Consider the following 138344-nt stretch of genomic DNA (forward strand, 5'->3'; position numbering starts at 1 on the left):
CAAAATGCTTCCTTGCATGAGCACACAGGCAGGGCTTCCCAGTATGTCCTAGCCACTGTTAGATTAATGATAATGCTATCTAATGTTGTACGGTTAAAAAAGAAAACCAAAACAGGACACCCTTAAACCAGAGTACATTTTCTTTACATGTGCTCTGATGGACCTACCTTCCAAGCTGTCAAGGAGCTTCTCCTGCTTGCAGTGGCACACAGCACACAGAGCATTGCTCCCAGTTTCTCAGGAAGATAACCTTACAAAAGTCGGCAGTAACAGGAGAGAACAGCCTTGTACAGGCCCCAGGAACGACTGAATGAGCTCTGCACCAGTACAGTTGAGGGCAGCAGGTCACAAGATGCCCACTGCCACAAACAAACTTCATCCCTGGTGAGGCAGATGAAGCCTCAAGTTAAAGGTGGTCTCCATGTGCCCTGTGGGAGGAACCTCTCTTTGATCTTGGCAGGGATGTGTCCATGTGACATGGCTGACGGCACAGTTTGTGTCTGTGTATGACAACTTTACCAGAGTCCATGGCTTGAATGGGACAGGGACTTGAGCTGCTGCTTTGATCCCGCTCAGAGCCAGGGCACATTTGCTGGGAAGTGCTCGCTGCTGGTGCCGAGGGCCCTGTGTGAGCGGGAGCAGCAAGGGGCTGCACCAGGACGCGCAGCTGCAAGCGGTGCCTTCGACCGTCACACACCTGCGGGCTACAGGTGAAATGTAACTTTTTCCACAAGCACCACACGTGACAACAACTTGTTTAGGAGATGGGCAAAAAGTGTAATGAAAGATGTGAACACAGAAAAGAGCACTTGACTCCCAAGGGTGGTGGTGTTAGCTTACGTATGTCTACGTGGATGTGGACTGCCTCTGCCATGCCTAACATTTGTTTTTCAGGTCTTGTTCTGCACATTTACATGGTTTGTTGGATTTTTTTTTTCCTGCACACGCAAGAAAACAGATTGCCAATCAATTGCCCTCCACAGCTAGGGACATTTTTGAGTACACAGTTGCTTTCAATGTTTAATTAGGTCAGATAACAGAATAAAATGTTCTTGGCACAGCAGAGTGCCTAGAGCTCAAACCTGAGCCATATTTCTCTCCTTACAGGGTGCTCAGCACCCAGCGGTGTAAGGACACCTGTCAGATACCTGTTGTTAGGGCTTTGTCAGCATTTCTGCCATCAACACAAATGATTGTCAGGGAGATGCAGCTCAGTTGCCAAAAAAAAAAAAAAAAAAGAAGAAGAACGGTAAGCCACGGTTTAGTATCGGGGGTCGTGGTTCAGTAGCTGTTTTGGGGGTTTGTTTTTCGACAGTCTTTCCCGTGAGCACACAGATGTAAATAGCAAGCGGCGCTGGGGTGTTCGTCACCGATCAACAGACGAAGCTCTTGCAGTTACACACACAGTAGCTGCTTTTTTACACTCCCGTCAACTCACAGATTGCTTTAGGCCACAATATGTTTATCATATGTCTCAGCGCTGCCTTTTTTTTTTTTTTCCCAAGACTTAATAAATAACTGGCAACAACCCTCAGCTGCCGTGCTACAAACACAAGCCTTTTCAGCGGAAACACCTGGCCAGCACTGGGATCTCCGCACAGGTGCGGGGCTACTCCCGACCCCCCACCCCGTAGCGATGCCGGCATTTGTGTGGGGAAGCCCCGGCCGGAGGTGGGGTAGAGTCTGCCCTTTTCCAACGCGGGATGAGGCCGCGGGTCCCGCCGGAGAGTTCCAGTGAGGGGCACGGGCGGCAGAGCCCCCCCGGGCCGGGACCCCGAGCGCTCCTGCCCGGGAGCTCCGTGCGCGGCTCCCCGGGGCTGCCCGAGCCCCGCGCGGGGACCCCCGGCGCGGTGACAGCCCCGCCGCCTCCGCGGCACCGCCCGCCGCCGGCCCCGGGCCGGGCTCGGCCGGCCCCCGCCGAGGAGGGAGCTGCCGACCCCGCCGCCGAGCAGCGCCGCGGCCGCCCTCTCCCTGACTGACTCGGGGAAAATCATTGTTTGGCTCCAGCATTAACTACATTCCAGCGGGACGCAGCGCCCAGTCTCCTTCCTCGCATTCCTGCCCCACACAAAGGAGTCCCTGCCTCGCCGCGCCCCGCGCTGCGCTCGCCGCGCCGCAAAGCCCCTCCGGCCCGGCCGCCGCCTTCGCCCCCCGCCCGGGGGTGCGGGCGGGCCGCGGCCCCGCCGCGGGGCGGCCGCCGGGGGTGGCGGGGGCAGGGACCCGCCGAGCGCAAATTCCTCCGCGCAGCGCGCCATTGACTGGACCGAGCAACTTATTTAAGGCTGGAAAGTGACACAGGGGCGCCTCATCTGCGCCGGCCGCGCTCCGCCGGGCAGCCCGGCCGCACCGAGCCCAGCGCCGCGGCGCAGGATGCCGCCCGGGTGACCGCCCCTCGCCCGGCCGCCGCCTCGCAGCTCTCGGGACAAGGAGCCGTGTCCCGCCGCTGCTCCGCCAGGACCGCGGGAAGGGGCTTTCTTTTGGGGTGCTTTTTGTGCTGCTGGATTTGGGGATTTTTTTTTTTTTCTCCTTTTTGGCTTTTTAATTTTTTTTTTTTTTCCACTCCTCTTCTTTCTCCCCTCCGGGCTGCGTTTTCGCGGAGAGTTCATCGCCCTCCCCGCCCCGCGCCGCCGGGCTCCGGCCGAGCATGGAGAAGTACGAGGAGGACATGGCACTGAAGGCCACCAAGTTCATGGAGGACCTGTCCCTGTACGAGCCCTGCCCGGAGAGTCCGTACAGCCGGGGCGGCCGCCGGGACCTGGCGCTGCACCCCGACCTGGAGGAGACCAAGCGGGTCATCGCCGCCCACATGACGGCGGAGCAGCGGGGCCGGAAGATGAACGGCACCGCCGCGCCGCCGCCGCCCGCTGAAGGCTTCCCCGCCGCCGCCCCCTGCGGCAAAGCCGCCCCGCTCCGCGCCAACGGCCGCGCCGCCGCCGAGCCGCCCCCGGGCGCGGGGCCGCCGTGCTGCGAGGAGGGGCTGTGCACCCGCTCCGAGGTGGCGCTGCCCTGCTACAGCGGCTTCGCCGACAAGGGCAAGCGCTACTCGGCCGAGGGCTACCGCTACGCCGCGGGCAGTGCCTACGAGGGCGGCTACGTGGCCAAGGGCGGCGGGCGGGCGCCCGGCGGCCCGGACGGCAAGTTCGGCGCCGCCAGCCCGCGGGCCAGCCTGGCCGCCGCCTCGCCGGGCCCCGCCGCCGAGCACGGCAAGTTCTCCAGCCCGCGCTCCAGCCTGGGCGGCGCGGTCGCGCTGCCCTACGAGAAGTTCTCCAGCCTGGTGGTGCCTGGGCAGGACAAGTACGGCAGCCCCCGCGCTAGCCTGGTGCAGTACGACGGAGCTGCCCTCAGCCCCCGCTCCAGCTACGCCAGCACGGCCAGCGACACCAGCAAACACTCCAGCCCCCGCGCCAGCCTCACCGGCTACGACGGCGGCGGCAGCAAGCCCAGCAGCAACCGCACCAGCGGCATCAGCATGGGCTACGACCAGCGCCACGCCAGCCCCCGCTCCAGCACCGCCAGCCAGTACTCCTGCACCGCCAGCCCCCGCTCCAGCTACTCGGACTCCAGGTACGGCCCGCCGGGCAGCGCCGAGCCCGAGGGGGCGGGCGGCGCCGGGCTCGCCCTCGCTAGCCCCCGCTCCAGCCTCTGCGGCCCCGAGGGCCGCGGCTCGGCCGGCCCCGCCGTGGTCAGCCCCCGCTCCAGCATCTCCAGTCAGAGCTCGCGGAGCTCCCGCGGCTCCATGAGCGCCTACCCCGAGCTGCAGCTGCCGTCGCCCCGCTCGTCCCTGCTGGGGCCCGGCTTGCAGGAGGACGGCGCCGTGCCCGAGCTGGGGGACGTGTACCACCGGATCCATGCCCAGTCCCCGCCGCGGCACGAGCAGCAGCACCCGGCCGGCGCCCCCGAGCCGCCGCCCCCCTACGCCTACAGCCCGACCAAGGGCTCTGCTTCGGCTCCAAAATTCAAGCTCCCCTACCAAGTGACGCCGTGCCGGGAGAGCGGCCCCAGCCAGGCGGAGAGGCGGCTGGAGGCGCTGACGCTGGAGCTGGAGAAGGAGCTGGAGATGCACATGAAGAAGGAGTACTTCGGTGAGTGGGGCGGGGGGAGCGGGCGGCTGGAGGGCGGCGGTGTGCGGGGCCTTCCGAGCCGGGCGGCTTCGGCCGTGGAGAAGGCGGGTGTGCGATGCCCGGGGCTGCTCTGGACCAGCTGCCTGCTGAAGTTTCACATGGCCGCAGACACTGTCTGGTGTCCGAAGCGCTTGCACCATAGTTCGCTCCCGGTATGTGAAGTCTCTCCCGTCTCTTCCTAATGCAGTTTGCCGGGGTTCGTGATTCTTCCCTTTCCACGTGCGGATGGGAGACTTGTCTGAAGTGTGACAAGAGCTGTTTGTGCAGTCGGGGCTTACAGGGACTCTCGTTTGTTTCCCTTCCTCACGGGCCGCTGAAGCTTCCCTGTTAACCTCCAGCATCTCAGAAGCTGTGGTGTTTGTTATCGTGCTCAGTCTGTGGTAACTTGTAGATGATGAGTAAGAACTGCTCCACCAGCCATAGTGCCTCGTTCAATGAAATCTTTGTGTTGGTTCAGAGTACCTGTGGGAGCCCAGCATTGTTCCTGCCCCGCGAGGCCTCGCAGGGTCTGCTCCACACGCGGGGACATCCCTAGACTAGGGCAGAGTTTGGAGGAGAGGAGGGCCCTCGGTCCTTGCTGAGGTTAAATCAGCCTGTTGGTCATCTCCTGAATTTTTGTTGCTTCTTTATGGAAGAAAAGTAACTTCTTGAAATACGGATGAGTGCATGTGTTTTATAGCCATACTAGTTAGGATTAGGCCTCCCCTGTCTTTCTTACTTTGTATTGGATGGCAGAGGTTAAAAACACCTGTGAAAAGTTGATCCTGGAGCGTGCAAATACTGCCCTGGCTCTCCTGCGCTGGGGACTGCAGATGAGCCGGCAGCTGCCGGACCTGGGCAGCCCTCGGGAGCAGCTCGCTCGTTCCCTGCTGGAGCGAGGGCTCCCGTGCGGGGATGTCAGAGCTCCCGCAGGGGAGGGAGGATGAGGCCTAGGAAGGTGAGGGGGTGTGGATGAGCCAGCCCTATCCGAGGCCTTTGAGGGAATGGTTATCTCCGTGCTTTGTGTGCTGCCGGGCGTGGGGAGAGGCTGCCTGGCCGCGTGCCTTCCCGAGGATGGAGACGTGTGCTGCCTTGGTCGCGAAGCTCCGCGTGCTTGTGGCGCAGCACTGGTGTGCTCTGCAGGGAAGGAAGGAGTTGCAGGGCTCCCTTCATTTGTCTGGGAGAGAGACCCGGGCCGATCAGTGGAGTGATCACCCTAAGTGAGCAGTAACCTCTCTACCAGGAAAACCTTCCTGTAAACTGCAGTGGCAGAGTTTCTCCAAGCTTTTGTGCCCAGACAAAGGAGGCTGAATGCAGTGCTTACTGCCTTCCTTCATCTGTCTAGGGCTGGTAAGAAAGCTGATGGATCACCTACTGCATCTTTTGCAGTGTTGGCACCTGGATGCTCCTCAGCAGCTGAGGGGATCCCACTGAGGACAGTTGTGGCTCCCTTCTGAGGGTCTGCAGAAGCTGGATGGGGCTTGTAACACATGAACTGCGGGAAATGCTACCTTCGAAATTTCCACGTTATACACTGAGAGACTGAGGAAAATCATGTAAAAGTAAGAAACAGGTTATCTGTCCTGAGCCTCTGGGAGGTGTTTCCAGTGGCCTGGGAAAGCTGAGTGTGTGATCAGGGCCTCTGGGAGCAAATGTGGGGAATCTGTGTTGAGGATAGATTTTCTTATTTATTGGAGTTTGGCTGTTGCAAGTGTCCCTGCTTGCATGTGTGTTCCTTAGCAATGTGCTGCAGCAGGCCCCAAAGCTCGGGAGATGCACCCAGGGCAGGATGAGCAGTGAGCCTGTGCCTGCAGAGCCTGTGGGCTGCTCTGGAGGCTCCTATGGCAGCACGAAGGACCACTGCTGTGACTTCCATCCTGGAAGCAGATAAAACCCAGAAAACTGGGGTGCTTTGAAAGAGAAAGTTGATTTCTGTGAGTTGTTGAGGTTTTGATAAATCCTGGTGGATTTGATCCTACATTTTGGTTCAGATGATCTATGTAGGTGAATGCTGAGTTTTGGCTGAGCCATTGCACGAGAGGCTGGTGGGGCTGACCACAAGCTGTTGGGTCAGTGTCAAGGAGAGTGAGAACAGAATAGGGGAAGTCTGTTTTTAGTTTGACTTACCTGAGAGTGTCTTAAACAAGTTAATAAAAGGAAGCAAGGAAAATTCCTTGATTTTCGTTGTAGTTTGTACATGCTGCAGCTGTGAAGTCTCTGCTTAGCGCTGGTGTCTGGCACACTCCAGAGGCAGCGGTGGGTGTCCTGTGATGCCTGTGGAGAGCAGAAGTGTTGAGCCAATAGGTCCAGCAAGATAGAGGGAACAGAGGAGATGGTTTACTGCTTCTTAAGTAGGTGGGCTCAATTGTCTAGTGAGTGAATGCTGATATGAGGACACCAGGTATTCACTGTGCTCTGTGTCCTGCCATCATGTTGTTGTTGTCTGGCCCCCACACCCCCAGTAAAATTAAAAATTGAACAGTGTGCTCTCTTGAAACTGAGGTCAAGGGACCAGCCAGCTCTGCTTGGAGGAGAAGCAGCTCTACCGTGCCTTCATCCTGGTTGTGGGTCAGTTTGTGTACGTTCCCCTAAGGGTGCTGGTGCTGGCAGGCCCTGGCTGCTTTCCCACACCTCTCTGCTCTGCTTCAGGAGGGACCCGTGGTCTGGGACAGATAAATACCAGATGGAGGAGAAGTGCAGGGTCTGAGCTCCAGAAAGGGCTGAGCAGGGTGCAAGCCCTCAGGTCTGGTGGAGTCACAGCTGTCTGCCCGTGCTTGTCTGCAGGGCCTGAGCAGTGCTGTGCTGGGAGCTTTGCTTTACTGCTTCACCTTCTCCATCCTCGTCTTTCTTCTCCCAGGCTTCAGTGCATCTGTAGAGAGAAGGAAGATGCCCTCCTACACTTGGTTTAATCTGAGTAAAGATGCCAGTGCTGCCAAAGGAAGGTTCTGCATCTGCACAGGTGAGGGGTGGCACCCTTCCACTCCCAAGTGCTCCCACCAACACCTTGCAGCCACCTGCACTCACTGATTTGACAAAAACAAAGCCTGCAGAGAAAGAGGGAGAAGAGGGAGGGTTGTTTGGGGCTGGATTGGTAAGCTGCTCCAATTCATCCTTGTCAAAGAGATGGCTGGAGCTGACCCAAGGCAGAGGGTGCAGACAGAGGGCTCCAGGAAGCTGAGACCCTTCCTTTGGCAGCAGCTGAATTGGGTAAAGCTGTGAGACTGTTCCCTTGTAGCTGCTTCCTGTGCATTCCCTGCCCAAACCTCTTCCTCCTCAGCCCTGTGAGACCTCGTGTCTGTTCCCTGTCAAGGTACTCATGGTTCAGTAAACGTGCTTGGTTTAGTGCGAGATGCTGAGAAGTGAGGTAATAAAAATTACTTTCACTCATTTTCATAACTCTTTTGAGCTGAACGTTGATATAAGGTGAGGTGAAAGTTGTTTCAGGAATGTTTTTTAAATTGAGTGTTCATCCTGAGTTGTCAACAGGACATTCGTGGGTGTTGGAAAGTCATAAGCTCAGGGGCTGTCTTAAATTCTGTTTTCTCTGCAGAATACTTCAGTCTGATGTCTAGGTGTTGAAAAAAAGTATAAGGCAAAAGTTGGGCTTTGGCACACCCATGCAAGTCATGCATCCTCGGGGACTGACTGTAAACCTATGGTTTGTCATCTGCCAGGCAGGGAAATGTCTGTGTTGAACATAATGCTGATTTGGCTGTTATTTTTGAAGCAGATTTCTCTGCTGGTGTGCTCTCAGCAGTGGCAGGAGGGTGCATGGAGGGGTGCAGGCAGCAGTCACACGCTGCTGGCAGCCCCTGCTGTGCTGCAGCCATCCCCCAACAAGGGTTCTGCTCATCCTGGTCAGGGTGGTGGGATCCAGCACAAGAAGTGACTTAATTGTCTCACTGTCCTCAGCTAAAGATGCAAGAGGCATCTGGTGCTGGGGAGATGGGGAGTGCAGATTCCTGCCTGTGCAGAGTCTGGAGAGACAAGCAAGTCTGCACTTCTGCCCTTGTCCTTTAGCTCCCTTTGTGCAGGGAGTGCCCTTTGTGAAGGTGCTTTCCCCATCTCTGCACATCCAGAGCCTTCCCCACCCCTTGTTCCTGCCTCATCCCCGCCTCTCTCACAGCTGAGATGGAGAACACACACCATGTGTGGTGCTCCTCAGTGAGAACAAGTGATCCTGTCAGAGCTGTCACCTTCCCTGTCTTCCGTGGGCATCTTCATCTTCACCCTGCAGAAAAAGGCCTCTTCATCGGGCCATGAGTGAGGTTTACCAAGGGAAGCAGGGATGTCTCAGAATGAGACACAAAGTCTGGTTTCTGTTAATAGCTCCAGTCCTCTAGCACAGCCCGTGCCTACCCTGGCAAGTAGCCTTGACTTCTGAGAGCTCCTGTCTTTCCAGAAAGCCACCCAGCAGTACCAGCACATGTTTTTTGGAGCACCACCAAGAAATGCTGCTGATAATGCAGTGTTGAAAAGCCTTTGGCCTGGTAGGTGAGGGAGGACCAGGTGAAGAGAAGTAGAAGATCTCTAGACCCATGCAGGCCCTCTCTGCCCTTTATGTGCATAGTCATCCGTGTAAATCTGGATTTGAGCCCTACAATATGCTTGTGAATTCAGAGTTGTATGTTTGTGCTTGTTCTGGGTGTGCAGGTTGATGCGATGGAAGGGTGTTTATGCAAGTGAGATCAAAATAAGATAGGTAATAGTGGTGAGTCTCTAGAAGCTTTATTGCTTAGAGATGAAATTTGAAAATTTGAATGAAATTTAGATGAACTTGCAGTTGGTGACCAGAGCACTTGAGAGATTTGCTGTGGAGTTGTTTTCAGTCTTAGGAGTTCCTGAAGGTTTCTTTGTAAAATATTAGGTCTTTCCTGTTTGCATCGAAGTAGAGGTAATGATTAATACATCATATTGTTTGGGGGGGTAAGCAAAGATTTATTTTCTGGTAATTACTTTCTATTTCCCTTCAGCTCGGCTTAGAAATCAATTGGGTGCTGGTAAGCAGCTGAGATCCTCCAGCATTTGCAGTTGAGGCTGTCCTGTGAAAAATTTGCCTTCAGTAGGCAAACATCTAAATAGAAATAAATTCACGTGATGGGGTCTCCTGAAGTGTTCAAACAGGCCGTGCACCTCAGAGTTCTGGTTTTCTCTAACTTCCGTTTTATAGCTGGAAAATATCTTGCTGAAACTGGTTTGTGAGTGGTCAGACTTTTCTCGCCAAGAAGCAAGAAAGCCCTCAAAAAGGGGTTGGGGCAAGGGAGGTGTGTGTTCAGGAGGAGCTGCAGTGGGAGATGCTGAGGTATGTGTGAAGCAGCAGCATCTTTGTGGCTCATGGCTACCAGGAGCCTGTCCCCTGGATGAGGCAAGAAAATCATGGTAAATAGGGATACAGTTGGTAGCTGGAGCATCATCCAAAGGGAGGAAGGAATAGAAAGGCGGGGGGAGAGAAAGTAGAAGGAATTAACATGAAAAAAGCACAAGGTAACACAAGTCCTCAGAGCTGGGAAAAAGGAGCCTTGTCTGTGCTATGAGGGATGCTCTTGGGATGGCTTCTTGCAGTCCCTGCTAGCCATGCACATCCTTATGACTCTCCTTGAAGGTGGGAATTGATATAATAACAGCAGGGGAGAGCTGTGGAAAATGTGTATTTTCTTTTATTGAGTAGTAGATGCATGTAACACGTACAATTAACACGACATGGGAATTTGGATGACTCTGGCTTGGACAGAAGCCTGTGTTATGAGTGGGGTCAAATCTTTTCTTACCTTCAGTTGCAGGAAGCTTGACTGTGGATGGGACATTGTTTGGAAGCAAACTTTTTTTTTTTTCTCTGTATTGTGTATGCTTGTAGTCAGTTGTAAAAGCACTGCCTGTAAAAGGGAAAGAAGAAAACCATTCTTCCAAAGAACTGCCAGGTGTTTGATTAGAGGTACCAAGGTGAGGTTTCCAGTACAGAGGTTTGGGTCTGCAGTCCAAGAGCTGGTGTGGGCATGCGCCCTGCTGTGCTGTTGCCTGCTTGGTGACCCTCCTCTGCTGCCCCACGGTCTGGGAGGAGTTCTTGTGTGTACCCAGCGAGGCTGCACCCGAGCTTCTGAGCCAGGCTGTGCAGCAGTGTGCCAGGGGGCAGGAAGTTTTGCAGGGGCTATGGGGAGCCTGTGTTGCAGTTTGGTTTGGAGTAGGAATGAGAAACACTGAGCAATTAATTGCTTCTGCTCAGCTTTTAGGGCTGCCACAAGCTCCAGGCCAAGGCCGTGTTGCTTTTCTCAAGTATAAAGGCCTCAGAATCCCAGAAGTACCACCAGGCTTTTAAACATACCCTTCCCCCTTTGCCTATTCCCTCACCCAAAAAAAAACCCCAACCCAGTCAGCTCTGCTCTCTCAGGTGGGTCAGGGAGACATCCTGAGCAAGACTGAAAGGCAGAAATGGTTCTGTAGCAGAGTCGAACTTGTATTGGCAGTTGTTTCCCTCACCTCCATGCTGGATCTTCCACAAAGATTTTTGTGTGTGAATGTCCTGTTTGAGGTCCAGTCATTCACTGGAGATTCATACATGGTGGTGTGTGAAGTGCGAGTAAATCCCAGTTTAATGACTTTAATGGGTTCAGTGGACACTGAAGTTTGCAGAACAGAAATGTGGCCCTGCTGTGAACTGTCAAAGTAGCTGTTGTTATAATGTGATTGAAGTTGATTTTTTCCAGTGGAAAACATCCCTGAAGTTGTATCACTTTTACATCTAAAGTGTGTAAATGGTACAAGTTTATGTGCCACCACTGATGGCTTCATGGCAGCAGGTCTAGGCTGAAATCCATAATATCCACAGTTAATAAATTAGGATGTAAATGTCTCTTAAGATGTGTGGATATTGGATGCTTAGAAAACACTCTCAAAGGAAGAGAATTTGCCTAAGTGATTATTTTTAAAAAACGCTCAAGTAATTATTTAAAAAAAGTCCCAAACTTGGCAAAGTAATTGTCAGGTGTATAGTAGGGTTGTTCAGCAATGGAAAGAAAATAAGCTAACAAAGCCAAATAGCTTTACTAAAGTCAGAACATTTATGCAGACATTTAATAAGCTCTGGGCTTGGCCTTCTACCTACATCATATGTCCCAAATATCTCAGGACAGCACTTCACAGCACGTTGGCAGATTCTGGTAGGTTGTGTCCAAAATAATTTCATATTCTGTGGCTGGAGAAACTGAGTGTCTTAGAGTATGATGTGCTGGTTGATTTTTATGCCCATCCTGGACAAAGTGCCTCCTCTGTGACAGGGATGGGATGTGTGATATAAAGCAGAACTGAAGCAGCTAGAAGGGTGAGATGCAGGAATGTGCATGATGCCTGTAAGTTTTATTATGAGCTTAGGAAGGCTCTCTTTGGAGGGCTGTGTTCAGCTGCCTGAAAGGTTCAAGTCCCGACAGGACATCAGTACCTGGGGTTGTGATGTGGCATTGCTTGGAGCTGCTCCAGGGGTGTGACAGCTCCTGAGGCTGGCAGCAGGATTCCTGCTGGCTTATTAGCCTTCAGCTCTGAATAAAATTAGCAAATGTGCTAATGATCAACCAATAAATGTGGTGTTTGGCTGGATTTTTATGCAGCTTTTCACTGTGCCTGTGTGGGTGCTGTCTCTGGAAGCAGATTTTCTCCCTTTTTTTTTTTTTCCTACATTGCAGCAGATAGTTCCTTTCTGTGGTATGTGTTAACGCTTCTTGTTAACCTCACTGGGTTGTTTTAGCTCCCTATCAGCACAGCCTTGCTCGTTACTGTGCTGAGATGGAGCATAAAAAAGTGGCCAAGCAAGTCACGTATCTCTTCCAGCTGGAGTATTTCACATTGTCTGAAACTTCGTTCCTTGTTTTTTGGAGCAGTTTTTACTAAAGCTCTAATTTGTGTTCCAGCAAACTTTTAAGAAAAGACCTATGACTCATTAAGGAAAAAAACCCCAGCACCCCAGAGCACAAACACTCATTTACTGCTCAGCTGAGAGCTACTGTGCCTATAAAACATGGAAGGGCTTACACAGGGGGACTCAGCTGGGGGGTGAGGGTTTATTGCTAGTGACGCCTATTTCCAAATTTGAGGTGCTGGAAAAGTTTTTACTGACAGGTTTTGCATGAAAACCTGTAGGCAGCTGGGTTTGAGCCTCTGTTCTGTGTCGCTGGGGTGGGGCACAGAGGCCACTGTCTGACCCTCCTGCTGCTGAGGGAAGGGGCACCAGTGGCAGCTCCTGGTAAAAAAACCATGTTGGGCTGGTGGGGTTGGTGCTGCCCACCAGGGCTGAGCTGCCCTGGGCTCCCTGATGGTGCCACACGTGCAGGTGGGCTCAGGGATGCCCTGGTGAGCTCTTAGGGGCTGAGCTACCCAGCAGAGAGTTCCTCTGGTGCCAGGGATGAGAAGTCAAACGACTTTGAGAGAGGGATGTGGTTGGGTTGGAATAGCAGCACAAATACTTAATCATCTCCCCCAAATCCAGCCTTAATTGTAAAGTCATTAATTGCAGGTAGCAGCAGTGAAATGCATCTGATGTCCTGTGAGGGTTAAATGTGTGTGTTTGGGCATGTTGGGAGAAGTGCAGGGAAAGCAGTGTGCAAGTGTAAAGAATGTTAATATCATAGGTTGTCATGAAATAGGGAGTGGATCAAATGGACAACCAGGAGCCATTTAATAGGTTACAAAAGGTTGTGTCTCATATGTAACATTGCTCTTCTAAGAATTTGGCTGAACAAGGCTTGTTTCAATTCAGAATGTATTTATAGTTTTTTTGAAAAATAGATGGCTATTGTGGAAGAGCTGCTAGGGACTTCCATTGTTTCCCAGCCATCCAAACATTTGTTTAATTGCTGAACTGTTTCACTTCTGACACCTCAGAACTCCTGGAAAGAGAAAACAAGATGTTTTCTTACTTTAATGTGGTTGCTTGAAAAAATTAGAAAATTTCAAAGTTAAAATAAAGAGAAACGAAAAGCCATTCCTAAATGCAGTTTGACAGTTGTGCATGTTTAGATGCTTCAGCTGGCTTGGATCATATTTCCTGTGGTCGGTGGAGAGCCTGTGGCCTCTCCCAGGCATGGGAAATCCCCTTTTGTTCTGGTGGTCATGGTCCCCTGTGCTGCAGCTCATCCCCAGGCGTGCAGGGAACAGGGATGCAGGGGTGAAGCTCCTGGGGTGGCAGCTGGGTGGTCCTGCTGCGCTTTCTCAGCCTCCCTCTGTGCTGGCACTGCCACCCGGGGGTTTTGGGGAGCATCAGGTAAGGCCAGTCCTGAGTGTGGTCTGTGGTTGGGTCAGCTGTTGGTGAAACTCAATTCATGGATGTCCCAAATTTAAATGTGAGTAATTTGAGGCTCCTTTTTTTGTGCCTCTCTGGCAAGGGCCAAGCTGCTGCATGTGCATGTGTTGATTGGAAACCTTTGGTGGGAAGGGATTTCTAACTGGGTGGGAGAAGTGAGATCGTGAATGTAATAAATCAAACATGGACTTGGCTGAAATGAGAGGACCAAGGGCTCTGCTGCTGTGGCTTGGTTCTGTTTTCTTGGCCTTGTGGATATGACATTGCCTTCAGGAGCATTAGAGCAGGATCTTGGTTTTCTGTCTTTTGCTGGTGTGAAATTCCTAATAAATCCATTTATTTGGGTCAAATACTGAATGACTGGAAAATAATCACTGGTGGAGTGGTTCTGAGCAAGGGGATATTGAAACAACTTTGTCACTTACCTGTGGTTTCTCCTGCTCACAAGTGTGTTAACCTGGCCATGTGCTGCTCTCTGCTGCCCTGCCTGTTCTTGTCATTGACATGAAATGCAGCAGGATCAGACCTCTTGTCTGTGAATGTCTCACCTGTCGCTGTTTCCATCTCTCCATAACTATGCTGGTTAAAAGAGAATGTTGATTTTTGGTTTTGTTTAAAGGAAAAGGAGAGAAGAGGCAAAAGATACTGGAGTGCAACGTCAGCTAAGACAAAACAACTGTATAGTAGGCAATGGAAAGAGCTGGAATTGGTAAAATCTTGGATTCTCCATGTTTTTCTGTGTTGTGGCAGTTGCTCTTAACCTTGAGCTCCCAGGTGTAGGTGCATTCTCAGGTGTAGGTGGGGAAAACAGGCAATTCCTCAGGGAACAAGGCAGAAGTTTTGATGAATGGTAGTAACTGTTGCAGCTCTATTTTTTTGGTTTTTGCCAGGCAGTTACGTGAAAATTCTCTGCAGTTGGTGGGTTGCCCGTTTTTAATCAAAGCCATGTTTTTCAGATCTAAACACTCAATAGAAAACAGACCTGCACACCAATCAAGCATGTTAGAGTCCAGAGTCTGAGCTGGTTTCAGAAATAAGCATGTAAGTTTTTGAAGTGTAGGTCAGTAGCTGGTTGTCTTGGAAAGTCTCTTGGCTTGTTGTACCTGTTCCTGGCTAGAGCAGGGCTGGGCCTCTGCAGTGCAGCCCTGCAAAGCTGCAGTGGTGCAGAGCAAGTGATGCACTTGCTCTGTTGGAACCCCATGACTTGGGTGCAGACCTTAGTGCCTCAGCTCAGGGGAGTGAAAGCCCTCAAGATATCTCAAAATAAAGTTCATGCAAGGTATTTACTAGTGCAGTTTTGTTTAGAAGGTGGAATGCATCTGATAAACCCAGCAGCGCCTCATGAATGACAGTCCTGTTTAGGTCGTGGGGCCATGATTGACTTGTTTCTGACAGCTGGGAGTCATCTCTGGTTTTTTTTATTGCACCACAGAGATCAGGGAGTAAGTAAATTCACACCAGTGTTTTTCCCTGGCCATGTTTCTCTGCTTGGTCTGTCCATGAGCTGCTGCACCTCCCAGGCCATGCCCACCATGGAATGGGCAGGTGTGTCACTGCTTTGTGCTGGGGCTGTAAAAGCCACGTGCTGTTTGCCTGGGAGCGTGGTATCCTGACAGAGAAACACTAATTTCCTGTAAATTGTGATACAAGTAACCATGAACAGGGGGAGTCAGTGGTGTGGGAGAGGGCTGTGATGCTCTGTGTCCTGCTGTCCTCCTTCAGCTTGTACAAAGTCGCTTCAGGGCACAGAGTTGCCAGTTGCTTTGCTTGCAGGACAGGGCTGGAAGATGAGTGTGCTGGGATAGAGGCTGTGTCCAGATGTGAGCTGTGCATCCTCTGCTTTTCTTCTCCTTGTTATCTTCTGCCCAGAGCACGGGGCCTTAAAGGTATCAAGAGCTAAGCCTGGAGGGGATGTACAGCACGGTTACAGGTACAGACAGGGATGATGCCCATGACCTGCAGGTGGTTCTAGGGATCACCCTGATGCTGCCTGAGGTGCTGGGGCTCTGAGGACTCTTGTCATTTTCTTCCTTTGGTTGCTTTTTTTTTTTTTTTTTTTCCCCAGCAAAATAATAGGTCCAGCTTGTTCATGCTGTCCTGGTTTGATACTGGCCAAACACCAGGCACCCACAAGAGTCACTTGCTCACCCTCTCCTGCCACAGCTGGGTAGAGGAGAGAAAAAAAATTAACTAAGGGCTCATGAGTTGAGATAAGGACCGGGAGAAAACACTCCAAGGGCAAAACAGGGTCAACTTAAAGTTGCAAAGTGAATTTATTACTAACAGAGTCAGAGGAGGATAATGAGAAGTAAAATAAGTCCTTGAAACACCTTTTCTTCCCCCAACCCCTCCCTCCTTCCCACCAACAGTGCAGGGGGACAGGGCATGGGGGTTTGGTCAGTTCATCAGCCGAGTTCTTGCACTGCTCAGGGAGAAGAATCCTTCCCCTGCTGCACCGTGGGCTCCCTCCCACAGGAGACAATTCTCCCTGAACTTCTTCATCATGGCAGACAGTCCTCCCAAAACTGTGGGTCACTCTTCCACGGGGTGCAGTCCTCCAAGGCCAGGCTGCTCCAGCTGGGAAGCAAGGAGCTTCTTCTCTCTCCACCGGGTCTCTCACTGGACCACAGCCTCCTCCAGGCATCCACTCACTCTGGCGTGGGCACCTCCGCCAGGGGCTGTGGGTGGATCTCTGCATCCCCCGTGGATCCCCGTGGGCTGCGGGTGGATCTCTGCATCCCCCGTGGATCCCCAGGGGCCGTGGGTGGATCTCTGCATCCCCCGTGGATCCCCAGGGGCTGCGGGTGGATCTCTGCATCCCCCGTGGATCCCCAGGGGCCGTGGGTGGATCTCTGCATTCCCCTGTGGATCCCCAGGGGCCGCGGGTGGATCTCTGCATCCCCCGTGGATGCCCAGGGGCTGTGGGTGGATCTCTGCATTCCCCGTGGATCCCCAGGGGCTGTGGGTGGATCTCTGCATCCCCCGGGGATCCCCAGGGGCTGTGGGTGGATCTCTGCATCCCCCGTGGATGCCCAGGGGCTGTGGGTGGATCTCTGCATCCCCCGTGGATGCCCAGGGGCTGTGGGTGGATCTCTGCATCCCCCGTGGATCCCCAGGGGCTGCGGGTGGATCTCTGCATCCCCCGTGGATCCCCAGGGGCCGTGGGTGGATCTCTGCACTCCCTGTGGATCCCCAGGGGCTGTGGGTGGATCTCTGCATCCCCCGTGGATCCCCGTGGGCTGCGGGTGGATCTCTGCATCCCCCGTGGATCCCCAGGGGCCGTGGGTGGATCTCTGCATTCCCCGTGGATCCCCAGGGGCTGTGGGTGGATCTCTGCATCCCCCGGGGATCCCCAGGGGCTGCGGGTGGATCTCTGCATCCCCCGTGGATCCCCAGGGGCTGCGGGTGGATCTCTGCATCCCCCGTGGATCCCCAGGGGCTGCGGGTGGATCTCTGCATCCCCCGTGGATCCCCAGGGGCTGCGGGTGGATCGCTGCATCCCCCGTGGATCCCCAGGGGCTGCGGGTGGATCGCTGCATCCCCCGTGGATCCCCAGGGGCTGCGGGTGGATCTCTGCATCCCCCGTGGATCCCCAGGGGCTGCGGGTGGATCGCTGCATCCCCCGTGGATCCCCAGGGGCTGCGGGTGGATCTCTGCATCCCCTGGGGATCCCCAGGGGCTGCGGGTGGATCTCTGCATCCCCTGGGGATCCCCAGGGGCTGCGGGTGGATCTCTGCATCCCCCGGGGATCCCCAGGGGCTGCGGGTGGATCTCTGCACTCCCTGTGGATCCCCAGGGGCTGTGGGTGGATCTCTGCATTCCCCTGTGGATCCCCAGGGGCTGCGGGTGGATCTCTGCATTCCCTGTGGATCCCCAGGGGCTGTGGGTGGATCTCTGCATTCCCCATGGATCCCCAGGGGCTGTGGGTGGATCTCTGCATCCCCCGTGGATCCCCAGGAGCTGCGGGTGGATCTCTGCATCCCCCGTGGATGCCCAGGGGCTGTGGGTGGATCTCTGCATCCCCCGTGGATGCCCAGGGGCTGTGGGTGGATCTCTGCATCCCCCGTGGATCCCCAGGGGCTGCGGGTGGATCTCTGCATCCCCCGTGGATCCCCAGGGGCCGTGGGTGGATCTCTGCACTCCCTGTGGATCCCCAGGGGCTGTGGGTGGATCTCTGCATCCCCCGTGGATCCCCGTGGGCTGCGGGTGGATCTCTGCATCCCCCGTGGATCCCCAGGGGCCGTGGGTGGATCTCTGCATCCCCCGTGGATCCCCAGGGGCTGCGGGTGGATCTCTGCATCCCCCGTGGATCCCCAGGGGCTGCGGGTGGATCTCTGCATCCCCCGTGGATCCCCAGGGGCTGCGGGTGGATCTCTGCATCCCCCGTGGATCCCCAGGGGCTGCGGGTGGATCGCTGCATCCCCCGTGGATCCCCAGGGGCTGCGGGTGGATCGCTGCATCCCCCGTGGATCCCCAGGGGCTGCGGGTGGATCGCTGCATCCCCCGTGGATCCCCAGGGGCTGCGGGTGGATCTCTGCATCCCCCGTGGATCCCCAGGGGCTGCGGGTGGATCGCTGCATCCCCCGTGGATCCCCAGGGGCTGCGGGTGGATCTCTGCATCCCCTGGGGATCCCCAGGGGCTGCGGGTGGATCTCTGCATCCCCTGGGGATCCCCAGGGGCTGCGGGTGGATCTCTGCATCCCCCGGGGATCCCCAGGGGCTGCGGGTGGATCTCTGCACTCCCTGTGGATCCCCAGGGGCTGTGGGTGGATCTCTGCATTCCCCTGTGGATCCCCAGGGGCTGCGGGTGGATCTCTGCATTCCCTGTGGATCCCCAGGGGCTGTGGGTGGATCTCTGCATTCCCCATGGATCCCCAGGGGCTGTGGGTGGATCTCTGCATCCCCCGTGGATCCCCAGGAGCTGCGGGTGGATCTCTGCATCCCCCGTGGATCCCCAGGGGCTGTAGGTGGATCTCTGCATTCCCCTGTGGATCCCCAGGGGCTGCTTCACCATGGTTATCACCACGGCCTGCAGAGGAATCTTGGCTCTGGGGCCTGGAGTACCGCCCTCCCCCTCCTTCTTCACTGACCTTGGTGTCTCCGTGTTGTTTCCCTCACATGTTCTCACCTCCTCCTCTTCTCTAGCTGGAATTAACAGTGCCCCTCTTTGTTCTGATTTTCTTCTGAAATCTGTTATCACAGAGGCATTACCAGCCTCTCTCAGTGGCCCAGCCTTGGCCAGTGCCATGTCCATCTTCAGAGCCATCGGGGATTGGCTCTGCTGGACAAGGTGGAAGCTTCCAGCAGTTTCTCCGAGAAGCCGCCTCTGTGGCACCCCTGCTACCAAAAACCAGCCTGTGAAAAACTAACACACGTACTTAAAGTCTTTTTATGAAATTTTGGCAGTCATCAGGTGCTGGTCTCAGATGCTGTTTTACAAACAATTAGAAAAAAAGCTTGTTTTGCTTTGCCTGGGAAAAGAATCTCCCAGTCTTTCTGTGTGTTGGTTTGAGGGAGACGTTCCTGTGTGAGGGTGGTGATAGTGATGGCGCTGGGAGGTGTTGCCTGGTCGTGGAGAGTGGTGTAGGACTTCTGGCAGCCACACCAGCAACACCTGCAACTGGTCACTGCCCAGTTCAGAGAGAGGAAAGAAATCCACTGCAGGTTTGGGCCTGGGGCTTTGGATGCAGCACGGACAAGATTTGCCCCTTGCAGGAGTTTCTGGCAGAGTGGAGATGTGGCAATTCACTCACCAAATCCCACATTACCTGAGAGCCATGAGGCCATTCCACGTGGGGTAGAATGACTCTGGAGTGCCAGACCATGCCTCTTTAAAAAGCAAACCCAAAAAACCTCCCTGACCTATTAAGAAAATGTAAAAAGAGAAGGGATAGCTTGGGTTTGGCTGAAACAGCCTTGCATGCTGTGTAGGAGCAAACTGATGTTAAGCCTTTTGGGAAAAGGCTTTCTCAGCCCCTCTTTAACACCTGGGAGGAATCCAGGCCAGTGAAGAACCAGCCCAGAAAGCGGTGATTGAGGCTGCCCCAAAGAAAGCACTTTGAAGTTGTGCCAAGTGCAGACTTGCAAATCAGCTTCCTGGTGTGCCAAGTGTGTGAAGCTCTGCTTTTCCCTGCTTCCCACCTCCAGGGGCTTTGCCTGGCTTCCCCACAGGGGTGGCAGGAGGGACCAGGAGGGATGATAGGCAGGAGCAGGGAGCAGCTCAAACTCACGTGGCCCACAGCAGTGGCCTGGCTCTGGCTGGACACCACATCTTGCTTGGTCTGTCTGATTTACTTCTGCAGCTTGTGAAAGGGGAAAAAACAAGCCCACAAAACACCCATGCTCCTGAGCTGAAGGACGAATCCTGGACTCCTTTGTGGCAGAACTTCCTTTGGAGTTCCTGGGCATTTCACTTGGTTGGCCTGGCAGAATTGGGAGCTCCGGTGTTAGGTTATTGTAAGGTCAGAGAAATAGCTCATTTCAGGGTTGAGGGGAAGGACTTTTCTGACAAAGTACCCTTGAATAATGAGCATTGACTTGGAGCTCTTCTGTTACCAGCTGAGTCAGTGCCTGCATGGGGAGTTTCTAGCCCTGCCCCAGGTGTCACTGCCTCCAACTCTCAGCCCACATCCTTGGTTAAGGGTGATGTGCACTGGCTGATCCCAATGGTCAGAGTTCCTCTCTTCTCCTTTGAATGGGGTTGTGCCTGCTTTGACTCCTGTTCCCTCTCAACACTCAAGTGCAAGGTCTGTGTGGGCTTGTTCAGAGGCCACGGCTTCTTCAAGGACTTGGCTGCTCTGGTCCTCAAGGTTGCTGTGAATTTTGCTGTGATACTTAAAAGCAGAGAGGAAGAGATGTGCAGTGTGTGTGTGGGAACATCTCTTCAGAGGGCCAGTCACTCTGGGAGTGCCCACTGCGACTGGGTGGCTCACCAGTGAGTGCATTTGGGGAGCTCTCGCTTAGTGTTCACATGCCATGTGGAAAAGGCAAGAGAGAACTTTGACCAAAAAAAAAAAAATAGAAGGAGGGAGGCTGCTGAGAGTTCTGGCAGATATATGGTAATATTTGCTTAAGTTTCTGAGAAATACATTATTTCACCTCTATTATGAAGCTTATGCCTGTGTATTTGCATCCCCCTAAGTGTTTTCTGGGCTTTTGCCATTTCAAGGCAATGTTTGCTGGTCCAGAACTGCCAGCACCAGGGGTGAGCTGAAAGTGGTACAAACTCACTTTGTTTTTAATTTGAGCCATTTTCATTTTGACCAGGGAACCAAATTATAGGGGCACTGTGGGGGACTGTTAGGTCACAACTTCAGTTTTGCTTGTACACGTTGTAAATTTGATTGGGAATGCAACCAAAATGCATGAGATGAATGAGCATGTGCCCTACTCAAGGGACAAGAGCTGCACACCCGGGTGGCAACGATGTGTAAAAAAATCTCCCTAAAGAGTGGACATTAATTCCTGGTTTGAAGGAAGATTTGGGAGCTGGGTGTGCTGCTGGTGCAGGTTCAGTTCTGCATGCATCGTTTCCTGCTGGAACACTACTGTTCCCAAAAAAATAGCTACCAGCCAGAAAGTGCCCAATAAGCCTGCAAATAAATTGTTTAAGTTTTTTGGACCATGCAGCTTGCAGTTTCTCACCAAGCAGTTGACTTAAGACAACAAAGTAAGTGTTGTCTCGGGGTCCAAATTAGAGTAGGACTGACTCAAGATCAAGTGTGACCGCTGGGGAACAAACAGTTGCATGTTTGTGCTCATCCTGCAGCCCAGGGCAGGGCACAAACTTGGAAGCACAAGGGGGAGGGAAGAAGTGAGATAAGGTTGTTCTGTGCAGGCTGGAGTGTAGAGATCAGAAAAAGTGACAAGTCCACATGTTTGGTCCTAAATAGGAATAAAATAGTTCAGATTTTCTTCTCTTAAAGAGCTCCATGATCAGGTCATGAAGAAACAGTGGCAAGTGTCGTGGAGGGGAAAGAAGAGTTTGGAGCCTGGGGGACAGCTGGTATTTCAGGTCTGAGCTGGAGATCCTGCTGCTGTGAGCAGATGCTGAGCTATTGCCTTCTCCAGCAGGTGAAGGGCTGAGGTGCTGGCTGGGATTTCAGCCTGGCCCTGCAGAGGGCACGGCTCTGTCAGGGCCCAGAGCAGGGTGCTCAGCTGCCTCATAGCACACACCTGGGCGGTGTGGCTGCTGGTTCAGGGAAGGACAGGGAAAGGGATGCATGTTCCTCCTTGCACAGCCATTCCTGCCAGCCTGAGTCATTGACTCCACTGCAGGATAAAAGCTGTGGCTCCACCAGCTGAAAACCAATGGGGAACAACCATTTTTAGTGATCTCTTGGGGTTTTAGGGTTTTTTTTGCTTTGCTTGAAGAAACATCTCTCTCGCTGTGGTGGAAGACAACCAGAGAAGGCGTTTTGTGACTGCTGCTAGAGTGAAGCACAGTCTGTTTTAACTGAGGATCAACAATGATTCCTTCTCTAAAAGGGACAATTAGCTCCTCTGCAGAAATGATAAAATCCTTTGTCTGTCAAAGGCACCAGTGGGAGAAGCAAGGGATGTGCAGCTCAGTACCAACTCTGTACTTCACTCTTAACCTTACAGAGAAAGCACAGTAGAGAGTTTCATCATTGATTTGGTAAAAGCCACCCTTATTTTCATGGATATAATTACAGAAGAGGTTACAGTCATCTGCAAACAATGGCTCTAGTATTTTTTTTTTTGAAAGCAGAAATAAATTTAAAACCCCCCAACAACTAAACTAATTCTTTTAGTTAGTTTTCAAAAGATAAGTTTTGGGGGTTGCATTAGTTGCTTTGTTGGGTTTTTTTCCAAGGGAGCATTGAGGAACCTATTTCTTGGTGAATACAGTGAAAGGAGAGATTCCAAAAGGGTTTTTGTGCAATTAAGGAAATGTTTGCATTAGGTTGTGCTGCAGTGATTTAACACGTGAGAAGGAGGAATCCCAACTGAGTGATTTACACACTGATCTCAAATGTTTTGATCAAAAGTCAGACTCAGAAATGCATTTGTGCTTATTTTTAAGTCCAAAGAGAATCCAGTGGGGAGTTAAATCTCTAAATAGGCATCTAATGTGTAAATATTCACAGGTAGCTCTTCACTTAGCCGTGTGATTTTGCTGTGAATTTAGACAGGGCGAGATTTACTTGGAAGCTGAAGTCCAGACTCCACCAGTACCTGCAATAGGGGAGAGCATTTCTGTAGACTGAACTGACTTTGAATATTTCATATGTAAGTTCTGTGCTTTACTGGCTTACAGGAGTTCTAAAGTAAGTAGGGAGAAGTGAAAAGGGGTCAGGAAAGCTGATTGATTTTTTTCAAGGATTGCAGTCTCTGGGTTCAGGAATGGTCCATCCTGGCATGCAGGACGTGGCAAGAGGCTGTGTGGATGAGCAAGGGGTTCTGAAGAAAGAAATGGAAAGGATATGTGTAATTTAAAAGGGGTGGAGGCAGGGACAGGTGACCTGGGGGGAATATAGAAGCCCTGCCAGAGAGATTACACATGGATGGGGTCAGGAGACACAAGGCTGGTCTGGAGCTGGCCCTGGTGAAAGACAAGAAGTCAAGAAGTGCTTCTGCAGATATGTGAGTGAAAGGAAGACCAGGGAAAACATGGAGCAGGGGTGCTGGGTTGGCCGTGTGTGATGAAAAGCCTGGGGAATTAGGGGACAGCAGTGCTGCTTGATGTCAGCTTTACTAAAGCTTTTGATGCTGCCACCCATAACATCCCTCTGGCCAAACTGGTGAAGTACAGGCTGTGAGATGGACTGAAAACTGGCTGAGCTCAAGTGTGACCAGCAGGATGAGACTGAGTTGGAACCAGTCACTAGTGGTGCACCTCAGAAGTCTGTGCTGGAGCCAGTTCTGGAGTCAGTAGTGTTTGACATCTTCATTAATGACTGGAGTGGTGGGAGAGAGTACCCCTCTAGCCAGCCTGTGGATTGTACCACCATGGGAGGACTGCTTGATAGACTGCATGGATGTGGTGGTGCTCAGCAGGGCCCTGACAGGCCGCAGAAATGTGGGAGTGGGAACCTGATGAAATTCAGCACAGGGAAAAGCCTCCACCCAGTACTGGGAGCTGTGAGCCCACTGGCTGGAAGCAGCTCTTCAGAAAGGCCCTCTGGGGTCCAGGGTTGTGCATTTGGCAAAGGAAACCAACAGCAACGTGAGCTGGAGTTGAGGTTGACTGTCCTGGATCATGGGGACACTGAAGCTGGATGTGTGTCCCGGGTAGCCCACGTGCTTGGTCCAGCCTCAGTGTCTGGGCGGTTTGCCCACAAAAGCTATGTCTGAACCAGGGGCTGGTAGTGGGGTGTGTCAGCTTCTGGAGTGGTCTCCTGGGTGAGAGACACTCCAGCTCCCAGTCAGTGCCCGGATGGAGGGTCCCTCTGTGTGCTGGGGGCCTGTGGGGAGCTTGGGTCTTATCCAGGCTTCCCGAAGGCAGCCCCTCCGGTGCCCACTTCTCAGGTGGACCCCCTAAAACCTAAAAGGGCACCAGACAACTACCACGTAGTTCATAATCAGATGTGAATGATCTTTTATTGCTTTTGCCATGATCCTAATCTGAACCACTGCTTTAGCAGCAGGGAAAATACCAGTGACATTGCACGGGAGGTTTCCACTGGGATCTCCAAGGATGGGTGCACAGGCAGCAGTCGAGGTGGAAAGGGTTGCCTCTCTTTATCACCTCTCTGTTTTGCTGAGTGTTTTAATTAAAACCAAATAGAGGAAAATTACTCACACTGTTTCCAATTTTTAGTGGCTTTACCTGCTCTTGAAAATTGCATCAAGACAACAGTAAAGGGAAGATGTAAAGAGGAATGAATGCTCCTTTTAGTGGCTATGAATAGGGGCTTCTCATATCAGTTAAGTGTTGACTTATAATTATGAAAAGATTACAGGTTTCTGTTATTTTTTAGCCAGTCCTCTAACACATGAATTAACTAACATTTCACCACTTCATGTAACCTTTCAAAATGGAAAAGGGAGGTTTGGCTGATGAAGTTCATAAGGTGACATTTATTTGAAGATGTTGACTGTAACTAATAAAGTAAAAAATTACCTTCCTAACCCTTTTCTGTCTGCTCACTCTTTCCCTGGTTATACAGTTCTTGAGGTGGTGTTTTTTGCTGTTTCTAGAGGGATTTTTAAAGAATAATTTCACCAGGGGAGTTTGCTCTTCAACTGTACTTTAGTTGTATTTTTGTAAGAGTTGCTAGGAATTTAGCCACAACTCCTTTGCTGTCTCATGACTGTGGGTGGTGGAGCTGATGAGTTACTCACTAAATGAGAGATGTTTGGGTGGTGAGGTGTCAGGAGTGGGAGAGAAGAGCATCTTGTGTCTTGTTCCTCACTTTGACTTGAGTCTGGCATCCAGCTTATGCCAAACAGAGTCCATCTTCCAAAAATCATCCTAAAAAGAGGATGCCTGGCTATCTTGGCATGCAGATGGTGAGTGGGGTGAGCGTGGAGAAGGCACCCAGTGTAGTTCTGAGGACAGGCCTCTCTGGTGTGTGGCTGAGTGCTGCAGTGCTGGGTGGCTGCTGTTTAGTGCTCTTGTTGGGCACCAGTGCCAGCACTGTGCACAGTGATCATTAGCAAAGATAAATCCTTTCCCCCTCAAGCAAACTGCTCTTTGACAGGAGCTGTTGAGGCCAGGAGTGTTTCCCTGTTTGCATCTCAGTGCCAAGTGCTCTTGCAGGACACGTGTTCTTTACTAGCAGCAGCTCAGCCCTGCAGCTGAGCGGCTGCAGGTTTCTCTGTAGGGGTTGTGGGCCAAGGCTTTGGCTGCAGGTGCAGTGGGCAGGTTGTGAAAGGAGCTGATGATGCCAAAACCCTGTTACAGGTGGGGGTTGCCTTCTGTGCCAGGTCCTTTCCAAGCTAAGTCAGTGTCTTGGATATTGTTCCCTCGGTGCCCAGGTTTTGCAGAGCAGCCAGGCACTTGTGTCACTGGTCTGTCTGTGAGAACAGAAAAGGTAATAAAAAGGCAAGAAAAGGGTGCTTTTAGACTCAGTCTGCCAGCTCTGGCTGGTGGTTTGTCACTGTCTGGGAGACAGCTCATAACTGAGGGCATAAGCAGAGCCAACATGTGCTTCTTGGTTGGGTGCTGTGACTATGCCCATTTCACACTTTTTTCATTGGAGAAAATTAGCACTATGGGTTTTTCTTTTTTTTCCTCCAATTTCTGCCCTTTGGTACCCACTTTGCTCCCGTTTTGTGTCAAGATGACAGTCTAGGTCAAACTAGGGGAGAGGGATGGTCCTGAGAGTAGTATTTGTGCCTTTCTGGATCATTCATTGATACTATTTGGATGTGGATCAAGTGTGTGTTCACATTTGTGTTGAATTAGCCAGACAGACCACATACCCTGGAGTTCATTCCAGCTGCTGGAGAGCAGACTGTTACCTGATCCAGGACTGACAATACCTGATCCAGCAAAAAGTCAAAGCAGTCCAGACAGAAGGTACCTGACCTAGCAGAAATCCCGCCAACATCAAGTTAACTATCAGTACTTTACACTGTGTGGCATCTCTTTTTATGGTACTAAGAGCTGTAAAGCTGGATTTATTCAGATGTTGGAACATGGCCTCCTGTGCTGCTGCCCGTGTCAGTGGAAGGTTCAGTGTCAGTCAGAATGAGGCCTGTCCACTCCTGCAGCTCTGGGTGGTGCTGGGGGGAGTAAGTCCCTGAAGGTGAGAATGGAGCTCAGGTCCTCTCATGGTTATGGGAAGCTCAGAGTTGCCCTCTTGCAGGAATCATTGTAGACTGGAGTCTGACAAAAGCCTGGAGCAACCCCATGCCCACCTTAAGTCTGCCCTGGAGAGCAGCTGAACACATGGGCAGCGTGTTGATTTTCTAACTTTTCCTTTTTCCCCCCAGTTGAATTCAGAGGCAGGAAATGAGCCTACATCTACAGCATTTAGTGTTGCTGTTTCCCCAAGGTAGAGGAGGCAAAATTAGAATATCCTGTTTACATGTCGTTTGAGCTGTATTTGACCAGCTGTCCCAAGGGTTTTTAACTTGCTAGATCAGGACAGGCTTTTCTTACAGTCTGAGCATCTTCCTGTCTGAGTGGAGTGGAGGAGTGTTTGCACTGAGCACCTCCCTGGGCTGAGCCTTACAGCTGCAGAGGAGACAGCTTTTCACTGTCACCAAGGTGGGGAAGCTGAGGCCTGCCAGTACGTCAGAACTGAAGTCCTTCCTGACTAAAGGTGGGAGAAACCTATGGCAAATTACTTTCTGAAATGGTTGTTCCTGTGCCTTACAGGAAGGTACATTCCTTCTCCTGATGTTCTCAAAGCATCCTTGAGTCACTGGACTTGAAGTGACTGAAAAAGTCTCGTTCAGAGGGTTGAGGTGACAGATTTTTAAGTCACTTCCAGCTTTTCTTAAGTGAATAGTTCAGTCTTTCTAAATATTAGCTTGGTATAATACCTGCCTTTATGTATGTTTGTGTTTAAGCAAACCTATTTATGCTTCTGGGAATGCTGAAGAACCTCCCTGGGGCAGGTGAGAACTATGGAGAGGTGTCAGCACCTTTGCTGGGTGGGTGCTGGAACTGTGGGGCTGTGGTGTCCATGTAGGGCTGGGAACTGCTTGTGGAAGGAGCTGCTGAGTTTATAACCAAGTGTGGTTACGTAATTCCATGCCTTTTCCAGACTGTCATGCTCGTGCTGGAAATAGACCGTTATCTAAGAAAATAGGAAAGTGCACCTGGAAACTTTTAGACTAGTCTCCTTGTTTAATCATAACCCATTTTAAATATGTCAAAGAAGGCAGCTGTAGTATATGACCTTTTTCTGCCATATATTAGAGTGATGACTCATACATGCAATGTCAGGAGAATGTAATGAAAAGTCTCTCCAACTTGGTGTCTGTGCAGCTCTGTTTGCAGCTCTGACATGCTGTGGAGTTCAGGGTATTTGGGCTGCATCATTGGTGCTTTCAGTATCAGTGTTGTTACCTGGTTGCACGGATTTTTGTAAGCTGAAGTATTTAAATTGATTCTGTCTTTTCTGTGTCATCTCAGAAGGTTTTTTCTCTGAAGACCACAGCGGTGTCAGTGACTCATATTCACTATAGAAAAGGGCCAAGACAGAGACTAAAGGTAACTAAGAACATCAAAACTGGAAAAGAGGGCTGGTACAGTAGGTTTTCTGACTGGTTCTGTACTGTGAACACTGTCACTTACATAGAAAAAATCTGTGCTGTGTAGGTAAATACACTATTGTTAATGTGTGGCATCAGCAGAAAGGAAAGGCAATAGCGATATGAGCTTTAAATATTCAGTTTATTGTTTATTTGCTGTAATAAAACTGTCTCAATGTCTGTAAACCTGTCACTGGAAAATAAAACTTAATAAAAGCTTAAATAAAACATAGAAGGTCTACTGTTTGACCTGCTTTGTGCCAAAGTCTGGAGTAATGACATGGGCAAACATGTCACCCCAGAGCTCAGGTGATCTCCAGCTGGTATAACCAGCAACTGGTATAAATTGCAGTATTCATGCTATTTAAAAACCAAGTCAATTTTTTTGGAAAATCTCCTCTGTCACCCTCTGTGAACTGCCACTTCTTCTGTTGCCCATTACACTGGGGTGTGCGGTGTAAAGGTCTGCCCTCTTCCTCAGTCAGTTTGAGTACAGAGCTGGCCTGAATGCCCCTAGTGCTTCACACCAGCTCCCCGAGGTGGGCATTTGCCCAGGAGCACTGTGGAGCTTCGGGTGTTGGTATTTGATCTGTCTGTACTGAAACCAGGAGCTGCAGGAGCATCGCTCAGTTCTGCTGGCTCTGGGCCCTACCTGTGTCTGTGTGTGTGCTGGGCTCACCCGAGTCTCTGGCTGTGGAGCTGCGTCCTCCTCTGCCAGCAGTTGTACAAGCTCCAGTTTTTGGCCCTAGCCTATCCTCCCCAGATTGCTACTGCACTCTGCTAGAAATTCAACACTCCTCAATTGGCTGAGTTACGAATGTGATTGCATTCACTGTGCTCCAGGCAGAGTAAGTGTGGTTTGAGCTGAAGGGCCTTGCTGACCTGGTCCTTTTGGGCTGTAAGAGGGCTCATGTCCACAGCAAGACACTCAGGTATTCAGCAGTGGAGGGGCAGTAGAACAGGGATTTACAGATTTTTCCCTCCAAGTTATTCATTCCCAGTGGTGCTCTCCTTTACCACCCCAGCTGCGTGTGTCTCCTGGCATTGATAATCCCAGTCATCACAAGGTGCTTTTAGAACCAGGATCTTTTTCACTGTTTTTGGTTAATACTTTAGTTGCTAAAGTTATTTGCAAATCCCCTTTGTGCTGTGGTTGTCAGTGTGAGCATGAGCCTTGAGCCGTCAGCTGAGTTCAGAATCCCAGACAAAGCAACCCACAGTGGCACAGCCCGTGGAGCAGCCACGAGAACTCCTCTGTCTTCCACTTCACTGCCTCAGTAGCAAAAGATTTTTCTCTAAATGCCAAATAAGAAGTATAAATCACCTTGGAACTGCCACACACTAAATCAAGACACAGAGAGATGAATGGATATTTGTAAAGCGAGCGTCAGTGTAACTAAAACAGTGCAGGAACAATGGGGCCGTGCTCGGCCTTGTGCCGTCGGGAGGCTCCACACAAAGGGCAGCTCTGCAGCGGCGCCCAGCCCGGCCAGGGCGGGGTGAATCCTGCAGATAGTGTCAGTAATTTCATGCTTCAGAGCAGTAATTTCATATGAAGCAATAAGCATTTGCTGTGCTGGCTTCGGGCTTTCACTGTGCGACGGGCTGGATCTACTGCAGCAGTAACAAAAGCCTTGCAGTTTCCAGCAGCTGCTAATCAGAGCTGATACGGGCTCCCATGGCATCTCCACTCGGCAGTGCTGGCCTGGAGCTGGTTTAATTCACCAGCACAGACATGCCCTGGGCTCAGAGCTGCTAAATAGGGAGATGGTGAGGGTGGTGTTTGTGAATTGTTTCTGTGGCCTTCTGTTCCCAAACACTTGCCCATCACCTCACCCTACATCTGAAACCCCAGAAGGCTAAGGACAAAGCAGAACAGACAGCATGTATGGCTGCTTTCAGAGCAAGCAGGATTAGGCTGAGTCCTGCTGGCAGCGCCAATCCCTCAGGCAGGTAAAGCTTGGCTCCTGTGCTCTGATCACCACTGTCATTCCTGGAACTGGTCCCAGTGCCTTCCTTTGTGGCCATGACCTCTCCCAGCAGCTTTGTCCTATTCGAGCCTCGTTAAGTAACAGGCAGAGTGGAGGTAATGAAAGTCATTCCAGAACCTAGAGCATTGCTTCTGCAAAACTTCCAGTGAATGTGAACTTTGCTGCATTTGTAACCAAACATAAATTAGTCTCAAATTTTGATTTTTCTGAGTAAAGTTCTACACACGCATCCCTCCTGTGTGTTAATTGAGTAAAGCCTCCTGTAGCAGGCAGGCCCTGAAGTGATGGAGATCTTTTTAAGTCAGCAGATGCGTATCTCAAGGGCTTAAATCATTTATTGTTTATTCCTTGAGGAGGAAAGCAAGGTCGGGGGCAATCTCAACAAGGTTTAACAGTGACAGCAAGAAGTTTCCTAGTCTACAGGCTGCTTCTTGCCTTGCTTTGCCTAAGCTGGGATTTGTGTTAGGTGTTGTGGCCCATGTTCTTCCAGTTTAGTGTACTCCAGCACAGTCGGTGCAGGGAGCACATGGGGACTTCCAGGCTGGAGTTGGGAGTTGTGTTGCCAGATGGAGTCAGCCCCCTCCCGGCTCCTGAGTGTTGGGGTGCCGGGTATGGATGGGCTGGGGCTTGGCAGGGGAGCCTAAAACATTTACTTGAGCTTTTCTCACTTTTCTTAGCCTGTCATTTTCAACCTTAATTTAAGTCCTTGTGTCTTTCCTGGAGCAGAGGCAGTGCTGGTAGCTTAGCCAGGCAGTCCCTCCATCATTCCCATCACAGGATGTTGCTGCTGGGCGTGTCCAGGTTGTATTTATTTATAACTTGCATGTACTAGATTTAGTTTCGTGTTAGATATTGACTCCTTGGTATATTTGCAAGGTATCTGCCAGGTAACAGGTGAAAGCCCTGCAGTGAGAGCTACCCATGGTGGCGAGGGCTGGGAGGGTTCCTGGGCTGCCCTGCCTGGCTCTGCCCTGTGCAGGTGCCTCGTGTCTTCTATCTGTGCCTGACTGAGGGATGACGTGTGTGTTGGAAGATCCCTCCTCCTGTGGTTGTTGGAAGGAGAGGAGCATTTTTCTCCCCTGAAGTCACCGCTGCGACCCAAGCTGCCACAGCCCAGGACATGCACGGGAGCTGCCGGGAGCTCAGCAGGTACTGCAGCAGCAGTGGCACAGCTGCCTGGGCTCAGGGCAGCTCTGGGGCTTCATTGTTTACCTGGCTTCTTAGCAGAACACATTTTACAGGTAGTAGCAATGCCCTGTGTGAGATCATGGGCTGCAGGCAGTGTGGGAACACCTTCCCTGGCCAGGGGCACCTGCAGGCACCTGACGCAGCCCCTCCACAGCCCTCTGCTCTTGTAGCTCTTGCTGCAGTTTGGCTTCTTGTTTGGAGCTGAGGCTTCCCTCCTCATTTGTTCTCCCTGCTCTGTGGCAGTAGGTTTCCATTTCCCTGCCCCTGTGCCATGGAAAGGCTGCAGGTGTGGAAGATTTTGTTTGGGGCTTATGTAGAGATGGTCTTTTCCTGTCTGAGAAGAAAAGGGGATTTTGCAGTGGCCCAGCATGATGTTCATCCGCCCTTTTCCCAGAACTGCAGAGGCAGGGAGGGAGTCATCTGTGCCATGTGTTAGTTGTTAATTTTAGCTTTACCATAACTCTTGATGACAGGGCTTGGTTGTTTCCTACTGTAGGCAGCATGTAGCAGTTATCCTGGAGATACGGTGTGGCTGTAAGGCAGTAAAGCTGCAGCTCATCCCTGAGCTGTGGTGCTCTGTCTGTGGTAGCTGGATTCTCCCAGCTCTCACAGCTGCTGCCTGCTGGAGTTGAGAGGCCACATGGTACCATTTTCCTTGCATTTGTGCTAAACCTTTGCCTTCAGGTTACAAAAGGATGGCATTAGGCAGAGGCTGCGTTCAACATGTGTCTGAGGACGAAGCTTGGCCAAAAGGTGGTTAAATATCTGCTATGATATGCACTGCACTTAACAGCCCTTTTCCTAATTCTGGCTGCCTGGTGAAGTCTGTATGGAGCAGCAGCCTGTACTGGCATGGCCAAAAGAGCATTCCAGGATTTGATGTACAGATTTCCTAATTCTGGCTGCCTGGTGAAGTCTGTATGGAGCAGCAGCCTGTACTGGCATGGCCAAAAGAGCATTCCAGGATTTGATGTACAGGTCCCAAACTGAACTTCTTGTAATGCAAAGGCTACTACCAGGAACTCTTACAAGCAGGCTGAAAAATTCTATAGTTTCAATGTCTTCTCTAGGTTGTTGCTGATACCTTTGCTAATTATAATGGTCTCAAGTCTTGAGCAAAGTCACTGAGCACATCAGAAAATACCTGTCTGATCTTCTGCTGGTGCTGATATTCATGTTTGCTGGTGTGTGAGTTACCCAGAGAGCATCGTGCCTCTGACAGCTCTGTTGCCATGCAGTGCTGGAGGCTTGCCTGGCTTGTGTCCAGAGATGATGTTCTCACTGACGTGGTCAAGCTCAGTGAAGTGGACTGGTTAAAGGTGTGGGGAGCACTGGCCATGTGCTGGAGTCCAGCAGGGAGTCTCTGGGAGCTCCTTCTCTTTCTAGTACCATTTTTGTTGGTGTTCTTTTGCTCTGATCCACAGAGTGTTTGTTCGGTCTCTGCTGTCCCGTTTGGTTAAACACTCTGTGAGGGTGTGAACAGCTGTCCACCCCAGCCAGAGACTGCTTGTGACACTGTGCTCCTGGCTCAGCCAACCTTCATGGTGACTTTGAGTGTATGCAACATCTGGCAATGTCTTTTTCTGGGTAGAGACACCAGATCTGTAGGAGAGCTGATAACCTGGGCAGAAACATAGCAGGTGATGTGTTAAAGAGCTGGGGTACAACTGACTGCTCAGAATCAAGGTGTCAGGAGGACAAGGAATCGTATAAAGGCAGGAATTGATCTGAAGTCATGTCAAGGGAAGTGTCAGAAGCGAGACATGCTTGCTCTGCAACAGAACATTCTTCATGGGCAGTTTAACAAGCCTTGGAATTAAATTTGGGGGGGGAAAAAGTGATGTAGCTGTTATGTCAGGGCTTTAGAAGCTTGCAGTGTGCAGTCTGGACTGTGACTAGTGGAAAAGCAGACCTGAGCAGCCCTGTAATCAGGGCTTTTCCTAGGCAGTTATGAGCTCACACTAAACTCACACTGCAGCTGCATATATATTTTCCAAAATACACTTTTGGAATTTTACATACGCTTTTTTAGTATGCTAATCATCTCTGTGGTCATTCATTCCTGGAGTTAATGACTGCTCTCTTGGAGAAAACAAGTTAACAAACTGACAGCTGCTCCTAAGAAATCTCTTGCCTGGAGAGGCCAATGCATGTTTAACATCCAAAATAAATCCTTCTTTTGCTTCTGACGGTTCAGTGCAGCAATGGCAAAGAAATGAGGTAATAACTTTCATCTATCAAAGCAGTTTGGACTGTAGTAGATTTGTGCACAAGAGCTCAGAGACAGAACTGCCGGAGTTACAAACTGGATTCCTGCTCTTCTTTGAATAGCATTAAATGTAGACAGGAAAATGTACTTCTGTCAGCATAACCTCCCAGGCAGACACATTATCAGTAGCTGCCAGTGTTGGCATGAACAGGTGGGCAAGGAGTGCCCAGGGAGCTGGGGGGCTCTGAAGGGGCTTCCCCTGTCCCCAGGGCCAAGAGTGAACCGAGACGTCGGGCCAGGGCCTGATGCTGAAGTGACATTGGCTTGTTCCAGCTGTGCCCCCCCTGTTCTCTGCAGAGCCCCTGGGGTGTGCTGGGACAGCGAGCAGGTTCCTGGGCTCTGTGCTGCTGCTGGGAGTGAGGAATTCCTGCAGCTGCTGGCTCACAGGACACCTTTTCCAGTCACAGTATCCACAGTAATCAACAGCTATCTTTGATCAGTTAACCTTTAACTCATGGCAAATAGCAGATATTTTCCATAAAATTTGGCTACAAATAAATGAATAGACTTGGCAGCCTTGAATAAGGCAACAAATGTTCTGAAATTCCCATTTCTTGTGTCAGGGCTGAGCTCGCTTGAGGACTGGCGTTTTCTTAACATGTTTGCAATAACCTGATGGATCTGGATGGCACTTAGTTTGTCTTACAGGTTTATCTTGGGTAGCTGTTAAAGTTACAGGTTTTGCTTCCCTAAATTTCTGAAATCAGGTTTAAGATTTTAAAAAATCTTAATAGATGTATTGGATTTTAAAGTTATCATTTTATTTGACAAATAGTCTAAAATGTGCCAGGATGTTGAGCTAGCTGAATGAAAGGCTAATCTCCCTTCATGACATTAAATGGGGGAGTTAAAGGTATAAACACCAGTAAAACCCATAATTTAATGAATGGTCTTTTCATTTCAGTGTTGGACTTTGTACTACAGGAAAAATACTTTTTTAAAACTTGTCAGTATCCCAATTAATCTGATCACACTCCTCAACTCATACTGATGGTGGGTTGATGCTGCTCTGAGGAGAAGCAGTTCAGTTCTAGAAAGGGTGTTGTACTGGGCTGGCATGGCCAGGTTTTGGTGGTGGGGTGGCTTCTGTGAGAAGCTGCCAGAAGCTTCCCCTGTGCCCAGCAGAGCCAATTCCAGCTGGCTCCAGGACAGACCCACCCCTGGCCAAGGCTGGGCCCAGCAGTGACAGTGGCAGCAGCTCTGGGGAACATCTGGGAAGGGGAAGGAAATCCCCGAGGAATTGCAGCTGGGTGACAGCAGTGGGAATTTGTGAGAGGAGCAGCTCTGCAAACCCCCAGGGCAGGGCAGGAGGGCCAGGAGCTGCTCCAGGAGCTGCAGCTGAGGTTCCCCTGAGCCCGGGTGCAGCCCAGGGAGAGGCAGCTGTGCCCCCGCAGCCCGTGGGGTCCAGGATGGATCAGAGATCCCCCTGCAGCCCCTGCAGGGCCCCACACGGCAGCAGGGGCTGCCTGAAGGAGGCTGTGACCCCGGGAACTCCACGCTGCAGCAGCTCCTGGCAGCACCTGTGGCCCTGTGGAGAGAGGAGCCCAAGCTGGAACAGGTTTGCTGGCACAGGGGACCCAGGCTGGAGCAGCTGATAAAGGACTGCAGCCTGGGGAGGCTCTCAGGCTGGAGAAGTTCATGGCAGGATGTCTCCCAGGAAAAGAGAGGGACACCTGTTCATAATATGCTGATCTTCCCCCAAAGAACTTGCATTTTTATTTTCCATGTACTTACCTAGAATGTTCACAGCACAGTAAAGAAGAATTCTGCAAGATAAAAGCCTGGTTTTGCAGTTCTCTAGTTCCTAGGTTCTTAGGTGTATTAGCAGTTTTGTTGGTGCCAATGATTGATGCCCAGCTTGTGCATGCACTTGTAGAAATAGAGCCTCAAACAACACATGGAACACAGCAGTTTCTGTAGAGTTGTTTGAAGCAAAAAAGTCTCCATTTTTATTTTCTATTGTAGTATTTAAAAAATATCACCAGCCTTGTCTTGATGGACTGTCCTGCTAGAATTGAATAGAGACCTATGGCCATCTCAGAAGAACTTAAGAATCAGTAGTCCCAATTGTGTGACAGATGGACATGGATTCCCCAGAGTTTAATTTCTTCTTCTTAGGGATACAGACCCAAAGGGATCCTTGAATTACCTCCCTTTCTGGGTTTGAATTTAGAGGGGTTATGCATAGGTAGAAAGAAACGCACAGGCAAACCACTCTTAAAACTTTGAGGAAATAGGTTTAAATACTCCCAAAACCCAAACCATCCCAAAAAAACCTCTTTGTAGAGTTACTGAAAGCATGACCTTCCTGTGAGTCGGCCATGTGTAGAGCTAACCACTGACTTGTTGGCTCCTGGTGCTTTGGTCTCCTTAGGACTCCATGGGAGTCATCCCTGGCATCACCAGGAGCAGGCCTGGGCAGTGAAGTTGAATTTCTGACCCCACTGAAGCAGAACTGTGAGCCAGAATTTCTGCCCTGAGATCATAAGGAAGGCAGAGGCTTTGCTGTTTGGTGTGGTAAGGTGCCAGGTTGTGTTTATGAGCTTACATCCTCTGTTCACGAGGAATTAATTACTAAAGGTGACTGACAGATCCATTTTTCAGTGGCCTTCACTGCAGACAAACGCGCTTGATGTTGCCTTTGTGGAGAGGGCCAAGGAGAAGTCTTTTGGGTTTGGGCTGAATTGTTTTATCAGTGATGGTTGAATGTCATGTGGTGGATCATTTAGTTGTGAAGGTCTCACTGAATTATTTCTTGGGCTGGTGGAGTTGTTTTCAGGGAGTGTGTGGATTTCTCTGTCCTTTCTGGTGGCACCTGCCTCCTCCGGGTTTCTGTCTGTAGCCAGCCTCAGTCTGTCTGCACTGAACACCAGCAGAGGCTTGGCCCCCCTTAATTTTGGGTTAATTTCCATGCATTTGTTTCACTGCAGCCGCCTACTGCTCCCTTGGGTACTTGAATCTATTCAGGGTGAGGAGCTCATTGATTTAGGGCCTGATGGGGGGCATCATGAGTGCTGTGAATCAACGGCCTGGAGCTGTTTTTAGGAGCTGTGGAGGATTTTAACTTTGATTCTCTTTCTGCTTTGTAGGTATTTGTATAAAATGTGGAAAAGGTGTGTATGGAGCGAGCCAGGCTTGCCAAGCAATGGGTAACCTCTATCATACCAACTGCTTCACATGCTGCTCTTGTGGTAAGTCAGATCTGCCATGCCCCTGGTATGTGGCTTCCTTTTGTAATATATATTCCTTTAGCAAACAGTGTACAAAGTGAGACCTCATCTTGCCTGCTTCCCTAGGAAAAATTCCCACGCAGGGCTCCAGCTTCAAAAGTTGTTTTTTATTTGCCATCCGTAAGTGTTCAATGGTGTTTTCCTAAGCAGCAGCCCAGAAAAGTAGTGTTTGGTTGTTTGAAGGGCTGCATTTACAAAATGGCTTCAACCTGTCTATTGGAAGCACTACATGCTTTAAATCGCTTGTGTTTATAGAACTGTAATGTGCATGTATCATTTTAATAGAAAAAAGGGGTAAAATCTGTGCAGTGAAAACCATATTTTTGTCACTTTCTATTTGCAAATGCAAGTCTAGTCAGGCATGTGTATTTGTCATTTCTGTGTATGCGCAGTGCTCAAAAATTGTTCACTTATGGTTGAATGTGACAAGAACAAATAGAAACTGTGTGTTGAAATGTCTCACGCTATTACAAGATTTTATTTTTGTAGGGGAAAAGTAGACGATAAATCACTGTTTGCTCCTTCCTGTTCTTGGGACCTTTTTAGGTTTCCTTTTTAATCTGAAAGAGATGTTTCTGTGTGTGATTTGGGGAAGTTCTGGCTTTGCCAGGGGAAATGGAAAATTCAGGGCAGCAGTTTCAGAAGTGTGCCTTAAGTCAGGCATTACGAACTTAAGTTCCTTCCTCAGTGTCTTGTCTGTAACTGCTGAGAGCTCACAAATTCCCACCAAGCTCAAGGGAAGTGTGAGAGCTCAAATTCCAGGAGTCAGGTGATTTTTCTTGTTTTATGTACACATCTAGTGAGGTTCCTTATATATGAAAATATTTGCCTGGATATTGAAGATCTTGTTATGATACACATACACAGGAAAAGATTGATTCTGAGCAGAACGTGCTGAGCGCAGATTGTTTATAAAAAGGATTAATTAAGGATTAGAAAAAGAGTAGAGGATTATTGGCATAGAACCAAATAAGTTGATAATCAAAAGAACATTGTAAAGTTCACTTCTGACAGGAGAAGTGTTGTCTTTTCTCCTGAGATTTGTACTGATAAATATTGGTTTAAAGAAACCTTCAACCTGAATGTAGAATTTAGTGACCTTTCTAAATGACTCTGGACCATTACCAGATGTGGGGTTGAACTCATCTCAGACCTTCAGGGATTGCTCCTGACTTCGCTCAGGTCTGACAGTAAGTGAGTAGCTGTTTTGTTGGCTCCCAAAGTGAACAGCATCCTGCTTAGCAAAGGATTACAAAACAGTGTATCAGATAATGTCTGTCCACGGCATTAACCTAACCTAATTGTATGGGTGAATTCCAGCTTCCTCTCTGGGGCAGAAATGTTGTTTTCAGTACTCAGGCTGCATGTTTGCTGTCATGGGGTTCTGTGTGCAGGTCACTGTTCCTTAGGAAAATGTATAAGGGACAAGAAGTGTATTTAAACAGCAAAATACAAACTCAATTATTTAAACACACAACAAGCTTTTCTGACTGTTCTGGAGAGATGTGTGTGGCCGTGGTGCAGCTTGAGACATGTCCACTTGGAGCATCGTTTGCCCCACCCCACAGTGCCCTGGAATTTGATGATTCAGGCAGCTCCCCGTGAGTCACCACACGCACAGGGAGATGTCCAGGTTGTCCTCCCAGCCTCTCACCGTGCTGCCCTGGGCTGGAGGGCCCAGCTGTCATCCACCAGGATGGCTCACAAGTGAGAAGGGCTTGGATTTCATTCTGTCTGCAACCTCTGATACAACCCCGTTGGAAGGGGAGTGTTTGGGCACTTCTTTAGGCACTGGAGAGGGGCTGTGCTGCTGCTGTGGCTGCAGTGCCTGGGGCAGGTCAAACACCTGATCAAAGCTTCGGTTCAGCTGTGTTCAAGGGTGAGTCCAAAGCAGAGCTTTTCCTCTCAGCTCAGCTCTGAAATAGGATCAATGTGAGCATAGCTGGGAAGAGGGTGTTGCATTAACTCTTTTTGTGTCTCGCTATATTTTGGGCTGTGCAACCCATGGGAAACCCAGAGTGGTTCAGTACAGTGCCAGTAGATCCAGAGCTTGGGACCAAGGCATGCAGGTCCTGTCTGTGGGAACTGCACCCTTGAGAATGATGCTGGAAAGGCTTTACAGGAGCTCTTAGACAAGCAACCAAATGGGAACTTCTTACACTACTGTACTCTATGAACTGGGAGTTCATTTTGGGACATTGCTGGGACCCATGTGAGAATCCTGAGCTGTAGGTTTGGTGCCCACCTTTAGATGGATGAGAATAACTAGAGAGGGCCCAGAAGAACTTCAGTAAATGATTAAAGGCTGGAGAAAAGGTAATCATAAGAGCCCAGTGTATCTTGGGTATCTGAAGTTATGGGAGGGACATGTGACTGGAGGTTGTAAGGACTTGGACCATGAAACAGCATTAGAAAGTGGTCTCATATGTACTAGAGACAAACACGAGAGAGATCTTTCCTGGAGCCTGAAATTACACAATTCAAATAGGAAATCAAAGACAGTTTTTCTACAATGAAGATGATTAACTCCTGGAACAAAATAGCAAGAGAAGTGGCAGATTCTCTATTCTTCTTTGTTTTCAGATTAAGACCAAATGTCCCTTTGGAGAATGTTTTAAGTTGAGCCAAGCTTTAGGTAATTGGGTGATCATTAACGATCTTTGTTAGGCTGAGGATCACAACACTGGTGCTTGTTCTGAGTCTTTGATGGGAGTAGAGAAGTCCATTGGTTCTCTCTGCCTAAACCGGTGTCTATGCTGTAGTTCCTGTGCATGTTTATGTAGTGGTTGACCCTGGGTGGACACCAGGTGCCCACCAAAGCCACTCCATCCCTGCCCTCCTCAGCTGGATGGGGAGAGGAAATGTAAGGAAAGGCTCATGGGTCAGGATAAGGGCAGGGAGAGATCCCTCACCAGTTACTGACACAGCAAAACAAAAAATTCTGTTAACAACCAAATCAGAGTTGGATAACGAGAAATAAAAGCTAAAGCTTAAAACACCTTCTCCTCACCCCTCCTTGCTTCCTGGGCGTAACTTTACTCCCAGCTTTGTCCATCTCCTCCCCTGAGTGGTGCAGGGGGATGGGAAATGGGGGCTGTGCTCAGCTCATCCCAGGTTGTCTCTGCTGCCCCTTCCCCTCAGGGGAAGGGCTCCTCACACTCTTCCCATGCTCCAGTGTGGGGTCCTTCCCACAGGAGACAGCGAACTCCATGAGCTGCTCCAGCCTGGTCCCTTTCCATGGGTGCAGTCAGTCCTTCAGGAGCTGCTCCAGCCTGGTCCCTTTCCATGGGTGCAGTCAGTCCTTCAGGAGCTGCTCCAGCCTGGTCCCTTTCCATGGGTGCAGTCAGTCCTTCAGGAGCTGCTCCAGCCTGGTCCCTTTCCATGGGTGCAGTCAGTCCTTCAGGAGCTGCTCCAGCCTGGTCCCTTTCCATGGGGTGCAGTCAGTCCTTCAAGAGCTGCTCCAGCCTGGGTCCCTTTCCATGGGGTGCAGTCAGTCCTTCAGGAGCTGCTGCAGCCTGGTCCCTTTCCATGGGTGCAGTCAGTCCTTCAGGAGCTGCTGCAGCCTGGTCCCTTTCCATGGGTGCAGTCAGTCCTTCAGGAGCTGCTCCAGCCTGGTCCCTTTCCATGGGTGCAGTCAGTCCTTCAGGAGCTGCTCCAGCCTGGTCCCTTTCCATGGGTGCAGTCAGTCCTTCAGGAGCTGCTCCAGCCTGGGTCCCCTGTGCCAGCAAACCTGTTCCAGCTTGGGCTCCTCTCTCCACAGGGCCACAGGTGCTGCCAGGAGCTGCTGCAGCGTGGAGTTCCCGGGGTCACAGCCTCCTTCAGGCAGCCCCTGCTGCCGTGTGGGGCCCTGCAGGGGCTGCAGGGGGATCTCTGATCCATCCTGGACCCCACGGGCTGCGGGGGCACAGCTGCCTCTCCCTGGGCTGCACCCGGGCTCAGGGGAACCTCAGCTGCAGCTCCTGGAGCAGCTCCTGGCCCTCCTGCCCTGCCCTGGGGGTTTGCAGAGCTGCTCCTCTCACAAATTCCCACTGCTGTCACCCAGCTGCAATTCCTCGGGGATTTCCTCCCCCTTCCCAGATGTTCCCCAGAGCTGCTGCCACTGTCACTGCTGGGCCCAGCCTTGGCCAGGGGTGGGTCTGTCCTGGAGCCGGCTGGAATTGGCTCTGCTGGGCACAGGGGAAGCTTCTGGCAGCTTCTCACAGAAGCCACCCCACCACCAAAACCTGGCCATGCCATCAGAATGCATCTCAGAAATGTGAGAGTAAGAGTACGAGACTGCCTTCCTTTTTCAGTCTGTCTTTTTTCCCCCAAATAACGAGAATGATCTGAGCTCACCTCCAGCAGTTTTCAGTTTTACTTTCAATCTAATGGCTGTAGAAAATAAAAGGCAATGACCAAAGAACAATAATTCTGCACCTGAAGACATCTGATTTAGATAAGGGCTCAATACTTAACCAGCTACAATTAAAAAATAAATAAAATAATATTTCAAACCCTTGGGAAAAGTTGTGGTTTGGAGACCACTCAGGCTGAAATGTGATAATGAATGATGGAGCCTCCAAGGCCTCATTTCATCACTTGGCAGTGAGTGTTTTCAACTCAGCAAAGACAAGTGCACTTGTGCAGAGAAGTGGAAATTCTGCCTGAGTCAGAGCCCTTTCTTAGGCACTTCTTTGAGTTTGCCTTCGGTTTCTGTGCCAGGTGCCATCTGTAAGGGTGTCCTGGTTGAAGTGGGCAGCGTGTGCCAAGCCAGGCCATCCTGTGCCTTCCCAGGAGCTCCCAGTGCTGTCCTTTCCCACTCCCACCATTGTTTATCACATGGTTGCTGGGGGGTTTATGTTGCTTGTAATTAAGTGGAGACCCAAAAATAGACTCTCAGCCATGGGCACCTCTGGGAGGGCTCCAGGCTTGCCATTGTAGGGGTATAAGGATGGAAGGGGGGTTATTGGGGTCTCCTGCAGTGATGGTGGTTCCCTCTTTGAGGACGCGACTGCAGAAAAGAAGAGGAAGTATTTCAGGTACACATTAAATCAACAGGAGACTTCTGTCCCCTCTAGACATTTTGGTAAAATGCTCAGATGGTAAATGTCTTCGTTGTCTTCCTAGTTCTGGCAACTTTGGGAAGACAACTCAGTAATGTATTGATTCAGAGTGTACAGGATCTCCTCAGAAAAAGGAGATTTCACCAGTAAGTGAGATTAGAATTAAAATGCAAAGGAAGAGTAGATGACATGCTGGGCATGTTTTATGTGCTGCTTTTCTGCCTTTGTTCAGTGGGCTCTGGATGGCTGAGCCTTGCTCCCGTGACTGAGCAAGTTCAGCATCTCACATCCTGGCTCTGTCAGTAGACTTTTGCCACATCTCTGTAAACCCCTACAGCCTTCTGCCTAAAGCCATGCTCCTCAGATAGCTTTTTTTCCCAGAGGTCAAATAACTCTCTTCAGGTAAGGTAGAAGCCAAAGTGATCTGATTTCCTGAGATCAGGTATTTCAATGTTGATCTTTATTCACAATCTCTTAGAGGAAACAACTGAAGCTTGTTAGGATGGTTTTTAAATGCAGATTCTCTCTCAGCCCTGACACCAACAGAATCTCTTTTAGGCCTTGATTCAGCAAAGCACTTCAATGTGTTTAGATATGTTCTATTACTCGTATGTAAAATTGTTTTGCTGAATCTTAAATAACAGACATGAATTCAGGCAACAACATACTCTGTGCCTTCTGTTAAGTATAAAACCTTGGCTTTGGCAGGAGTTCAGTTGCAGATTTTGCTAATGGAAGACAAGAGCTGAAAAATATCTGCCTGAAAAGCTCATCATCTAATTCCTCTTGATAGTGTTTCAGAGCATGACAGGATTTCTTGAAGGGTAATTGCTATAATGCCAGATAGCTTGTGTGATCTAAGTGCAGGTGAACAGTTGCAGGAATTAGTGGATTCTGTTTGATACTCATTAAAGAAGATAACTTAACAGGCAGGCACCTTCAGTTTGCAGATCATAATGCTGTTCACAGCATCTTTTCAGGCTGAGAATTTTAATCCAGTGGCAATGATGGCAGAAACTGCAGTGATCAATCTTTACAATGAGGACTGTCAGTTCTCTGTTACTCATGGGGTGTAAGAGTTGGTCAGGGAATGAGCTTTGCAGAGCTAAGGGTTTGAAGCCTCTACTCTCAAAGCTGAGATGTATTTCACCATAAAAACCAGGACCATGTTCTGCTCTCCTATGTGAAGGCAAATCCTTGAGCATGCCATTCATCTTTAATTGGAGCTTTTGCTGCGGTTTTAAGGCACGGGAAATCATGGCAAGATCAACCAGAAGCTTAAAGCAAACTGTGGCATCTGAAGGGATGCAGCTCTCACCTGGTGGCTGTTGGCCAACCTGGAACACTCACAGGGGTCAGACAGCACTTTCAATTTTGAGGGACAGCTCATAAGGGTGTCACAGTTTAGGTGATGATGGGCAGTGCTGCTGCCTTTGTCCAGCCTTCACAAGCTCATCGAGGTCTCTGGGGGGGATGCCAGGGAGGGCTGACACAGCTGCTGGTTTCAAAGGCCCAAGTGGAACAACCACAGTGGGAGTATTGTTATTACTACCCCGAGGCTATGAAGGGCACTTCTGCACCAGCCCATGCCCCCAGCTGATGGGAAAAGGGAGTCAGTTCATGGTCACAGTCACAACCTGCCTTTTCACTTCTGTCTGAGGCCACTCAGTACTACTAGATGTAGATGTCTATTAATAGGAGGTTGCTCATGTCCCGGAGAATTCCTTGTGACATTGGAAATGGTCTTTTGCGTATTTGCTGCCCCAAGTTGAACCTTTGTTTGCTCTTGGTGGTAGTAGGGCACAGAACATTTTAAGGAAGCTGTCCCTTCAGTGTATATTTACAGCAGTTGGTGAGTTTTTAAAACACCCAAATTCCCAGTGGAAGGTTCATTTTCAATTCACATTTTTTCTGTCCCCACAGTATATTTATAAGTTTGGCATGAGTCACCTCATCGAAATTGCATGCTGCCAGTACATGCTTTGTAGCTGCAAATTAAATTGTGAATGTGACTTTCACATAAAATAAAACAAAATTCAGTGTCAAATCCATGAGCTCTGCAGTGTGTGTCCACCAGTGTTAGAGTTGGTAATCACAGTGGTACAAATGCGTGTGTTTGTGTCAGTGGTTAACTCTTGGTCCCTCGTGACCGACTGTTCCCTGACTTAGCTGCAGGTTCAGTATCTGTTCATCTTTCTGCAGCCACTTTGTGCAACTCCTCTGGGCACCAAGGAAACCCAGCAGGAGCCCTGAAGGAAGAGGGGCTCATGAGCATTGCTGGAGGGGCCACGCAGTGACAGGCTGCTGGGTAGCTCATGTCCTTGTGCACTTTTCCCTTCTGTTTTCTAACCACATGCTGTTGGACTGGAGCAGACTGAAATGTTGGGGTTTTTGGTCTGTAATCCTGCCAGAGGCATTGGCAGTACCTGGTGCTCAGGGGCCAAGCTGAGCAGTGACTCAGTGCTGTGCTGTGGGTGCCTCCCTGCCGACCCTCTCAGCTCACACCCTGCCATTGTTGCTCATCCACGACTCCGGCCGTGGTTGGATTGAGTCTGTGGCCACCTGGATGTTTGGTGGTTTCCAAGCCATAACTGGAGCTGGCAGCAGGTCCTGATGCGTGCGGGGCAGATACCTGGAGATGTGATTCCCAGGAAAAGCCGAGCGCTGTGCGGAGGCGCGAGGTTGGCTATGAGGAAGGATTTGGTGTCTGTGCTGCTGACTGTGGCTGGTGTAGATGTGTCACTGAGATGACTCCTGCTGCTGCTGCAGGAGGGCAGACTTCTGCCTGAGTCAGTCTGCATCTCTGGGATGAGTTACAGCCTGTGCTCAGCCCCACATTTCCCATTTAAAACCTATCAGGACAGGCAGATAAAGCTATTTCAAGTCTGTCTGTAGTAGCAGTCCCAGCCAACCCCCAGTGCAGGACTCAGCAAAGGGAGGTGCTCACTGTAGAAAGAGGCAGTGGATGGCAGAGATGACAGCTGGCTTCACATGGTTTGGGCTCCCCTGTGCGAGACTCTGAGCCATGACTGAGTCTCAGCAAAGGAATGTAATAATAAATTTAATTAAAAGTAAAACTTGGATACCAGCCCATGTAACAGCCCAAGTACCTTTGGGTACCGAGTGCTAGAAAAATGTTTTATCTTGATCTCTGGTTAGTCTGGTAATATCCCAGAAGAACAAAAATAATGGGATGGAAAAGGGTCATCAGAAATGTTTGAGATGGGGTAGACACAGGAAACTGTCCTTTATTTAAAATTTATGTAGTTGGGTTTTACATTTTAGGAGGCATTTTGTATTTCTCTGCCTTGCTATCTGTTGTCCCAGGTAACTCTGTCCCAGCAGGGCACTGATCTGTGTGCTGGGCTTGAAATAAAGCAGTCCATTGCTGGGTCCCTGCTACAGACTATGCTGTAAATGTTATGTCATGAGATGTTTTCAATTCTGTGACTAATTTAAACTTAGTTCAGCTCTACGAGAGAACCTGGTTTTTTAGGGGTGTCTCATCTGATTGCCTTAGTGCCATGGGGACATCCCAGACACTTGAAGATGCATGTGCTTAAAGCTTGTTTTGGTTGGGGGAGTGTATGTCTTGGTACAGTGTCACTCTGAGAGCTGCTTTGGCAGCCTTGGTAGAGCTGGAGGCTCAGTGCCAGGGAAAGGTGGTGGGGATCAGTATTGGCTGACAGGGAACTGGGAAATGCTTGCGCTCCCTGCTTCTGATGATCAGAGGGTATGGGATCAATAGTTGGCTGGTGGTTTGTCTCTGTCTCCTTGTTTGCTTGAAAGGTTGTCAGTGCATTCTGCTATTAATGATTCCAACATGAAATAGATGGCTTTTGATGGTTATTTTAATTGGTGGGGGTTGCCTGGCAACTCATGATGGAAACTTGATTGACTGACCAGAGATGCATTCTTTCCACAATATTTTTGTGTTCATAATGTGGAACCAATCCCTGATTGCACCTGTGATCGTTTCAGGGGTTGGAAAACACATAAAGTACAAAAAATACGCTGTAATTAACAAGGTTTCTGTCTCTGTTTTTTATTTCTGTAGAAACTCCAGAGAACCTAATCACTTCTTCACATAGTTTTGTGGGTCTGAAATGTCACCTTTGTCTAGAGTAACAAATTTCCCTGTTTCCTTATTGGCATCTTTTATCTGCAGGTCTTGATTGTCTTCTCTGAAACCTACATCTTCTGGGTGTTCAGTCTTTCCTTCTTCTCTTTTTTTTTTCCTTTCCCCTCTGCCCATTTAAGATGTTTTCTTGGAACACACCTCAGTTCCTACACAAGAGCAGACTCCCTTGGGCTGCTGTTGAGTTCATCTCTCAGAGGGAAGAATTCCAGATAATCCAGAACAGAGCACAGGCAAGTCACTGACGTTGTCAACAGATGTTTCTGTTTCCCATTTCCAGGTTCTGTAATTTTTAAGTGTTACCAAAAAACAGGTGGAAGGAAAAAGTGAAGAAGAGAATGAATTAAGGGAGAAACACAGGGCTGGTTTCCTGTAACTCTATTGATCTGTTTCTCCTGTATGTTGTCCCTGTGTATGTTCCCTAGTGCGGAAAATGCTTTAGTGATGTCCTGGATCTTTGCTCAACTGAAAACTAAACCTGCAAACTAAACTCTGAAATAATTTCTTATGTAAGATAGGTCATCATCCCTTCTTCAACAATAAGTCAGTTCTGTGTCCACACCTGCAGTTAATCAGTTTTGTCCTTCAGCACTCAGGGAATCTGTTGTCCTGCCCACAGCCGACTGATGGTTTCTTTCCTGGAGCCTGTCTCAGTACACTTTGTCCTCATACAAAACTTACCCATGCACACAAACACGTTCAGGCTCTCTGTGTTTAGCCTACCCTAAAGCCCCGTATCACCTGGATCCTCTCTGTCACTGGGGGACTCTCCACCTTTCCTTTGCCCTGGAGCTGATCTCATTGTTGCTGCTCTGGACTGACCAAAGTAGGGTCTATGGGCCACCATTTCCTGATTGTTCTCCTGGTGTGTTGGAAGGATTGAACTTCAGTTTTTGTCTCTGATGCATCTTGTGGGAAGTTTTCCATCCCCTGCGTTGTTGTCTTTCTCCTTCTTTCTGCCTGCATTTGCTCTGATGCGTCTGCTCTGCTACTGAAGAATTCAAACTTTCTTATTATTTCTGTGTGGGCATCTTTTGTTTTCCATCTCAAACAGGCACAATGGATGACTTTAGTCAAGATCTTAACTGCATGTCAGTACCTTTTTCTCCAGAAAATGGTTAGCTCCTCTTGCCTTTGGCACTGTTTGAAGTCTTACTGTACCCTGGTAATTTCCCATTTTGATTTGTTATGCATATCTTAGTCTTTTCCTGGAATTCCCAGCATCTAAGGACTGCTGGCAGCTCATCATCCCCATATCAAGGAGGCAGGATTATACCACTTTCCAGCCATGGAAACTTCAATCTGTCCTGCCTCACCAGCAAAGCTCCTCCTCCAAACTTCAAAATAGTTTTCTATTCTTATTCCTGTTACCTGTGTTCCTGCTGTTTCCAGTCTTGGACTTGTTGCTGTTGGTTCTCTGGGGCCAGTGCAGGGACAGGACCTCTCCCCTCCTGCCAGGCCAGCTCTCAGTCCCGCTCTGCAAGCCCAGCCTAACGAGGACTGGAGCTCTTAGCAGAGGACATGGCATGAAGAGGAAATCTGGTTTTGCTGCTTCTGTGACCTTCACCTCCCATGCTGTCTGACAGGAGAGCTCTGGCTTTGCTCCTCACCCATGCCCCCTTGTCCAGGCTGGGTGACAATCTCATCCCAAATTCTTGTTAACTGCTTGTTTCCAGGGAGAGTCGTCTGTATGGCCTGAAAACACATTAAAGTTCTCACCAGAAAGCAGCCTGGGTTTACCTTGCAAATTCATTTTACAGATCAAGGGTTTCCACTGCCACTCTTCATCTTAAGGATGCTTTGATTTCTTGTGGGTCTAGAAAAGCTCTTTCCCATAAGAATCTTGCCATGTACAAAAAAAAAAAAGGATTTTTTTTTGTTAAAGTTTGTCTTCATGCTTATAAAACATGCAGTTGCAGCAAACCTCAGCAGTCTGTCTTTGAGGCTTTCTTCTGGCAGAGAGTACTGGCAAGTAACAGAGGAAAAATTCTTAGCTGAGAGGATTGGTAGGTTGGTGGTCACCAAGGGGTGCATCAGCCCCGTGAGGCAGAGGACAGGGTTTTGCTCCACTTGCTAAGGCTTCCTTGTCCTCTTGGGCAGATCACTTCACCTGTCTGGCTTGGCCCATGTGGACATAATCCTTCTCACCTCCCTCACCTGGGTGATATTGTGCTGCTTTCAGTATTTTGAAATTATGTGGAGATCTTGAGGTCAAAGTACCGGAGAAGTGAGAGGTTTTGTAAATCTTTTGGTAATTAATGTTATATCACAAAGAGATGCACTTGCTGGAGGAAACACTTGCAGTGTCTGGCAGCCAAACCATACAGCTGCTACCGCATGCTACTGAAACTAATTACTTGCTCAAATAATGCGTATTTACAGTTTATGGGGGACCAGTTTGAGGATTATATATCATTAAATAAATGTACTAATGCAAGATTTTAAAAAGCCTGCTTTCCCAGCACTGCTCCCAAGAGCCCTTAGTGCCTGGGCCACGTCAAAAGCGTTCCCATTCCTCTGTCCAAGCCCAGCGTTGTGTTTTTAATTTATTTTCAGTATCCCAGGAATGCTGTCTCCAGTATTCAGAGGACTCTAAATCGGATGTGAGACACAAATACACCAGAGAAGCTTATCAGAGAAACAGGCTTGGCGTGAAGCCTACACAAACAACCATAAATTTTTCTCATTTAAATGAGAGGACTCGGGAGGATTGGCCGATTATAGCTGCAGTGGGCTGGCCTTGGGCACCAAGGAAAGTGCTTTGGTAACCCCCTGGTATTTGACATGACCTGAATGTTTTGCCTGCTTATAAACTTACTGTTATAGACTGACCAGCTTGGTTCTGGTAAATTCACTTCTACAGGTCAGAGTTATTTGTGGATGTTTTCTCCTCTCCTTGGACTTCTCAGGAAATTTTAGCTTGCTTTTAACCCAGGTAATGAAGAGCTCTTGTTTCCAACCACCCCTCTCTGCCTCACTCCCTTAGAACACAGAACAGGAAGAAACTCAGTAAATTCAGTCTTGGCCAGAAAGCTGGTTTTTTCCCTTGCTTCCAATAAATATCTCATTTCCTGAAAATCCTGACTTTGACCAAAACTTTTGGGACTTTCTAGATTTATCGTCACTCATGGCCAAATCCAGTTTCAGTTAGTGTCGGGATACCCTTGAGTTCATGGAGGGCAGTGTGAGCTCCGAGCGGGGCGGCAGGAGCTTGCCCCCCTCACACCGACATTAATGCTGTGGTTTGCACCAGGTGAGCCTCTTCCCTGTAGCTGTATAAAAACCAGGTGATTTTGCAATATGTCTTTGATTATGAACACCATGCCAGAAACAGTAAGGAATTATTTTATGGTTTTGTTGTGAAATTCCTATTATCTTACCAGCATGAACCCTACATGTGTGTGCCCTGCACTGAACTGACACAGGTAAAAATAGGCAACCATCATGCTTGCAGACTTGATCCCACAGTCTTGAATTAGGTACATAAATGCTTTCTGAAAGGAAACCTGAAGCAAACCCCGCTGTGGCCTCCCTGGTGGCCAGCGTCCAGTCCATCCGTATCCAGTGCTCCTCCTTTTATAGGATCAGTGGCTGCCTCTGGCAGTTCGCAGGACTGGTGCCTGATGAAGTGGAGATTGTGTGCTGTGCTCTTGGTGCTGGGCTGGAAATCAGTGCTGGGCTGTCCCCTAAACAGTGCCCTCTTGCTGATCCACCCTCTTGCAAGGGCTTACCTGCTCTCCTGGCTTCAAGTTAGTGAGGATTGTTTTCTTCAAGTAGTGGAGAGAGGAGGAATGTAATAACTTCAGGTGTAGTTCTGTGTTCCTCACCTGCCCCAAACATCCCTGCAGGCTCAGGGCATTCAAGGAGTGAGGAGGGAATGGTGTTGAGTGTTTGCTGGACACTTGGGCCTCTCACTCCGTTTCTCATGGACACTGAGTACTTCAGAACAGGTCCTGTGTCTTGGGGTCATGGGCCAGAGTAACCTCCTACCATTGTTTTGTGGTAGTGGATGCTCAGGGGCTTCAGCATTGCACCCACAAAATGGCTGCTCCTGGGCAAGGAACAGCCCACCCTTGGAGCTGAAGTGGCAAAGAGCATTTCAGTCTCTGTGCCGTGTGCCACAAAGCCAAGTGACAGGTGAAGATGTAGCTCAGTGTGTTTTTGTGTTTGTGTGTGACATTGACTGGAGAGGCCTGGCAGCCTGTAGGGCAGTAAGTGTTGCTCATCCTCTCAAAGTGTCTTCTGCTCAGTGGTTTTTTGGGTGCTCTGGTCACCTGGTGCACTTTCGGGCAGGAGGGTGCCGGGGAGGCTGTTAACAGTCGTGGGGTTTAAACCCCAAGGTAAATTCCATTGTTTTTGAGGTTACTGGGGCCCTGTAAAACCATTCCCAAAATCCCCCAAGAGTGCTTTCTGCCTTTTGGTGTTAGGGGCAGGCCTGGAGAAGCAGTTTTCAGGTCCCATGGAGACCCTCCCTTTCCTCTGCCCGTTCATCCCATGGAGTGCCGGTGGCACAGCCGCTTTTGCTGCTTGGTGACGGGGTCCTTCGCTGCTTTGTGCACTGTCCTGCTCTTGTTGTCTGCACAGGCTCCCTTTATGGATGCACAGAACCCTGTGTTCCTTCCTGTTCAGGGCCCCCTGCCCCTCCTTATCCGCTGTTACTGCTGCTCTGCTGTGGCTCAGCTCTGGCCCTGGCACTGCATTGCCCTGCCTGCTCCCCGTGTCTGCCTCCTGCAGCCCACCGGGGCTGGGGAAGGGCTTCCAGCAGTGCTCCCTGCTCTGCCTGCCCCCTTAGGCTTGGTGCTTTCTCCTCTCTGCCTGCCCCCAACCTGATTTCTTCTTGCCTAAAACCTTCCAGAATTAACTATTTGTTTGCCAGACTCCTGCGAACTTGCACTGTGTTTGGAGTAGTGGTAATAAAAATGAACGATGAGCCAGGCAAGAAACAGGCAGGGAACTGGAGGAGAGACACTTTTGAGGTATCTGCTGTAAGAAGAATACCAGCAGGGGCTCTGGCTCCAGGCAGCAGGGCTGGCTGTGCTGGTGTGGTGACTCTGCCAGCACACGTGCAGAACACGGCCACCTATACCTGCCATCTCTTTTAGCTGTACCTGCCTGTGCAGAGTGAAAGGCATCTGATTTTCTGCGTATTTAAAAGCAGGAATGAATTTAGCAGTCGTTTTTGATCACTCACTGTTATATCTCAGGAGATGTCAGTTAGTGTGTTCTGAAACACAAGCATGCTATGTCCTGATATTAAATTAGCTATAGTCACAGAACCTCAGTCACACAACTCCTCTGGCTGCCTGGGTACTCTGCACTGTCACTCTTCCAACTGCACTGCCTGCAAAATTTTTCCTGGAAGTAATGCAAATAACTTCATTGAGTGAGTCAGTGGATTGCTGACCTTAGGAACCACAGCAGTGTAAATTCAGACCCATGGAAACAATTTGCTGAATCAGTATTAACACTGCAGTGGTCTCTAGAGCAGCAGTCTCCAAAGTGGGGTGCAGGCACCCCAGACAGTGTTCAAGATGGTCCTTTAGGGCACAGGAAGAAAATACTTCACTAGTGGATCTATCTAATTCATAAATATATAAACATACGTGTATTGGGATGCATGTGCAAACATTTTTTACTGGTAGGGGAGCACGATCAAAAGTTTGGACTAGAGAAAGAAAGCCTAAAGAACACACAGACACCAGGAATTGTTCTGCTGATTCCATGAATTATTTAACAAAGCAGAATGGGTGCACTTGGGAAAATAAGGCTGGAAATCATCTACTTAATCTCTTAAGAAAGTGTGTAGGTGAGAGCCAGAGATGTTTTCTAAGCCTTGTTTTTGAAGGGATGGGGTTTTTTATTACCCTCTTTAGATTCAAGTAGCAAATCATCCCTGTTGTTACAATGTGCTGTTTCAGGCCCTGCTGCAAGAGGCTGGTTCATGGAAAGGGGCCGGTGGCTGCTCTCTCTGAAATCCTGTGGGGTTCAGATGATGATGCTGAAGATAATTTGGTTCACACACAGAGATGGCAGCACAGAAGCTGGCAGATCATATGGTACCTGCACATTGAAACCTCGAGGAGGTTTCAAAGTTCGTGCAAAGGGGAAAGTCTTCCTTTATCAGTGAAGTTCTGATCCTGTGCAGTTGGGAGTGATCAGCTTCGGGGGTCATGGGAGCCAATGCATTTGATGTTTGTGGTTTGCTGTATAGCTGCTTTTTCATATTTGCTTCTAGAACCTTTTCCCCCTAGCCCAAATGTTGGGCAAGTGAACAGGATATGCAAAACCCAAAAACCAGGGGAAATCAGAAGGAGTAACCAGTCTTGATAGGAGCATGGCTAAAGGCAGAGGTTTGCAGGGTCTTGGTCACCCCTGGCTGTAGTGGAGAGCTGATGTCTCATGCTGGGTAGAGAAGAGAGGAAGGAAGTAGATTTAGCAGAAAATTGATTGCATCTACTTGGGCTCTTTCCAGCTGAATCCTGAGTTAAGTACATTCATCCTGAACTAATCATTGTGGAGAATTGGCTGAAATCTCACATACTTCTTAAAAGGAAAGCTAAGCATTAAAGGAACAATATCCTTATTGTACCTGAGTGCCAAAGGAAGTGAGTGTACTGTCAGGAGCTGTACCTATTCAGCCCTCTGGCTTGGGAGCTGCTTGTGGGTTTAGTACTAATGTGACCTGTTGCAGGAAGCTGTGGTCAGCCCACCACAAAATATCAAGGGCAGCCCAAGGAGGGCTGATCTTTGACTAGATTTCAAATTGGCTGAGTGAGCCCCAGTTCTTTTCAGTAATTGAGAACAACTATAATTTTCAGTTTTGTTTTGTTTACAGCAGAGTATACAGGAATATTGTCAAAAACACATATCTAAGGTCCTAGCGAGGTTTTGTCCCAAGTTACGCAGGATAAATCTGAAGTAATGTTATTAACATCAGTGGGATTGTTCACCAGTGTGGGCAACAGGAGAGTTGTTCTCTGTGCTGGTCTCTCAAATTTACAGCTAAGTAATCTAAATCTAAAGAATGTCCTTCAAAACTAGCAGATGCTTTAATACTTTGTCATTCTGAAAATACTTTTTTACACTGTGTACTATCCTTTCTAAGTTTTCTTCGTGCCCCTGGACCCAAGGACCACTCCCTGACACATTCTTCCATTATCCCTTGAAGAAAAGAGTTAGAGCTGTTGCTCAAGATGCCATTTCTAGGCACTGTGGATCCTAACAATCTCACTTTATTGCAAAGATTTATCTCAGGGGAAGGAGATTGTGCACTGTGAGCTTGGTTGCACCAACATGGGGTGCCGTTGGTGCTGGCTGTGAGCGCTTTGTGGATGTGACTCAAACCAAGCAGCGTGTGGAGGTTCAGCGGCAGCGCCCTTTGATGCTGCTCACGCTGGGGTGCTGACTCACACAGTGCTACTGCGAGGGACAGGGAACTCTGCAAATCCATTCTTGTTTCTCTGAGACAACGGGGAGAGAGTTTAGGGAAATTGCTCATCTCCCTTGAGGCTCTCTTGCGTGTTGCCACAGGACTGCGCTGTGTCCACTCCTTTTGTTCAACCTTTTTGTATGTTAGGAGAGGTCCAACAGCCTTACCCAACGTTTGCTGGTTGTCAGCTGGAGCCTCCAGTGGGTTCTGCTCTGAACATCTGGACACTGAGGACCAAACATCTTTTTTCCTTCTTCCTTCTTTTCTTCCTTTAGTCTTATTGGAATACAGTAGCATCTTCTTTTGGATGTATTCCCATAGGAATTGCCTCCCGTTGTGTTTCTCAGCAGCTCACCCCTCACAAAGGCTGCTCAGGAACTTGGGGCAGTGCAGAACTCGGGAGGTTGGTCCTGTCTCCCTCAGGGATCTCACACAGGCTGTGTGAACTTTGAGTCAGGGGCTCTGTTCCACATGTGTGTGTCCATGCTTGTGTTGTACAAAGAAGACCTGGGCAGATTCTCAGAATGCTGCTAGATAGACCAGTTGTGTGTGCTAGAAGTGTGCATCCCAGTCACATCCAGGTGCAGCTGAAGTTTCAGACTTACAGAGCTCTTTAATCTGGTGGTGATGACTGCAGAGGCCATCTTGTTCTCTAGGATGCAGCAGAAGCTTGAGATCAGCAGAGGTTCAAAACAAACAAAAGAGAATGTTTCATACAATGCACAGTGAAACTGGGACTCTGCCATAGCGGCAGCATGGAGGCCAAAAATAAAAATGATCTCATAGAGAAATTAGACAAATTAGAGAAGGATTGGTCCAGTGAGGCTATTAAACATAATAGTTATGATGCAACCTGTGGTGCAGGAAGGCCTTAAGTGCTGGCTGCTGGAAGCTGAGAGGTTATTCTTGGGAACACTGCAGCCTGTGTGAGCCTGTAGTGCTCTTTCCCAGGGAACTTCCAGTCTTGACCAGATCTGGAGACAGGATGCCAGGGTAGATGGATCCTTGTTGCTGACATTGTGGTGGTTCTTACTGGAGGCTGAATGAGGGTCACCCACCACGACACAAGGGTAGGGGCCAGCAGGGCAGCTGGGGAGGCTGTGTCCTGCCTGGAGCACCAGGAAGGGTTGGGCTGCACTTTGGTGATGGATTTATTCTGCCATAGAATGGGCTGGCACTTGGACCCTGGGACAGTGTGATAAGACAAGTACTCTTTTAAGTCCTGGCTTGCAGGCAGCAGCTGGAAAATTGGAATTCTTTGCTGATAACGAACAAGAGCCTGTGATGGAATGGTGAAAGCTTCCCACAGTGGAAACTACCTTGGGGGAAGAGCTATACCCCCTGCCCTCCCAGCTTGTCAAGTGGTGGGGGAGGCCTCTCGTTTGGTGGGGTTTTTTTTGCATTTGTAAACCCAGCCCTGGGGGGGAAAAGTTAAATTGAAGTACACTTGGAGCTTTATTTTACGTTTTCTTAGTGTTGCCACTTGCTGGCTTGTTAAGTAATATACTTTTAAGATGTGCGTTAATATATAGACCCAAAGTAGCTATTAGATCAGTGCAGGCAGTTGTATTTCTGTTTTAAAATATATACTTGGCTTATGTTTTTGCAAACCCTTTTTCAGCATAAGTTTTTCAGTTAGAGCTCCATGGAAATAATTTATGTGTTAACCCTGAAATTGATGGGTGGTATGGGATAGAATAAATACATAAGTAGGAGAGAAAGGAAACATCTGCCAATTTAAACTTTTGCAAATTATATGGAAGCTTGAAAGTATCTGCTAGGTTTATAATACAGTCTGCACAGGAACGCCTTGCCAGAGTGCCAGAGGTCAGAGAGCTTCTTGTCCCTGCAGCTTTAAGCAACCTTTTTGTCAAATAACCTGACTGAAGAGTAGGAGGAGACAGAAAGGAAGAGAGAATTCCACACTAGAGTAAACATGGCACAGAGATTATGGATACCCTGCCAAGAAAGGTGGGGTTTTCCAGCAAGGTAACAAAAGATATTAGCTATCTATCTACATAATCCTGCTGGAGGTTGACAGCTGCAGTCATGCAGGGAGGCTGGGGCAGAAATGTGCCCTCCACACCTCAGAAATGTGCCCTCCGTGTCCTCAGCACCCGCTCGGGGCTGTGGTGGAGTCCTACGGAGGTCTGTGGTGCAGGGATGCGGGATGCAGGATGCAGGGGGGTTGGATGCAGCAAAGGAGCACCTACTGAGCACAGACGTGTTCCCTTCGGTGCCATGGCTGGCACGGGGCAAAATCCCAGGGAAGGTAATGAAGTTTTTCACTTTGACATCATGGCAGGTTAAGGTAAACTGCAGAGGAAAGTCTAGAGTTTACCTTAGGCTACAAACATGTCAGAATGATAAAGTGCTGTGTTTTCATGTGGGTTTTAGCGCACGTTGGTGAGTGCACAGCAGAGAGAGCCGTGCTTCTGTCGCCCCGGCAGCTCCGCAGCCGGCCCGGGGCCGCTCGGTGCCGGCAGCAGCCGCGGAGAGCCGCGGGCGGGGCAGCGGCCGCTCCCGCCCGAGAGGTGGCACGGGGCGGTGCCGAGCCGGGACAACAGCCCAGAAGGGAGGTGATAATTGTATCAGACAAGAGTGTGCTTTTGTCAGAGTCCGAGTGAGAGCTGGGCGATGGTAATTGGGACGAAAAATAGTTAACTACCATCTGCCTCCCCAGGGCAGAGCGACGAGATGGAGAGTGAGAATGAATGCTGACTTTGTAGCCACGGTTAATTTGCACTGAAAAGCTCGGTTTTGGTGTACAAATATGAATTAGTATAGGAACTTAAACTAGAGAATGATTTCCAATTATTAATTTGAAAATAATTAACTTGAAAATTGTAATTTAAATTATCGTTTTAAACAATTTTTACACTTTTCCCACATCAGTATTTCTTGAAATTGAATCTTCTAATTTCTTTAAAGTGTTTGTTCATATCTTGCTATGTCTGATGATACCTGATGATAATATTTTATTAGAATTTGTTCACAGACTCTGAATACTCTTTCCTGAAAGAACCTATGTAAAGGGAGAAAACAATACACATCCTGTACTCCACCTTAGTAGGCCTCCAACATACGATGCCACCTTTTGTTTGCAAGAGTTTAAATTTCAAATAAAATCCCAGCATTCTTTTGAAAAAAAGGAAAGGGCCTCTCCCCTGCTTAGATTGTCAAATCCCAGACTAGCCCGGAATTGAATAGGCCAAGTCAGTGACCTCAGGCAGAAAGAATGTTGGTTATTTACGTAGGGCTTCTGCTATTTTAGCAGCAAACCTTTTCTTCTGAAAGGACAATGTATACTGTTTTGTGTTTATGGCCGAGTAAAAAGCTTGTACATTTGAGATTTGCATCGTAATAGCCTCGTAACTCAGTATACAGCATCCTCAAAAATAGCAGTGCAAGGCTCTATTTTGTCTTAGCCGGTACAGGTCTTTTAGAGGCTTTTACAAAAGTTCTCTGAAAAACCGACCTTAGGATTCAGCTGCTTATATGTTTGCTTTGGTGGCTTTTTTTTTTTCCTTTCCCCAGAGTTTGTTTTTTTTTTCAAAACCTAAAATTACACGTGGTTTCTTTAGGAGCTATCAGGTCAGTGCTCAAAATATTTTGATGCATCTCAAGCTAAGCTGTGCCTGCAGCTTGAAACCAGGAAAACATGTGAGTGTGTGTGTGTGCAATTCAGACACTGAGCATTTTTCCTGAAATAATGGGAGATCTTTACAGGCATTCTGGCCTGGTGGATGAGCCTGCAATTCCAAATGGTTTTTAAAGTGTGCCTTTCTCAATAGATCGTAACCATGAGGAGCTATTGTGTGAGTAAAGCACACATTTAGGATCCAATCCTGCATTCCTTAAAGTCAATGGGAGTCTGAGCGTGAAAGGAATGCAGGATTGGGTCCTGGAACAGGGGAGCAAAATTGTGTGCCAGATTGTTTTGAAAAGAAGAATACAGCACATCCACAGTAGCCACTTTTTAGTGTTTCAGATTTCAAACGGCTGGGGTCTGTGAAAAGTGGCTTCTGCCAACATGCAGTATCTTCTATTCAAAGGAATTTGGCATTGATTTTTTTTTTTCTTCCCCTATCTTAAACCCCCTGAAAGCCCTGGAAATTCACCTCTTCTTTCACAAAGGCTGAGCATTATGAGGAGGGGAGGGGGCCGTGGCGGTTGGGGGATGGAAGTTTCTCCAAGCCAGGGGCTGGGCTGGAGCTCAGTCCCCTCCTGGCACCCTGACTGTGGTGGCAGCTTCGTCGCAGGACCCCGGCACCGAGAGCTTGTGCTTGGTGGCTTTGTGTGAGTCCACTGTAGGAGACCAAGGAGAAAAATTTAATTAGCACTTATTGAGAGATTAAAGCAGCCTTGGTTCACCCCGGCTCGCAATGGGTGGAGTGGCAGAAACCCTGTGGAAAGAAAACCTCTGTGCAGAGAGGCAGTGTAAGCCAGAGGGAGGGATGGGGAACTGCCGGCCCAAACTCACATGTGAGTAAAGGAGGAATGGTAACAAATAAAGAAAAAGTATTGGAAGCTTTTGTTCTCTTTTGGCACATTTTCAGTTCCTGGGCAGGCAAACCTCCTCTACTGCTTGAAAGGAAACAGCTCTCCTGGGTGAAATTCTGCACCCATTTTAGCCAGAGGTGACGGGGCAGAGGAGGTAGCAGCAGTGGCTTGTTATTACTTAATGTTTTCAATTATTATTTGTGTTTGTAAAATTTGGTATTCCTCTTGAAGTTTCAGCTCCTGGACTCATCTGGTAACTTAAAATTTAGCTTCCACTGTTCAGAAATAGTAGCTGTCAGACCTGGGGGGTTGTGGAGAACTGGTTTGGGTTCTGGAGGTTTCACTTGCCCTTCAGCTTTTGAGTTCTGTGTGTCCCAGTTCCTCAATCATCAGGTGGTGTCACACAGGTGAGAGGGACAGTCAGTCCTTGCATGCCAAGAGAAGCTGCAGCATGTGCCAGAGGTTGGTGGGCAGTTCATGCCCATTGTGCTGCTGCTGTGGGCGGGACCTTCAGGAGGACCCTGGGCTGGAAAAGTGCCTTTGGGAGTGTGGGCAGCCCATGGGTGCACCAACAACCAGCTCAGAATCAGAGCAGCCCCAGACCAAGAGCCAGGGCATTTTGCAAAACAAAATGACCAGGTTTGGCCTGGTAAAAGTTTACATTGCATTGAGTGATGGAGAGTGTGGCAGAGGTGGGCAGTGGGCAGGCAGAAGTGTCTGCTCAGCTCAAGCCACCTTGTGTCTCATTGCACTTGCACAGGGCTTTGGGGCAATATGTGGGAATTTTCCTTCACTGTTATGGTAGCTGGGAAATATTTGAGCAAATGTTGTTGTGTATTAATCCTCTCTGTGTGTGTTTACTCATCACTGCAGTCTGAAGGCTTTGGGAGACTGTCACTTAAGGTGCTGGGATGAGACGAGTACTGGTGCTGGTGTCACATCAGTCACTGCAGAGATGGCATCTGAAGCAGTTAACAAGCAATTAGGTCCATGTTTAATATTGCTAACTAAAACAGGCACAATTCTTTGGTCAGCCAGGCATGAAAAGCTCAGGCTGCCACACTCAGGAAGCTGAACAAGTCATGGACCAGAGCTTCCAGAGCACGGAGATTCTCACTGAGTGTCCCGATCACCCTTAGCACTGACAGTTCATTAAATAAGAAGGGGGAAGAATCCCAAGGAGAGAAGCAATGTGAGATTTTTTTTTTTTCCTCCAGAAAGAGCTGTTAAAGGAGGATGCTGTGGATCTGTCTTGCTGCTGTGAGACAAGTCAGAAGCTCCTGGGTGCCACTTGGCCAGCAGGAGCAGGGCATGGCTGCGCTGGGGGCTCAGGCAAGGCTGTGGTGCTGTGCAGGGCAGGGACAGCCACCCTGCCTGGTCCTGCAGCTGCCAGTGCCTTGGCCACTGCCTGCACCTTCTCTGTGCTGCACAGCCATGTCCCCAGCCAACAGGAATGGCAGCCACTGGAGTGATACTCCGTGGCATTAACTTGGGCTGTTCAGACTGTTAATTAGCTCTGCTGTAACGAATTTCTCATCTTTAGCAGTGATACCTACAACTGAACTCTTGGATTGCACTCCATTTGGGAGGGTTTAATTACATTTTGTGGCTAAAATAGGATACTTGTTCCACACAGCTGTGACATTAGAAATAAGAGGACATTATTAGTCATTTCACTCTTTGTCCCCGCTAACACTGAAACTTTCACACATGGAGGTAGAAGAGGCACATCTGTTGAGAATACCTCGAGAGGGATCCTGATGGTGAGGAGGTGCTCTGCTGTGGGTTTTTCAGCACGCTGGTAGTCTCTGGGATGCACCAGGCGTTATCTGGGAGGCAGGGCTGGGGCTGCAGCATTCCCATGATGTCAGAGGGGAGCTGTTTGTGTTTGAGTAGCATCAGGCATGGAGACAATGCAGGCTTCTCACATGAACTTGCTTACTCTACCGTACTACTAAATCATGATTTCCAAAGGGTTGTGTGTTTTTAATCATCAAAGTACTTAAAATATTATAATAATGCTTGGCACTTTTCAACTTCAAAGCATGCTGCAAACAGTAATTAGGTCTAATAACCCTGCTGTGACAGTGAGACATTCCTATCTCCTGTCTTACAGCGGTGAGGGGGATGTCAGCCCCTGATCCGGTTGCATCCATCCTGTGTGAGACAGGAGATCTTCCACTGAAGGCTGTGATTGATAAACTTACCTCCCCACAGGCAAATACTCACGGCCAGCAGCAGCAGGGAGGGCTTGGAATATGCTTTCCAGTCTAGAGGGAAGGGGGCAGGACACTTGCAGTGCACTTTCGGGCCATGTCCTCCACACTGTAAAACTTGGGCTGATTCACATTTCGTTCCATGGGGGCCTGGAACAGCATTTGAAACAGCATGGGAAAAAAGTTTTACTCCATCTTGGCTTCCTGGCTGGTGTGTTTTCACCACCCAGCAAAGTGTTCTGGAGACTGGGGAGAATACTTGTGGACAGCCTGTGTCAACTGGGGGTCATTTTTCCTTTTGCAAGCTGTCTTTGAGTTGAATCCTTTGATAAAGCAACAGCTCTCCCATTCCTTTTGGTTTGCAACATGTAGGAGATAAAAGTTGTGCAGGAAGTAATTGATAGACACATTTAAATAACAGAGACTTACAAACTGGTTAAACGTCCAAACCAGTGTTAAAAACCTAGAGATGATTCTGCTTTTAATTTTTTTTAAGAGTTCCACAAACCTGCATTCTTTTGGATGTTTGTCATGTTGGTTGCTATCACCAGTTGCTATCAGTCCTTGGGATAGAGTCATTTCTAGCTTTCATTTTATTATCTGCTAGATTATCTCATGAATGTTTGCACTGTTTGCTGGAGTGTTCCTGAGGTCTGTGTCTCCCACTCGAGGTGGCGGAACTCCCTTGGCCTGGGGTGTCAGTCAGGAAATGGGAGTTACTTGTTTGTCTCTGGGAGTGCATAAGCTTTGTTTTCTATGGGAAAACAAGGCTGAAGAGCACTCGGGGGAGAAGGGGCTTCCCCCTAAAAGCTGCTGCTGGTGTCAGGAGCCTGTGCACAGGCGGGTGGCTCCCGCCCCGGGCCCGGTCCCCCTGCACAGTCCCTGTTCCTGCTGCTCTGTCGGGTGTGAAACGGAGCCTCTTCCTCGCTGCTGCTGCAAACTGGTCTGACAGGGCAGGCATGCCAAGGTGGGTATCCAGCAGGAGGAGGAACCAAGTGCAGTGTTTGTGAAACCCCACATTCTCGAACTCTGCTAGGCTGCTCATTATTATTGTAATGAGCCATCAGCAAGTTGCATCAAGTTTTGTCAGAAACTCTTGACTTTTTTTGTTTCAATATTATGAAAGCAAATAGTAACCAGGCTTGGCTAGACTCAGTCATTCAAAGGAAAGCCAAGCAGCAGGGCCTGTGTGCCAGTGGGCAGGGTGATATTACCTTCTCTGGCTGGCCAGGTGCTCAGCTCAGCTGGCTAAAGGAACATCAGGGGGTTTTTAACTTGAATTTCTGCCTAATTGACAATAACAGGTTACAGCTACACAGAACAGGCTGGTGCTGTGCAGGTTCCCAAGCTGCTCCAGGACCTTGAAAGATGAAGCCACTTTGTCCAGTACCAGGAGCTCAGGGCAGGCATCCCAACATCAAGGTGTTGCACCCACCCTGCTGCACCGCTGCCCTGGGGCTGGGGCCACCGCCACTGCCTCTCCTCGGGATTCCTGTCTCCCTGGCTGCAACTGCCTGCACTTCCCTCTTGATTGTAGTTTGCACATGATGCCCAGACACTCAGAGGGTGGTGTTTGACCATGTTCAGTGCTGTCATTTAGTAAACCCTTCTGGAGGGCAGTGGAATGTACACTTTTGCCTTTATTTCTAAAATGCAGGATGTAGAAGCCAATATAGGCATCCATGGTTGTTTGAGTGATAACTTGCTGTTTCTTGTTTGCGAGGTAACTATTGTATGGTCCCTGAATGAAATTCTTCTAAGGTAAAAGGCCTGTCAATCTTATTAATCATTGTTAATAATAGTCATTATCATGTGAGCAAGCTGCTTGCCTGCTTTATGAGTTTAGGCAAGTCAGTTCCCTAACAGGCGTCTTGTTTCTTTCAGCTGGAAAATGAGAGAAATGGTATTTTCCCTGAGTTTTGAAAGGTGTTGTGCTGGGAGTGCACCGTAGAGGTGGCAGGTGTAGGGCAGGGAGAACAGCTCTCAATGCTGGGCAGGTGGGGGCTCGTGGGGCAGGAGAAGGGATCCCACCAGTGCAGGGCTGATGTGGAGACTCACAGTGGGGCTGGGCACAGGGCAGCCAGCTGCCAAATGCATTTGAGACCTGTTGTGTGTGAGAGCCACTCCAGAACACTGGCTTTGGGTCAGAGGCTTCCCACTCCATCCCGGTCCAGGAGAGCGCTGATCCCGCTGGTGATGCTGTGCTAAGGAAAGAACCAGAGCAGAATTTGTGCCGTTCCCATCAAGCTCAGCACTGGCAGGCTGGGGTACAGAGTGGGATGTCAGGGTCCTCCTGCACCTCCTGCAGTGCCTCGGAGATGCTGGCACCTCCCCGCCCTGGCGCGTTGCTCTCCTGCAGAGATCCTTCCAGCAACCGGCTCTGGGATTTGTCCCTAATCACCTCTGCTGCTTCTCACCACAGCGGCTGTGGGCTGAGGTGGTGGCCAGCGCTCCTTCTCCTGAAACACACGCCCGGCTCTGTGGGTAAGCACAGGGGAAGTGCTGCATCAGCATATCCAAGGCAGGTCCCTGTTCTGGGTGCAGCCACTTCATGTCCACCAGCTAAAGACAAGTTGTATGTCAGATCCAGTTGTAGGCTGGACCTGCAGAGACAACCTGTCCTTTACAAAGCCATTCTGGCCTCTTCCCTTTCTTCCTTTCTTTCTGTGTACTTTATCTTTCACTGGAGAGGTTAAAAAACATCTTTGATAAGCAGGAGGGAAGATCTAGATTTGGTTGCTCTTGCATGAGTTGAGAGAGGCCCCATGGTCCCCTGATTGCTGTCCCAGCCCTGTGCCTTGTTCAGGGGATGGCCCAGTTTTACCTAAGACTCTCAGAGGGATGAGCACATTGCTCACGTCACCAGGGTCCTGGTCCCCACCAGAGCCACCGGGCAGCTGGAAAGACAAACAAGAGCTGACTCCACCTACCAGCAGTATGGAGACAGCAGCCCATGAGATCGACAGCCCAAGAATGTGCACACAAAAGAAGCATTTCCCTCAGCCACGACAGTAAAACCACCAGACAACCGCATGCAGCATGTGATTTCCCAAAAGCATCAGCCCAGATCCCAACTCTTTGTGCCACAGTTTCCCAGGATCAGATCACAGTGGCAACGTGTAAAAGGCGCTTTCAAGCACTCAAAATTAATCATATTTTCCTCAACATTGTTTATGGAAACCATGGAGAGTACTCCTGCCCCTCTGTGCTGGCCAGCTGGCTCAGCTCGCCAGCCCTCGGTGTCAAGCCCTCCACGGAGATCGGTGGTGTTTCTGCTGGAGTTGGAGGAGACAGCCGGGCTGATTCCATGGAGTGAAGCTCCGGTAGTGACCTGGGATCTGTTGACCCGAGTTCCTCTTGCCCCCTCTCCCTTTCCCTGTGCCGCTGCTGGCACAGCCCGAGGCAGCCCTTGTCCATCTGGGGCTGCCGAGGGCTGCTGAGAGCTCCCACATGCCTGGGAAGCTTGGCCAGTGGGACCTGGCAGAGTGGGAATGAGGTGAGTTGGGATCAGTGTGGTTTCCCTTTTCCCTCTCTGGTTTTACACTGGTGAAATGGCACTGCTTTCTACAGAGCTCTGATCTGCTGGATCTACAAACTGACCAGGGTTGGTGGTTCTTGAATTCCTGGTTTGCATCCTTTCTGTTGGGACTCTCTGGAGTCTGCTGTGCATTTCTTCACTGTAAAGGGAGCCATCAGTTAATGACTATCACAGGCTTTGTCACTCAAGTTCTGCATGGGCTAATGAAATGGCAAATGTCAAAGCTTGAATGCAAAATTTCTTGTTTTCTGTGTGATTTTCCTGCCCTTCCCTCCATCATGTGTGCCTTGTACTGCAGGGAGCTGCTGTGACATTGATTATTAATATTCTTGAGCGTGGCAGGGGCATCCGTATGCAGTATCCCTTGGGTAGTCCTTTGGAGACAAATGCTGCTGCTGTTGATTGCAGTGGATGTGAGCCTGCTGGGATTTTATCTGCCAAGAAAATTGTCTCAATTTGCAAAGGAGCCTTTTCCCCCAAATAATTTTTGAGTTGAGATTGCAAGTTTTTCAGGAACTGGTATCAACTGGGTTCCATAACCTGCACTTAAAGATAACATTTAGTTGGTACCTAAGGCAAGGTTTGGTATCTGATTGGGTAAGGCCAGATAGAGCAAAGAGCCTGACCCTCAGCCCTGGCTCTGGATGGGCCCTCCAGGGAAGAGAGGGGCCAGGAACAGACCCCACAGACAGGTACAGAGGGTGTGCTTTTCACTTTGCATCCTGAACGACTGGGTTTGGGGATGGAGAACAAAATTCTGATGGTCCTGTGTTTTAACAGGGAGAAGACTACGAGGAAAAGCATTCTACAATGTCAATGGCAAGGTGTACTGTGAAGAAGACTTCCTAGTAAGTAAGATTTCAGGCTTTTTTTTTCTTATTTCTAAAGCAAATTGTTCTTTTATATTGGCTTGTTTGCTCTGAGAGACAGTTTGATGATGCGGGGCCTCCTGCCAGGGGTGGAATTGGGAATCATTTACCACCGACTCCACAAGAGCACGATCAGCCCCTTGGTTTGAAGTGGTGGCTGTAAAACCAAGTACATAACTGTCCATAAGCCATCACAAAGTGTAAATTATGAGAATAAACACTGGAGCTGCTCAAGCTTGGGACTTGAATTGCAGCCACAGAGCCTTGCCTGCCAAGCCTGAGCTCGAAGTCAAACATCTGGGGAATACCAATCATAACAGGAGGGAGACGTTTGTGCCGGGAGCACGTCAGGGCTGTGCACAAAGTTGCTTTGTTGAGGCACAGTTTAATCACTGCTCTGCTCACAGGGCTGTGGGGCTGAGTTGTGATTAGCTGGGAACTGTTGGCCATGGAGGGGCAAGTCAAGTTCTCTCCCTGCTCACAGATTTTGTAAGTGCTTTACTTTAATAGAGACTCAGGAAAAAACAAATGAAGCCTGTTGCTGAGCTGCATTGTTCCAAAAATAAAATATTTGTGCAATTAAGGGTGAGGATTGTGCAGTGCACAGCAAATGATTCGATAAGTACAGACCATTTAGAATTAAGAAGAAGAGGATGGCATAGCTGGGAATTGCAATTAGAGAGCAGTGATATATTTTGGCTTAGAGGAAGCTGAATTTATGCCACCTTATTTACTGAAAAACCATTAATTTAGAAGCTTGGATCTTCCAGAACAACTTTTCATTTCTAATGGAAATATAATAATGCTTTTTTGCAAAGGAATTATTCAAACTATATCTCCCAACAAAATTGTTACTGGCAGTTCAAATGCATTTCTCATCAATGCAATCCATAAAAATAATGGAAATTCCTAAAATATAAGCCATCTTTGCCTTCATGTGTTACACCTTTACTGTGAGCTGGAGCCTGTTGGAAAAAAAACCCAAAATGTGTTTTGTGCAGAAAATAAGTATCTTGTTATAATCGAAACTTGTTACTGTTTTGCTTGCATTCTGGAGAGAATTTTTTTTTTTCTCTTCCTTGCTTTTTTCAGCTTTCTTTCCTGTGTTTCTGCAGAAGCACAGCGAGGAGGGGAAGAGGTGGAGTGTGAGAGGGAGGGGCTCAAACCCTTGAGATTTTTCATTTGAACTGTGTTGGAATGTACTTTCCCCATGATCAAAACCTTTCATCCAGACTTAATGACATGATTGTTGTTATTAGCTTGTCATTTCAGCCTATACACAAGAATTTTAAATCTAAAAATCGTAATCTTTTGGAGAACATTCAGTTTTCATGGGGTGGGGGGGGAGGAAAGCTCTTTATCTCAGGCATGTTCTGTAGTGGGTTTCTGAAGGAAGATACTTGCAGAGATTTTCCAAGGAAAACTGAGATTAAGGACTTGATAGGAATAAACTTTCTGCAAGTTAGGGAACTGTTGGGACATTTAAGGCACAGATTTAAAAGCCCAAACTTCCCACAGGTGTGTTCTAGCAGATTCCCAGGAGCACAGAGGAATGGGGGAGAAGCAGACCAAGGGACGCTGTGTAAGTCAGCAAGAAACCAAATTCTGACATTGTCCCTGCTTGTGGTAATCTTGCTGCTTCTCAGGAAGTAATAGCATCTTCTCTCAGCTCCCCTGAGCAAATGTCATAGCAAGAATCCTAGGAATTGTATTGTTTCGCTAACGAAATCAAACAACCTTGCCTATTTTAGAGTTCTGTGAACAGGGAAAGCTCAAAGCTTTTCTCAAAGTTGAAAGGAAAGAGGCTGCAAAGTCACCATTAAAAAGGAAATTATTTTAACTGCTTCATCTTCCCAGGTCTTCCTCCTGAACACTTCGAAACCCCAATCCTCTCTAAGAGGCATTTTCAGTCCAAAGCAGAAAACCCAATGCTTTTTCTGTATAACTGAGAATTTCAGTCTCTACTGTGAGTCCAGTTCTTTAGTGCAGCTTCATTACAGTGCAGCAGGATTCCCTGCTGACACTGTGGAAGTGGAATGTTAGGGAAGTTAAGGCAGGGGGATAAGAAAAAGATTATTTCAGTTTGGGAATGTAAACAGATACAGTCTAACTGCATTATAATTGTATGGCTGCTACGAAAATGCTGCCTGCCATGGGTATCCTTCCTCTTTCTTGGCTTTTGTTTGCCTGGGAATTGATCAGGAGAATCAGATGCTCCTCTAGGTTTGGGGGCGGGATCACAGCTCTGTGGATTTGCAACCCCACTTGTGACCAAGTTATTTCAAGCAGCAGGGATTAGAAAGCACAGCAGCTTCAGAAAATGTGGGCAGGAGGTGCAGTGCTGTCCCACTGGGGGCACTGGTGACACCCAGGTGAGAACGGGCCGTGTGTACCTGGCTGGGTTTGCACCAGCCACATGATCGTACCACGGGTTCTCAGGGACAGACTGAGAGGTTGGTGTTTCCTTGCTCACAGTCCCACCGAGGCAGCAGTGGCCTGAATGAGCCCCTCGTGTGCTTCCCAGCAAGAGGCATCCCGAGGGGAAGCTGCTGTGCTGTCAGTGGGGGACAGAGGAGCCTCCCTGGTACCTGGAGGAGAGCCCGTCCACTTCCCTGGGAGGGCTGTCATTCCTGCAGAGCTCTGGCAGCCCCGACTGCTGCATCTCTTTATCCCATTCATTTGCTGCAGGTGCTTCTTCCCTATCCCTGGAGTCTCACTGGGTATGTCCTGCAGGCCAGTCTGGGCAGGACACAGCGACTTTGGGGCTGCAACAAGTAGCACATGAGCAATGATGGGCAGAAAAGGTGAACTGGCTTTTGATGTGAATGAATGCAGAAAATTTTAGTGAAGAACGGATATTGTTTATGGGTTTCTTCCTACTGTAGCTGCTAGAAATATTTAACATCCTATAGATGTCACTATTTTATTCCTCCTGCAATACTGCAGTTTGCTGTGCCAGACCAGCTCCTGCTGGAGCTCTCTCCAGAGCTGCAGTTAATGGCTCACATGGGATACTTGGTTCTTTAACTACCACTCACTCACGACAAATCAGCTCTTCCTCTCAATCAGAGGTGGTACATGGAATTCACTGCAGTGTCATGTATGGTCCCTGAAGCCAAGACCTTGAGAAGACCCATTTTCCAGTCCTTTCAAATGTTTGACTCTTGTTAAGAGCCCTCCTTGGCTAAAGTGTCCTCCTGGAGGTTCAGCCAGTGCCGGGGCCAGCTGCTCCAGGGGATGTCTTCCGTTTGCACTCTGGCTGTGAGCTCCTGTGCAGTTGTCACCTCAAGCATAGCGAGCACCGAGAGCTTTGGCTACCAACTGCTTCCAAAAAATCAGTCAGTAAAAGTGTGGCATGAGGAGCTGCTGGCATCAAACTTCCCAAATCTGCCCCTTTCTTGCAAAAGTGCTTTTGATTTGGAGACACAGGTCATGAGTGAGCTGTTGCTGGTGCTCCTGGTGAGCACTGTGAGGCTGCTCCAGGACACCCCACACTGCCCCTGCATAAGCCACAAGGTACATCCTTCTGGCAAATAGTTCTCCCATGTTTGCTCTTACTGAGGGCACAGTCTCAGTACCAGGTTATTTTGAGCTTATTTTGCTCATTCTTTGCAGGGAAGAAGTGTTAGAAGTGTTTAGCCCCACTGTGGAGCTGTAGATGGGATAGGGATGCCACAGTGCTGCCTTCTGTGGGGCTGGGAATGGATGGCTGGGGCTGGGAATACCCTGCATCTGGAGGAAATGGAATACCTCTGCCTTCTGGGGTTATTTTTGTCAGCCTCCTGCTTCCAGCCCTGATTAGCTGCATATTCCCTCAGTGCTTAAACCCAAGCCATATTGGCTGAATGTAGAGAATGAATCAGATTAAAAAAATAAATCCACAGATAATTCTACTTCTGCCTAAGCATGGTACAGACATTGCCTGATCTGTGCCATCTCCAGTAGGATACCACATGTGTGAGGAGCAGAAAGAACGAAAACAGCCCCCCAAACTTTACATTGCTTTGCTTTAGCTCAGGGGAAGATCCAGTTACTCCTTTAAATGCCACCTTAAGGTAAGAAGTCCAGCAATAGCCAAGTCTTGCCCCAGCCCTGTTAGGAGAGTTATTTCATGAAAGGAAATAAAACAAATGACAGTTTAATCCTTTCCTGAAAGCTCTTCGGACACAGATGGCTAACTAGCCATAACAGAGACACTGTTCCTGGTGAAGTGAACAAAAAATAAATGCCTTACTGTATAATAAATAATCCCAGTCAGATGTTCTTGTTTCATTTTGTTGATAAATTGCTGCATAATCATAGGTAAAGGAAAAATAGCTCAATAATTTTAATTTGTCTTTCCTTTTCAATGCTTAAATATCATGTTAAGAAATTCTTTAAAAAATACTGTTTTGCTTGGCAAAAAACACTTTAAAAATGTCACCAAAGCAGCCTGAATCTTAGATCTATTATCTCTCTCTTTTTTTTTTTTCCCCTCTTTTTGATAGGCTTTTCCTTTTTCTCTTGAGGTAATGAACATTATTGAGTGGGGGTCCAGCTGAGGTTAAGAAATGAGAGAATTTCCCTCGAGGGAGGAGATGAGAGGGAAAATGAACCTCGTGACAGATGTTAGTTACATTGCTTAATGCACTACTGGAAGACGCTCAGATGCTCTGGAAATAACCTATTACAGACACCACAGGCTGCAGTGCATAGCATTAAGGTCATCCAAAACTTCCCCTTTTAAGATTTTCTCTTCCACTGTCTTAAAACTTTGCCAAATTTAATCATTTAGGCTGAACTTCTTCATGCTAGGTTTTTGCCTCTGGCTAACTTTGCTGTCATTAGTTGTTGGAAGTTTCATCTAGAGCTGTTCATGCATTTCATTGAGTAAAACTGGAGGAACTCTGCCCATAAATCCTCAAAGAGAAAGGCTCTAAAAACTTGGTTTTGCAAATGGTGACCATAAAGAGACTCTGTGCATTGCAAACCTGCAGAAGCCTTTAGGAGTCCCCTTCCTGCCCTTCCCAGGAGGGTGCCCAGCCCCTGTGAGGGCTGTGGCAGGAGGAGGGCAAGCAGCCCACGGCCCCAGCAGAGCCCCTTGGAGCCCTGCAGCCTCTCTGTCTCTCTCCAGCCTTCCTTCTCCTCTCCATCCAGTCTGGTGGGATTCTGGATCCCTTCTCCCCTACACCAGCCACAGGTTCTCAGCCAGGACACTTCTCTTGGCTGGTCACTGCAATGGAAGTTGGCTACAGAGGACATACGGGGCTTTGTCTTACACCCACAACCGTAAAATTGACAATGATTTCAGAAATGCAAAAGTATCAGGGTGTGCAAAACTAGTAGGCAGGTGGGAAATGGAAATGCTCAGCCTTTCATGGTGGAAGGGACAGGATATCAGCTGAGGAGTAGCTGAGTGATGGGCAGCTCATCAAAGCAGGGCTTGCACCTTCATCTCCTGTAGCACCAAACACAGCAAGACCCTTACCCCAACCAGGGCCCCTGAGCATGGCTGCAGTGTAAATATTAATACTAATGAGGCTTTTCTTCTCAGTTTGTGCACATGCTGTTTTCCAAGCCTGGCAGTGTGGGAAATGGCCTGTCCCACTTGCTGGGGCCCTCAGAAGATAGTTTTTATTTAGTGTAGTGGAGGCTGGTGTCAGCTGGAGTCAGAGGTTTGATTTTCCATCTCAGCGACTATAAATGTTTGGAAGTCCCCCTTGGGAGGGAGCCCTGGGACTGGTGCATTAGTCAGAGAGCCCATTTCTGCTGAGACTCTTTTAGAAAAAAATAGACTCAGTTGAAAAGGTGAATGATTGAAGTTGCAGCTTGTGTCCATTTCGTATCTAATGGGAATCACAGAGCAAATGGAGTTCTAGATAACTGGGAGGATGTTGTATTTAGGAGACTTGCTATTAGGAGCCATACTCCAGTCAGAGAGCAGACAGACATGGGTGTTTATTGATATGTTCAAAGAATGATGGAATCAAAGCATGGAAAGGGATTTGCTGCAATACTCCTGATATACACAAGCATAAGGAAGTCTGTGAGGGTTTTCAAGGTGCTGATGGCTCTAGGTTGGGACAGGAGGTGCTTTCAGGTTCCAGAGGCATCATGAATCCTAAGTGTTGCTGTGCTCCCAGATGCTGTCACTGAAAACAAAGGCAAACAGTTAATAGCGTGTTTGTTCCTAATCGGGGCACGAGGGAGTGCAGTCATGTTGCTGCTTGTGTGTGTCTTGCTCCAGCCCCTGCCTGCCAAAAAAATTTGAATACTTTCCTTCCTTAGTTTTCCCTAAGTTTGTGGTGTGCCAGTGGTCCCAGGTTTATTTTGTAAATGAATTTGACAGTAATGATGATTAATTGGGGTATTCTGAATTGAAGCATTGGGTCAAACCTACAGATGAGCTTAAAATTCAAGTTTCATAATTATCTAGGGATAGTCAAATATTGGTCTGCCTCTGCACTTTGGACTTGGATGTGAATCAGCATGAAGAGTGTGTAGAGCTGGCAGTTTGGGTTCACCTCTCATTGCAACACAATTCCAGAGTGCTGTATCCTGGATCAAGAAGTTACAAGTCCACTGAAACTGGTGGCAGAACTCCCGTTGTCTTCAGAGGGGTGTCTGGGTTTTGTCCCAAGGATTCGTCCCAGAGGACAAAGTTTTAAAGCTGGGGCCCATAAACAATGAGAGAAGCTGAGGGTGAAGGCTTGTGAGCACAGCGTGCAGGACACACCACAGGCCTCACTGGGCAACACTGGGGGCCACAAGAGGAAACCAACTGGAGTCCTGAGACATCTTGGTTTTATAAAAGAGCAGTACACAGGTGGTACCTAGGCCCAGGTGATAATGTAGATAAACATAATGCGATGAAATTTCCATGTGTGAGTAAGATCTGCGTTCACTAAAAGGGCGCTCAGCATTTCCTGAACTGGCTTGCAGATTGTTAAATGAGTCGCAGGAATCACCTTCTGGGACATGGCAAAAGAGACAAGGAAAGGCCAAGACAGGTTTTTTCTGAGATGTATCACTATTGACTACCATTTGTAGCTATCCTGTATGGTACAGTTGCTGGTGGAATGTTTGGAAGTGTGTTACGAAGGCCAGTTGGTTTCACGCCACATAATCACTCCCCTATTTCCTCTTGGGATGGTGATCCAAATAGTCAGACTATCCATTTTTCTTAATATTACACTGAAAAGTAAATTACAATAACTGAAGCACACTTAAAAGACCTAGAGCTCTTTCTAATTATGTCCTAACTCCTGCCACACACTTGTAAGCAGACAGCATTAATTTTTTCCTATGGGAGAGTTAAAAAAAGACCCATGTGAGAAAGTGGCATGTTTCCACTTTGGTAATAAACGTCAGTATTAGATGCTGTTATGTTCTGAATTGAAATCTCTCAACAACTGTTTTGAATAAAATCCAGATAATTTTTTTTCCAGGAAGATAGGTTCTTGTGTAAACAGTTTCTTTCCGTGTATGCAGTAGATGGTAGCCGTGATGGTAAATAACCTGAAGCAAGAGTATAGCTCTCTGCAGTGTGAAGTGCTTTACAGTGTGAATCAAGTCAATAAATGTTGGGCTCTGTAATATGATGCAGAGCTAAAGCTGTTTGTTCAGCCTTTTTTCTTGATCATTGTCACTGTGAAGCTCCCACAGGAGTTTGTTTAAGGAAGATCTAGGTAAGAAAATCATTAGTGGCTCTTAATTAATCACACAGCAAAGTAGCCTTGATGAGTGCTCACCCAGGGTCCCTGCAGGTGCTGTAGGATGTAAATGGCTGGTCCCTTCTCAGGGCTATAAAATGCCTGACTGCCAGAGGCAGAGTTCAGGACCAGCTGAATTCCTGGGTCTTGGCAGAGTTTTGTGCATGGCCAGACTACCTCCTACCTCTGTGCAGAGTGTGGAGTCCCTCCTTGCCCTGTCCTTGTCCTTCAAACATAACAAAGTGGAAAGACAGAAGCAAGAAGGCAAACTGCTGTGTAGTGTTTCCTCATGGACAGCAAGACAGAGTGAAGCAATAGGATTTATGAAAGGGTTTCAGCAGGATGAAGAGTAAAGTTGTGGACTGTTTTCCTTCAGTTAATCTGTCACCTGCCACGAGGCTCCTTTATCTTTGAGCCTGAGAAGGCCCCATTTTGTCCAGTTCATTTTAAGCACTGTATTTAAATATGTGTGTAAAAAACAACAAAACCCCATCTGCATGAATCCAAATTTCATATTTGCTCCCTCTCTTAATGTGATCCCATGAATTTCTTACATTGTTGTGTCCCATGTAGTAAGGGTCCCATGCAGAGAGCAAACAATACAGCAGTGAGAAGACAGATGCTCTGCTAATGTGAAACCAAGGAGCAGAGAGTCTGTGAGGGATTACAGGCAGCCTGGGGTAGGAATACGTTATTAGCATAGCACCCAATTCAGAAATTAAATGCCTGAAGCATTTTGGCAAAAACTCCTTATCATCCCGCTCAAAAGCTCTTAAAGCATAAAAGAGTAGGAATCTCAAGCCTAGGCTGAGCAGCCACGTTCGGTGACTTTGCAGTGCTGCAGCAGTGAAATGGAGATTTTACAGCTTCATACCATTACCGGGGCAGCAGCTGCCACACCCACTGAAATGTAACCCACTCGCTCTGCTTGCACAAACCTTCAGCAGGTTTTGAACATCCTCATCAAAGAGGCAAATGGGCCTGAATGAGATTCCAGGGTCTGTTTCCAGGAGGAAGGTTTTGTTTTGTTGAGTGCATAACAGCAGGGAAGAGCACCAGCCCCTCCTTGGGCACGGTTAGGCATGTGAGGGAGGAGCAGTGACATGTCTTTTCAGAGGCCTGACATTGCCCAAGGTAGAAAGTTTGGGTCCTGAAGCCTTTTTCAGGCAAACTATTTTCTGAATGTTTTTCTTTTGAAAATCATGATGGGAACATCAAACTTTGAAAGACCCTGGTAGACAACCAAGATTTGCTACAGGACTGAGAGCAGGCAGGAGAGATTGTTTCACATAGTACTTGGTGGGATTATCCTCCATGCATAATTGTTCATTATGTGCTCCAAATTCATTGTTAATTTCTTTTAGATATATTGCATATTAGACAGAAGAGTTATAAACCCCAAGATTATCACAGGAGGATACTAACAGGCCTAAATATTCAGGACAGAAGGGGACTTGTTTTCCTCTTACATTGAAACAAAGACTCTTGGACAGGATCATTAGAGATTTCTCTTTTTTTTGTCTGTTTGATAATCAAAGTATATTGGACAGCAAACAAAAGAAAAGTTCAGTCAGCCAAGTCTTCTACTTTATTTTTACTCCTCTATTCTAATATAATTAACATATTTCTCAAGGTTTATTTAGTTTCCCAGAATCTTATTTTATATAAGTATCATTGGGGAGCTGAATTATAAAGTCTTGATTTGTGCATATAAAATGAGATTTTATTATCCTGCTAGAGAAGACAAGGACAAGGTAAATAAGGAAGGAAATGAGAAAACAGTTGAGACCAGACTAAGAAATCAGGAAAAATAATATGCCAGCTCTTCAACTTGCACTTTGTTTTCTTTGCATCCTGTTGTATCCAGTACTGTACTCCTGAGTCACAGAAGGGAGAGTAAAGGGTAACACTTCATTTTCAGCTTAGAATTTCAGAGCTGGTCTTTTAATAACAACTTCTTTCATTGTTTTTATATATGCTTAAGGAGTATCTGTAATGAATATTAGGGAGAGTTCAAAATTACGCTTCCCATTTGTTGCGGATACAGAGTGTCCATAGACTTCGGACTGTTCCCATCCACACTGAGATTGGTCTGTATTTACATAACTTTACTGCTCTGCCAACAAAATACTTCAAGAACCCGGCACAGAGGGAACCCTTATAGAGTAAGGCTAGAATCGAGCCCCACAGTGCTTAGGTCCTGAATGAAATTGTACCTATGAATACCATGGGAACAAGAACCAGAGCCGAGATTGGGCTTCTCCATGAGGGTCTTGCCTATCAGCCTGTGTCACTTCACTGCTTTACCTCCATCTGTTTTTCACGCCTTTCTGTGAATGGGGGCTGGTGTGCTCAAAAGCTCTTTTTACCCCTCCAACTCTGTCAGGAATAAAAAAGGCTCTAAGTCTGTGTAGTGAAACCTTTTCCTCTCCTGCAGTTACCTGTTCACAAGCTCTGGGGGACCAGTGCTTCTCCCAGCCAGCCATGCTGGGAGCCCACCCTGGGAGGCTCTTGGTGTGCTGAGAGACAATAAAGAGGCTGTTCTGCTTTGTCTGCAGTCTGGAGCAAGTCACAACTCCTCTCCCATTGCACACACAAGATCTGTGAACGTTGTTAATAATCGAGTGCTTCAAAGACAGACATTGACAATTTTAATTAGTATTTTAAGACTTGCAAGCTCTGCTTCTAAAATTCAAAGCTTAGTACAGTAGCCCTGTTTGAACACTCCAAATTAAGATCAAACAGTGCAAAGAAGCAGTTTACAGTAAGCTCCAGAAATGTTGAGAAAGTAATTTATTGTTTTTAGCAGCAGTGTCCACAGTACTGCCATCCTGTAGAAAACAGTGCTGCTGGGCTCTGAGGCTGTTTTCTTTTTCAGTCCAAATAGGTTTAAAACACAAGCAGACCTGAATCCAAAACCCTGATCTCACTGAACCAGGCCTTCAGTGTGTTTGGGACTGACCCTGTGACCAGGAGAGAGAAGAGTGTAGTGGTAAAGGACAGCTCCCTGAGCCCATGAAATATTTTGTCACTGCTGTTAGACTTACTGCCATTTAGCAAAGTCTTCTTAATTGGGTAATCTAGTTCTGGATGTGTTTGACTAATAACAATTCTCTTGTTAAAAACAAATCATGGTTTTAATTTAATAGGGTTAGTTATATAAAGAGTGATTTTGTGTCAGCAAAGCCTTTCTTTCTGACAAACACTATAATTTATGACAATCTAGTTAGCAATAAATGCCATTAATCTGACCACTGTCCCATTCTGTTCCTGGGGAATAATGTCCCCTCTTAATCAATAGCTGGGTGAATGCTCCTTTGCATTCCTTATCAAATGACAGCCAGATGGTGCTGGTAAATTCATTCCAGCAGGATTTTAGAATTAGGTGGGTTTGTGCTGTTGTTAATCCTCTGCTGTCTGTGTCACTAGGACCTGCCCACCTGTTTCCAGTAAGCCTGGAGTTCCCAGCCCTAGGAAGCAGTCTAGCCAGAGGGTTGCCCAGCCACAGTGCAGCCAAGAAACATCCCTAGCAATGAGACCTTTTTCTGCATTAGTAAGAAGAACAAAAAAGCAAATGAAAGCAGTATCTTACAGAAACAGCCAGCTAGCACTGCCCGCCTCTGTATTTGTTCCTCAACACCCTCATCTCTTCTAGGAAAATTTCAAAGTTTCTTGAGACTGCATGAGCTGTGTTTCTTAGGGCACAGTAAGTTTTGGCCTGTGTCAGTTGCTATACCATCGTTTACTGACTTCTGGGCCCATCAAAGTGTCTACAAGACCTTTTTCTTCATAGTCACTTTGTTGCATAGCAACAATAATTTTGTCTCCAACCTATTGATCCAACATAACGTGTAATCCCCTCACTCCAGTGAAAAGGAAAACATATGGCAGCTCCAGGCTGGGAACCACAGGCTTTTGATGTGAGGGGACAGTTAATCCCCACTAAACCAGGGGGGAATGGAGCAAGATATAAGCTCTGTTGGGGCTTAGAGGATGCATTAGGTGCCTGAGCCAATTAACCTGTGTTCTAGGAGAAGAGTCTGGTTTACGTTCATCCTCCCCTCCTCATCTTTTATCTTGTGCAACTAAAGCACATTTCAGGTGAGCTCTGCTAAAAGAGCATCACTGTGCAACACCCCCAGAAAGGTGAGCACCCCTTCCTTCTGGCAGGACGGTGCACACACAGCTCTCAGCTGAGATGGGGCTGCAGAGGGTGAGGGAGAGTTCAAGCCACTGCAAACACCAAGTTTCAAATGTACATGGCTGGAGATGCTCACAAAGATGTCTCTTGTTTGTAGGGGGTGGTTTGGTAGGTCAGTCTGATAACCTGGATGGTTTTTCTATACCTCTAAACAGAGGACTAAAAGCAGACCTTGGCATCTGAAACAGGATCTGCTTTGGGGACAGGAGCACAAAGTTAAGGTCAGGACCACTCAGGCAGGGAACACAGAGCTTTGGTCCCAAGCAGGCAAAGCATCTCCCCACAGCCGTGCCCTTGGCACTGCAGCGTGGGCTTGGCAGCTGGGGTTTGGACCATCTTGCTGAGGTACCTTACTGCTGCCCACATTGTGCAGCGAGCCCAAGCTCCTGTGAGTGCACTGCTGGATTCTCTCCTGGCTGGAACAGGGCAGCTAAATCCTTCTTGGGCCTGTCTTCATTTTTCTAGCTTGCAAATAGCACTGAGTGAAATGTAGGTCCAAAGTCTGAGGTTGCTAATTTGAGGGTTTGGGAGGTGAGTCCTATGTTATTTAAAACAACCGCCAAAAGAGTCAATTCAAGCTAATTTCCAAACATCAAACACAAACTTTCCAAATAGACTTTAAAAATAAAAAATCAAACTTACAGTAATACTGCTACACTGGGAATCTCAGTGGAAATATTGCAGTGGATCAGAAGGCCAAACTGGTATCTAAACATGCTGCAAGAGCCAAGCAAAGACTTCTGAGTCACTGTCTCCCAAACCTGTGTCATATACAGCACAGGCTGGAAAACAGCACAGCTTTCACCTAAAAGGTATTTCTATGGCTAGAGGAGTGTCTACTAATGATCCTTTCTTTTCTGTCATTTTAACAGTATTCAGGTTTTCAGCAAACAGCAGACAAGTGCTTTGTTTGTGGACACCTCATAATGGAAATGGTAAGAGACCTAAACTCCTAATGACGGGTAACTGGGCTTCCCTCTACTTTGGGAAGTGCACTGTGAGATGTGCTTTTCCCTACCCAGGCTGGCATTGTGTCTTCACTGCTGTCAATGTAGTTTTTGAACCTGAGGCAGTAAATAAAAACACCTTCATGCTCTATTACTTCTATTAAGTACAGAAAGCTGGGCTTCTTTGCTACTTAAGAGTGTGGGAGGCTGTTATTCTGCCATTTGTGAGTTAAAATAAAATAGAATTTTAGTACTAGAGGGGGAAAGTACAGCACAACTTCGTATGAGAACATGGTAAAGGAACATGGCAGGTGTGCTCTGTGAGACAGTGGATAACAAGGGCTCAGTCAAGTGGGTGGAATCTCGGCTAGAGCTGAGAGGGACACTATCAGTAGTCCTCAGGTTTGTCACCCGCTCCGTGACTTGCTTTATTTACCCTCTGTTGCTTGCTCCATGTCATTTCAAATGCATTATTGCCACTGGGATTTGTAGGGAGCCAGTAGTCAGAGTAACTTTTGTAATAAAAATCGAAGGGCTTTGGGTTGGCCAGATACTACTGGCATCATTTCAGTGGGTGAAAGTAGGAAAAGTTTTGTGTGCTCTTCCTAAGCAGAAATTCCCAAACAAAATGAAGTGGTTTGCACAACGAAGAAGGGCAGATCCCTTCATCTGTACATCTGTAGTTTATCTATTTTCCTCTTGCTTTTAAGTGTGCATGAACCTCAGTGTGCCTAAGAGAAGTAGCTGTTGTGTTGCACACACAGAGGTTCAGTTGGAGCTGGAAGGGAGACTTCACTAATGAGGATTCTGGCTCATATCCTGGCACCACTGGTTGGACAAGGATATTGTTCGTTTTAGCCCAAGAGCAAATTTCTAGAGTTGTGTCATGCTGGGAGGGGGAGGGGTATCCTGACTTGAATGCTTTGAGCTGGCCCTTAATTGCAGAATCCCAGGCAAGTGTCCATAATATCTCGCTGGTGGAGCTCAGTAGCTGGAAGCTTGGCAGGTGCTTGTCTGCCTCTCTCCCATCAGCAAGTGTGCTCTGACAAAAGGAAGCAGCTCTGGGAGCTCCAGGAATTCAGCACTCCTGTTTGGCTAATTCCAGTGGGTTCCTGCCTGGGAGCGCAGCCCGGCTGTGCCGTGTGCTGGCCTGGGGCAGGGCTGGGGCTGTGCAGGGCTGGGTGAGGAGCTGCCCTGTGCTCAGTGCCTGTGGCTGCACAGCTGTGCCAGGCTGGCACCACAACGCACTCCTGCCGCAGTACCAACCCCAGCACAGGGACCCGTTGGCTCTGGCTGGGAACGGCCTTGCCAGTCAAACAGAGTCAGATACCACTCACTGAACTACAGGGCTTCATCAGAGAGGGAAAAAAAAGGTTAAATTAAATTTGCCTTTTTTTCCTATACTTTTTTCCTGTTGGTTTGATCTTTATTCACAGAATCACTATAGGGCCATGGGAGCTTGGTCTGGGGGAGATTTTTCATCTCAAGCTTCCCAGCAGCTCCAAGCTGAGCACTGTGCTAGCAGCTGCTTTTTGAAATTACCTTCCAAAGTTACTTCTTACACCCAAAATGTATGGCATTGGTCTTCTAACCTGTTGAGAGCTGCCTGAAGATGACGCTGTGTCTCGCTCTTCCCAGGGGCTTGTTCATGGGCTTGCGGCATCTTCCTCGATGTCCCAGTGCCACACTGAGTGTTACATACAAGGATGTCAGGAGGGAGGGGATCTGTTCTGTCATAGTGCAGCCAAGGCTGCATCAGACCTTTCCTTGAAACCTTTAAAATGCGGTAGGGAAGGTCAGCGTGGGAAAAGCCTGGGCAGGTGCATGGATCAGTATCCAAACACATGGATAGTGATGGAATTTTATCAGAAACCGATGGGCCCCTGTGACTGAGTCAGTACCTCTGGGGGATTAGGATCCTTAGTTAATAAAGAAGCACCTCTTTATTTGTTTGTTTTGTTATTTAACTCCTTGAGTAATGACCAGTTTGGATTCTGTCTGTCACAGCCTGTTAAGTTTTATAAAGTAACTCTGTATCCCAGTAACTTGTATTTGGGATTTCCCTGGAAGTGGTCTGTGAAGCCATTTTTAATTCCCATTGGCAGTACTGGCCCTGTAGAGCTAAAACTGATGGGTTTAGCCTGATTTTCAGTTCTTGATCTTCATTGGGAGCATATTGAAACCCACTAAAAATATGGTTGATTGTTTCAAGAGGCCCCTTGCTGACAGATCTGCGGAGTGTTAATTTCATCCTGAAGTGCTTTTCTCACTGTCATTATTAAGAATGAGGGAGACACAGTAGTTTATGGGGAGAGAATATCTCATGTAATCATGTATCCACTTATTTTGTTGTTTGCCTCATAAGATCTTACAGGCCCTTGGAAAGTCCTACCATCCTGGCTGCTTCCGCTGTGTGGTCTGTAACGAGTGTTTGGATGGAGTCCCCTTCACTGTAGATGTGGAGAACAATATTTACTGTGTCAAAGACTACCATACGTGAGTACACAAATCCACTGCATGCTCAGAAAAATTACAGTAGTTAAATCATTGATGTAGTTACAGCCTTCTAATAGATAAAAAGGTCACTCCTACTTGCTCAGATGTCCCTCAGCTGCTTCTTTCATGTGTTGCATTTGTAGAGTACTTTAAGGTTTATTAAGTATTAACTAGTACTTCATGGGCCCAGTATGGCATACAGTGGGCCAAGCGAGGCTGAAAATCAAAATGTGTCAGAGGGTGTGTTTCTTGGGGGCTGTTCCTCTACTTCTTTCAGGACTATCAATACCAATTATACCAGGCCACTTCTGCAAGTGTTGGTAGGCTCTGCTGGCTGTTTCCATGAGTGGAGGTTCTGGCAGTGCTAGACATGGGTGTAAGTTTTGTTAACCGACAGAAGATGTGTAATTAACAGTTAGCGTTAAAACAATTTTAGCCTTACCTGGCAAAAGGCAGAGGTTTAAGAGACTGCTCAAAGGCAACGGGATCCTGCTCTTAGCTCGAATAAACCAATAACTCAGTTATGCAGCAAGAGTAAATCACCCTGAATTCAACCCTGTTGGTGCCAATCTGACCGTGTTACAAGGACACAGTGAGTGTTGGCCCAGTGATTTTCATTAAATGCAGCTGTGGACCATAAGCCCAGTTGTGTATTTAGCTGTAGATCCTGGCCACAATCAGCCCCTCTCCTGTTCAGCATGGTTATGTCTTCCTGATGTCAAAGAGTGACAGTCAGGAAGCTGCTTTGCAGTCAATCATCTTAAATAAGGAGCTGCTTTGCAGTCAAGCATCAAGGCTCTGGAAGAATTTGAATGGTTTTATAAATAAAGGAAGGAAAGAAAAAGGGCGTATGCAGGAAGAGGGGTGGATTCACTATGCCTCAAGGTTGGGAAGACCTAAACAATAAAGCTGGGGTAGATCAGCCTTTCTCAAATCTCCTTTTCATTGAATATCATCTAACAATTAGAGGTGTTTCAAATCCTGTGGATCTCCATTTTTCTAAAAACAAGGCATGATTAGAATGACTCTCTTGGTTCTAGTTTTTGAAGAAGCTTTAAATGTGATTGGAACACTTTCTTTTTGCACCCTAGGGTTTTTGCACCAAAATGTGCTTCCTGTAACCAGCCGATCCTCCCAGCACAGGTAGGTGTTAATATGCACTGACTCTTAGGGAAAACAGCTGTTGGCATATGGGCACTTCCTGAAAACACACTAAATGCTTTTCCTTCCTCTCTCAGAATCTATACTATGTGAGATACTAAATTAAACGCAGTTCAGCAGTTAAAGGCACTCCCAAACATTCCCAGAGGCTGTAATAGTCATACTACTTCTACAGCATAGTACTTTATATCTTTAGGGTGCTTTCCAGGTCTTCATTAATCTGTTAGAAACTTTATTTAATTGAAAATACTGGCTGGGGCTCCAAGAACAACCCAGAGAGTAAAGCCTTTGAAAGGACATCTGATGGTTACCCTGACCCTGTGAGAAGGCCACACAGTCTGTTGTCCTGAGGTGGCAATGGAATGAGAGTTCTTAAAGGGGTTGAAAAGGCAACAACAAAAATGGAACCAGGTGAAACCTGCTTGCAAGCTCAGCCTGTGCTGACAGTACTGTTGGCACAATTAGCTGCAGAGTGGGGCTCCCTCATGCTCTGGTGCGTGCAGGACCCTCCGGGTTCCCTTTGCTGAGGTCACTGACCAGCTCATTTGTAAACAAGGGCCTCAGCATCTCCCTGCTTTTCCTCCGGTCATGTTTATAGAGCCAGAGCTCCCTCCTGTAAGCTGCTGTTCCCCAGTAAAGGCTGAGGCTAGAGCCTCTCACAGGCCCACCTCCATCACTCTGCACATTACTCTCATTTGTCATTAGTATTTCTGTTAATTGGCCAAGTCTTACATAAAAAAAATCCCATAAAGACTGAACCAGAACTGCTTGTCCTGGTGATGGGTTGTGAGGAGAAAACCTCTATGTAAATTTCACCAAATTTGGGTCTTAAAATTAATTCTTTTTTCTTTTTAAGAAAGAAAGACAAAGAAATAAAAGGTAGTCATAGTGCTGACTCACATGATGACTAGCAGGACAGACTCCATATTCTTTCCCAGGGAGATTTCTTAGGTTAGTTCAAGTCTAGCAATGCAGGTACTAACTTGCCCACAGCTTCTCTCAGACATCATCCACGTCATATCTGGTGCTCTAACCACACCTGGAACTGGAAACAATGCAAGGCAACCAATTTAATGAGCTCTGTCTTCAGAGTGGATCAGGAAAAGAGCCTCTGAGGTTACTAGAAGGGTATGGCCTGCTCTGCAGGGCCTGGGGCTCAGCCAGGAATTGCACAACTCCTCTGCACCCACCCTCACGCTGAGGTTTGGCCTGTGCACATAATTACCTGCCAGACTGGTATGTCAGTCCCTGTGGGGACACAGCGACATGTGCATGTGCAAAAGAGCTGTGCAGCAGATGGTCTGAGGGGAATACAAGCCCTGGAAAACAGAGCAGGATGTATACAAGGAAAAGTTATCCAATGAGCAGGTTTTTGACTGGTAATTTGTTCAGATCCTGGGTGCCCTTGGAAGATTGAAGATTACTTGATTTCAAGACTGATTTGTTTATTGAGGATGAGGTTTTGCCTACACTTCCCAAATGACCCGTGCAGCTTTAGATGTGCCAGACACTCACACTGCTGCTACACAGTCAAGGAGTGGTGCAGTGCCGTGTCCCTGGGCCAAGACCCTGAGCGGTCACAGAGCTCTGCTGTGTCAGGGAAGAGGGATCCCCCAGGGAAACAGCTCTCCAAAGCAACAGGCTGGGCACTGAGTGAAGACTGAAAAAATGCTGCTTAGACACCACTCTTGTTTTCTCTTTGCTCCCCCCCAGGGCTCCGAGGAGACCATCCGGGTGGTGTCGATGGACAAGGACTACCACGTGGAGTGCTACCACTGCGAGGTGAGCCCCGGGCTCTGCCCGCCCGCCCTCGGTAGGCTCTGCCTCTGGGGGGACCCTGACTCACCCCATGGTCTGCACTCGCTGGCTCTTGCACACCTGGGCAGGTAGGGCTGTGCCCCACAGCTGCTGGAGGAAGGCAAAAGGGTGAATGCTGCCCAGGCTGGAAGTGGTGCTGCCATTACCAGTACTAAATTACTTTAGGAGGGTTTTTTCCCCAGTATATTAACTTCAAAGCTGGGCTAGGTTTGTTGGGTTGAATTTTCTCAATACTTCTGGATGGGCAGAGAGCAAAGAGTAGATGCCAGTTCTCTTTTTCCTCATCTCTAGGTACAGTCTGTAGGGCTCTGATCTGAGGAGACTTGAATTTGCATTGGCTGTGCAGGGAAGGAGTCTCACTGGAAGGCTTTTCTAGGGGATCTGGATTTTCCATGCTGGATGAATATTGATTCTTTACTAGGAAATAGACAAGGATACCGCAGACCTTCTGTTGCTTTTTTGGGAGTAGTTTCTTATTGTGCAGAACATTTAAACATTTATTGCCACAGATCAAGTTGTGGAATTAATGCTCTTGCTTCAGAGAGGAGACCTGAGTTCATCCTTAGTCCTGCATCCAGGAACATGAGAAGGGAAACAAACTCACTAAGTTGGGATCAACCAAAAACTTCCCTTTTGCCATAGATTTGGCACTCTGACATAGCACACAAATATCCAAACAGATCTTACCTGTTAGCACCAGGGGCAGTAATGCAGCAGTGCTGCCTTCATGCACTGTTGCACAAAGGTTTTACAAAGAATCTTCTGACTAAGAGAGAAAGTAACAAAATTCAGGGCATCTTGAAATGCTATGTACCTAAATGTAAGGAAGGTCCCATCCCCTCAGCTATCTCCTTTCAACAGAGACACCTGATACTCCATCCATTTCTATTAATTTTTCAAGAGAAATTGGCACAGGAAACCGCAATATTTTGGAGAGCTGAACTTCCCTCCTCCCCCCCCCAACTATTGCTTTGTGCAGGCTTCACGTAAGATGACAGCTCCCTCCCCTGCTCTCTCAGGCTATTGACTTTATTCTGGAATGTCCCGCTGGGGGTTTATTTTCCGTTCTGTTTCATTATTCATTTCCCCATTCCCCTTCCCATTTGAGGCAAATCAAGCTGCCTCCACATCTGCCCAGAAAGGCAGAGGGCATTTACGTACAGAAATCAGGAGTTAGCCATGTGTCAGCAGGGCTGGGTTACTGCCTGATGGTCTCAGATCAGGCTCTCTGTGTACACTGCTGTCCCCAAATGCTGCTCAAAAGTGAGTGCCAGTGTTTTGAGATGCATGCAGACCTTAGCAAAGGCTGCCATGACTTAGGCAGCCACTTCTCATCTGCTGTTGATGTCACCTCACCTGCTGGCCATACACAGTCAGTGGTCAGGTTGGAAACTTTGCTGCTTTTCTGTGTCATCTCTTTCATGTACAACCATTTGACTTCTGTGGAAGAGTTCAAGCCCTTTTACAGATCACTGGAGCCCCATTCTGAAACTGGAATCCACTGACAAGGCAGGCTTTCTCCTTGCAGAAAGGGAATTCAGTTTTGGAGATGGAAAAAGATACAAACACTTGGCACATCTGTAGGGCATCTGAAATTGGTAAATTCTTATTTTAAATCTTGTATAAATTGCTATAAAATCATTATATAATATGTAACAACACACAGAAAATTGCCTTGGCAGATACTTTGATCAAGACCTCTCTAAACTAACACTCCAGTTTTAAAGCTTACTTTAAAACCCATTTTCAGTCTTATTTCAGTATTGTAAAATTCAAGGATTTACACTTGAGCTGTGAAAGCTGAAAAATTATACTCTGTGTTCAGTTAAAAGCTTTGCATTTGTTTTTAGTACTAAAATAACCTAAATGCCCAGTTTGATCAGGTTTTTTTTTCTTTCTTTCTATTATGTGCACAGATACATATTTAGAATCTCTGGTTTCTCAGAACTGATCACAGTAATAATTTCTAAGTATTTAACATACTTGAAACATTAAATCTGAGCACCAAACTTCAATGATTTCCAAATGCCCTCAGAATTACAGTGATGGCAGCTGGAAATCAGGATGCTCTGTATTGCAGTATACATAACAGTCAGCAAGCAGGATTGCTGTTAGCTGCTTTTCTGTTTGTCTCTCTAGTTATGTGTCAGTCCCAGAGGTACCAGCATTTCCACTAAAGATGGACCACTGGGCCTTGACGTCTTTAAATTCAGCTAATCCCAAATTAAAGACAGTGTAGCCCTGCTCCAGAAGGAAGATATGTCACCTCTCCCCCCTTTTTCCCTCTCCTCTTATTCTCTACTTATGCTCCCCCACATCTTGCTCACTGCATTGCTGCAGAATTAGCTCCTTCTCTGTTCGAGCCTCTTCCAGGTTGTATTTGCCAGGGTCAGCCCCTGGCCTGCTTTTTGGCTGATTTGCATCAGCATTTATTAGATGAAGAAGAGACCAGAATGGGAAACAGAGGTGAAAAAAAGGCTGGGCACTACTGTAGACTGTCCTGTTTGACTTCAGTAATGGCAGCATGAGATGGTCAGGGTGCACCTCCCAGGAGCTGTGGAGGCTGCTGGCTTTGGCGGCGGGGAGGGAGCTCTTGGGGTTGTGCAGGATAGACCAGCAGCGCTGTGAGAGGCCTGCCTGGGCCACTCACTGATCTGGGATGTCTCTCTTTCTTCCAGGACTGTGGCTTGCAGCTCAATGATGAAGAAGGCCATCGTTGTTACCCCCTAGAGGGCCACTTGCTCTGCCACAGCTGTCATATCAGGCGCCTTAATATCAAACTGCCATCACATCCACCTCCAAGCTACCCCATGCATGTCACAGAACTCTGAAAGACATTTTCATGATCAATAAGTAGTTTGAAAGAGAAGACAAAAATCTAAAAATTACTTCCATGTTCCTTTAAAGATGAGGTTCCAGTAACAACCATCTAAACCACCTATTTATTTTTTGAATCAGAGGTGAGGGGTCCTTTTCTGATCTTGTACATATGCATTCTTTTATCTAGACATTTTCACTGAGACACCATCTACTTGAACAAATAATTCACCACTAAACTGTAACTGTAAATGGCAGCATTTCTAAAAACAATGGTACAAAGGGCTGTTCTGCACTTCCTACTCACTTCCTTTAGTGGAGATTTCACCCAAGTAAGGAGTGTAGAATTACTTTCCAAAAGTTAGCACCTTATCATATTGCAACAAGCATGATAAGATAAATGCTAGCATTTTAGCTAGTTTTGTTGAATTCTGGTCTTAGAGAATACTTAGATTCCAGAAGTAGGGAATAGGCAGCAAGCAGGTGTTTTAGCCAGGGCAGTTTTCAGCGAGCTTAAAAAGAAGGGTGTTCTGTGAAGAAGCGTCAGGCCAGCTCTCCCTCCTACAGGATCCCACAGTCATCCAAAGACTAATTATTTAGCTTGTTCAAGAAATATGGCAAGCGTTTGATGTAAAACCCACGGTACAGAAGATTGTATCCAAGAGATTGGCACGTGCAGGGTCAGCAGTTGCAGCCCTCTGTAACTGCTGGGTGTGTAGCCATGGCTTCAAAATGCATTCCTATCAACTGGACCATTTGGCACTTACTAAAGAATTCATCTTTCAAACCTGTTTTTTGTTTAATAGGGGTCTATGCAAAGGTACACTTGTCTTTATACTGCTTGTTGTATCCAAGACTTCATTTGTTACCAACTGCTTTATGATTGTATGTTGAGACATTATTAAAGAGAGGCACAGTGGTTTGGTATTACCTTTTCAGCTTTGTGTTCTTTTCGAGGTTACTTTTGAACTGATTATGGTGGTTGTCTTCATTGGAAAACAAAGTGCAGTTTAGCAGGAACAGTAATTTAGAGAGTCAGACCATTGAAACATCAGTATTTACAAGTATTAGCTGTACATAGAATGTACATGCTTTCATGTTTTGCATAAGCTTTTACAGTACCCTCAGACCTCTGGGGAGAAATATATGTCTTCCATATAGGAAGTTAGATGAATCTTTTTATGGTTTGTTTTCTACCATGTGCTGATGTTTTACATGCAAATCACACATCTGTATGTCAAAAAAATTCCTTGCACTCTCATGAGAATTGACCCAGCCTTCCTGAAGCTGCAATTTATCATTGCTGTCTTTAACTGTATTCAAAGTTACAATAAAATAAAATTCTTCAGCTCCAGAGAAAGCAGAAATACCAGACCGACTTCTTGGCATGTGTAAACTGGGACATTTCCATGCCAGTTCTCAGCACTTGAGAATCTGCCCGATCCATTCGGAAATGATCCCGTGTTAAATTCAGCATGCAGACTGATGGAATGACTTATTTGGCAACACCATTGCAGTTTAGTTTCTTATGCTCCATTGACTTTTTGAAAGCCATTTGTGGTGCTCTTGAAAAGCACAAAGAGCATCCAATGGCCACTAATTCGTAAGTGGAATAATTAACTCCCTTAACAGAACTTTTTGATAGTCTGGAATTTCATTATGGGGAAAGGTGGGGGGGTGGGAGAACAGGAAAAATTCCTGAGAACTATTTTTTTCTGTTAGTAAGGAACAAAAGGGACGCTTCCTGAGCTTCTGCCAGACTTCCATTGGCCTAGATTAACCTGTCGTACTGAATGCTCCTGGGCAAAGTAATTTTGTAGTTAATATATATCAGGTTATAATTAACATTTTTAGTGTGAATACCAGGATTTGAAGGAACTACAGTGCAATCAGTGCCCCATTTCTACACTGTGGTCCAGGAGACCTGGCCTGCAAATAAGAGGCTGGGAGTGCACATGCACTTCTGCATTTGCAGACTCTCCCTCTGTGTCCATAGTCAGCAGTCCAGCCTCAGGAGGAAGTGGAACTACATGTGCCAGCAAATCTTGGAGAAAGGGGAAAAAAAGTCTTAAACTGGCTTGTATGACTAGGTCGATTCCTTTAGGTTATTACAAACATGGAAGGTGCCAGAGCTTCAGGATAAACTTTTAGCATCAGCTGCAATGGAATGCTTTTTCCATTGCAGGAGGGTGCTTTGGAACACATTTTGGTTTGAGGCATTTTCACTTGCATGTATTTACAATATATATTGAGGGCCCCAAATTAAGAAAAGATCATTAAAATACACAGAGAAGGTTTGGGTCTGTTCCTGGGAACAAATAACAGTTACTTGCTGAACTGGAAAAATGCTTTGCTCTACCAGTGGAGAAGCAAAACCTTGACACTGACAGTGGACAGAGCTGGAGGTGACTTACTCTGGCATTCAGCCCAGTCCTCTGCTAGCACCTTCCTGAACACTTTGCCTCTATCAGGGGCAGGTTTAAGTTTCCAACATATTTCCAAGGGACAGCACACTTTCAAACGTACATACCAAACCTTTTCTTCTTTTTTTTGAAAATGATCATCCTGTAGAACAGAGTAATATTTAATTTCATTTCACATGCTGATTTTTCAGTCTCTTGTAGTTCTGTGCAGTTCTGATCTATTAAGTGTCATCATGGCAAAAATTCTGAAAGGTAGTATGTCAATATAGAATAAGCAATTTGTTTAAAACCAGAAAGCAGCAGTTGTTGTTCTAGTATTTTCTATAGACAGATGCGTTCCATTACTGTATTACGAAGTACAGCTTTGCTTTTCCAGCATTTACTATAAAAACTGGGGCTTGAGTGAAATTTGCCAGGCTGGGTTGGGTTTTTTTTCAAATCAAGGAGAAAAATAAAATCAAAATAATTATGTGCTGTACTCTTTAGTGCTAGTGACAGTTTCTGTGCATTTTACCTCCTGCCTGGGCAATTATGTAAATGAGAAATCTTGTTTTAATTATTTTCTTCTGGAATATTCTTATGTTAAATCAGTTCAACACCAATGAAAACTTCCTAAGTTCATCTTACAGTGCAATTGTTCTTCCGAAGCCTTTACTGTACTTTCAGAATATTTCCATCAAGTTACATCAGTTCTCATCTGCATCAGGCCTACACCTTGCTGTGCAGGCAGGGAATCTTCCCAAGCCCCTCCAGCATAAGCTGCTGTGGGCGGTGCAGGATCCCTCACCCACGGGAGGATGTGTTCCAAAGAAAGGACCAAAATAATCATTTGAAAACAAAAGAATGCACTCAGAGAATTGAGCTTACAGAGAGGGTTTGTTTGGGTTTCTTTCCTTTTCCTTTCACTTGTGTGCACGTGCGTGTATATATTTTGTAAGGTGGAGCTTCAAAAGGAAAACATGGTTAGAGGAGCTCTTTAAGACCAGAAATTCCAGAGTAGTAAAGTAAACCAAAGCTCTAAAGGAGACAAAAGCTGCTTTCTTGTGTTTCAAGAAAAGTTTAAAAGTTTGTGATTCATCCTGTAACTAATGCCGTAACTAGAGTATATAATTTGACTTAAATTAAGTTTTCATTTGAGAAATATTTTCATTTTCTTTAAAAGAATATAGTTTTCTTCCAAGAACTTGGACCAACGTTGATTTTTATTTTGTAGGAAATATATGAATTCCCAGTTTGTATATCATGTAACTAGTTTACATGCTGAAAATATACATTAGTTAACTATTTTTGTGTATATATATCCTTGTAAAACCTTTCAATGTGCTTCTGTCTTTTAGTCTTTAGAATTACTTGTGGTTTTGTGTTTCAGTGTTTGATTCCCTTGATTGTTGAAGAAAAAAATTGGGAAATGTAGATTTATTTATCTAAAGAAGAAGCTACTTGCTATCATCTTAAGTTATTTAATATTAAAGTCAGAAGTTTCATTTAACCTTAGATGCTATAATCTGCTTTTTTCAATAAAGACATTTTGTAGTTATCTTTGGTTTTGTAGTTTGTTGCACATAAGTATTTTATTTTTTTTAAACTAGGTGGGCACTAAAGCAATTTTCAGGAACTCTTGTGTTGCCTACAGAAATGCCTAACTGATATTAATTGATTACAGCTGCATTCATGAAAGATTTTGGTCCTCTAGTGCAAGTGTTACTAATTAAGGTCTAAAATATGCCCACAGCTAACGTTCTGCAGCTGCACTTAGAAAAGAATTTAGTCACTCTGGCACTTTTTAATTAAGCTTTAACCAGTCTGGCTAGCTCACATGTCGGACAGTCAGTATTGAGGAACACTTCCTTTTCAAAACTCCCATTATTTTTTGGAGTGTTCCACAACAGAAGTATTTGCCTGGGCTATGAACTTAGACAGCTTGAAGCACTTGGACCTTGGATTGGGGAATTTTCTCTGTATTCTTGCTAAGTCACAGTAATCCAGAAACTGTGGCCAGAGCTCTGATAGGATCAAAGGGATGCATGTTTATCTATTTTGCCTTTCTGAAGCTTTTTGCCACTTTCCTGTCTCCAGTTTCATGGCACAGATGGGAGCTTGGTCACATTTACCTTCCTCACCCCGTGGTCCCTCAAGAGCAGCTGTGTCTGCTGGGCAGAATGTGCACTGGTGTCTTGTCTCCAGCTGGCATAGGGAGAGAGGACAACAGCCAGTTTCTTCCTTGTTTCCTCACATTCAGTGGCCTTGCTTTCCATTAGGCTGGTCATCTGCTCTCCTGGTGAATGTTCTTCCCTCCAGTGACTGGCAGGCATCAAGCACTCACAAGCTGCTATTTGGGTGTGTGGCCACCCTCCCATTGGAGGGGCCTCTGCAGCTCTGCCACCCTGGCCTGGCAAAGCCCAAATGACTTCACAGCTGGAAAAGAAACTTCCTGGAGGTTTTCCCACAGTGGCTGTTTTGGCAAATTTTTCTTCTGCACAGTCAGAATGGAAAGAGTTACAAATGCCACAATTGTTTTAGGGACATAGTCTGCACTTTGGTGCTTTGAAACAGATGTACCATACTCCTGTAGGGCCTCCACATACATGCTGTTTTCTCACTCATTATTTTTAAAAATTCATTCAAAATGAGCAATTCATGCCCTCCTTGAAGAAAAAAATAGGCACAAAGACTGGCCAACTCAAAGCATTTTAACAGGGCCTTACTACATGGGTGACACAAATGTACTTAATAAAAATCTAGGACATCTTAATGCAGCAAGAATTTACACCATCTCATAATCAGCCTGACTGAAAAGAACAGAGTACTTAAAAATCTTAACTGTTCCATGTGGGCCTCCGAGCAGAAAGCACGTACTGGACAAATGAACATTCATGCATGGCAGGATGGGTGTGAGTTGGGCCCTGGCTCCCAGGGGAGCACCACCAAAGGCTGCACTGTGCTGGGGTCCCTGGCACTGTGCTGGGTCCCTGGCATGGCAGCCAAGCCACGGCCTGTGTGTTCTAACACTGTTGAATCCCATGGCTGCTAAACCTGGCATGCAGATGTTTTGGGGCTTTGCAAGCCCTGCCCTTCCACCTTACCAGACGTCCCCAGTGCTTGCAGCTACTGCACAGAACCAGGATTCTGCCAGGTCATCCCAGGACTGAGCCAGAGGCATTTGGATAATTATGGTAACTATTAGGAATGTGTGAACTAGGCTGGTGAGGCTGTCTTCAGCTCAAACTCTTTATTCAGCTTTTAGTTCCCCACAGTTCATAGACTCAGAATAAATGAGGCTGGACAAGATATTGTTTGATGCAACACCTCACCATCAACACACACACATGCTCAAAGCAAATATGTGTGTGTACATAAGTCATAGAATTGTTTAGGTTGGCAAAGAACTCTAAGATCATTTGAGTCCAACCATTAACACAGCCAAGGCCACCACTGACCCATGTCCCCGAATGCCACATCCACACATCCTTTATATCCACCCAGGGAGAGCTATGCCAATGCTTGACTACCTGTTCTGTGAAGACATTTTCCGTAATATCCTGCCTAAACCTCGCTTGGCACAACTTGAGGCCATTTCCTCTTGTCCTGTCCCTGTTCCCTGGGAGCAGAGCCCAACACCCCCCAGCTGCCCCCTCCTGTCAGGGAGTTGTGCAGAGCCACAAGGTCCCCCCTGAGCCTCCTTTGCTCCAGGCTGAGCCCCTTTCCCAGCTTCCTCAGCCACTACTGGTGCTCCAGCCCCTTCCCCAGCTCCATTCCCTTCCCTGGACACCCTCCAGCCCCTCCATGTCTTTCCTGTAGTGAGGGGCCCACAACTGGGCACAGCACTCAGCATGTGGCCTCACCAGTGCCAAGTATAGGGTGACAATCACTTCCCTGGCCCTGATGCCCACCTAGGCTCATGTTCAGCCACAGTCACCAGCATCTCCAGGCCTTTCCCTGTGTGCAGATTTCCAGCCCCTCTGCCCCCCCTGTTGCACTGCAGGGGTGGTTGTGACCCAAGGACAGGACCCAGCATTTTACCTTGTTGACCCTCACACTGATGACCTCAGCCCATCCATCCACGCTGTCTTGAGCCCTCCGCAGAGCGTTCTACTCTCCAGTAGATCAACACTCCCACCCAACTTGATGTCATCGTTGAATTTAGCTGAATTTGCTAAAACTATGATCCCAGTTGGTGCAACAGGCCTCATGCTTGGGGCAACTTGCAGATAAGGAAATTTGAAGGAGGACCTACTAAGCGAGGTCTGAAAATAGTGAGCAAGAGCTACTGGACATGGAGTAGGAGACATCAGTCTTCACTGGGTGTCGAAGCTGGCCATGAAAATGTCACCCTCTAAACAGAGGGCATTGGTTTCTGGAATAAATTGCAGGTCACTCCTTGGTCACCACCACTGGGCTCATCAGCAGCTGATTTATGTATTTTAAAAGCTATGGAGTTCACCATAACTTCTATTAAAACTCCAGAAGACAAAAAATATTTTCTTCCTGTTCAAAATTCATTTGAGATCCTATCCAAGTGCTCGATACAATTCCCACCATCTCTTAACACTTTGAGACAACAAACCTAAGTTCCCATGTTGTTTAAGAACACATATTAAAAACTAGCTCATGTCTGCAGTACCTGCACTGTCCCTGTGCTGTCAGTTTCTGTCCCATCTGAAGACAATACACAGCATTAGAAAGCATAAATCACTGTGCTCACACAAAGAGCATAGGAGAAGTACAGACTGAAAACTGTACAAAAAGTAAGAAACCATGAGGAGATCTGGTTTGCCAGAAGTGATGAAGTATCCAGCAACACATTTAAGAACAAATTCTTAAAGGTTTGCATCACAGCTGAAAAAAGAAATCCTCAAACCCCCTCATTTGTATGTACATGTCTGGGAAGTCATTGCCTCGAAGAACAAGGTCTGCTTTGGTTAGTCACAGTAATTCAAGTGGTTAAGTGGACTATCCAAAAACAACATGTTCATTAAAAATTTGGCACATTTAAACTATTGCCAACTGATCAGTTAATTACTGGCTGCTCTGACAAGGCAAATGAAAGCCAGAGACACCCTCAGTGCTTCCAGCACAGGAAGGGAACAGTGACACACACGGTTCCCAAACGGTGCCCGTGGGCCTGGCACTGCTGACCCTGGCACTGTGCTGGCTCGTGCTCTAAGGGCACTGGGACAGGAGAGAAAATCACGGTGTCAGACAGTGACTTTTACCATCTCAGTCCTGAGGCTGAAAGCTTTGTGAGTCAAATGCAACAAGGGAAATAGAGCAGTGATAAATTCTGCTGTGTGAGGGTCGGGTATTGTGGGGCTCTGGTCTCACCTCAGTGTCTTGACCTGAAGTTTCAAAGCTCACACACTGTGGATGGATACACAATGGAGTAGGGCAGAAAATTAAAGCAGCCTATGTGGCAGAGTGCAGTGCCAAGGAGAGAATAACAATACTTATCTGCAGTGCCTGCAAGCTACATGTTTAACTGCACTTACCTGTGCCAGTGGAGATGGCTCCCTAAAATTTTTTCCACAGAGCTTCTTTGATGAGGCAAAAAAAGGGACCGGTGTCCTGCATCAGGCATTGCTGCCTGTCTTCCAAAAGGATGGTGCTGATGCTTGTCCACACATGCCTGTACGTGGGCTCACCTGGGAGTTCATCCTTTTTCTCACTTCTTCCTGTATCAGAAAAAGAATAGAAAAGAAAGAAAGCACCACAGCTTTCTACACCACTTATTTTCCATTCCTTATCTGGGCATTTCCCAGCAAGGGAGAAGAGGAAGCTGGCTGGGCACAAAGGTGGGGCTCTCAGCACAGTGTCACTGTCACATGTGAATCCTTTTGTAAAAATGGCAAGTCTTGGTCCAACAAACAATATGGTCACTTTAGACACATTCTGCTGCTTCTAGTGACATCTCATCTTTTGGAATAGTTCATTTGCTACCTACATTGCTCACCCATAAAAGCTATGGCTGCAGTTTATTTGGCTCATTGTTCTTTTATCACCCCAATATACTGCAGTTAATGGTGAAAGTGACAGACCATGCAGCTGTATTTAGATTTGCCTTTACTTTGCTATAAATGTTATTTCATTCTCTCTTTAAAAGAAAATATTTGTAACCATTTTTTTTCAAAATTACTTACTCTCCTTGCAATCAGCTGCTAGCTGCTCTCCTACCCACAGCATGTTTTCAAATCTCTAGATCAAAACTTATTTTTTAAAGCCAGAAACCCTATTTTTAAAATTAATACATGTACTGCCAGTTAATATATAACTGGCCAGTCATTTTCCAGAAGCCCCATCAGAATGGGGAAAAATTAACAAGAATGTCTGTATGGAAGAGTCCATGAATGCCTCTGAAATGGAGCAGAAGTCCTTAAAGAATGTGCCATTCAAACAATCAGAAAAGAAGGAAGGTGGAGCAAGACAAAGTTTTGATGTTTCTTGGATAAGGCCTTGAGCAACCTGATGTAGCAGGAGGTGTCCCTGCATAGGGCAGGGGGTTTGGGACTTGATGACCTTTAGGGTCTATTCCAACCCCATACATTCTCTGACTCTCATTTTATTCTGCCTGCTAAACCAATGGCTCTGGCAGCTACCAGACAGTGCTTTGATAAAGCATGATGGATTTCATGGTATCATTTAACTAATTTTTTTTTTTTTTTTTGCATATATCGCTATATCTTCAAAGGTGAAATATTTTGGTTTGCTGATGAGCCAAAAGATAGTGTGAAGTTAGGCACCTACTGCACTGCAGTCAGTAATTTCCATATCACCTTTCTCAAAAGTTTTATTGCATTATTGGCACCCAGGTCCAAGGATCTCCTGCAGCAGGAATTTGCTTGGAGGCGTAGCAGGCACAGTTAGGGAGGACAAAGGAGGAGGTACCAAAGGCTGTTGTTTCCCTTGAGCTGGATCTTCAATTGCAGCCTGGTGTCTGAATGTGCAGCCCCAAAGAGAGCAGCACTCTTTGTAGAGAGGTTGCTGCAGAGACTCAGCAGTGCTCCCATGTGACACAGGGGGGACGAGGTGAGCCCAGCTGTGGGTAATGTGCCAGCTGCCCCCCTGTTTGTGAGGAACAGCAAAGCTCTCCTGCTGAGGTGCATGAGCAGTCTCTGCGTGCTTTGTCCAAAATCTCGGCAGTTTACTATCACTGCATGTTGTCCTTTGTATCTGCTCATGAAGAGGGCAAAGGTTTTGTTTGTCCTTACAGCACCTCCCACCTCAAAAAAGCCCCAATCTCATATATATGAACTCACTGTAAATACTGTACTCAATATATACCACTAAAAAATCCACATGTAGAGGTGTAAGTGGGCTGAAGGGCTGTTGTGTGCAAAGTTCTCCTTTTAGAGGGAAGCAGGTCACATCAGATTCACTGACGAAGTGTTACAGAGTATTTTACGTTTCCCAATATTACTCATTAGAGGCAGGAGGTAACACCACTTACATGTACACAAGCACATTTCCTCTCATTATGTGACAGTAGTTACTCCTCACTCCCTCTCCAGCTGAAGCGTATCAAATGTCCTGTTTTACTGGGAGGAAATTCTCCCTGAGTTGCAGATCCACACCCAAGGACAGGCAGCAGAAGCAATGGTCACTGTGCCCGTGGCAGGGCATGGCCTGCAGCCAGGCTGTGGCCAAAGATGGGGACCAGGCTGCGGTCCTGCTTTGAGGGTTGTGTCTTGATGCTGCCCCACAGCTGTAGATGCTGAAGGGGCTAGCAGAGAAATTTCCCACCTTTTGCAGTCTCCTGTGAAAGTCTCCGTTCTCACGCAAACTAGCTGAGAGATGGTTTGCTATTTTGTAAACTATTTGCAGGTGCTGGGTGTTGTGAGAATACAGTGGATATTGTTTTGGTTCATTGAGAATAATATTTTGAGAATGAGAACTATTTCTCTCAACCAACCATTTTGGTGGGAGGTTAATCAATAGGCCAATCATGTCATTTCTCTATTGCGAATCATGCTGTAAAAGGACAGGTTTTTGGCATTAAAGGGTCGGCCTCAACCATCTTCTCTGACCTGAATTCGTGTTGTTCTTCGCGCCGTCCCTGCGGACAACAGCGACACACAGCCTCCCCCAACAAAGCGCAGGCCTGCGAGCACAGCAAGATGAACCTTCCTGGGGTTTGCTGTGTTTGAGTCCCAGGTGGAAGAAAAAAGCTGCAGCATGTAGAACTAAAGTAAAGGTGAACAAAGGGTGGGAGAGCCAGAGGTGACCCAGCCAGGGGCTGGTTTGAAGAGCAGTTGGTTGTTGGTCAGCCTCCTGCATGGTGCCAAGTGCACCAACTTTAAAGGACATGGGAATGTCACCAGAGGACCTTTTCCAGCAGAAATACCAAAGTTATTTCAAAGCAGTTACTCTTGAGGAGCATCCTCTGTCCTCCCCAGTGCTTCCTGGTGTGCCCAGCAGAGCCAGCTAACAAGTGAGCCCTAGAAAGGCAAGCACTAGAACAGCACCTCCAGTTCCTCTCCTCCTCTGGCAAAGTGGCTGCTGGAAGCTGAGGACCAGCAGAAGAACTCATCAAGCCCCCCATGCTGTCTAAAGAACCCCCAGAGTCCTAACAACTCTTCTGTGTTCCTGCCTGGAAGAGATCAGCAATGGTTATCTGGGACACCGTGGAGGAGACCCTCCTGCCGTGCCTGCTACTGTAAACTGCAGTGAACTCCACTGAGTCCCACTGCAGCAAGGCCAGGTTTAACTGTTCAGCTAACTCTCTGGTTTTTTCATTTTTTGATAATAGAAGCTTCTGGAAGTCACTAAAAATAAGTTTGTTTGGGTTTTTAAGCCTGATTCAGATTTGTGTCATCTTTCAGGATGGCCCTTCCCCATTGCGCCTGCTTGACAACAGATTTGTCAGTCATTAAGAATGCTCTGTATGCACAGAAATATCTCGGGTTATTTTTCCCATAATCAAAGGAAAACAAATCCCAGAGCAGCCCTGGCAGGCCACTTCCGGCCGGCACTGCTGCCCCCCCAGAGACACATCAGGCTCAGCTGCTGCCTTCAGAGGGCAAACAAGAGAGTTTGCTTCCAGTATAAAATTAGACACTGAAACAAACTGACTTTTTTCCTCCCCCTAAAAAAAAGCCCCGAGCTCTAGCCCAGCTACTTCTCCATTGAGGATATTCCAGGACAGTAATTTAGATGTATATGAGTGCTTGGGCTGGATAAGGCAGCACAGAGGTTCTCTCCTCGCTCTGCTCCGCTCTCAGTGCTGGCTGGTGTTCCCTAGCCAGAGCCGGGAGCTCCCAGCCCTCTGTGAGCAGTGGTGACCCAGCTCAGCCCAGCTCTCAGCTTCCAGGGTGCCCTCTCCCACTGCCTGCTTGTGCTTATTGGCTTGCCCCTAAAAGGCCCTTCCTGATTACAGAGGATTGGCATTTAGAAGGAACTGCAGTTATTTACCTCATTATCCTCCTTTAAATCCCTCCCTAATACCTTCATCTGCTGTTATGGTTAAATGAATTTTGCCAATTAGAGATGGTAACGTGCTATGGCTATGACCTGTATCTATCTATCCTGCCCAAATTTGGACAGTAAGTTTCTGAGGGAAAAAAACTGTTTTTAATTACAAGAAAGACAGTCTTGAAACGCTACAAGTTTACATGTAAACGCCAGCAAATCTTTCAGTATTGCCAAAATTTTGGCCTAATGTAATAGCAATTCTTCTATAGGAAGAATTTTTATATCTAGCACTGAAAGCTGGCCTTATCAAAAACAAAAAATAAAATGAAAATATAATCTATCACAGCCAACCTTAGCAGTACCATTCCCGCAGTGGGTTTATGTTGCTACGTATAAATTAAAGAGATTCCATAAGCAGTTTGCAATAATTTACTCAATTAGTCTTTTGTTTTCCCTGTCCATTTTATGTAACATTGGTGAGAAAACTGCTGGCTGCTATCTAGAATTGTTGACGAAAGCTTCTGGAATGCTTTGCATTCTTGTGATGGGGACCTTAGCAGAGACCACTGTCGGCACTCTGAGTCTTGGGTCTACAAGGTCAGATGAGTCACTGCAGCGTCTCCTTTTCACGTCTGATCAACTGTGCAAAATCCTGGGGACAAATACTCCTGCACATTACTCTTATGTCCTGGGGATCTTCATTCAAAACCATTCAGAGAAAACAAGCATGAAACAAGGCTGTGAAGTGACATCATTTAAGAATTTCAGCAGAGTTACAAAAAACATCTGGGGGCCTAAACCAACCTTTTGCTACCCACATATAGCACCCAGCACAATGGAGACCTAGTGTATTATTGTGGCCCTAGACTTAGTGGCTTAATAAAAAATTTCAGCAGACCTGCTAATTCAGTAGGTGTCTCACCTTATGCATTTACAGCAGCTTTGAACATCCCAAGACCTTTAATCCTCATCTAGGCCTCTTCCCTCAAAAATATGTATCATCACACTGGAAGTGCCACCAAGGAAATGCAAAAGAAATGTTCTGTATCATCACATTTTTTTGGTGTGGAGTTGCACAAATTTCATCCCAGAGAGCTCTGGAAAATAAGAAAATTACAGTAGCTTCAATCACTGCAAAATATTCAGAAGGTGAAGCTCAAACACATAAAGGATTCCAGTTGTGAAAGGTTTTTCACTGCTGTTCACTGTGAAGAAATAACCAGAAGCACCACTGAGCCTCATCAAACCCCTGCTGCATCAGCCTTTATGCATGTAGGATTCCACAAACCACTACACTGGGATTTTATACTCATGTTTAAGCCAAAACCTAGTTCTTGTTCTTTGCTAATGAGAGGGGAAGGGCATGGGCAGGGAAATGTACAGAGACTAGTGCATGGCAGAGAAAAGAGCAAGGAGAGAAGACAGTGCTGCAAGGAAAACAACTGCCTGCCTTCCATTCGGAGACAAATTTTTTCTCTGGGCTGGGCTTCATGAAAAACAGCCGCTGAGCATGGCTCCTGGGGGAATGTGTTGGCCTTGGCAAAGCTACTCAGCCTGGGGGCACAGGTCTTGGAACAACTTCATCCTCCCAAAGCTTGGTCCAACAGTAAAGCTTGGTGCAGCTCCCCACCTCTCAGGACGCCTGAGGATCCCAAGAAGTCAGGGGCAGACCCACCGCCCTATGTCTCCTGGTAGAGTGGACACCCCCCTCCTGACTGTCCTCGTGTCCCATGAGGAGCACCGTGTGGCCTCCAAATAGCAGGAGCATTTGGAGAGATCTGGACCAGGTATTACACATGCAGACTCTCCCTTTAATGTTCATATCCAGGCCTCTAAACAAAAAGCAGCAATGCCACACAACTGTAGCAATCACAGCCCAATCACCAGCAACACTTGTGTGGTGAGCTGCATGCCTACCTCAGCTCCACAGATAAAAGTGTCTGCAGCCAGTGACAAGCTTATACAATTAAAATGCCTTCATTTCTTGATTTCTTAACTTTCAAAAAGATGATACTGAAGAAGACATGTGAAAACCTTTCCAGTTGAGAATGGCTGACTTCCCAACTTTTAAAGTACTTGTGTACAGGACACTGCAGAATGTCATACAGCCACCTAGTGCTGGAAAAAAATCACTTCTCCACATCTGGGACTGTCCTCTGCAGTCCCACAAGTGCAGTTGAGACCAAGTGTCCAGCAAGGAGGAACAAAAGCCAAGTCTCTGCAAAAGTCATGACTGCACTTCCAGTTATGGGCAGCAGCAAGTCTGAGAACGAAACGGCCGATGAACTGCACACAGGAAGCATGCTTTTATCCTGATAAAGACAAGGAAAGACATCCCACAGACAACATGACTGTTATCTGCAGCACATCTCCTCAGTACTCTGGGTTAGGCTGAGTAGCAGGCAGATCTGCTTATTTTCAAGGGTACCTAAGCTGCCCACCCCACTGCTGGCCCTCCCAGCTCTGTCTCACCAAACATGTTGATCTCTTCTCTTCCTAACAGGGAACTACCAAGATTTGCTTTGGTCAAACCCATCTAATTTCACAGAAATTCCTTGCCATGATATGGCCAAGACTTCCTGTCCTCATATCTAATGATGGCTAAAAAATGAAAGCACAATATGCTCCTTCCAAGTTACTTGCTCCTATGTTCACCTCCTCCCATGGGGTGGCACAGGCAGTCATGCAGCTGTGCAGTGGAGCAGATCAGGGAACCAATCTGGGTTAAAACTCTTCCAGCAAAGGAACAAAGAAAGACAGGAAAAAAAGTTTTCATCCAGCCAGATCTGTTACCTGGGTCCTGTTCACCACATGGGGGAACAGATGCTCGTGCCAGCAGGAGACTGGGGCAGCACCGGCACTTGATGTGTTTGGCAAACTACAGCCCCAGTCATCATCTCTGCCCCCACCACGGCCAGAAACAGCCAGCAGAAGTCTGGAATATGCCCTGTGATGCCTCCACTAAGGCATAACCCTGATTAAAGTCAGTTTAGTTACTTAAACCTTTCTTTAAAGTCTGTGTTTTTCCATAGCTTGTAGACTAGTTCCCTGGAAGATGGTAGAGCTAACTCCACTCAGGATGCATGCCATTTGAATGCCAGTTTGGAATATCCAACTTTATTGGGGTTTTTTCCCCTTAGAATTTGAAAATATTCTGCCATGCAGCTAGCTAACCAGGTCTTAGAGGGATATGATTTCTTGTTCTCTTGCTTACAAGGGAAACTTGAAACAAATTAAAATTATACTGGCCTCGTACTAAAGGTCAGCGTTGTGGGGAGAGATGACTTGTTCGGAATTCAGTCAGGAAGTTTAACACAAATAATCCAGCTTGAAGTTCTGTGAGAACAAGTCCCAGCCAACCAAAAAAAAAAAGGAGTGCTGATAGAACTAATTTAAGTACTAAATCTCTGTTTCCAAGCATTTTTTCCACTGATAAGCCCAGAGGCTTTTAAAGCTGCCATGTGAAAAATTATTTAGCTAGGTGTGAGAGAGATATATATTGCTACCTTCCTAGATAAACACAGGCTTTTTATTGGGAGATTTGCACAGGAATGAGCAGGAACAAGCAGGAGAAGGAACAAAATGTATTGTTACGCATTACTGTGAAGATAGATTGCACTGCAGAGTGTCACCACTACTTGTGGGTAAAGCTTTAGGCTGCTTCAAACTATTTTAGCGAAATGTTCATGCCATGAAAAAGGGGGAAGAGCTAATAAAACCCAACAGTTACTTGCAAATAACTACTTTGTTAGTAAAGAAATGCCTTGCATTTGTACAGATGCCTTCTGTATCTGTAAAGTCACATTAGCCTCTATGAGACTACATCATGAATTACATTTGGAACTGTTCAGGACTTACCTTAAAGTCTTTCTGGGCTTTCTCTATTCTATTCCCACTAGAAACAGGTGTTTAAAAACAGATATTAGAATTAGTAAAAAATAGTAGTTGCTCTGCCTTCAAGTCACTGCCAGCCTTGAAATGAGGCCTTCAAAAAGAATTAGAAAGCATTTATGCTTTAGAGAATACATTTGTGTTTGTATGTATGTAAATACCTATGTCCATGTGTTTTTTTAATAAAGTCCCTAGGGACACAGTGGGTTAGGAGATCCCTCCCAAAACTGTGGAAAAGAGAAGAACATGGTAGTTGATTCCTCTCTGGTAGGTCTGACTGAAGCCAAAGGGGCTATAAAGCATCTGCATCTAAAAATCTAAATCCAGACTCCACCAGTCTGGTTTTGTTTTTCTGGCTGACCAAAAGCTGTTACCAAGAAATGATCCCCTCTGCCATTTCAGAGCATTCAGTTCCACCAGTAAGTGGCTGCTCACATCAAACTGGTTGTACCTGGGACTGAAGAAACATTAAAACCAAGTGAGCTGCAGTCTTCCTGTGACAGTCACATCATCCAGCAAGTGTCAGGAGTGCTGCGGGGCGAAACTGTCCGGCAGACAGGAACAAACCAGGAAGTCTGTGTTGTTCTTAAAAGAACTTCCATTCATTTCCAGAGCTGCTGAGCTGGAGCAATGATCAATTCACTTTGAAAGCTTTAAATTAATTTTCTATACCTGAATCTAACAGGACAACAGACAATCTATCAAATCCTAGTAATAAAAAAACTTCCACATTTTATAGACAAACACTTGGAAAATTTTGCAGTTAAGAGTTACTATGACCCACAATTGACCAGCAAATATGCACTTCATGAACATGAATTAGCACAATTCACATTCCAGGCTTTCCAAAGTCTCTGCTGGGTTACCTGCACGCCCAGTCCCACCCCTTGCGATGCCGCACGATCGTGACTCGCTGCTGCCCTCTTTATTCCAGTAGCAGCTCCAGTGCAGGGTAAATACAGCAGTGCCAGAATCTTTCTCCCATTCGGTGACTCAATCTTCTCTACTTGACTATTTGTTCTCTCTTCTCAGCAAGAATAACTTGGAGAAAGTTACACTTCACTCAGAAAAAAAAAACCCCATCCCTGTAGTCCGGGCTGGGGAAAACACAGCAGAAAGCAGAACTGACTCACTGAGTGCTCCCTCACAAGCAGCACGATGTTTTGCCACCCAAGGTGTTGTAATCAGACCATAACACGTGGCTGTTCCCTTTCAGCTCTAATGGAGCATCAGCAAATGGATAACATATCTACAGCCTCTCCCTTTTCCCTGTCCCTGGGAGGCAGGTGCAGCCTCAAGAAAGGTTCACAAAATGGATTCAGATGTGACAGATTTGTAAATTCTTCGGCAGCTATCCGGAAAAGCTTACTGCTGCCAAAAATGTGCTCTTTGGAACATCACTGAATATCTTCTATGTTTACAGTAATGGTTTCACTTCATTCAGTTCCTCAAGAGAAAGGATCAGAAGGACATCAAGGGAAAATAAAATCTTAGGGTGTTTAAATGAAAGTGTCGGCACCAGTGCTCTTGCTCCAGCTGGTTAGCAGGGAGAGACACCTGCAAGTGCTCTTCCAGAGCAACCGTGGTGTTTTCTAATGTATGTGGAACACTTATTTCAATGGGAACCCATTCTCAAATCCCCCCAAATCTCAATTTCCTAGATAACATTGTATAATAAAGTATAACCACAACGAATACAGCTCTGCCTTGAATAGGAGAGACGTTTTAAAAAATGGCTTTTGGAAGGTTAGTTTTCCTGTACCATATAAAAATATTAATTTAGTCCCTTGTCACTTTATTTTTTGTTGACTTGCTGGAGACTTTTTCTCAGCTTGTCTTGTTTCTCAAACCAGCAAAAATGAAAAAATTCCCTGAAGTGTCATTTTTAATGCTGAACATTAAAGGCAAATGTTCCTTTCAGCCAAACCCACAAAAGTTCCTTCATCTCTGCTCTTCACTTGTAATTAAGAGTCAGACAGTCTATTAGTTATTCTGTTTCATGATTAAGTCTACAATGAACTGAAAAATAAGAAACAGCAACTCTAACACAAAGAGTAAAATTCATCTCAAATCTTCATTTATAGATGTCATTCCAGTAAAGCCGTTTGGCATGACAGCAGCAACCCCCCTTTTATGCCCTGCTTTTCCAACAAACCTGTTAAACTTCAGGCAAATTTACTAATGAGAAAGCCTGTATGTTTTCTTGCTCTTTGCTTGTGTATATCTATGAAACAGAGAATTAAGTTATCAAAGATGTCTTAAATTGCACCTTACTGCTGAAAGACAGTGACAATCTACTCAAGACAGCAGAATATTTTGGGTTTCCCCCAAAACCCTCTTTCTCCAAAAAAGGATACTGAGTAGAGTCCTAAAGTATCAGCTTAACTTTAAGCCTATGAATCATGCCATAAGCAAGCAGAACAATCACCATTTCCAACACCAAGTCCTGACAGTATCTCCTGAGCAGCAGAGAGCTCACAGGGGTGATGGTGTTCAGTAGACCATCAGGAGGTTTGGAGTTTGCCATTTATAACTCACTCCATCTAAAACACTCCCACAGCGGAGCACTGTGGTGTGAAACAAGCAGAGTCCTGAATTAATGCCTTATTAAGGATTCCCTTTGTATTTGTCAAACTCTCCTTATCCACCAGAGGAAGGTGAGGCTCCCCACAGGACTGGCAGGGAGCAGCTCCCGGTGCTCCTGCCTCCAGTTAAACAACAGCGTGACAGCAGTGACACAGAACAGCTGCCCCAGAACGTTTACTTACTTCCACGGGCCTGGGAGAGTCTCCCATCAGAACTCCCTGCTCAATGTCACATCTACCTTTCAAGCCACTGGGGGCTTTTAAAATCTCCAGAGCAGCAGTGGTGGCACACAATGGGGAAATAGTAAATGTCCTACTCCCGGATTACTCTTGCAGTTTTTAGGGTATTTTTTGCTATCTTGGAGGACTAAAATAGATCAGAAAGCCTCTTTTCCATCCCTTCCTCTCCCCCACCAATTACCGACAGTCTTTCCATAGTTGTGAATGTTTCATAGGGCTCATGAGGAGTAGTAAATAAATAAATAAATAAATAAAACCTAAGGAACACTCCCTCTTCCACATTCATTTCTTGCTATAGCCACAAGCTCTGAAATGATACAAGGATGGGAAAAGGAATTAAGATATATAGAAGTTTATATAGCTACAGCTTAAATACCTGAAAGCATAGCCCATGACTATACTGACTGCAGCCCCAAGAAGTCAGTTGCATGTAAAAAGATTTCAGTTGCTAAATCACATTCCAGGTAAGGTTTTAAGAGCTTCAAGGATTTGTGCTCAGGTACCTGCCTCCTTTATTTTCCAGGTACTTTGTTTGTTATCACTTTGCCATGCACACTCCAGCCGAACCAAACAGCCTTGCACTAACACAGGTACCTTTCTGCAGGAGAAAGGGACCAAGATGACCTGACACATGTCTGCTGTGAAGGAAGCTTGTTGCACCTCTCCCAGCACATCTGCCTTTCTGCAGGAGGAGCTCAGCCCTGGGAGCATGCCTGTGGCAGTTAGCACGCCAGGGGTGCCAAGCCCTGACAGCCAGATGGGCTGGCAGCTCTGCTGCGTGCACGCCTGGCTTTGCCTGAGTTCCCAGCTGACAACTGTCATCATGGCTCATTTACAGGGGCCCACCCCAGTCCCAGTCCTTCTCTTCCCTTCCTTTCAGATCTTTGCATATTGTCCCTCCTGTGGGCAACCAGGGAGCACCACAGCTGGCCTCACCAGCAAGGTCAGCAATGCTGAACCTTGTTTCCATCCAGAAGAGTTTCTCTGTCCATACACAAACCTTCACTGACCTGAACCATGCATCTGTGCTTTCTTGCTTTGCTTGTGGCACAGCACTATGATAATATTGCCGAAACAGCAAAAGCTTGTATTATCTACTGTGACTTTTTGGAGATGGGGCATTTCTGGCAATCTGGCAGAGCACTCTAAGAAAAAGCCTCCCACATCTTCTGGTTTTCTCTAAGAGTGCAGGCACAGACCATATGTACATATTGTGGCTTCCTGTGCAGGAATCACTGGTGTGCCCCATCACAAGATAAATCCCTGTGACTGAGTGAAAAATCCTGGAGACAAAATGGAAGGGTACAATCAGTAATTTCCAAATACACACATACCCCTCCCATACTGGTTTTTATTTCTGCATGCTCTACCTTCTGAAGTCTCACTCTAGAAATTGAAACTAGTTCATATGCTTTTATGAAGTTAAAAAAAATTGTTTTTATAGAAAGGAGTTTCACAAAGGTCACAAGGATATCCCGTTCATGGATCAAAGCATCCCTTGGCAAGTATTTGACAGTGGGTAAATAATTTCTGAGCAGAATCCTGACTGCTAATTTCAACTAAATGAATAGATTCTTGCAGGATCTAGTTCTCCTGATTTCCCAGTGTGAAAACAGAGACTTGATGGAATCCAGGCAGCAGTAAAGCCGTTGGTTTGGGACTTAACCAGGTAACACTAAACAGGTACCTCTCACAAGCAAAGCAAAACACAGGTAACAGGGCTGTTATCAGCACAGAAGTGCATCATTTGTAGTTACACTGGCATTCATCCTAAGTAGCTGAACAACAGCTTACAACCATGATCACACAGTTACACTGGGAAAGAGAATGAGTGGACAGTATTTATACACAGGACCAAGAAAGCACTGCAGCTCCACAAATAAACACATCAAGTGGATATTCTGAAAGGAATTAAATAGATGAAATAGCTTCATTCCTAAGAACTGCTAATAAGTTTTATATGACGAGCAGCAAGAACTCTTTCTCACAGTTAAAGCCTCTCATAATCTTGCAGGACATTTTGCCCAGGCCTACACACATACTGAAAAGAATTCTCTGCAGTCTTTTTATGGCTACAAGCAAGCCAACACCAAACCTCAGTGCTGAAGAGTCAACAAAATGATAACAATGATGAGAACTGCATTCTGACACTTGAGCTTCCCTCCAATCCTGCACAGAACAAATTTCCAAAGCTGAGATTTCCAAAAGGAATAGGGCTCAAAGCACAAAGAGACATTTGCTTCCAAGTCTGCTATCATAAAGTTTTGAAGGGAGGCAGTGTGGGCTCCTGTCAGCTGAACAGAGAGCAGCTCCCTCATGCAGCACTGCCTGAGGAGTGGGTACAGGGACAATACTTAGCACATCTGCTCCTGCCTTCTCTCACTGTCTGTCTTCGAGCAATTTGCTTAAGTCCCAGTAACCCGTCCATGGAGCTGAAGCAGCAATATCTACTTCCCAGTGCTATCACAAGAAATAATTTGTTGCTGTCAGTATGCTGATTGACTCTGTGGTGATAGACACCAGGTAAGATTTAGAAACATATGTCTGTAGAGAGAGAGAAAATACAACTCTAGATGGGCAAACATATAATATTTACTACTTATGTAAATCCAACTCTGTCTAACATAGAACTTCTTAATAAAGGTATCAGAATGAGGGTTTCTGAATGAATTGAACTACAACACAAGATCTCTGTGGCTTTTCCTGACAGAATCCCAACCAAGGACTATGCTTCCCATGGCAGTATCCTCACCAATGCTTGTGAGATAAGGGAGAGGATATTTTTCACTGCACATTTATTCCCCTCTTAAGAACAGTGATGAGGTTAAAAGGGAACCATTCAAGTGGACATAAGGACTGCACTTCAGCAAGCAAACTTTGTGTGAAGATTAACCAAGCAAAGACCCTCACAAACCATGTGTGAGAATCATGCTGCTGATACTTAAGGATGAAGGATTTCTGTTATAAATCAATAAAGTATGATATTATCAGCAAATGTTAGAAGTGAGACTGACATGAAGTTTCTGTATCTGACAAAGCCTTGATCGGAGCTTCCACAGGGCTGCTGGCCTTGGACACCAGCACATCCCTGCTGCTCCATGCCCAAATGGTAGTATTCAGAGTGGTGTCTTGCTGAAGTCAAATGACACCACAGTAACCTGCAAGCTGGCTCTTCAACACCAGAAAAAAATAATGTTGTCCCACTTAAAACCTTAATCAAGGCTTGAAACTGGCTGGGTGACGTGTATTTACTCTAAGTTCCAAGGGAGGCACAATTTAAGAGCATCACGAGCCATTCATTTCAGTGAACCAAAAAAAAAAAAAAAAGAAAGAAGAAGAGTGCCTGGGGGCAAGCACTTCTGAGCTCAGACGCAGCAGGTTTTAGTTATGATTAGTTACCAGTACACTCCTTTTATCATCCCACACCACTTTTTAGCTCAGTTAAGGACAGCTAACACCTTTTGGAAAGACACGTTTGACAAATATCACAAAATTTTCTGAAGTACAAAATTTGGTGCTATTATTTCACATCTATTTTCCTTACTGCTTTTCTTGCCTCAATTCTAGCTCCTTTCATAGCTTCAGATTCACTCTTTTGGAAGCCAGTCCAGTCAGTAGTTCTAATGTCACTCATTTCCCAAAAATGACAGCAGAGCAGAACAAAATCTCTTTTTTAACATTTCCAGTGGTGGAGCCTGTGAGGAACACAAGGCTTGCGGGAAAGAAATGCACTGGTACAGAGAGGGATGACCAAGGTGACTCCAGACAGAAGGTCCCAAAGAGCAGCTGAGCACTGTTATCTCCCACAGAAATCACACTCAAAGAACAAGCCAGCTCCAGACCTAATGAGTAGCTTGACTCAATCCTCACTGGAACAGATAGATCAAGGACAAAGGGAATCTTCTGTGGTAACCAGAAAGATCTGTATCATGCACTCTTTTTTTCTTTTTCCGTGGTACCACACTGCATAGGAAAAGAAACATGGATATTTTGGCACAATTCCTCTCAATGAACAGAAATGGCCATCAAAACCACAAGAGAACATGCTGGGAACTTCACTGGGATGTGGGATCCCCGTATTCAAGATTTCTCTTGCCATATTCCAGGGACCTGGACTGAAAATCTGCTTTATCTCAAACATAGCAGGCATTTGTTTTCCCATATCCCAAGTGTAAGCAATCTTTCTTCTCCCAATGTTTCCTCCTCCATTTCCTGGTCCCAGAGATGCTCCAGTAAAGTGATGCATTTCAATTACATTTTTTTCAGCCCCAAATAGTCTGACGATCTCTAATCTTAGCATTTATCTCCTCTCCTTATTCCCTGTGGTCGCATCACTTTGAATTGTGCTGTGTGAAAAGTTATTGTCTTGGATACAAAAGCACAGATAGAATATTTGTAATACTTAGGAGACCAGAAAATTTCTGTGTTGCTGGTCATGAAGAATCACTGGATAAAATCCACATGTACAAGAAAAACTGGGGCAAAAATATTAAAGTCAGGAAGAGCCTTTTACCATGTTTATTAAAATTAACTAGCAGTAACCTTTGGATCAGTGAATTCCTGGCAAGTGTATTCCTTGCACTTGAGAGACAGTGCCTGACACAGACCCACCATGTATTTAGTACAATTTATACTTTTATTCAGGAAAAAAAAATCACATTGTGTTTAAAAAGCTGATAAACACACATGCATCCCCACCCCTCCATGCTTTCAAAAATATTCTGAAGATGATATTACTATCTTGCATCAAAACTAAATTTCAAATTTCATGTGTATGTGGCCATTTCTCAGGTATTGATATAACTGAGAAGAAACAATGAAACCACCAACAGATGAATACTAGTAGAGAAAAAATATTACATTTGGCAAACAGAGAAGCATAACAAACAGTTACATTAACTGCAGGAGTGTTTGAATACAGGTTTCCCACACGGCAAAATCTGAAAACACCTTGCATTCCAAATGCAGCTGTTCTGCTATTGTGTAGGAAATAGACTTTTTAAACTAAAATCTTGTTAGACATGTAGGGAAACTTTTGGCAAGACAGATTGTTTTCCATCATTAGATGAAATTTTGAAAGCTGTTTCCTAGCAGAACATTTCACTGCAAATATTTTGGACACTTTCATGTGACTTGAAAGTCGATTGAGATCCATGCTTGCATCTCTTATGGTTACAAGATAAATAGCAGATTTCTGAAGATAAAAATAGATCTCCTTCCCAAGGCCAAACCTGGTTTTCAGAGGGAAAAACACTAAAATTATTCAGAGGATTAGATGCATCTATTCCTTTTCTTTAAGTAAGTCCTTCATGTAAATTACAGTTACACTGTGGCTTAATTTAATATCCAATATATTATTTAAATCAAAACTCAACTTCTAGAACATTAAAAAAGGCCAATGTCCATGTTTGGATGTCTGGTAGAAGTACAATATCCCCTGTGGACCTATGGTTAGGACTTTGTTATCCTTGAATACTTGAATACCTGAGCAGGGCAGTATATTCTCTTCCTTGGACACAAACTGATGCTTCTCAAAAAGCAGAGGACACCACACGTGTCTGCTGCATTGCCATGTGCTGTCACACATCAGTGTTTCTTGCCCAGCATTACATTGTTTGCAATGATTGCACAGAGATTCCCTCTGCCCCTTCAAACTCTTTCGTTTCTGCTGCCACAGGGCTGAGATTCATCTCCAAGGTAAGAGCCAGGGACTGCTTTGACAAGTGGGAAATCAACAGGAGCAGATAATTGTAATGAAGGGCTCTATCATCCCCATTGGAAAAAAAACAACCAAACAAATAAACAAACCCCAAACTTGAACACATTGTGTTTGTACAGCTTCGGGATGTGAGGCATATAAGCTGCTCTTCCAGGGGTGGGAAACCTTCATGTGCAAGGGGGAAAGATGCAGCTGATTCCTTGATGATGTTCAAGGCACACACATGATTCTTCTCTCAGTAGAGAACTTTACCCATGAGTAACTCCCAAGTGAAAAACAGACTTTGAGCTTTCAACAAACATCATCAAATATAGCTGTCAGTCAGTGCAATAAGAATACAGTAATCTTTTTAAAAATTGACTGAATTTATCAAAGACTTTCCTAGGATCACAAATGAACATCTTTTTGCAAGTTCAAAATGGGTATTTCCCATGGAACAACTGCCTTTTCTACCAGTTTTGCCCCATTCCAAAATCAGGGGGAAAAGGTAATAAAACCTAGGCTTATCCAGAGAAAACAAAAAGGGATTCTTTTCACAGTAATGATTTAATTCCTCTCACATCTTGGAGTATTTTTAATACTCCACTCTCTGAGCAAAAGCTGCACTCAGATTACTAGGAGATCTCAGACAGGAACATTTTCTTGGTCTTTTGGAGCATGGGAAGATCAGTCTCTCCCCTTAGAAGAGAATACCCACATCCAGGGCAATACCAGATAGCTGGAAAACATACAAGCTTCTTCTTAAGGCTTTCCAAGCAACCCATCAAAAGAGATAATACAACACACAGAGAATAATTCACAGGTGGTTTGCTGGATTCAGCTGTACTGGGCATTCCCAAATTGCACAGGGAGACTCAGCTGTGGTGAGGTTAGACCTAAAGGGTTCAGAGGAAACAGGGGATGTTTCGAGTGCCTCCAGCCAGTGGCTGTGCCCAGGAGAGCAGAGCAGGACACTTCACCCAGGACTTGGCTGAGATGAGGAAGGTGACAAAGAACAGGAACTGGAGACAATGCCCTGTCTGATATCGGGGGATCACATCAGTGGGGGGCCGCTGCCACATATCCCATCCTGCACTGTCTCAAATGAAAGCACTTGGGCCAATTTTCAAACAAGACCAAGTATCTGGGTCTTTCAACAGCAAGACTTCTTCATCCAGAAAAAGAAACAGGGAAAGACTTTACAGTTCTCTCTGAAGATCAGACCAAGGAGTGCATCACAGCCCAAACCATCCATCTTTGGAAGAACACCAAAGTTTATTCCAATTTGTATAGATATTATGAGGGCCACACACTGCCAGATCAATGCTGCAGAGGAGCCCTGTTCCTGGGCTACATGAGTCAGGCTGCCGAGAACAGCACACCAAACCCACACACTTCTGGCTGTGGAATCTATCTGCTCCGACGGGAAGAGATGTTTCTATGACACCACATTCTTCTGGCATGCTGCTCAAGAACTTAACAACAACACAAGGAGTGGGATATTTCTCTGTGGTTTACAAAACAAGGAGGGAAAAAAACCCAACCCCAAAGAAATCTATGACTAATAAGATATATTCAAAAGAGAAAATCACACAGAAATCTCTGTATCCATGACAAGGTTTATACATAAGAAAATAGTAAACAAGAGCTGCAGCATTCAAAGTAGATCACAGACTGCAACGAAAATTAAACATTTCTAGCCATATAGAAGCATTATTGACAATCTGCAGCTAACATTCTCTTTTTCTAAGAGATTAGTTCAAACTAAAAACAAAACTAAAAACAAACTAAAAACTAAAAACAAACTATGATGTCCAATACTCATCTTTACAACCACTGAGGATTATGAAAGGCTTTGAATTCTGAGACTGTTTGGGATCAAAGTCACTTGAAGGAGCTGGGAGGGAAACATCAGAGCACTTCCTGCCTCCTCTTCCTCCTCCATGTGTGCTTTCCCCGACACCAGAGCTAATCATCACTGGAAAGCAGATTTTAAAGGAAGTGCTCACACACTGGGGATCATAACACCAGGTGTGGCCATGGAGGACCCACTGGGAATTCAGTTCAATCTGATATTTATGGCAGTGTTTGTGCTTATATTAAACTGCAATTCAGAGAGTAGAATTGCAGTCAAAAATCTGGGAGCTTCTTGGGAAGACAATGATGGCACCATTCCCGTTTGGTGCTAGACGTGACTTCAGTATTCAGAATTGAAAATGTGTCCAATGAAACAAACAAAACACTCACTCAAAACCCACCACAAACATACAGATATGAGTCACTATGTCCTAATGCACTAAAAAAAAAAATCCCAAACATCAACCATAACCATCTAAATACCCAAAACCCAACATAACAACCCACAAAAAGAGAAAGAATGTTGATTGAAGTATGTGCTATTAATTACCCAGAATGGAACATGATATAAAAAGATTCATCTCAACCTACTAGGTAACATAACTCATGCCTGCATGACTGTAACAAAAAGCTATTTGTAGATATGAAAGATTTACCTGGAAATCAACATGATAGCTCCCATAATTGATAGGTATCTCATTGGATTTGGGATGTGAAGGAGCTTGGAGGGCAAGAAGAAAAAGACAAAAGAGATCATATTACTTTGCAGCTCCAGCTGGATGGTAACAGACTTTTTCAAACAGTAATAGAGAAAAGGAGTCTTACATGCACCTTGCAGTATTTATGAACAGCTGGGCCCAAATAAACTTCTTTATGCAAACAGACACTTGAACATATAAATCAGCTCTTACCCAAACAGATCTCCATGTGTACAAATATTTTCCCATGAAAACTGCTCCTTTCTTAAGTCAAATCTGCTCCCATTTAAACCTATGGCAGAATTTCTTTTGACTTCAGAGGAACCCAACCTCTACAAAAACATTCTTAAGTTTGTTTGGGGTTTGTGTTTGTGTTTATTTTGTTTTTGCTGTTTTCTTTCAAACAGACCTACATAGGGAATGGTCCATCAACTTGAAGATCATTCACCAATAGGAATAGATTTACAGAAATTTATTTCTACAAACTTCTCTCAACACAAGGTTAGCACAGCTTTGACAAGCGCTTATTTCCTGTAGCCTGCACTCATACTTACATTGCTGGTGCACCCAAAAGCCCCAGAAGGTTTGTCTACAGATTGAGAAAACTGAGAGCCCTTTGCATTTGGGATTCATTCACATTTTCATTCCAGAGAATACACTGTTTTATTTTTACCTTAAAAACCATCAGGTATTCTACTTCTAAGGAGTTTGACAGAATTCTGGTGTGTCAAACACACCAAAGCCCAAGAAGATGAAACCTGTCCATTAATAACATTAATCACAGCTACCTTTGCTTAAGCCCTGCAAGCCAGTACCAATTTGTTTATTCATTTCTTTTCTTACAACTCTTCTTTACTTTTCCAAGCTACATAGTTTTATCAGTGCCTAAAAAGTACCCAGGAAAAGTGATCCATAAAACACAACAATTCAGTAGGTTTCCCATGGCTAGCCAAGCTATTAAATGTTAGTTCAGGTCTGTAGGCAGTGAAATCACAGCACCATTATCGTTGCCTTGTGGGAGCAATAATTCTGGGTGGTCTGTAACACTACAGCTCCCAGCCCCTGAGATAGTATGACCATGTTGTCAAGAAGAGCCTGTCTAGGAGTGTAACTAGGCTGAGGCTTTTTGACCTCACAGATAAATAGGTTTTGTTGAAAGCTGTTCTATTATTTTTCAGATTAGGTTGGACTTGCATTTGGTTCATTCTCTGCCATGGGAGTGGGAGAAAGCAAGGCCTTGAGATATCCAGCACATGTTTATCCAGCTGTGGTAGTTTGATTCTCAAAGTATAACTGTCAACATCTCCGCTCCCTCATGCAAATCAAAATTTGTAAACAATCCTAATAACTCCTCCTCCCTGTTGTTCGTTGTAGTTTTGCATTCCTGACTGAGCAGCCACTGTACTTGAAGCAAGGAGAGCAGTGCAAGTCAATCCAGGCTGACTGCAGTGGAAAAAAAATGTACCAAAACCATGGGCTCCCAGAACAGACTGTTCAATGCTAATTTTAAATCTTGAAAAACAGTGCCAGTCTGACATCAGTGTGGTATTTTTTCGTGTTTTCTAAATAATCAAGAGAAACTCTGTTGTTTTTTGGGGTTTTTTTAAACATTTGATTCAGCTTCCATTCCCTTGTGTAAATAGCCATAGAACATTAATCAATTTTTTAACTATATAAACAGAATTGCACTTTGCAGGCATTTTCCTACCACCATAATTCATAAAATCAAATTTCTTTATCTAATTTACCCAGTTTGTTTTTCCCAGCTATACTGTGCTGGAGCAGAGGGTCAGTAAGTCTCCTTACAAAGGATATCACTTCAGATCTCTGTATGGTGAGCAAGCTGAACGTTGCCATTTTTCCTTTCATTAAGAACTTGGAGGGCATGATACACCATCACTGAAGACAATTAATTCCAGCCACAGTCAAAAGCTCTTGCTAGCATTTATTTGGTTTCAGCAAAGACCTGATATTGCAAGTATTTATACACGGGCTTAATGGGGAATAGCTCTAAAGCCTAATGATCTGCCAAGACTAGTCTTGCACATAAACATTTGTAGCACAAGGGATTAACAGCCTCGAAATTAGAGAGAGAGTTCTCTTTAAATGTAACTTTTAAAAGATCTTGTTAAGATGTTAAGACAAATAGTTCTTTGAGCAGCAAAATAAAATACTATTTCTCATAGATTTTATGTCCCAAGATTGAAATCCTCAGAGGATTCTCTAATGAATATAGTTTTTCCCTCAGTAAAAGTTAAAGTTCTTTCCTCTTTCTCTCCAGCTATTTTCACATCACTTTTAAGAGCAACCAAATTTGGTTAGAAGTTGGCCCAAAATTCAGAAGTTATACAGGGACTGATAAAGCAATGTCAAAAATCCTGTCTCTGGCATGATTTCCTTAGGAAAAACCTTATTAATGCCATGGAAAAAACCCAACAGAACACCTGTGTTAGACCTTATCAAACCCACAGCTGTAAAAGGGGTGTCTAGTGTGTATGAATGGAATTGGCAGGTGAAAACCTGAAATTTAAATCCCTATCCTCATTTCCTCCACCATTTTGTTCTCTCTTCTGACATGTGATGATGAGGCAGTTTCATTAATTTAACTCTTTCCTCTCTCCTATTATCATGTCCTAGAGGTTTGCACATTTTTTTCTGGAGAAAACACACATTTTGATGGGTCCATCTGCCAAGCAGTCTCCATAGCTACCTCTAGAGCTCTTGAGGTCCTGAACCCACAGGAGGCTTCCCATAGCTCATTCCATCACAGACAATGACATCGTAAGACCACAAGCTGTTCTGCATGCTGGTATTCCCCAAATCTGCCATCTGACTAAAACAGCACAATCTTAATAGTAAATATTATATTCACAAAGTGCCAAAACTGGCACAAAGGGCTACTGGGGGTCACATTTCCCCTTTTCCTGGTAAGGAGCAAAGGACCTACTATGCACCAGGCACTGAAACTTGGTGCAGTTTCTCTAGATGTGAGAAGCTGAGAAATTAGAAACAAGTCTTCTGGGAAGCAGAGGCGGGACGTTGCCTCCTCCTCCTGGACTCAATGGGCTGCCCTTCAGCATTCAGTGACAGTAAGGGTGGAACTTCATATGCAAAAGAATCACCTCAACCTCCCAGGTAAAATCAGTCAAGTCTGCGTGACTCCAACAAGGACAGCACACATGGCTGGTGCTGCCCCTGGGGCCTGAGCCCCTTTGCATTTGCAGAATGTGAAGCCCCATGCAGCAGTCGCTGACAGACTCCACAGAGGAGGAAGGTTACAGCTTCTCCAGTTTCAAGTCTTCCTGAAAACAACCTGAAGCTGATCTGTTTACTCCAACATGCAGTGGGCCATTCATTCTTCCAAACAGCATTTTAATATCTCATTCTTGTCCTTGAATTCCTTTACTGTTGATATAAATATGAAAAGGAATTAAAATTATTTCTACTGTGTGAAGTTTTCAAATGACTATTTACTGTTGCAACTTCGTAGTCTGCTATCAGGCCAAATTTCCTGGCTGTATTTGTCACTGTTAATCTGAAAAAACTTGCTCTTGGCACACCATTTAAGTAATTGTTATGAGATCTCATCAATGATGCTCGCAGCACCGGCTGTGGCAGTACTTTGTAAATGCAGGGTTACACATATAGCTTTAAAAGATGCATTTACAAAGGGCAGAGGCTTGACACACAGATCAAGCACAACACCATTTTCAGACACACTTTGGCAAGCATCAGGTTGTGTCTTTATAGTTTGTCCGTCACATCTCCTGAGCAGCAATATCTTCAAAGAATTCCATCGAAGCAGCAAGCCGTGACCTCCACATCCCGACACCGTATCAGCCCTCCATAACCAAGCTGGGCTTTTTTGAGTCATCTGAAAAATGAGAGATCTCTGTCAAATTAGCAGACTTCCAAAAAAACTATTGCTAGGACATTCCCACCAGCAGATGTCAATCTGGTGGTGCGTCCCTGCACAGGGAGGGCAGGCAGTGTGTCAGTGCACATGAGGCTGCAGGCAGGTGCTCTGAATAGGACCATGCTGGTGAAACACTTCCTGAAAATGCTTTGTTCCCCTCCTCATCCACCTTGCTGCCCTTGGGAGGGGTGGATTTTGCCCAAGTGCTCAGCCCCTGCCTCACCTGACTCAGAGCATGTGACTGGCCCCCAGCAGGGTTAATGAAATGAGAGAACAGCAGCAGCCTCATAAACCTTCATTAGCGTGAATGTGTGTCCTGGTCTGCATCCCATTAGTGACTGATTTTTAACAAGAAATAAAAAATCTCAGTGACACCTGGAGACCAGCCAGTCCTCATTTTCTGTCCCCAAAAGGCTGATTCCTTGGTCAACCAAATATTCATATATGATAAACAAAATAAGATCTTTTGGGAAACTCATCCCAATTTCCAAAAGTAATTCTTAGAATCACAGGATGGTTTGGAAGGCACCTTTAAAGGTCATCGAGTCCAACTGTCCTTCAAGAGGCAGGAACATCTTCAACGAGTTCAGGCTTCTCAGAGCCCTGTCCAACTTGACCTTGAATGGTTCCAGGGATGGGGCATCCACCCCCTCCCCAGGCAACCTGTTCTGCTGTTTCACCACCTTCCTCATGAAAAATTTCTGCCTTGTATCTAGGCTGAAGTTTTAGTTTAAAACAATTATTCCTTGTCCACTCACTACAGATCCTCTAAAATGTCTGTTCCCATCTAAGTCCCCTTCAAGTAGTGCAAGGACACAATAAGATCTTCCTGGGGTCTTCTTTAAGCCCACATACAAGGCAGAAATTTCCTTTTAAAACATTTTTGTTGAACTTGTTAATGTAGCTACATAAAACCTGAGTTTCTATTTTGTAAATAAAATCTTGATGGTTGTTTTCAGTAGGAAATAAAAATTATTTTCGAAGTTCCTACAAATGTTTTGGGTGAAAATTTGGGATTTCTGTGTTACAGGAAAAACCTAATGCAGCACTAAGTGCCAGTGGTATAGCACAACATGTGTTACATTACAGTAGTTTAAAAATTATTTCTTTTAGGTTCCAAGGTTAGACATACAGTTACTCTGGAAAAAATTCCTGAGGTTTTAGAAGCCCCAGAATTGTTATGCAAAATAAAGTATAAACATTAAGTCTTGTTCAAACATAATTGGGAGTATATTTATTTGTTCATATTAGAACTAATTTTTAAATAAAATAGTTGTGAAGTCTATTCATTGTGACAGAATCTGATATGACATATTTTTACACATTCCTTCTAAGAAGAAATAGAGTGTTCAACAATAGAAAGAGATCTTTTAGATTGAGGTATTCCAAACAATAATTTGTGTTTCTAAAGTTATAGACTTTGAAGATCATTTATTCTCCTGAGAAGTTTTACTAATGCTCATTTATGGGGGGAAAATCCTATTAAGAAATTATTACAGAATTTAAGAATTCTGAAAATTTTTTCTCTTTAGGAAATGGTAATTCACCTAAATTTATTTCAAAGTACCTTTGTAGTGTCAGAGGCAGACAAAGGTCCCTTAACATCAGCGCTTCCTCTGTGGATTGATGAATTCCCTACCTCCAATCTTTTTCAGGTTCTGAGTATTTTAACCATTTAAGCCACTGGGTTGGCCTTCCCCAGGCTGTAGCGAGAGCCCCCGGGAGCTCCAGGCACTGCACTCATCCTCTGTGACAGCCCCCGAGCACAGAATGGGCCATGCTGTTCTGCCTTGGAGACAAAGGTCCAGCCCCGGCCCACAGGGCTGTGAGCAGTGATGCAACCAAACCCACACCATATTCTGCAGGAAAGGAAGAACCAGTGGGGCCAGCATCAGCTCAGTTGTTTCTGACTCCTTAGGCAAGCAGGCACCCTTCCACCAAACGAATCAAGGGGGGTGGATTCAAGCTACTCCAGAGCAAGGCTTGAACTACTCTGATCCTCAGTGAGGGCACTGACCTTCTCCTGCCTCCCATTTCTGCCCCAGGAGGGTGGAACGCCTGAGCTCCAGCTAATCTGACAACCTGCCAGGCAGCAGTTGTGCAGCCTGCTCAAGGAACCCAGCACATCACAGGGCAACAGGCAAACTGGAACCCCTATTTACTCAACTAAGCTGCAAGAAAGAGGAGATTTTGGTCACTTTTGCTGCTTAATGTGAAGTTTCGAACTGGTCTTAAGTCTGAGCTTTTTAGAAAAGAGTTCACTGGGTTTCAAATAATAATTTGTACAGAAGAATGGAAAACATTTTGGATGTCATCTTTTTCTCTCCGTCACTCTGCCTGTGCAGAATTGAACAAGGGGACAGTAGCACTATAGATTTTTATTTTAACCTAGGTTCTTACCAAAAAACTGCACTGCAATGCTCCTGTTATACTAAAAGTACATAAATGTCAAGAAAAAAAGAAAAGCTGAATGACTGTGTTTGTCCCTCAAAAAAAAAGGAATGCTTCTTTTGCCCTGCAAAGTTTTGCCCTTATTCCTCCCTTTTAGTTTCATTATAATTTTTGTCTCCCTGCTACGTCTGAGATTTCTTTCTAATCTTTCAATTACTCCCCAATATCTATTGTTCCAACCCTCTACACTTCTCCTGCTTTACATGCAGTCCATGTCCTGCAAGCATGTGAGGAGGCCAAATACCAGGCATCTTGGCACAAGCTAGTACTTTACACCTATTCACAAAGGGAAAACATTCCTCTTTTCTTACGGAAGAAGAAAAAATAAAAAGAAGAGGGAGCAGAACTCTACCAGGTACTCATAGCAAAGAGATGAAGTAATGTTTACACTCACCATTTCTGAAACATGTCTGGTCCTTTAATAACGACCTGTCAAAGCTGAAAATTAAGAGCAACAACCAATACAGTAGATCAATTATTATTAATTGCTATGCATACTGCAGCTATTTCCTTAGTTCCTGTAGTTGTCCCTCCATGCTGGCTGCTTCCCAACTGCAGAGGAAGAGGGTTTCCTCAGGAAAGGCCCAGCCACTGCTGGGAGAGGCTGCACCCAGGCTGGCCCCATGGCCACAACCAGTGGTGTGTCACAGCAGCACCTCAGAGGTTCTCAAAGTCCTCCACCGGTTTAGTCCCAGACCCAAACCCTCAGAGCTTCAGGGAGAGAGCAGAGGAGTCATCAGAGAGCACCAGAGCAGTCCTGGAGAAAAGGTCTCCAACAGGGGAGGGGTAGGTGGGCAAGAGTGGCTCTGGGCCAGCCGGGAAGGGGGAATGCCAAGCACAGAGCAGGAGCAGCATTTGCTTCAAGAAAGGGTCAACTGGTAAATGAGGTGGGACCTGGGACCCTCCACCCGGGACTGTGGGTGAGGAGAACACTGCCCCATCCCCCTCGGCAGCAGGCAGCCCTCCAGGCAGGGCAGCACAGAGCAGCTCTGCCAGGCTTCAGCCTGGCACACAGCAGGGAATTTGTTCTTCCTCTACCCTACTCTGCCAACAAAGCTACCACAAGCAGCAAGCCAGAGAAAGAGCTTTGTCCCAAGGTGTGAGGGTTTTTACCCTCAAAGTACCCTTTTTATTTCAGAATTCTGTCTTATGAAAGAACTAGTTACCTGCTATGCAGCCATGAGCTTTATTTTAGGGGACAGTAAGCATTATGTTATTCCTCATGATTTAACAAATTATTTTTGGACTTACACAAAATTCTGATTGCCATCTTAATATTTTTTTATTCTTCTTAAAATTGGATGCTTCACACACGTGAACCTGGTTAAGGCCTCCCATGGGCACAGGCAACATTAGCTCATTGACTCGCACAGCTGAGGATGACTTGCTCTGGGCATCACAGAAAACAATCTAAGAAGAGTAAAATGTCTCAGCTAGGAAACCCACAGCAAAAATATTTACCGTGTCCCTTTATCAGCTCTGACTTTCAATTCACTAAATCAACAAAAAATACTAAATCTGATTTAGTTTCCTTCTCTTACATCATAAGACAGATAGAACTGCTTGTCTGTAGAATTTACAGTGTAACCAATAATTACATGCCTTTTTAATTTTTAACATCACCAAAACATACACTACTTACTCTTTTGACAAAAAGCACCATTTGTGAACACAGATCAGTACAATTAATTTCCAAATTTAATGACCAAATAAATACCACGTCAGAATAATTCCGCTCACGTGTTTCCACAAGTCCATCTTCCCAAGCAAACACACTCATTCTCACAGACACTCAGACCAACTGGACAGCAATTTTTTCTTGACAAACTGAGGGGAAAAGTCCCCAACACATACCTGGGAGCAGCAAGACCTCTGCCCAGGGAGATAAGTGGGAGGCCAGGGGCAAAGCAAGGCAGGCAGGGACACAGCAACACAGTCCCACAGCTTCTGAGCAGGTCCCGTGGCACTACCTGGGGTCAGCCACAGTCCTGCACTCACCAGACAAGTCTGCAGCGATGAGGCAGGGCCAAGCTCAGACCAGGAAGCCAAGCCACAGTCAGGGTCGGCCAGGCACACAGCCAGGTACAGGCACACACAGAGTGGAACTCCAGCCAGGAACTGAGTTTAAGTGGGACTCCTAAAGAGAGAAAGGCCCCAAGAAGCTTTCTCACAGCTTTTTTTAACACCAGCCTGACCCACAGTTACACAGCTGCCCTATATCAGAGCTGGCCTTGATCCCAGCTGGGGGATGGGGAAGAGGCTGCTGACCCTGCAACACTCAACACCTGAAATGCACCTCCTGGAGCCCAGAGTCCCACAGCCCTCTCATCCTTCTCTCTTGCTCCCATCATCACCTCAACTGTTCTCCCAAATGAACTCTGCTTCTCAAATTTTTAAGCAGAATAGCTTTTGCATTTGTATTGCATACCAACTGGCTGATTTTTTGAAAACAATGTGACTGGTGCAACAAATATGAATGTGAAAGAATTTGGCCCACTGACATTCATGGGTATCATGGGTAAATATAAATAGGATTAGCTACTAACATTAAAAAAAAAAAAAAGACAGCATTAATATTTAAATATGAAAGACATATTCTAAATATCAGCCTCAGTTAAAAAAAGAAACAAACAACAGAAAAAACCCAACCCCAAAACTAGTTCATATATACAAAATTCAGTTGAATTCTCCTGTGTAATTGCCATTTGCAAGGGCCTGTGCTCCACAAATACACGGCAGTATCTGAAAAAGCTGGTGGTTACATGCTTGACTTTTACAAATAGCACAACCATACTCTCAAACACCTTCTAGAAGAAAAGCAATGTGGAGAACAAGCCAGGATTTATTCTTGGGTCATGCTAACTTGGCAGAGGGAGGTGTCTCCTCCAGGTTGGTACTGGCTGAGCATAGCTGTGAGAGAGCAAGGCAGCTCTCAGGTTATGCAAACCAGCCAAAACCAGGGCACAGGCACCAGCCTCATATCTCCATTTGGCCTTAGCAGCAAATTGAAATTTGAAACACGCTTCTTGGAAGATATTTCTGCCTACTCCTATTTTCTAGTATTGAAGGAGTTTTTTTGTTCAAAGAACACGGACTTTGTTCAAACCTGACATTTCTGTAAGGCTCTACATTGTTGTGGTCTTGAAAAGGAATACTTTTAAAAGTTAAAAGAAGAGATTTCTGGCCAGCTGGGATTTATTATTATGTGTTTTCAAAAATATTGCCTCAAAGAATGCTGATATTCTTGTGGCTATGAGAACTGAATAGTTACTATAAATTATACAAATGACTGTATAGGGAGTACACTGCTCCACGACAGTGACCAGTTTTCACAGTCAGACTGACGTCTCTAGATCTATTTCATATTATTCCCTCTTTAAAGGTTTTGTACTGCTGTTCTTTTCTTAACAGCTCTGTATTGTTAAACTGAAATTCGGTTGAGCACAATAAAGAAGTGAATTAAAAATATGCAGTGGATGTCATGTGTCACAGTCAACAACTTATTAGCTGGCAGTCAAAAAACCTCTCCTGGCTAAGCCTTTCCTCACGATAAACTGAGTTTAAGTTCCCCCTCAGTACATCTTGCAGTCAGAGCTTTCCTGCAAGCAGTACAGAGGATGAGAGTGGCACGAGAGACTGTGATGCCCCTTCTGCCCTGAACCCACTTCTTTCATTGACATTTCCTCCTCCTGCCTGGATGAGGGTTCCTGGGCCAGGACTTGCTTTTTTCTGAACTGTTCATGCTGTTCGCAGACGTTGCTCCACTTGCACTGCACATTTTATGTTGTTTAACTAGAGCCTCTCTTCCAGTAACAGTTTGGGGGTTTTTGATTGTGCATGAGAACTAAAGAGCCCACCAAGATTTTAAGGACAAAATGTATTGAATTACTTAAGACAATTTCCACAGAGTTCCAACAGCGGTGATAAAAGTTTTCTCTCACACTAAGCTTTCATAATTACAGCCAGCCAGATAAGGATCACAGAGAGCCTTCCTGCTGTTTCCGCCCGGTGAGGTGTCAGGTTCAGCACAGCTCCGGAGCTGCTGCTGCACAAGTACACACACTCCTGAAACTTCCAGGCAGGCACTCATGAAATACCTTTTTCCGAAACAAGCCTCATTCCTGCAGTTTGCATGTACAGTGAACAAAACATCTAAGAATACATGCAGTCCATCCTGAGTAAAAAAATACTGTTTGTTTGCTTTTAAACCAACCTACCTTGTATCAGTTTACAAGCAAAACAACCTCTACTAGCAAGTGTTTTTGTTCATACAGTTATGTCTGCAGCCTGACCTTTGCTTGCATAGGGCCTGACTTGAAGAAAACAATAAAAGCCTTCTACAGTCACCATTGTGGGGGGCAGAACTCCAATTCAGTGGAATAGTATAGGAGTTTGCATTCCTTAATCATATGATTCAATATACAAAGCAGACTGTATTTTAAAATGCTACAGAATTGTAACGAGCAAAACCAGAAAGCTAAATTGGTCACATCTGAAATCCTTTATGTTGATGTATGGACACCTCCCAGCTGACAAACATCTACCATCACTGTTAGCCATGTCAGGAGCTGGCTGACTACAGAAAACCAGAAAATAAGCATCACACTAACCCAGAGGTGAAGACTTACACAAACAAAAATTTAGTATTTAGTTTTTGCCATTTTACTACTGAGAAAGATTTCTAGTATGAACATAATTTCTAGTATGTCAGCAGGATCCACAGATGCTGCACCTTGTTATACTTTAAAGAGTATTTGGAGAAGGACCAGGAGGGTTTTAGGTTTTTATTTTTTAGAAAGAGTAATTTCATTTTAGTACAACAGTCTCTGAAAGACAATGAATATGTGATTGTTAAAAAAAAGCTTTGGTTCAAGGACTAGAGCAAAGATGATCTTACAAGAACAAAGGTATACCAAGTCCATAAACCACATCCTGCTGCTAAATGTTGAAGCTGCAGCAAGGCTGGATGGCATTTGTCATTTTTCTCAGATCTATTTTCCTGTATGTTTGGTAAAAGGAACCCTTTGGAAAAGCATTAAAAACATAGCCAAGTGTATATTTGCATTGTAACAGTAAAAACCTTGTTTTTTACAATGGTATGCATTTTTCCTCCCAAAAGTGTAAATCAAAATGATTTTTGGAAGAACTTGGCCTTGTGTTTCCAGGTGCTGTATATACAAATACAGTTTAAGAACTCCATAGGTCCCTGCCAGATATTAAGTATATATTGTCAACAGATGGTTTTGATAAAAGCAGCCCCAGTCCCTGCACACACACTTCCTCACTCAGTACCAGCCTGGCTCCTAATACATATTTGTCTTTAAAGTCTGAAGGCCCTTTGGTGTGCATTTTGTACACAGGGGAGCACATGGCTGCATGAGGCATCCAAAACCTCATTGGCTGTGACCCCACATTCCAGCTGGCTCCATAACCACCCCATGGCTCTGCTCTTGCACACAGAACACCTGAGCATCACCATCACCAAGGTCACTAGGACAGGTCCCCTGGGCCCTGCCAGCCTCACAGGGTGTGATTTCTAACCAGTCCATGTGAATTAACCTTTCCATTAGAGCTGCGAGTCCAGCACTCACCCATAGGAAAACACCCACCCTGACATCCCTGCTCTCTGTAAATCTCTTTAACAAAGATCACCTTGCTGCCTGGGGCAGCAGCAACAGAGCCCATAGGTGTTCCCAGGGAAGAAGGTCTGTAAGATAAGTTTTCCAGAGTGACTCTCACCAAGCAAGGAAAAGCTACAGACCAGCCTCAATACAGCAATCAACGAAAACTCTTTCTTTGTTAGAGAATTCAAGGCTGGCCTGAATTCACTTAGAAACATGATCATGAAAGGTATGCACGTTGGAGTTGCTGTTTCCTCAAGCACTTTTGAAGATGCAGTCAGTTTACTCTTTCAATGGAAAGATAAGCTTCTTTAGAGCTCCCTCTGTTGAAAACCAGAGGGAAAAAACCTAAATTTTAGTTCTCACAGCAATTTCTACAAGGATTGACCATTTTTATACAGGAGAGGAAAACAAGTTAGAAGATATAAAAAATTAAATTATCTCAGGTGTTAGTAACCATAGGAGAATATGTAGGTTTTGTGTCATGAAAAGAGAAGAGAGAGAAAGAGATTTGAAGCTCTCAGTATTGGTTTGTTTGGGTTTTATTTCCACAGTTTTCAAAAAAACTTTTTTCAGTGGCAGACTCTGGCCATACTGGGATAAACTCAGCTTTAGTGTTCCATTCATTATTTGTGGATCACAGTAGGGGTGCATATGACCCTGTGTTTGACACGGATGGCTAATTCAGACCAACAATTTGAGTGAAATGTTAGCAAAGTCCTGAGAACACTACAGGTATACACAATGAGTGTACTGAAATGACTGAGTAAGCTAAACCAAAAGGACATGAAGAAGGCCCAGCTGTGACAGTAACTGATGTGACATTTTGAAAGGGACCACAAGGTACCTAATTTTGTGTTTAAGACAAGCAAAAAGAGATACCGCCTTGACTGTGAAAGTAGTTGGAGCATACCTGGCCATAGAGCATTAAAAAATCAACTGGGTTGCAGGAGATTTACTACATAACATACATTGATATATTTTTAACTGTGAATTTTTAAAAAGTAGTAATTTTAAGTGGATTTATGCCATACATGGAGATTATTCATTTTATTCAGGCAAACCTACCTTCTGTGTTGATTTCTTTAAGCTTCACAAGCACATAAGGAAACCCAATTCAACTGTGCTCAGCTCTTGTTTCTCCCTCTGCTCGTCAGGCAGGCTTCCCTACCAAGCTGAGAGCTGAACCTATCCCATCCCAAATACTGCCTTCTACCCATTTTCTCTCCAGAAAATAAGGAAGACCTAAGAGTATCAGCACCTTTCCTATGAGTGGAAGCAGGGACAGGCACACTTCCATTTACAGCTGTAAACTGAAAGTTTGGGGCTTTTTCACTGCATTCTCCAACCCAGCACAGACACCAACTGCATACCACCATCTGCCCATACAAACCTTCAGGTCAGCTCTTCCAGCTGAATTTAATGTCTGTGGAATTGTTGTAACAGTTATCACCCAGAGTTATGACACTAAAAGGGAGATAATATCTCACTACTACCTCATGACCACAATAAAAGAAAAATGAAGGCAGGCAGAAAAGCTGTGTGACACCAAAGAGTGGCACTGCCACCTCCATGCTGTACCATCCATTTCCAGAACACATAGGGACACTGCACTTCACACTGGAGTCCTGCAGCACGATCCTAAGGGGCTGTGTGGCGTGGGTATTCTCAAGCATGCTTCATCTTGTGGCAGGTTCACTGTTCACAGATCATCTTTTCTTCCACTTTCCACCACAAGCTCAGGGCTCAAATTCTCCTCAGTTGTTAGCTCAAACACCACACTTTCCGTTGTCTGACACCAGTAGCCCAGAACCCACTGTCCCTCTGGGAAATACCAGGGGAACACCAAGAACTGGGGAAATGGGCTGCTGGGACCAAACAAGACCTGTCCAAAAGAGAAAGTGGAGGCCAAACTAGAAATAGTCTCTGTTTCTCCAAAAAGGATAACTCTGGAGATTACAGGTTGACTCTTCCAGCTCCCTGAGCAACCTGTGGTGGCTGGTGAGTGCCCCTCAGCAGCAGTGTTTTTCCACTACCACCCGACAAGCCACCCAACAAGGAAGGAAGAGCAAACAGAAACCCTCCCTGCCCCCACAGGGCCAAATTTGACTGGAAAAGCAGCATTAACATTTCTGGTATCCCCAGGTTAACACAAGCATGTTTTTAACAGGGAAATAATTACCACATCAGAGCACACAGTGCTATTAGCATTAAGGTGCAGCTTGATTTTAAACATGTATGTAGCAAGAGTCACATCTCCAAAAACCACCCCACTTGATTAAGTGATAGGGATATTGCAAGGGTGTAAACAAGGCAGCCAAATCTTTACTCTGAAAGCAGCTCATGCATCAGCTCCCACCGCTGTTGTGAAATTTTGATGCTGCTGCATCACTGTGGCTGATGTGTTTCAGGGCACCTCCATAACTTAGGTGAAAGACATGGGAAATGAGGTGAATGCAAACATTGTGGAGAGGGTTGAGATTTTTTCTCTTTGCCTTGAAAGAGACACAAATAGCTGAAAGCTGGAGGTCACTGGAGCCCCCCAGCAAGTCTTTGTAATAATAGACAGCAATCTCCAGGTCTGCAGGTGATAAGCTATCATTTTTCAGAAATATTTTGTATGCCTCCTGCTGAGCTTTTCTGGCATTCAAGGGACAGATCGATATTTGGTATTTTCACTGCGCTTGAGGTGCTATTGTTCTTTGTATCTGAAAACAGAGTAACTGTTCAGATGTTTATAAAGGTAGCCAGGGCAGCATCAGAAGGAATGCAAACCAGAAAAAACTACGATATATTAAAACAAGTGAAAAAAATCTTCAAACTCAAGGTTACTACAAAGGGTTCTACCAAAACAAACACTATTTCCTGAGCAACATATAGAGGAACTGTGACGTGTCCACAGTTATGAGCTACTGATTCCCTTAGTGAAATTATATCTAAAAATTGGACCATCATAAGGGGTTGTTTTATGTCTTCAAGGCAGTATTATTAGAATGGTATTTTTGTAGATTAAAGAACAGGTGTATTAGGCTTACATATTTCCCATGTTATAGCTAATGGACTTTAGGGATTTCACTCACTTTTGAATGAATGAAGCCTGTTGCAGGTTACATTTCTGTTCTCATGAGGCATGTTTAGTAGAGAGAAGGACCAACAATATTTGTCTGCTTATCAGTTATCATCATACTTGATGCTACATTTTATTCAATTGCTGTTAGCAAATGCAACCCATGTTTTCATCAATGTAAAGTGAAATCTGCATCGTTGGAAAAAAACCCCACCACCAAAAAACCAAGACAAGCAAGGGGGTCTGCACATCCCAAGCCAGTCACTGAACTGTGCTGCGCTGTCTGGGCTTTGCAGACAAAAATTACACCAAAAACATTTCTGTTTCTTTACTAATGTGCAGTCACTACAGCAACAATGCTGTCACCTTGTCAGGCAGCAGCCACCACTCAGACTCTCAGCTTCACATGGCTTCAATAGCAAAATGGCCTTGGCTCGGGTCAGCAGTTGCTTAAGAAGTTTTAGAGATGTGGCAGGACTACATATAACAGTATATAAAAATAGTTACAGCCACAGATCTGAGGACTATGGCATGTATGTAAATGTGCAGCTCAGCCTTCAGCCCCAGTATCCATTCTAGCTCAGTTTCCTGTCTTCTAGGCATCTTGTTCATTATAGTACAGCAGGAATGAGGTTAAAACCTCAACTCCAAAGAGTACAGACTACAATAAATGGCTAACAGAGAAATTAATATGTCCATTTTTTAGGTATGACATTATTCCATCATTTTTTCTATCTACTTTCAGCTCTATAGCATATAGAAACACAAGGGCAAAACACAGTATAGAGGAATTAAATAGTTTATCATAGGCTGCAGGAGAGCAATAATTCAGTCTGGTGATACCACAGGCCCCTAATGGCTGGGATCTCTAGGGCATTCCAGCCTTGACCCTGCACCTGATGCTGCTCTTCTCTATGGAAGTCAGTGAATTGTCCAGAATAAATCCTCTCAGTTCACAACCTAGAGCTGCATTTTGGGCACAGACCTCTCTGGAGGAACCCAGCATTTATTCTCTTGAAGTCTCTTGTGCATTAAAGGCAATCAACAAGCAGACACACATCGCTGTGCAATCATCAGTCCACAGCTCTTCCCTGACATCGAGGAGGTTCTTCAGCAGTGTGCTAATACACACTGACAACACAGGCTGAGTCACCTGGCTGGGGGAAAACATTTCACAGGCCTGTTAAGGACCCTGAGAAGAGCCCGAGCCAAAGGACCACAGCGGTCCCTTGCCGGTGCTCGGGAATCAGCAAAGAACCAATGCAAGCTGTCCCAAGCACCAAGCACCAAGCAGGCTGTGCCTCACGGGGCCAAGGCAGGCACAGCACATGCACTAGACTGGCTCCCTTGGCCTTAGCCCAGTTGAGAGGCTGTAGAGATGGGTCAGCCTCACAGAGAGTGGGTCCTCCTTCTCATCCTGCTGTTTGAATGAGGGCTAGAGCCAAAGCCCTTATTCCAAGAAGAAACAGTTTGGTAACACAGCTGGGAACAAGCAGGAAGCTCTTCACACCAGCGAGAAGCAAAGAGCAATGGTGCAGCTGCAGCAGTAACAGCCACTGCAACCAACCTGGCTGGAGTTCAGTCCTTTCAACCACTTCAGCAATGGCTCCACAAATACAATTGTCAATGGAGACTCATCATTAATTAGCTGTATTTTTAATGTCATCGCACAGGGTTGGTTCTTGACAGTAGGCTTTTTAGTATTTTTACCTATAAACTGGAAAAAAATTCAAACTGTTTGGATATTAAATCCACAGATGACACATCCATTTGAGAATGGCAAATTGTAACAAGAGCAGGGCTCCAAGACAAACCAATTGATAGAGTGGCTGTGTGCACTAAAAGTAGTTAGAGGTAAATCTTTGCCTTTGGCCTGAAAACTGCAGGCCACAACTCCCTCCTTGATGGGGTGTTCCCTCCTTTGCAGGGGAAGCAGCATCCCATGAAACACTATGGCCAAAATTATTCACCCAATCCACAGGTCACAAAGTGGGAACTCTGGCTAAAGCAGAGATGACATATTCCTGCTGCATATTCTGTTGGTATAAACCTTGAAAAAAATCACCATAGTTCTGATAACCTTAATTCAAGCAGGAAATATGAGAAAGGATAGAAGATTCAGAGTTACGAGCCAATGTCAATACAAGAGACCAGGTGTGAGGCTGAGGGAGGCCGGTCTGCTTAGTCTTGTCTGATTTAAATGTGGTCTTTTAATGTTAAGGAGATTGTGTTTGTGGCACCATATCTGTGCTGTACCCCTGTTGTCCAAAATAAGCTAGGAAGTTGCATGTATTTCTCCCTTTAACATACAACTTTTTAGGACTTGAGGTGGAAGAGGAAAAATTGATGCCTTTTCCCTGAAGCAGCAAACATTTTACACAGTCAGGATATTCGTGCTCTTTATCATATTATACACCTTTGATGCACAGGGTTAGGCAAAACTTTTAAATCTGATCATATTGTTAAGGGACAGGACAATAATTGTTTTGTCTTCCTGTGTACTGTAGTGCATAGTTTGCTTTCCAGTTAATCTGGGAATGTCACTTAACAAGTTCCGTGTTAATGTAAGGATCTAAGACCTGAATGAAGCTCTCACTCCAGATCTCTTTCAGTGGGACATGGCAGTTCACAGCTTTTGATCTTTTATATGAGATTAAGTTTGAATTTTGTTAGAGGGTGTGTTTTGCAACCTGCAGTTTGCAGATGAGTGTGAAGTGGGTGTTCTAAGACCATTCTAGAATTTTAAAATAAGCCAAACACATGGTGGCAGTGAGCAAGGCCTGATGAAAACATGATTTTTGCTGATCTTATGGTCCTGCCTACATGAAAAGAACAGTATTGTGATGTTAACTGTGATTGCAAATCCTTCAGGTTTTGAGCAAGCTGTGTAATTTTGACTCTATTGCTTCTGTATCCAGTCAGGTCAGGACAAAACAGCTTCTTTAACCCACAACAGAGAGTGTGATCAGCTAAAGCTAGTGAAACTCCTGAAGAGGGTATATGTTGGGTAATAAAGATACAAGCAAAGAACTTAATTCTCATAAAGGGAGTTCCCTTTGCAGTGCTGTGAAGAACACAAAGAAATCCTGTTTTGACTAGTTAATTGAGCAAACATTCCATCCTGCCCTAAAATATGCTTGCTATGCTTTTTCAGGTTTTTTTTTTAGAAGCATATCACTCCTTAGCATGGTCATGTCTCCACCAGTCTGAGGAGCAACTGTCTGTTCCAGCCCCTGGGGCTCACCTGCTGCTCCCCCACTGTTGTCAGGATGGATTTCTTTAAAGAGAGTGTCGGCTGCAGCAAATCATTTCATGCAGTGGGAAAACAAAGACTTGAATATTTACCACTAGATTGGTTGTGCTGCCTACTCCCCCAAGCTGCTCCCTCCCTTAGCTGCTGCCTCTGTGCCACTTACGGCAGCTGCCAGCCCCGCCTTTGCTCACCCACCTCTCCCAGAGGCGCTGACTGAGCCCTTTTCCACCAAGTGCTGCTCTGGCTTTCTCCAAACAAAATCCAAGCCTCTCATTGCTGGCAAAACTCCTCAGAAGTCTTCCTTCATCCCTCTGGTGCCCCAGCTTCTCCCCCTCTCCTTGCTGTGCTTTTCCATTACACACAAGGCCCCTTCACCATCCCCCTGGCCTGGCCCCTAAGCCTGCTCTCCCTATGCCATGCCACCCTGTGCCTGCATTCCCAGCCCCCTCCCCACAGCACTGCATCCCCATAAACATGCCAGGCCTGGACCACGTTGCCAGGCTCTCTGTTTTCTGTACTGTACTCTTGACACGTTTTCAGCCTGATGCAAAGCTTATTCAACCAACAGAAAGAGCTGCTTTGACTTTAATGGATTTCAAATGAAGACTTTAGACTAAGTCTGCAGAGCAGCACAGAAATAACAGCTGTGTTGTGCAGATACCCAAGCCAGCTTTAAACTAATTAGGTTGGATCCCATAACCATCTAATCATACAGGGAGCTCAGTACTGGGTAATTTACCCTAATGAACTGTAAGCTTGTCAAAGGAGAAAGCCTGTGTGCTTTAGTCCAGTTCCAATTGAACATCACATGCCCATTGCCTTTTAAGAAACATCTACTACTATTTAAAAGCAAACCAGCACATGCCAAGATGATCTCTCCTTTCGTAGTAGTGCAACTGTGCAGAGCAACTGTCTGAAACATTCAATGTCTCGTGGTCAGTTCTTTCCCCTCTCGTCTGCCTTCTGCATGCTGAACAAACATTACATGTATCTACAAAGACAACATTTTACAAAAGGACAGGAAATACGGAGTACAAGAGTGTATGTGATTTATCTATCAATTAATTATGGGTGAAAAAAAAGTTAACAGATCCTTTGTTCCACAGTACACACAGAGACTGCTCTACCTTTCGATGTAAAAAGCGTAGGTGTTGGTATTATTATATCCTTTCAAAATGCACAAATAAGACACAGGACTCCCCATTGAAAAGCACTGGTTTTCCCTTGGAAGCCAGAGATGATAACACCTGTAGTCTTAAACAAGAGGCTTAAACAAGTTCCCTCTCATGCCTCAAGAAATCCCACAGTGCAGCTTGTAAGCAACTACTCGGGGTGAGACACTGTGGGCCTAGAATGCAGAGAATATTTCTCTGCATTCTAGGTTCCCACAAGACACCATCCCTCGAAACTGCTCCTTTCTTTCAGGTGAGACCTGCCGCAGGTTGCTGCTGGTTTTGGAGTTTTTACTCCTCAATGACCACAGACTCTCTAATCAATAATAGCCAAAATTTAGGAGAAGCAAAAAATGGAGTATGCTGAGGAAATGCCTCCTAAAACCCCAACATTCCTGCAAACTTATGCTTCTCCATTCTCACTGTGTGACTGAAAGTGACTCCTACACAGGACCACGGCCAGCCTGGGACAGCAGCTGTATGACAGCAGGTCAGTGACACGTCCTCAGTGTGTCCCCTGCGTCATCAGCACTGGCACAGGCCAGGGCAGGGAGAGTTTCCCAAATGGCAGAGGCCAAATTCAGCTTTGTGCCCTGCACATCTCCTCAGAGGGGTTTGTGGCAGTCTTGTTGATCCCAGAGCATTTAATGCCAGTATCAGGTGTACAATGAAGAGAAATGCCCTGCTTATTTGTAGAATATGCACTACTTGCTTCAATAGTTCTACTCTCCCCAAGCAAATATTTGCACTATAACTGTGGGGCTTTACTGTGTTTTGAATATTCTTCTATGTCTTTTCTGGTACCAGCAACAGGTAAAAGATCCAAAGTCTTAAAAACACGGGTTTAGGTAAGAATTGTCTCTCTGACTTTTTTTTTTAACTATAAAAACTCCAAATTTTTTTTTCTGACAACATTAAGGTTTCAATTAACATTTTCTAGAGAGAACTGTTCAAATATTTCAGCAAGCTTATCCTAGAGTTAAATTCTATATTTTGTCAGAGTGGTATACAAAGACTGTACATCTCTTTACAAAATTGAGATTGCTGTACCTATTTTTCAAATCCCATCCACAAGGCATTTACACATTTTTAAATAACAAAATATAAGCAAAAAACCATAATTTTTTTTCTATAATCTTGGATCAGTCTCAAGATCTTTAATAAAGTTAATGATTGTCTGTCTCCATAATTAACATATTAGGTGATGTGCCTCATTCCACCTAATGTTAATATTTTACTTTTGAGGGAGAAGCTCAATAGTGCCAAAATATAATTCTGACTTGCTAAGAAAATTGGTTTTTTCTCCAGTCACATAAACACAAGGTATTAGAGATAAGTTTAAAATAGCAAATGACAATTACAACAAATACAGGTAGTAAAAAACTTAAGTAAGTACAAATAAGTAAAAATATATATATAACAGGATTTTTTTTTTTTTTGAAGGAAAAAAATCTCCCACAGAAAGATGAACTATATTTGCTTAGAGTCAAAATACAGTTGGGCAGGGCAAGGTATGTTGTAGACCTGACAGGCTCTAACAGACATATTTCCCACTCCAAGTGAGTCCTAGCAAGTACAGTTCTTGACCAGGGCACTGATTTGCCCAATCAAGCCATTATGCACACAAAGAAATGCATTTAAACTAGTGGACTCTATGCCAACCAAAAGTGCCACCTCTTTGGGTGAGATTGCAGGATCAAGGACATGAAAATCAAGTTTTACTGTAATGTTGGTTTCTTTCTACAATGACAGGCTTAGCAAAATTAGATTAAGTTACACAGCACAGCCTGACAAGAAATCTAATTGGGAAAAACAAAGTGTGCTGCAGAAATACAAAATCTGCTTCAAAAAGGATATGAGTAATCTTTATTGCCAGCATTAAAACAGTGACATCTATTGTTCTTGTAAGTTTTCATTTATACCAGTGACATTACTGGTCTGTTTTGAGTCTAGAGTTAATGCTGGGGCTTAAGTGTACTTTGAACCATATCGACATTTGAAGGGCGATAAACACCTGATTGAGAGAGAAAAGGCAAGATGATGAAAGCAGCAATCGCACAGCTTGACTCCAGACTGAGCTCAGACTGCAGGGGAAAAAACAAAATACAGCCAATTCCCCCAAAATGCAATGGCATAGTGGTTCTCCTCACCTCTGGCTTGCAATTTTGCTCATTACCTGGAACTGTGTCAGCCTTGCACACTCCTCATAACCTCAGTGTGGGTGTGACAAGAGGCTGTTTGGTCGCTGTAAGGCAGAACAATCCCATGGCTGCACACGGGACTCAGCCCCCCTGCTGCCTGTCCCACGGCAGACACATGGTACCTGCAGAACCTGCAGACAGGGCCTGGCAAGCCGCACGCCCTTCCCCAGCAGCCCTGCACACTCCCCAAGTTCAAATAAACACCAGGACTCTACTGCAAGGCAAGGCTGGCCAGTGCCACCCACATTTTCCCAACATCGGGGCTGGAAGTTGCCTCCGCACTTCCCCAGTAAATGCGGCCGATGTCTTCCTCATCCTCTGTCCCTCTCAAGTGAATGTTACACATTAACATAGAGAACTGCCTGAGCAAAGCCTGGACCAGAGGACCCAGAATGTAACACTGAACCTTAAAATTTGTCAGTTGAAAGGTGCCCTGCTTTTTGCATTTTTAAATATGTATATAGAGTTCAAAATTAGGATTTTTTTCAGGGTGATATTCCCAAACACATTTTTCAGAATTTTCTGAAATTCCGTAAAAAAAATTACCAGGATTTTTACTTTCTACTCCAACGTAAGTTGAGGTTGCAGCCCCTCCGGGGAGGGACCTTCACAGTAGAACTGTGGCAGAGCTCATCTCTATCTATGGTCCTGCTATACATGGGCTTGTTTCATAGACTCACCAGTGAAAAGTAAGATGAAACTTTACTCTGTGCTGTTTCAAGACTGAAGCAAGAATTTTCCAGTGGGCATCCCTAAACTTTGCAGGAAGGAATAATGCTATCCAGTTAATCTTGAAAGACCCAGTGTTTGACCTACAAAATATTTTGGTTCTGGTAACTCTATCTTCATGAAAAAGAATAGAAATGTAACTGATTTCTACAGTCAGGATAACCAGGGAAATTTTTCTTAAATCATTTGCTCCAAATGCTAGATCCAATAATCACACTCCTCCTTCCCCAAATTCCCTCTTCAGTTTGGGTTAATTTCTAACCTGACATTGTGAAGTCCAGGACACCAGGATCTACTATTAAACAAAGGCTTCAGCATACAGATTGCTTTACTGAGTTAATTTTAAATGCCTCTCAGCATTTTTTTCCCCCACAAATCACTTCAAGTAAATTTTCCTTCACACTGACACCAGTGACGGCACTTTGTCATCCAGCTATTCTTTCAGTTCTGTGTATTGTTGGGACCAAGGACTATAATTTACTGTGAGGAAGGTTTTTAAAATAGCTAGAGATAACAGGTGCTGAACACAGCTATTGTAGAGTTAATGGTCAACAACTTTAGAAACCACCCCAAAACTTACATAGAGAAATTACAGATGTGTACCACTGCATAAGGCACATCTATGGAAGGCTTTGGTGCACTGCCACCAGTTCCATGTTTACCAAGTCCTGCTTTCCTTGAAAAGGCAGTAGATTTTCGGATCCGATGTCTCATTAATTACTGTTCGAAATTCCCCTGCAGCAGCAGGGAGCGCGGCAGGCCCCCGGAGCAGGAGAGAGCCCATTCCGCACCCAGCATTACCACCTAGTGGACACGGGCTTCGCTCCGGCCCTCCCATCTGCATCCGCACGGGATAACCTCACATCGCCCTTGGCTGATGTATTCATCAACGAGTAAACTGCTGTGTCTGTGTTTGGATCATACATACTGAGTACCCTGCCACTGCAGCCACACATCCAAAGAACCACAAAAAGACACATTAAAAATTCAAGCATGGAATAAATCAAATCTTCCAAAGTTATTCAGTCTCAGCTTGACACTCCCTGTCATTTTTCAACCTTTTCTTAATGCTTTCTACTTTATTAAAACACTTAGCATTTCTGAACTCTGAAAAATACCAAGCTACCCTTCAAGACTCTTTGCTTTATAAATAATTAAGGACACTATTAACATGCTTTGGTTCAAAAGGAACGAGTGTCTTGTTAAATTTAAAACCACATGAAACCTAAAGTGAAGAGAAAAGTCCAAAGTAAAGCATCTGGGACTGGACTGCAAAGCTATTTAGGTACCAGACTCCTGCTGATTTAGGAACCAACATACCTTGTAGACTAAAGCTGATTTATGATTCCCTCGGGGAATTCCACATTTCATCACTGAATTTTCTGTTACCATAACACTTTGTCAACATCCTTATTCCCCGCTTTGCACCTCTCCCTGAATTGTTAATCTTCATTCTGCAAAGTCCATTAAAAGAGACTCTCTTTTTCTTGCATTTCTTTTCATACTGTTAGACTGCTTTGAGTACCTTGAATTTCGAATTTCTGCTACATTCCAATCCTAGCAGATTCCTGCAATGCCTGTAGGTTTATGGTATTGCATATATTAAAAGATTACACAAATTTAACTGAATCGATTTACAACTCTAGATTATTCTGATTTGGACATGGTCTATTTTCCCTGCACTTCTATAATCCAGAAGCCCATGTTCAGATGGACTCATCAGTCTCCCTCACAACTTCAGTGAGATTTAGACATTTCTATCCACTATTGAGATGCCAAAGATCCCTAACTTTCTACTACCCAAGCATTACTCCTTTTTGCAATCAGTCTTTTTTCCTATGACTGTATTTTTTTGCAGAAGAAGAGCTCCATGCAGTCCCTAAAATTAGGCAAAAATCCAACGTTTTAACAGGACAGATAAATCTCAAGAAGAATGACCCGCCACTTCTAAATTCAAAAGCTTAAAGAAGCACATCAGGGCATATTTTCCACCAAAGCCAAGTCTAGCAAGAGACGCAATAGGTACTAAGTGGGTACAGAGGTAGATGGCTGTTACAAGGCGCACACAGAAGCACTTGGGCTATTTGAGGAGTTTTCAGTCTTTCTTCTGTCTGAATGCTGCACATTTCTGACTTAAATTCAATTTTAATTAGATTCTACCAATCACAGAAACTAAGAGCCTGGCAACCCAATAAGCTCCATGGAACACAACCAACTACAAAAAATAAGACAATGTTCAAAAGCAAACCATGTTATTTCCTTCCCATGTCATTCTCTGCTTTTGGCTTAATGCATTGCCAACATGACCCTGGGGGGTCATCATGTGTCCCCAAACTGAATCATCACACACTGCACTGTGAAGTGATCCTGACTGCATCCAGAACAGCAGCCCTTCCCACCATCTGATGTGTGGCTTTCCATCAGGACCTCTCAATGACGAGTGCGTGAAGCATCAAGCAACGGTGCAGCCTGTGAAGTTCTGGCTTCAAGCCATGTGCCCCAGGAGAGAACAGCTCTGCTCAGCCACAGCACAGGCAGGGCAAAGGAACCCTTTTTCCAACCGGTGCACATTAGTCAAACCCAGTGCTCTTTCGTACATCCCTTTGAGACTCACAAACTTTCTTCAGTTTACAAACATGTATCTCTTCACATTTGTTTTACTTTGCCCCAAAAAGTTTGGGTAACTTTATTTTACAGAATACTTTCCTTTGTTTTTGTAGAATGATTGCTCATTTACATAATCAACTGCAAGACAAAAATAACAAAATACAATAAAAATACATTTCTCTAATCAAGTATGATTATTATCTGTATTATAGTACTAAGCAAGGGGCTGAGCATAGTGCTTTCTGTTAAGGCCATACCAAAACCTGCTAATTTTATTTAACATGACTGGATTGAAAAAAGCCAGTTATTGCTTACACCATGCCCAGTAAGGTACCTAACCACTGGTGTGCCCTTCTGCATTAGGGCAGAAGAACTCTCAGTGCTGGAGGAGCAACTACAGGTGTAGTTGAGTGGAGCAGAAAACCAGTGCTACCAGTGGTGCTACCAGCAGCGCTACCAGCCTTTGTGGAATAAACCAAGATTGTTTCTGTGGGCCCAATCCTGCACCTTCGCATGAAAACATCCTTTCAGAGGAGGTTTCATGATCACAGACACAAAGACACAGAAACCTCTTGAGCATGTGTTGTTTTCTTCATCTGTGAAGACACATGGGGAGATCAAGCTTTGTGGAACTACAAAATCACCCATGGATCATATAAAGAAATCTGCTTGGTTTCTTGTGACCGTCCTCAAATTAGCTTCTAGCTACATCAGGCAGAAAGGTGATTTACTATTAGAAGGGGTATTCTGTGAGGCACCTTACTTCTGATAATACAGATACCAGTCCGCCAAAGCCAACCCTGCATCCACCACAACCTACACACTGGAGTTCACAAGGAGGCCAGTGAGCCTGTTCCAGTTAGTGCTGCAACTTCCATCTCTCAGAGAAATAAACTCTGCCCAATTAGCAGCTCTGTACTAATAAAACTGCATAATAAACTGAAGGGGATATATTAATTTAATTGTACTGCTTTATCTACAGCCATAGAACCTGTGAGCATGCAAGGCTTTGGGGTGTATGTAAAGAAAATACATTTCCTCTTGAGACAGTGGGATAAGACTTAATTCCCTTAAAGTCAGCAGAATGACAGTGGGGGTGATTGAGGCCCAGGGCCCCTGATAACGAATATTCCTGCAGCTGAATCCCCTTGCAGGCCAATTAATTACCTCCATGCCCTGCTGGTGCATTCCAAATTTAATTTTTATTTCAAAATCAAAGTTAAATAACTAGAAAAAATCATGTGGCTGAGCCAAACTGTGACTTTATGGGTTTTAATTTTTGAGATTAAAGTGGAGTACAAAGACACACCCAGTCAGCAAAGTCTGGAGACAATAAGATGTAAAGCAATCCTCCTTCTGACCTCACATTAACACAGAAATCACCCTACAGCATGCAAGTGTCAGCCAACAACGGCACCTATTTATTTCCTG

At 46.0% G+C, this 138344-nt stretch overlaps 1 protein-coding gene and 2 long non-coding RNA genes across 9 annotated transcripts; 1 reads left to right on the forward strand and 2 right to left on the reverse strand.

Moving 5' to 3' along the window:
* Positions 1 to 2205: 2205 nt before the first annotated feature.
* On the forward strand, positions 2206 to 89062 carry WTIP (WT1 interacting protein). Of its 6 annotated transcripts, none has more exons than XR_004242604.1 (8): positions 2206 to 4082; positions 36096 to 36197; positions 63883 to 63954; positions 76736 to 76798; positions 79176 to 79306; positions 80398 to 80449; positions 82181 to 82249; positions 84964 to 89062. XR_004242604.1 is itself a non-coding variant. In XM_032121938.1 (8 exons), exons 1-8 carry the CDS (start codon positions 2645 to 2647, stop codon positions 85114 to 85116), a joined length of 2076 nt encoding a protein of 691 aa, XP_031977829.1. In that variant the 5' UTR covers positions 2214 to 2644; the 3' UTR covers positions 85117 to 89062. The 6 variants fall into 6 exon arrangements, 5 of the variants coding, with proteins under 5 accessions (XP_031977830.1, XP_031977829.1, XP_031977832.1 ...); XM_032121938.1 differs by having other exon boundaries at positions 2214 to 4082; positions 63883 to 63950; XM_032121941.1 differs by lacking the exon at positions 2206 to 4082 and adding an exon at positions 4124 to 4273 and having other exon boundaries at positions 63883 to 63950.
* LOC116449953 lies at positions 69884 to 105921 on the reverse strand. Of its 2 annotated transcripts, none has more exons than XR_004242605.1 (5): positions 100786 to 105921; positions 97850 to 98024; positions 93012 to 93194; positions 81368 to 85112; positions 69884 to 70102 (listed from the first exon to the last, which is right to left on the reverse strand). It is a non-coding gene; the product is annotated as an uncharacterized LOC116449953 (long non-coding RNA). The 2 variants fall into 2 exon arrangements; XR_004242606.1 differs by having other exon boundaries at positions 78403 to 85112.
* A 2339-nt stretch (positions 105922 to 108260) lies between these two features.
* Positions 108261 to 120901, reverse strand: LOC116449954. Its single transcript, XR_004242607.1, has 3 exons — positions 120118 to 120901; positions 111855 to 111919; positions 108261 to 108874 (listed from the first exon to the last, which is right to left on the reverse strand). It is a non-coding gene; the product is annotated as an uncharacterized LOC116449954 (long non-coding RNA).
* Between the last annotated feature and the right edge of the window lie 17443 nt (positions 120902 to 138344).

Source organism: Corvus moneduloides, chromosome 12 (genome assembly GCF_009650955.1).
Source record: "Corvus moneduloides isolate bCorMon1 chromosome 12, bCorMon1.pri, whole genome shotgun sequence".
Taxonomy (NCBI): domain Eukaryota; kingdom Metazoa; phylum Chordata; class Aves; order Passeriformes; family Corvidae; genus Corvus; species Corvus moneduloides.

Coding starts and splice junctions, on each gene's coding strand:
- WTIP (XM_032121938.1), top strand. CDS start 2,645: ATGGAGAAGTACGAGGAGGACATGGCACTGAAGGCCACCAAGTTCATG. Junction 4,083..36,095: donor CATGAAGAAGGAGTACTTCG/GTGAGTGGGGCG, acceptor TCTGCTTTGTAG/GTATTTGTATAAAATGTGGA. Junction 36,198..63,882: donor CTTCACATGCTGCTCTTGTG/GTAAGTCAGATC, acceptor GTGTTTTAACAG/GGAGAAGACTACGAGGAAAA.